The sequence below is a fragment of the Haemorhous mexicanus genome, chromosome 20 (assembly GCF_027477595.1).
Source record: "Haemorhous mexicanus isolate bHaeMex1 chromosome 20, bHaeMex1.pri, whole genome shotgun sequence".
NCBI lineage: Eukaryota > Metazoa > Chordata > Aves > Passeriformes > Fringillidae > Haemorhous > Haemorhous mexicanus.
The window spans coordinates 10,912,967-11,048,836 of NC_082360.1; the positions used below are offsets into that span (position 1 = coordinate 10,912,967).

At 61.5% G+C, this 135,870-nt stretch overlaps 6 protein-coding genes across 10 annotated transcripts; 2 read left to right on the forward strand and 4 right to left on the reverse strand.

The window, feature by feature from the left end:
- The first annotated feature begins 4,385 nt into the window (after positions 1-4,385).
- Positions 4,386-14,605, forward strand: COG1 (component of oligomeric golgi complex 1). 4 transcript variants are annotated; one of them, XR_009488892.1, is made up of 15 exons: positions 4,386-4,772; positions 5,266-5,510; positions 6,173-6,354; positions 7,060-7,230; positions 7,306-7,459; positions 7,625-7,835; positions 7,962-8,723; positions 8,953-9,099; positions 9,933-10,094; positions 10,349-10,476; positions 10,904-11,012; positions 12,917-13,026; positions 13,119-13,194; positions 13,321-13,557; positions 14,423-14,605. XR_009488892.1 is itself a non-coding variant. In XM_059864228.1 (15 exons), the coding sequence occupies exons 1-14, from the start codon at positions 4,401-4,403 to the stop codon at positions 13,535-13,537; spliced, it is 2,847 nt and encodes a 948-aa protein (XP_059720211.1). In that variant the 5' UTR covers positions 4,386-4,400; the 3' UTR covers positions 13,538-13,557; positions 14,423-14,605. The 4 variants fall into 4 exon arrangements, 3 of the variants coding, with proteins under 3 accessions (XP_059720211.1, XP_059720212.1, XP_059720210.1); XM_059864228.1 differs by having other exon boundaries at positions 13,520-13,557; XM_059864229.1 differs by having other exon boundaries at positions 13,321-14,605.
- Positions 14,606-15,085: 480 nt separating this feature from the next.
- Positions 15,086-22,860, reverse strand: VCF1 (VCP nuclear cofactor family member 1). 2 transcript variants are annotated; one of them, XM_059864257.1, is made up of 4 exons: positions 22,707-22,860; positions 21,119-21,215; positions 17,459-17,521; positions 15,086-15,733 (listed from the first exon to the last, which is right to left on the reverse strand). In XM_059864257.1, the coding sequence occupies exons 1-4, from the start codon at positions 22,751-22,753 to the stop codon at positions 15,497-15,499; spliced, it is 444 nt and encodes a 147-aa protein (XP_059720240.1). In that variant the 5' UTR covers positions 22,754-22,860; the 3' UTR covers positions 15,086-15,496. The 2 variants fall into 2 exon arrangements, with proteins under 2 accessions (XP_059720240.1, XP_059720241.1); XM_059864258.1 differs by lacking the exon at positions 17,459-17,521 and having other exon boundaries at positions 22,707-22,859.
- Positions 22,861-23,005: 145 nt separating this feature from the next.
- C20H17orf80 (chromosome 20 C17orf80 homolog) lies at positions 23,006-26,789 on the forward strand. Its single transcript, XM_059864233.1, has 4 exons — positions 23,006-24,601; positions 24,904-25,011; positions 25,433-25,549; positions 25,977-26,789. Exons 1-4 carry the CDS (start codon positions 23,026-23,028, stop codon positions 26,003-26,005), a joined length of 1,830 nt encoding a protein of 609 aa, XP_059720216.1. The 5' UTR covers positions 23,006-23,025; the 3' UTR covers positions 26,006-26,789.
- Positions 26,790-27,835: 1,046 nt separating this feature from the next.
- On the reverse strand, positions 27,836-30,179 carry CPSF4L (cleavage and polyadenylation specific factor 4 like). The gene is made up of 5 exons (XM_059864738.1): positions 30,058-30,179; positions 28,897-29,063; positions 28,569-28,664; positions 28,325-28,418; positions 27,836-27,911 (listed from the first exon to the last, which is right to left on the reverse strand). The coding sequence occupies exons 1-5, from the start codon at positions 30,177-30,179 to the stop codon at positions 27,836-27,838; spliced, it is 555 nt and encodes a 184-aa protein (XP_059720721.1).
- Positions 30,180-32,578: 2,399 nt separating this feature from the next.
- Positions 32,579-39,515, reverse strand: CDC42EP4 (CDC42 effector protein 4). Its single transcript, XM_059864255.1, has 2 exons — positions 39,434-39,515; positions 32,579-34,429 (listed from the first exon to the last, which is right to left on the reverse strand). The coding sequence occupies exon 2, from the start codon at positions 34,323-34,325 to the stop codon at positions 33,381-33,383; it is 945 nt and encodes a 314-aa protein (XP_059720238.1). The 5' UTR covers positions 34,326-34,429; positions 39,434-39,515; the 3' UTR covers positions 32,579-33,380.
- A 5,070-nt stretch (positions 39,516-44,585) lies between these two features.
- Positions 44,586-93,060, reverse strand: SDK2 (sidekick cell adhesion molecule 2). Its single transcript, XM_059864226.1, has 45 exons — positions 92,491-93,060; positions 73,362-73,521; positions 65,091-65,197; positions 63,358-63,505; positions 62,578-62,711; positions 61,588-61,699; positions 61,185-61,375; positions 60,517-60,600; positions 60,253-60,447; positions 59,985-60,101; positions 59,721-59,888; positions 59,451-59,553; positions 59,062-59,238; positions 58,840-58,976; positions 58,525-58,672; positions 58,317-58,457; positions 58,053-58,234; positions 57,725-57,840; positions 56,909-57,104; positions 56,656-56,754; positions 56,184-56,375; positions 55,973-56,094; positions 55,786-55,895; positions 55,501-55,651; positions 55,166-55,403; positions 54,974-55,089; positions 54,660-54,849; positions 54,358-54,456; positions 53,931-54,125; positions 53,652-53,853; positions 53,371-53,474; positions 53,196-53,266; positions 52,959-53,079; positions 52,318-52,374; positions 52,016-52,117; positions 51,787-51,902; positions 50,706-50,892; positions 50,202-50,339; positions 49,974-50,135; positions 49,739-49,864; positions 48,899-49,063; positions 48,512-48,652; positions 47,826-47,964; positions 47,430-47,556; positions 44,586-45,875 (listed from the first exon to the last, which is right to left on the reverse strand). Exons 1-45 carry the CDS (start codon positions 92,567-92,569, stop codon positions 45,519-45,521), a joined length of 6,522 nt encoding a protein of 2,173 aa, XP_059720209.1. The 5' UTR covers positions 92,570-93,060; the 3' UTR covers positions 44,586-45,518.
- Positions 93,061-135,870: the final 42,810 nt, after the last annotated feature.

Below are 135,870 nucleotides of genomic sequence, written 5' to 3' on the forward strand. Positions count from 1 at the left end.
ACCATCGCCGGCAGAACGGAGCCTCCGCCCCGCCGTACAATCGGTGTGGGAGGTGGGGCCGCAGCAGGTGCCACCTGCCTTGGGGTGCCACTTGCTCAGCCGGGCCACGCTCCATCCCACAGCACCCGCTCTGGCTGAAGTCTGCCCATGGCTGTGCCCAGCTCCTGCCGCAGATGCCAGCCCGGGCCATCCCCTCCTGCTGTGCCACCCCTGCCAGCTCCCCAGAATGGCTCAGTGCCAGGGTACCTGCTCCTGGCTCTGCATTTACTGCAAAACAAAGCAGAGCCATGCCGCCAATTGTTTGCTTTTAACTCTTTCCTGCTCCTCCGAGGAACAGTGCCAGCGTTCAGGTGCCCATGTGTGGCACCTCCCTGTCCCCCGGCTGGGCACGGAGCCGGGCCCTGGGTGGGGAGCGCGGCTGACCCCGGGCTCGGGGCACGGCGGTTCCCTGCTGACGCTGCAGGAATTGCAGCAGCTCGGGGCACGGGGAGAGCGCCCGGGGAGGGCCGGGAGCGGGGCTGGGCTCGGTGTCACAGCCGCAGCGATGCGTCAGTGCCGCCGTGGGCACTCGGTGGGGGCGGTGTGTGCGCGGAGGGCGGGCGTGTGATGATGGGGAGGGGGATGTGTGGTGGGGAGGGGGATGTGTGGGGGGGAGGGGGTTGTGTGCAGCCCCCAGCACTCACCTGCAGCCAGGCCAAACCCGGTTTGCCGATATCTGACTCCATCCCAGCCGTGTCCGTGCAAGCCCTGTCACCAAAAGCCCGAGGGATGAGGGGGGACACCTGTTCCCAGCTGTGTCCCCACGGGAGCAGCTCCCTCTGCGCTGGTTTGATGTGGAAATGCAGAAATCCTGGGAATTTTCTGCCCAGGTCAGCTTTGTCCTGGCAAACCCGCAGGCAGTGACACTTTGTGTGCTCAGAGTGGGATCTGAAATGTGTCCTCGCTTTGCTGGGATGGGGATCACGGGGCTGCAGGTGAGGGATGAGGGGTGTGGGGCGCTGCCACCAACATCCCAAAGGCCCCCGAGGCAGGATGCAGCAGGACAGGGGCACCAGGTGGCTCCTGGGGGCTGCCAGGGCTCTCCTTGGCCACCTTTCCACAGCTCACCGAGGAAAAAGGGCAGGAAAGCAAAATGTGCTGCCTTGGAGCGCTGGGAGGGAGCTGCAGCCACGGCCCAGCAGTGGCTGTAAAACCAGCAAAATAAAACCTTCTGCTGTTCATTGCTGACTAATAAACATCAGCCCCGCTGCTGCTGCTGCCGGTAACGAAGTTTTCCTTCCCAGCCACTTGATTTTAGTGGGAACTTGACCTCAGATTGGATCTGCTCTGCACAGCCTCGCAGGGCTGCTGGCAGCAGGGTGAGGAATCTCTGCCGGGGACTGCGGAGCCAAGAGACTGAGCCTGCGAGTGCTTCACACCCGACTGGGAGCGGTGACAGCTCCTGCCTGCAGAGGCAGGGAGGGCGTTTTCCCAAATCCCAGGTGTTGGGAAGCACGGAGTGGGGTGTGCCACAAGCTCCCTGGGATGCCCAGAGCAGGGGCTGGGTCACTCCTGCACCAGCCTGCCAGTCCCAGCGAGGCCTCCCCAAAGCCCAGGGGAACCAATTCCCCTTTTCCTCCTCACCACTGCTTCCCCAGAGAGGCTGAGGGGTGGCTCCACAGCTCCCCAGTCCCACGGATCCACCTGCATGGAGACATCCCTGCTGTCCCCTTCCCCATCCCGTGTCCCCTCGGACCCAGCCTGGCTCGGGGCACTCTGCTGGCCAGTGCCCTGCTGTGCTCCAGAGCCAAATCCTGCTCAGGTGGGCAGGAGGGGCTGGGGCTGGACCTGGAGCCCTCCCAGAGCATCTCTGCAGCTCCTCGTGCTGCCTCCAGTGCTGCCTTGGACTGAAATAATCTCCTGCTGAACTGCACTGCCGTGTGCTGGGGGGTTCCCCACCTGCCACGGTGGGAAGGGCCTTGTCTTTGTGGGACACTCCACTGAGGGCTCCCAGAACTGCCCAGGTCCCCATCCCAGGCAAGGAGAGCTCCCAGGCTCCGATCCAGCCTCAGAACTGATCCCAGACTGCTCAGGGAGAGCCTCCATCCCCTCCCTGCTGCTGCTCCAAGGGGGAATCACCAGCGAGGCACCAGCACAGGACACAGCAGACCCCAAAGCTGCTGAGTCTGGAACAGACTGCTGCTGCCCAGCCCAGGGCAGCCCTGCCCTTCCCTGCCAGCCTCTGGCACCCAGCCTGGCACCTGCCCATCCTGAGGGATTCCAGCTCCACTCCCTGGTTGCTCCAGGGCCTGGCCTGTGAAAAGCCAGGACAGGAGAGCCAGCCTGGGAGGATCCTCCTCTTATATGAACATTTCATATTTCTAAAAATCAAAACTTAAAACTCCCAACACTCCTCCAGCTGTGTCCCGAGCAGGAGATGCTGAGGGATGCAAAGCCTGGCCACTCCCTCTATCCATCCATCCATCTCTCCATGGATTCCATCCCTCCATCCATGGATTCCATCCATCCCTCCATGGATTCCATCCCTCCATCCCACCTCACGCCGTGTTTAATTGTAAATACGTGTAAATTGTATATTCTGGGTGTGCCCAGGGGGGTTTTCTGTTCACTGACACAGCCCCACAGGGCACCCTTGGCTCCCTCCCCGTGTGCCAGGGGTTGGTGGCACCGGGGGGGACCACGGAGGCTGCTGCCACTCTGCCAGGTGACTTCTGCAGGGCCAGGGAGGTGAAGGGAGGTCTGTGTTCCCTGCAGAGCTCCAGGCCCCCAGCAGCACCGTCCATCCCCCGTGTCCATGCCCTGTCAGTGGCTCCGTGGTGACCAGGCCGTGCCGAGGCCATGTCCCTGCTCCCAGCCCTGTTTTCCTCCCTGGCAATCATTCCTCAGTGTCCTGGTGTGGGACTGAGCCTCCCTGCAGCAAAGGCTCCTGACTGCCACGGTCTGTGCCAGGGGAGGGAAATAAAAGATTTTCCTACAGTTTCTGGTGGTTTGTGTGTGTGTTGGAGCAGCGGGATACGAGCCAGGCTCGGACACCTCCCTGCGAGGGCATCCCAGAATGTTCAGGTTGGAAAACCCCTCCAAGACCTCCGAGTCCAACCTTGGCACTGCCCAGGCCACCAATGTCCCTGTCCCCAAGTGCCACATCCACAGAGCTTGAAATCCCTTCACCCAGGGATGGGGACTGTCCCTGTCCCCAAGTGCCACATCCACACAGCTTTAAATCCCTTAATTCAGGGATGGGGACTGTCCCTGTCCCCAAGTGCCACATCCACAGAGCTTGAAATCCCTTCACCCAGGGATGGGGACACTCTCACTGCCCCTGTCCCCTAGTGCCACATCCACACGTCTTTAAATCCCTTAATTCAGGGATGGGGACTGCCCCACTGTCCCTGTCCCCAAGTGTCACATCCACTGAGCTTTAAATCCCTCAGTCCAGGGATGGGGACTCCCCCACTGCCCTTTCCATGAACCAATTCCCCCTGATGTCCAACCTGCCCCTGTCCTGGCACAGTCTGAGGCAGTTTCCTCCCGTCCTCTCCCTGGGAGCAGAGTTTATCAACTCCTAAAACAAAAAGTTCGGCTCTGAGCAGCTGCGCAGCCCAGCAGCTCCAACACTGCCCACGCAAATAAACCAAACACCTGGGATTCTTTTTCTTCCCATCTCAATTTCCAGCACAGACTGGATTTGAATCCAACAGCCTCCCACCCGAGCCCGCCTGCTCTGCTTGCAGCAGCATTCCCCGTGGAGCTGGGTCCTGCCTGGCTCTGGGTCTGCCTCTCCCTTCGGGGCTGGAAGGGACCTCACAGCTCCATCCCATTCCACCCCATCCTGGATGGATTTGGGGGGAATATCCCGCTGCCCAGAGCGGTGCTTTTGGAAGGGGAGGATGGGCACACACCCCCAGCCCTGTTCGAACCAAGCCCGCCCGACCCAAAGCGCCCTGAGGGCGAAACCGCCCGGGGTGTGAGGAGTGACAGCGGCACCCGCAGGCCGCGGAGCCCGACCCGTTTCCCGGGAAACGGGGAAGAAAAAGAAAACGCAATTAAAAAAATAAACAAACTATAAATAAAATAAACAAAGCGCCGTTAGCTCCCCTCTGGCCGCGTCGCCGTGGCAACGCGGCTGTGCCCGGCACAAAGATGGCGGCGCTGCCATGGCAACGGCACCGGGGTGTGGCTGTGCCCGGCACAAAGATGGCGGCGCTGCCATGGCAACGGCACTGGGGGGTGTGGCTGTGCCCGGCACAAACATGGCGGCGCTGCCATGGCAACGGCACTGGGGGTGTGGCTGTGCCCGCCACAAAGATGGCGGCGCTGCTGTCGGCATCCAGGTCTGGATGTGCCCGGCACAAAGATGGCGTCGCTGCCGTGGTAACGGCACCCGGGTGCCCGCCACAAAGATGGCGGCGCCGCCCGGCGGCGCCGCCCGGAAGCTCCGTCCCCTTCCCGTGACCAAGATGGCGGCGGCGGCCCCGGCGGTGAGGGCCGGGCCCGGTGCCGGTGTCGTGGCGGCGATGGCGGCGCGCGGCGCCGAGGCCGAGGCGCTGTTCGAGGCGCACACGGCGGCCGAGCTGCGGGCGGTGGAGCGGCGGCTGCGCGCCGGCATCGAGCAGAAGCGGGAGGAGCTGCGGCAGATGGTGGGCGAGCGCTACCGCGACCTCATCGAGGCGGCCGACACCATCGCCGAGATGCGGCGGAGCGCCGAGAGCCTGCTGGGCGCCGTGCGGGGGCTGCAGCGCGGCGGCACGGCCCGGCCCGGCCCCGCCGGCACGGTGAGGGGCAGCGGGGGCGGCCACAGAACCCCTCGTGGCCTCTTTCCCCCTTGGACCCACTCTTTTCCCCCCACTCCATCTCCCTGCCTGGCCCCTTCTCCCGCTCTTTTCCCACCTTCCTCTCCCCATCCCTTCTTCTTTCCACTCATCCCCTGTTCTTGCCCCTCTTTTATCCCCCCATCTGTTCCCCCATCCCCTCTTTCCCCCTTGGACCCACTCTTTTCCCCCCACTCCATCTCCCTGCCTGGCCCCTTTCCCACCTTCCTCTCCTCCTCCATCCCTTCTTCTCTCCATTCATCCCGTATTTTTGCCCCTCTTCCATCCCCCTGTCTATTCCTCCATCCCCTCTTTCCCCCTTGGATCCATTCTTTCCCCCCACTCCTGCCTGGCCCCTTTCCCACCTTGTTCTCTCCACCCCTCCCGTATTTTTGCCCCTCTTTTACCCCCCTGTCTATCCCCCATCCCCTCTTTCCCCCCCGTGTGCCCCCTCCAGGTTCGCCCGCCGGCTCACCAGAGTTTCTACGGGGCGGCGGCGCAGCTGAAGCTGCTGCTGGAGGTTCCCGAGCAGGTCTGGGGGGCGGTGGAGGGGGGCCGCTACCTGCCCGCGGCCCGGCTCCACCTGCTCGGGGCTCACCTGCGCCGCCAGCTGCAGCTCGACACCCCCCGAGCCCGCTCCAGCGCCGTCCTCGCCCGCTTCCCCATCCTGCTGCGGCAGGTGGCGGCTGCCAGCCACCTCAGGTGTGCCGGGAACGGGCACGGCAAGGGCTGGGTGAGGTGGGAAAGGCTGGGGGAGGTGGGGGCGAGCCCCTGGCACAGGTTACCCAGAGAAGTTGTGGCTGTCCCATCCCTGGGAGTGTCCCAGTGCTCCATCCTGGAAGCTGGATGAGATTTGTTTAGGGATTTGGAAGTGCTGGATGCTGAAGTTCCCTCCCAGCCCAAAGCACTCGCTGTCGGTGGGGCTCGCTCAGACACGGGGAAGGCAGGACAGAAATCAGCTGCAGCAGGGTGGGAGAATTCTTCACCTGTGCCAGGAGGCTCTGCCTGAGGCGGCTGCACCTGGATCCCACAGGAGACCCGGGGCAGGTGCCAGGCTGGGAGCACAGTGCCTCAGGAATGCCCTGGAAAGCTGGCAGGCAGGGAAAGAGGGATGTGAGGGAATATCCCACAGCCAGCAGCACATCCTGGGGGCTCCATCAGGTAACGGGACAGGACTGACAGGGATTTAGGGAGATCCTTTCCAACCCAAACCATTCCACGAGCCTGGCACCAAAACCATTCCCCAGCCCTGGGTGAAGGGATTGCAAGCGGCGCAGGGTGGGAGCACTCAGACGTTGGCAGCCCCCACACGAGCCCAGCCTGGTGTGGCTCGGGCAGTGACCCCCAGCTGGTTCCTGTGGCAGATCCACCATCCTGCAGGAGAGCAAGGCCCTGCTGCGCTGCCCCACGGGCTCGGACCAGGCCGTGGCAGAAGCCCTGTGTGCCATCATGCTGCTGGAGGACAGCTCCCCACGGCAGGCCCTGGCTGACTTCCTGCTGGCCAGGAAACTGGCCATCCAGCAGCTGCTCAACCAGCCACACCACGGTCAGTGCCGCGGGGCTGCTCCCTGGGCAGCTCGGGGGAGCCTTCCCTGCGCCTCCTCCTGCCCCCACGGCAGGGACGGGCGGGTCCCATCCATGGGAAGGTGGGAGATTCCCATAAATTGAGTGGGAAGATGGGAGATTCCCATAAATTGGGAAGATGGTGAGTGGGAAGATGGGAGATTCCCATTAATGGGAAGATAGTAAGTGGGAAGATGGGAGATTCCCATAAATTGGGAAGATGGGAGATTCCCATAAATTGGGAAGATGGTGAATGGGAAGACGGGAGATTCCCATAAATTGAGAAGATGGCAAGTGGGGAGATGGGAGATTCCCATTAATGGGAAGATGGTGAATGTGAAGATGGGCAATTTCCATAAATTGGGAAGATGGGAGATTCCCATTAATGGGAAAGTGGTGAATGGGAAGATGGGCAATTCCCATAAATTGGGAAGATGGGAGATTCCCATTAATGGGAAGATGGTGAATGGAAAGATGGGCGATTCCCATAAATCTCATGGTGGCAGGGACACTGCAAAATAGCACAAAAATTAACAGTTCTCGGGGGCTTAGGCCAAGGCCAGCTGTAATGGGGAAGCAGGTGGGGCATGAGGCTGAGTGCTTTGCCCTCCGGCCCTTCCTGGAAGGGATCACAGCACCACTGACCTGTGCTGAAGGGCTGCCTTGGCTCACAGTCACCTCTCTGCAGGCGCAGGTATCAAAGCCCAGGTGTGTTCCCTGATGGAGCTGCTCACCACCACGCTGTACCAGGCCCATGCTCTGTTCTACACCGTGCCCGAGGGCATGGCCCCAGAGCCAGCCCTGCCCTGTGGATTGCTCTTCTCCACCCTGGAGAGCAGCACGGGCCAGAGCCCCGCAGGTGAGGCCTGCACCTGCCCAGGTGTGCAGGCAGGAGGGTGCCCCGTGCTGGGCTGAGCCCTGGCTGTGATTCCAGGGAGAGGAGGGGTGCTGGAGGAGGATCTGAAGCTGAGCAGCTGGTTCAAGTACCTGCCTGACTCCGTGGTGGAATTCCAGCCAGCCCTGCGGACCCTGGCGCACCCCATCAGCCAGGAGTACCTCAGGGAGACCCTGCAGCAGTGGATCAACATGTGAGTGGACAGGGCAATCCCGGCCTGGCTGCCTTCCTCCTCATCCCCTCATCCTCCTCATCCTTCACCCTGATTGAAGCAGCCAGAGGCAGCACAGACACCCAGCAGCCGGGCACTCTGTGCCAGGGCCTCACCCTGCTCACAGGGGTGAAACTTTGCCTCCAGGTGCAGCGATGACATCAGGACAGGGGTCAGGACCCTGCTGGTGTACGTGAAGAGCATGAAGGGGCTGGCAGGGATCCGTGATGCCGTGTGGGAGCTGCTGTCCAGCGAGTCCAGCAGGCACAACTGGGAGGCCGTGTGCCAGCGCCTGCTGGGCAGGCCCGTGTCCTTCTGGGAGGAGCTGCTGCAGCAGCTCTTCCTGGACAGGCTGCAGGTGGGTGCTGTGCCCTGGGGAGCCTTGCTCTGCACCCCCAGGTGTTGTCTCACCCAGCTCACAGTGCCCTGAGGGTCTCTTTAGTGGCATATTGAATTTGGTTTTTTTCTCCTGGTTCCGTTGCAGACTCTGACCAAAGAAGGCTTCGACTCCATTTCAAGCAGCTCCAAGCAGCTGCTGGCTGCAGCCTTGCAGGAGTTGGAAGTGAAAGGTGGCAGCGGTGCCCTGAGCAAGCAGATCCAGCTGGAACACAACGTGGCCCTGTTCCTGTGGTCGGAGAGCCCCGGGGACCTGCCCGGGGACGCGGCGTGGGTCAGCGTGGGGCAGCGCGGGCCCTTCGCCAGGAGCGGGCTGGCCATGAAGGCACAGGCGCTCACTCCGTGCGTGCAGAGCTTCTGCTCCACGCTGGACTCCAAGCTGAAGGCCAGGCTGGAGGATGTCCTGTCCTACCTCCCCGGGGACGACTCTGTCCCCAAGGAGCCACCGCGCTCCGCCTTCGACCGCTTTGCCGACGCCGGCACCGTGCAGGGGCTGCTCCGCGACCGCTGCGCCGCCTGCGTCCAGCACCTCCTGGGCTGCGTGCAGGAGCAGCTCCAGAGTGCCCAGAGCCAGCTGGAGCCCCCTGGGGACGCCGGGCTCAACGCCGTGCTCTTCATGGCCAGGCTGTGCCAGGCCCTGCCCGAGCTGTGCCCTCACCTGCAGCGCTGCGTGCTGGGCCGGGCGGGCAGCACAGAGCCGGCGCCCAAGGAGCCGCGCTCTGCCAAGAAGCTGGGCAAGGGCAAAGCCCAGGAAGTGTCCCCCGAGCTGGCCAAGTGGCAGGGGATGAAGGCAGAGCTCCTGCAGCAGAGCCTGGTGGCTTATCAGCTCTGGAGCTCGGCTGTCACCAAAGTAAGGAGCAGTTTCCCTCCTCAGAGATGGTTTTGGGGAGGGTTCCCTCGCTGGGGCTGCCCAGAGCTCCCTGTGCTGCTGCCCGGTCACAGGGGTGGCTCCAGGGCCTTGGTGTCCCTGAGGTTCACTTTGGGAGGTGCAGGGGTGCAGCAGGTCACAGGCAGGGTGGGCTGGCTGGCCTTGGCCCTGTTGGAAGTGTCCTGTGATCGAGGCTTTCATTGTGCTCCAGGGTCTGGTTCAGTGCTTCGCCCACACGTTGCTGCTCGACACAGCTGGCTCCGTCCTGGCCACGGCCACCAACTGGGACGAGATTGAAATCCAGGAGGAGACCGAGTCTGGGAGCAGTGTGACATCCAAGATCCGGCTGCCTGTGCAGGTATGAGGAGCAGCCTGTGGGAGGAGCCCAGCCCTGGCTCCAGAGCCACTTGCTGAGCTGCTGGGGAGGGTGTTTGGTGTCACCAGCAGAGGACAAACACTGTGGTGCTCTTTGAGACACTCACCTCGTGAGGACAGAGGTCAGAGGAAGGAAATAGGTCATTGTTGCTGTTTATGAGTAAGGTTGGCCCAGATCCTGTAAAACTGAGCCAGAGGAGGACTTAGGCCTGGTTTAAACAGAGGTCCCAGGAGAGAGGTTCCATGGAAGTTGGATGCATTGAAGGACAGGGCTGCAACAGGGGGATTGTGGAATCCTAAGGGAACTGAGGCATGTGGCTTCCCAAGGGCGTGGTGGTGGCACAGGAAGGACCTCACAGGGACAGAGCAGGTGACAGGGGGAGGAGGGCCAGGCCTGGAGTGAGTTCTGTGCTTGCACAGCACGGGAAGGGCTGGACAGGGAAATGCAGGGAGCCTTATCCAGTCAATTCTGCTATCTGAGGGGAAAAGCAGCTGGGTGAGAATGCAGGAGGCCCAGGAGGTGAGGGAGGAACAGCCCCAGGGAGTGGGTGGGCAGAGCAGGGTCTGTGCAGACAGAAGATTAACAGGCAATTCTCTTCTCAGCACACTCAGTGTCTGGTGAAGTGTTTGGGGAGCTTTGGGAGCTGCTGTAACCCAAAATCTGAGGTGTCACTCTGTGAGACACCTGAGCCAAGCTGTGGGGCAGAGCTTTGTGGCTGCTGAGGAAGTGGGACACTCCCACCACCCAGCTGAAGGGATGTGGAGGGGAATGGAGTGTACAGAGCAACAGCAAATAAACTCTGTTCTCCTGCCCAGCCCTCATGGCATGTGCAGTGCCTGCTGTTCAGCCTGTGCCAGGAGGTGAACAGGGTTGGTGGGCACACCCTGCCCAAGGTCACCCTGCAGGAGCTGCTGAGGAGCTGCATGGCAGAGGTGCTCGCTGCCTATGGGAAGCTGGTGGAGCAGAAGCAGGAGAAGGTACCTGGGTGTGGGATGGGAGGGAGAAGGTACCTGGAAATGCAGAGACACATCCAGCTCCTGGAACAGAAAATGCCTGTCCAGACAGCTGCAGAGGGGACACCCTTACACTCACCCTGCCTCCCCCACAGCTGAGGCAGACACCAGATTTCACACTCTGGTTGTGCCTTGGGGTTGGTGTTCTCAAATGCTGCCCCTTGGGCAGGCTGCCCTGTGCCAGGGAGGAGCCCCATTCCTGCCTGTCCCGTTTGCAGAGGCCAGACAGCTTCCCCCTGACCCAGAGCAGGGCTCTGCAGTTACTCTACGACCTGAGGTACCTCAGCAGCATCCTGTCAGCCAAGAGTGAGGACACAAAACCCAGCAGGATCAAGCAGGACTCCGGGTATGGCACATTCTGGGGTTCACATCCTCCAGCAGTGCTTTGGGGGGCCCTGAACCAGTGCAGGCTCCAAGCTCTGACACTGCACAAACCCTGAGCTCATCCTCAAGACAGAGGAGGGCTGGGGTTCTGTGGCCAGGGGCTGAGGCAGTGGGCTGGGCCCCCTCCCTGTGTCCATAGGATACCTTCAGAGGGTGCCCCTGGACAGAGCAGCTGAGCTTCCAGCCAAGAGTTAAAGCCTTGGGGGGTACCACGGGGAGCAGTTCCTGCTGCTGGGGTTGTGTAAGAGCTGGAAAGCCTTGGGGCAGCTGCTGTTCTGCTGAGTAATTCCTGTTGTGCTCAGTCACCCCAGACAGGAAATCCCTGGCTGCTTCAGAGCTGGCATCACCAGGATGTCACCCCTGACAGGAGCCCTCTGCTCTGCCTGCAGGATTGAGAAGGTCATCGACTTCCTGGAGGGACACATCGATCCCTTCGACCTGGATGTCTTCACCCCACACCTGAACAGCAACCTGAACCGCCTGGTGCAGAGAACCTCGGTAGGGAGCAGGGCTGGAGCAGCAGGGGCACTGCACAATGCCTTCAGCAGGGCAGCTGGGCTGCCTTTGAACTGCTCAGTGCCTCAAGATAAGCACTGGCACTTGCCTGGAAAGGGGAAGAGTGTTCAGTGCCAGCTGAAGATAAGAGGAGCTGGCTGAGCCGGCTGCACGGCCCCGCGTGTGGGGCTGGCTGAGCTTTATCTAACAGGATTCACTGGAGCCTGTGCAACACTAATGGGGTTAAGGAGTGCTGAAACAGGCCTGGGACTCAACGGTGGGAGTAATTAAACACCAGAGTGAAGAGGGGGGAGGGAGACACTTCGTGTTCACACTCAGTGCTGATGGTGTGCCAGTGGACTTAACATGTACTGCGGGGTCAGCTCTGCAGGAACCCCAGATCCGAACAGCTCCTGGATCTTGGCTTGGATCCAAGCAAGCATTCCAGCTTCTCTTCCCCAAATCCTGCTGCCTCCAGCTTCCCTTCCCCAAATCCTGCTGCCTTCCAGCTTCTCTTCCCCAAATCCTGCTGCCTTCCAGCTTCTCTTCCCCAAATCCTGCGGCCTTCCAGCTTCTCTTCCCCAAATCCTGCGGCTTTCCAGCTTCTCTTCCCCAAATCCTGCTGCCTCCAACTTCTCTTCCCCAAATCCTGCTGCCTTCCAGCTTCTCTTCCCCAAATCCTGCTGCTTTCCAGCTTCTCTTCCCCAAATCCTGCTGCTTTCCAGCTTCTCTTCCCCAAATCCTGCTGCCTCCAGCTTCTCTTCCCCAAATCCTGCGGCCTTCCAGCTTCTCTTCCCCAAATCCTGCTGCCTTCCAGCTTCTCTTCCCCAAATCCTGCTGCTTTCCAGCTTCTCTTCCCCAAATCCTGCTGCCTTCCAGCTTCCCTTCCCCAAATCCTGCTGCCTCCAGCTTCTCTTCCCCAAATCCTGCTGCCTTCCAGCTTCTCTTCCCCAAATCCTGCTGCCTCCAGCTTCCCTTCCCCAAATCCTGCTGCCTTCCAGCTTCTCTTCCCCAAATCCTGCGGCCTTCCAGCTTCTCTTCCCTAAATCCTGCTGCTTTCCAGCTTCTCTTCCCCAAATCCTGCTGCCTCCAACTTCTCTTCCCCAAATCCTGCTGCCTTCCAGCTTCTCTTCCCCAAATCCTGCTGCTTTCCAGCTTCTCTTCCCCAAATCCTGCTGCTTTCCAGCTTCTCTTCCCCAAATCCTGCTGCCTTCCAGCTTCCCTTCCCCAAATCCTGCTGCCTCCAGCTTCTCTTCCCCAAATCCTGCTGCCTTCCAGCTTCTCTTCCCCAAATCCTGCTGCCTTCCAGCTTCTCTTCCCCAAATCCTGCTGCCTTCCAGCTTCTCTTCCCCAAATCCTGCTGCTTTCCAGCTTCTCTTCCCCAAATCCTGCTGCCTTCCAGCTTCTCTTCCCCAAATCCTGCTGCCTTCCAGCTTCTCTTCCCCAAATCCTGCTGCCTTCCAGCTTCCCTTCCCCAAATCCTGCTGCCTTCCAGCTTCTCTTCCCCAAATCCTGCTGCCTTCCAGCTTCCCTTCCCCAAATCCTGCTGCCTCCAGCTTCTCTTCCCCAAATCCTGCTGCCTTCCAGCTTCCCTTCCCCAAATCCTGCTGCCTTCCAGCTTCTCTTCCCCAAATCCTGCTGCCTTCCAGCTTCTCTTCCCCAAATCCTGCTGCCTTCCAGCTTCCCTTCCCCAAATCCTGCTGCCTTCCAGCTTCTCTTCCCCAAATCCTGCTGCCTTCCAGCTTCTCTTCCCCAAATCCTGCTGCCTTCCAGCTTCTCTTCCCCAAATCCTGCTGCTTTCCAGCTTCCCTTCCCCAAATCCTGCTGCCTTCCAGCTTCTCTTCCCCAAATCCTGCTGCCTTCCAGCTTCTCTTCCCCAAATCCAAGCCTCTCCTGGTGCCTTCCAGGTTCTCTTTGGCCTGCTGACTGGGACAGAGAACCAGTACACGAGCAGGGGCGGCGCTCTGAGCTCGCAGGAGCTCCACAACATCCTGCCCTTAGCATCCAGCCAGATCAGGTGAGGCACCCTGCTCTTCCAGGCATTCTCCTTCCTCTGGGAAGCTGCTCTGGAATCGCTGCTTCCCACCTTTCTTTCTTCCATTTCTTAAGGTTTGGACTCCTGCCACTGAGCATGTCGAGCTCACGGAAGAGCAAGTCCACTGCCAGGAGCACAGAAAGAGTCCAGGTTGGTGTTTGAACTGAGCTGTAAAAATAGGAATATTTTCCCAGTATTCACTGTCCCCCTGACACCGGAGTTTATGGGCAAAGAAGAAAGTAGCCAAACATTATTTCACCTGATTTTTATTTTCAGTGAAAGGAATCATTATGGCAGCACAGCAGGGGATGGGGTGGATTTCTCCAGGAGCCTCCCTTTGCCCCTGTGGTTTTGGGGCCACTGCTCTGTGGCAGTGAGGGCTTACATGGTGAGGGCAGTGCATCAAAGACAGCTCATTAAAGAGGGCTGCAAGAAAGGCTGAAGGACAGCAGCTAATGCTTGAACTCCTTTGCAGTGGGATGCTGCCCTGTAACCCCGAGGAGGCCCGGCCAGGTACCCCAGCTGTGTGAGGAGTGTCCTGCTGCTCCCCTGGTGCTGAGCTGTAGCAGCCAATCTTTCTGTTGCTCCATTTCCCCCAGTTTAAAACATCTGCTTAGATGGAGCTCTGGGTGAGAGCCAAGGAACACCTCACTGCTGTGGGAAGCAGCAATGAATGTTTCCTTTACTTATTACCAGCCCAATCTATCCCTGGTGGTCTTGGCAACTGGGACAAGTCGTTGAGTTGACAAGAGCCAAGACAAAGAGGCTTTACCAGTGTCATTTGAGATGGTGTTCAATTTGCAACTCTCCTCCATTTCTTGGAGCCCTTTGGGACCAGACCCAGCAGAAGGGGTGTTTAAAAGCCCAAAACTTCCCAGCAAAGGTATTCCTTACCTCTCACAGCTCAGCTGGACTAGAGCATAGAAGTGTGCAGTGATGTCTGGCTCATTCTGTCACTTCCCTCAGCTGCTGTGCTGTGCTCAGCACACCCGTGTCCTGTGCTAGCCACACTTGCCAGGATCCCTGACAGATGCTTGCTCCTTTGTCAATGCTAAAACTCTTCTGGAGAGGTTAAAATCTGCATTTCTCCAAGAACAGCTCCTGCAAGGGCACCAGCTGTGCTTCCACCACGCTGTGCTCCCTTGCTCTGAGAGCAGCAGCCCCTGCCCTGCTGCTCACAGGGTTTTGCTGAGTGTTCATTGGGGTTTTATGAGCATTGGGTGACACCTGCCAAGTGCCTGTTGCTCCAGCAGCGAGGTGTGTGTCTGTCACTCCCCCAGCAGTGCCACCGCTCGGGGTGCGTGCCCTGTGCTGCTGAGGGGACAGAGGGAGCCCTGGGGGTGCTGTGAGAGTCAGAGTCACTTTTGTCTTCCCAAAGGGCCAGGCTGCAGCTGCGGTGCTGCCCAGGGAGGACGAGGCACGGCCGGGCTCGCTGTTCCGGCAGCTCCTCACCGACGACGAGGACACGGTGGCCCCGTCCCTCTTCAAGCTGGGCTGGCTCTCGGGCATGACCAAGTGAGGCAGCAACCAATAAAGCTGCTCTGGGGTTTGTCTTCACTGAGATCTGTCTGTCTGTCCCCTCGGTGACACCTCCGGGATTGTCAGTGCTTCCCATCCTCAGAGCAGGGCGTGGCACGGGAACCAGGCACAGCTTGGATTGTCCTTGTCCCCTGGCTGCTGGAACAGAGGCGGAGCTGCTCTTTCACCTTACATTGTTAAAGTCAAATTAAAGGGGAAAAAAAAGCCAAAACAACCTACACACTAACAGAAAACAAAACATTTCCCAGCTGGAAAGGGGTGCTGGAGCAGGGTAAGAGCCTGTGTCCTCCAGGCACCACCGCCCTGCTCTGAGAGGCCCCTGCAGCACCTGCCCAACCTGTCCTGGCTCTAATTTCACATTTCCCTTCCAGTCCTGCAGCAGTGAAGCTCATGAGAAAAGCCTCATCACCCTGAGCTGGGTGGGAGCTCACAGGCCTAAGCACCTGCACTCGCTGCTCCTGTTCTCACTAACTCTAAATGCTCAAAAAATTATGTTGCCAAATCATTTTTTAACTAGTTTATTGAAATTAAAAAAAGACTTATAAAACTGAAGAGGAACGCTTAAGAGAACTTTACAGAAAGCAACAACTTGCTAACAAACAGATTAGGCAGTCGATTGGAATTGGACAGTTTGCAATCCTATAACACACATGTGGACTCCTCGGTCTCCTCTTGCCACGTACTTTAGAACCACCCCAAAAAGAATCCTATAAAAATTGCTTCAAAGCCCCTTTTGCATTGCAATAGTGCAGCAAACCACAAGTAAACAATCTCCTGTTAACCTGTTATTTCAAATATAGACTGAAAAGGCAACAGGCAATTTTGTGCAATTCCATTTTAACAAACTTTGAAGTTGAAATATCAAATCTACACAGTGCTGTCCCTTCACAGAAGGCAGGGAGCTGCTGGGTCATCATGTAGGGAGGCGTCCCCGGCTCTGTAGGCTGTGGAAGTGGGCTTCCTTCAGGATCTGGTTGATGTGGAAGTAAGGACCTTGGCTTAGTGCAGACTGCTCGTGGAAGGGCTGGGAGGAGACAGGGCTGGATCCTGCAATCCTGGGGTTGAGGCTGGACTCTGCTCTGTCAGGGCTGTTGATGCTGCTGCTGCTACAGCTGCTGCTGCTGCTGCTCCCGCTGTCACTGCTGGAGGACTGGGACACAGAGGGTGAACAGCAACATCAGACACTTCTTCCTCGCCCCACAGAAGCAAACCTTTAGGATAAATCCCTCCCTTCCACACTTCCAGCCTGATGGACTGAATAAATCCACCTTGGCACGGACAGGTTGTTGCTGCCCACGCCAGTGTCACAGAGCTGAAGGGACAAGCCTTCACCCGGGGTTCAGTGACCTCCAGGGTGCTGGATTTCAATCCTCCCCAGTTAAACCCCTCAGCTCTGCCCCCAACCCCACGACTGCACTAGTGAAGTTTGCTGGGGTGATCCGAGAATTGGAAAATAAAGAACATTCCCAGGGAGCTGCAGTGTCAGTACAGGCAGGCAGGGCAGGGCTGGCACTTCTGCTCTAGCAGAGGTTTGAGGGAAGCACCATGCAAAGCACTTTCCTACAAGGCAATCCTAAAGTGAGATCTGAAGCATCCAAAGCAAGAGGCTGTGAGAAACAAATGCACACAACACCCACTTGAAGTCTTTGAACACCCTACCATCAAGTACTCTTCTCCCAGTTAAGCACTTCCATGGCAGTGTTAACTGGAAGTGTTCCACAGCAATTCCACACCAGTGGAATTGACTCAACGTGGCAGTGAAAGAGCAACAAGCACTGAGGAATTCCTCAGGCAGGGAAAGAACTCAGCATTTGACTGGGATAAGAGGCCAGGGCTCATTTGCCAGCATTTAGGACAACCACATTTCATGGGAATGGCTGGAAGAGCATTTGCCATCATCATAAGGGATTCAAAGACATAAAACACCATTTTAAGGGCTGCTAAGGAAAGGTTCCATTAGTTGCAGTTTTAGTTTGTGTGCTCTGCTGGTCAGGACCTGCAAATATTTGGGTGAGTCAATCAGCAAGTGGCTACTCTGCCACCCCATAAATGATTCATAAAAGCAGACAGAGTAAGTGACAGCAGCTAAAAAAAAAAAAATCGATATTTTTGTAAGGATTAAGCCACAGAAGTCACAGCTTTGTGGCCACATCAGAAGAGGACAAATTTCACTAAATCCTCAGGGATTTACCAGTCAGCAGCACTTCCAGAAGGACTTCACCTGGAGTAAGGCAGGAATGGTGGAAACTGCACCCAGCAGTGTGTGTGGAGTAGATCAGGAATGGTGCAAGCTGCACCCAGCAGTGAGTGTGGAGTAGATCAGGAATGGTGCAAGCTGCACCCAGCAGTGTGTGTGGAGTAAATCAGGAATGGTGCAAGCTGCACCCAGCAGTGAGTGTGGAGTAGATCAGGAAAGGTGCAAGCTGCACCCAGCAGTGAGTGTGGAGTAGATCAGGAATGGTGCAAGCTGCACCCAGCAGGGTGTGCAGTGCCCAGGGAGGCACTGTGGATGTTTGGGTGGAACACAACCCTCCCCCAGGCCCTGATCCACCATCGATCCTGCCCATCCAACCCTGACAAATTCCTTTGTTTTGCTAAGCACCAAAAATGCTTCAGCTCTGTGGGAGCACAGCAAGCCAAGCCAAGGGCCCCGGGCTGCAGGAGTGAAAAACACACAGCGGGGTCATTCCCAAGGGAGCACAGATGGAACCGCGGGAGCAACCAGCTCCTCTGCCTACATCTCGAGAGGGAGAGAGCCCCGGCAGGACAGGGAGGAGCTGGGGGTGGTGCTGGGCAGCGCAGCTGCTGTTGCAGAGCAGCACAAAGAGTCACACGCGATGCTGAGGGGTCACAGCAGCCTCGGAGAGAAACCCACCGCACAGGACACTTTGTTTCCTTTTAGTCTGCGCTCCTTAGTGAGCTTCGTTACAGCCACCTTCTGCAAATCAAGGTAAAAATCCAAATGAGAACCTGGCCTGGCTCGCTGCTCACGTTTCACATCTCAACAGACATTTTCCAGCTGTTAGTAGTGGTTATTTTGTGCATCTCAAAGCTGGCAGCGTGTCCTGGGACGTGCTTCTGACACCTCAGGCTGGTGACAGATGGGGTTTGTCAGACCCTCTTTATTTCCAGTTCTCTAAGGCAAAGATTCACTAGCACTGGCACCCCTTGGTCATTGCCCACCTCACACGGAACACCTACCATGTCCCCAGGCTGTGGTGCACATTCTGTAACGCATTTGGACTACAATCAGACAAGAAAAGAATCCTTAAAGTCATCAAGTCAGCAAGGCAGGCATCAACAAAGCTTTACAGGGGCAAAGGAAAGCAGCCCGGTGATATTTATGAATACTTTAGCTATCAAAAAGGCATCTTCAAGGTTTACTGGGCTCATTAACCCTTAACATCACACTTCAAGTTTTAAAACAAACCATGTCCTGTTAAATGTGCAGATCTGGGACAATCCCTCGGGACAGGAACTGGAGAAAGAGCCACTCAACCCCTGCTTCTCTCAATGCCTTCCAAGGGGAGTTTAACAGAGCCATGATCTGGTTTTAGTTAGAACTGAAGAGCAGCCCTTCTCTGGATAGTGGGGGACAAGAGCTTGGATTTGATCTGTGCCAAGAACCCGGGGCTGTTTCACTCCTGGCCAGAACAAAGAGGAACTGTGAGAAATTTGGGTGTGCAGAAGTTGTTCAGGAAGGAAAGGGTCAGCCAGAACACTCAGACTCACTTCCTTCCCTGGGAAAAGGAGAGCAAAGGGTTTGCACTGGTGATTCCCCAGGCTGCAGAGCACAGCTGGGAACCTCAGCACTCCCCTTGGAGGATCCACTGCAACTTCTCCTGGCTTCAACTGGGGACAAGCAATGGATTTCTAACCAACTACAGGGCAAACAACACAGCTGAGCTCCTGGAAAAGGGAGGACAGGCTGAACAGGAAGGGAAATTCTGTGGCAAAGGCTCTGCCTTGCTAATGTTTAACCCTGGCTGGAGCTGCAGCCCCGTGGCTGTGCCTGGCCATGGACTGAGCCCAGGGCAGAGGTTTCTGTCACCCTCAGGGTGGCTGTCACCTATGAGTGGCTTCTCCAGGAGTGGCACATCCTTACAGCAACTGGCCAAAAAGCAGCACTGCTGGAGATTGAAGAGAATCTGTTTCCATCCTGTGGAAGTTGGAAGTGCTGCCTGCCCTGGGTGAAAGGACAACCCAGAGGGAGAAAACAGCAAATCCTTTGGAACTGGATGTGATCTGGATGAGCAGTGGGACTCAGGGACTGAGGGGTAACACCACAGAACAGCCCAGGTTTGAACTGCCACTAAGGAAAAACCTCCCTTCACCTCATTCTCCAGAGCAAAACGTGCAAGACAAAAAAAAAAACCAGGAAGAGATCCTGGCAGAAAACACTGCTTGACTGGCATCAAGTTTAAAACACTGCTTGACTGCCCATCCTGAGGCTGTGTTCTCAAAGAGGCCTTGCTCTGCAAGAGGGAGCAGTCAGTTTGAACCAAAACAGGCCAGAGGAATCAGGACTTGGGGTAATGTTTCACAAAAAGCAGGTGTGCAATGCCCTGTGATGAAAAGCAACTCTCCCGTGCTCTTGGAAGCCACAGATTGCTCCCACTCCCCTTTCCCAGGCAATATCCCAAATCCAGTGGGGAGTTTTAACCAGCTAGAGGTGTCTTTGCACACAGCAAAGTATCAGGGAACTAAATGCAAGGGTTGCAAACTGGCTGAGAGTTTCCAAGCAGCACCAATCGGAAGCACTCCGCACAATGAGCACAAGGATTTCTCCCTTTGGCACAGGAAGTCCTTAACCAAATGTTGGAATAATACAGATTTAATCTCGTGGCTTGAATTTCTGGGCATGCTCAGCAGAGGGATCTGACAAGAAAACAAGCCAAAAAAACAAAAAGAAAAAGCTCCATTCATCAGGAGGAAACATTGGGAATTCTGTTCTGTGCTGTTTGAGAAGCTGTGCCCACACCCTCAGCAGTGAGAGCTCCTCCCTGCCTCACACCAGGGTTTAATGGGTTAAAACCAGACTTTAGCAGTAAAAGTGCATGCAAGAAGCAGAGTCTCTGCCAGGCTGAGCAGTGACCTTGCCCTGGCTCAGCCATGCCCGTGCTGGCTGCTGTCACCCCTCGTGTGTGGCCACTGCCAGCCCTGCTTCCAGTGGCTCTGCCCCAACACCAGGTGCTCACACACCAAGCAAAGGTGCTGCTGGCACTCACCATCAGGGGCTTTTCCTGATATCCTTAACTTCATTACTGCTACTGCAATCCCTTGTTCCACACTACATCCATCCTCTCCTGCCACAAAGCTGCTTTAGCCTTTAACTACTCTACACACACGGAGGGCTCTGACCTGTTGGACAAGTGATTCAGGGTCAGGTGGCAACAAACCAGGGTGCTGCTCCCAGCACACCCCAAATGCAAAGTCTCCTCCTGAAAACACAGCAGCACAGGGCAGTTTTCACCCCAGAGGATTCCTCTGTGATGGACAGCAGCTCTCAGAGCATTTCCTGTCACATCATCTACTTGTCCAGGTTAAGAGAGAGTTTCCCCCACAACAGGAATGTAGGAATATCCATCTGAAACCATTCAGGGATTGTAAAAGAGCTCCAAGTTACACAGCAACTAAATATTTTTTGCAAAGTATAATTAACAGTTGAATAATTGAGTTAATTCCATAATAATTCAGACTGTAATTGCTCATTACAATCCACCTTCAAAGTGAGGAGGCTCCAAAAAACCAAGGATATTTCCAAAACCTTCAAAGAAATCAATTTCATTGACTTCAGAGCTCTGCATCCTCTTTTCCATGAATGTTTTATAGCACAAGGATGTGGCTCACAGTGAATTTTCAGGTGATTCACCCAGGTGACGTCTCAGAAAATCTGTGAGCAGTTGGGAAATCAGCAATTTAAATTGTTTTTGAAGAAAAGAAATCTCAAATTGCACCAAGAGAACACCTGTCTGGTGAGGGGTAAGAAAACAAGAGAGTTTATCCCCCATCCAGCAAAATAAAAAAGGGAATTTATGAGAAAAAAACCAATGAGTTTTGACTTTGTCTTGGTTAAACTGAGCAGCTCTATCAGAGCATTTTTTGCACATCAGATAAGGCCTGCCTGGAATGTGTTTTGTCTTTCTCCCACAAATAATCACCTCACTGTGAGGAAAGGCAAAGCTGATGGTCAGGCAGAGTGAGCACAGGGACACAGCCACCCCCAGCAGCCCCTCAGCTCTGGGCACAGCTCAGCCCAAACTAAAACCAGAAACTAACAGCAAAACCAAAAAGCTGCAAATTCTTTCCCCGGGTGCTGCGAGGCAGGATTTGAAATTTCTTCCCAGAAATATTCAGACCAGGGATAAGCAGGCTCACTAGAAATGCTGATTTCTAAACTGATTTCAATCCTGATGTCACCAGGTCAAACCTCACAACCTCAAACACAAAGCTGTGAAATAAAGATGAAACAAAAAGCACAGATATTCCAGCTGCTGTTGAAATGCAGCCTGGATTTGCCTGGGCAGGCTCTCACCTCAGTGTCCCACGAGTCCTGCAGGACAGAGTTCCTGGTGCTACGTTTGGTCTGGGGAACGTGACCATCCTCTTCATTGCCATTCCTTCTCCTCTTCCTGCAGGGGAGAAGGAATGATCAGCTCACTGATCCACTTCTGCTTTGCCCTCTGAAGGCACCCAAGGAGGGCAGGGACACTGAGAAATGGATGCAGGGTGTCTCCAGCCCCCTGAGGTGCTGTGGGCTCTCACATTCCCCTTTAGCTGCAGCCTGAGGGCACAGACAGGAGGATCCTGCTCCTCACAAGATGTTTCCTATCAGTTTAAGGGGTGTGGATTAAAACCATCCTTCTCAATAAACTGATTTAACACCTGCCAGCCTTGCAGATGTAAAAATAATCCCTGGGCTGAGAGTGACACCTGACAAGCTGAGGCCAGCCCTGGGACGAGTGGCACTGACCACATCTCCAATTACTCACCTGCTCACACCACCCCACAAGGGCTCCTTGGCCTCTCCCCTCTGACAGTGTTTGGAGCCACATTCCAAAACAGTCACATTTCCCAGGTGGAAATGAGGTTTTGTCAGGAAGCACGTCGTGGAAAACAAACTCTTTCCTGTTTCTGATGCATCTGCCACCCTCTCATGGCACCTGGCACTGTCTGGCATGGTGGGTACAGGTTCTAACCTAATTTTTATCCAGATCTTTGCAGGCATCGAGGCACAGTAGAGTTTGGAGGAGGACAATGGGGTGGGGGCAGTGCTGGTATTCCCAGGGTAGAGAGGGAACACCTCAAAGACCAGGCTGGACAGGAGCTGGAACAACCTGGGGCAGTGGGAGGTGTCCCTGCCCACGGCAGGGGGTGGCACTGGATGGGACTGAAGGTCCCTCCCAACCCACGGTGTGATTCTGTGCCACCAACACAGCAGCTGCTCCCCAGCAGCATCCCAGAATTCCCACACAAACATCAAACGATTCCTCCCCACCCTACAAACACGACGAGTCAGCCAGGATCTCAGCAGCCTCCAAAAAAACACGGGATGGAGCTGTTTCGGTGTGCCTAAAATTAACCCGTGCTCGAATGAGTCAAAACAGACTCGAGGGAGGTATTTATAACCGGCTCCTTTCTGTGCAGCAGGCTTTGGCCCACGCCTACAGCCCGGAGCTGCCTCCCTGCTCCCCATCCCAGGGATGGCAGGCACCGAACGCTGTCCATCTGTCCGGAACGCTCTTTGGGGGAGGGATACTCCTCTGGAGCCTCCGGCTCCTTCCTTTCCCCAGCCTCTGCAGTGACCTCGGCAGCTCGCACGGGCCTTGGGGCACCCTGGGCTATGGAAAGTGTCCGTGCCCGCGGCAGGGGGAGCACGGACGGGCTCTGGGGTCCCTTCCACCCCACTCCCCAGCCCCACGATCCCCCACAGCCTCCCAGCGCTCCACGGTCCCTCTGCTTCCTCCCCCACCCCGCATCCCTGCGGAGCGCCCGCAGCCTCCGCGACCCCCGCCGCCCCCTTCACCCCTCCCAGCGCTCGGGGCCCGCTCTCCCCTTCCCCAGCCCGCTCCCCTCAGCGCGGGCCCTCCTTCCCCCCCTCAGGCCTCGCTGCCCTCACCCACCTCTGTCTCGCTCCCCGCTCGCTCGGCAGCGGCTGCCGGCAGCTCATGGCGGGCGGGAGCGCGGCGGGGCGGGCGGAGGGGCCGCGGTGGGGCGGCGGGGAGGCCGCGCTGAGGGGCGGAGGCCGCGCTGAGGGGCGGCAGCGCGGCCCTGCCCGGCCCCGACCGCCGCTTCCGCCGCCGCCGCCTCGCCCCCGTGACGTCACGGCGTGCGCCTGCGCGGGGGGCGGGGCCGCGTCATTGTGACGTCACAGCGCGCGCCGCGCGGGCGGGTGGGGGAGCCGCAGCATTGTGACGTCACCGGGCGGTACCGGTACCGGTGATGGCGGCGGGGGCGACGGGGCCGGAGCTGTGCCCGCACTGCCGGCGGCCCTTCAAGCGGCTCCGCGCGCACCTCCCGCACTGCAAGGCCGCGCCGGCAGCACCGGCAGCCAGCCCCCGGCCGGGCCCCGGCAGCGCCGCGCCGCCCGTCCCGAGCAGTGGCCGAGGTTCAGGGGCCCGCCCGAGCCCCGCCAGCGCACCGGGATCGGCGCCGGGATCGAACCCCCAGCCCTCCGCCGCCAGCGGCAGCGCCCCGGAGCCCAGCCCAGCGCCGCGCCCCCGGCCGGCCCCCGGTACCGGCCCCCGCGCGGTGCGGGACGTGGCCCGGAGCCTGGACCTGCACCCCGAGGAGGTGGAGGACGTGCCCCAGAGGCTGCAGGACGGGGTGAAGGTGGTGATCGAGAAGCACCGCGCCAGGGTGGTCAGGGAGAAGGAGCCGCGCAGCCGCGGGGAGCGGACGGAGCCCGGCCCCGCTCCCCGCCAATCTGCCCCAAAATCCCGGAGCAAGGAGCCGCGGAGCCGGGGAGCCGCGGGGAGCGGGACTGCTGCGAGCTCCAAGGGAGAAAAAAGCGGTTCGAAGGCACCAAAGACACTTGCTGAGAGCAGCAACAGCCCCGGTGACCTCGTCCGGCAGGAGGGAAGAGACAAATCCCAGGCTGGAGGGGAGCGGGGGCCGCTGGACGTCGGGGTGGGACCTGAACCCCCCGCGTGTGCTCCGCACCCCCGGAGCCTCCGGCTGTCACCGGCGGAGGGGCTCGGAGCTCACGGCCGGGGGACGCCCGGGAATGAGCTCAGCCTGCGGGGTCCGCGGGGGGTGGCAGCGCCCGAGCCCACCGTGAGCCCGGGCACAGCCCCGGGGCTGGCTCTGCCCCAAACCCAGCTCAGCCTGAGCCCGGGCACAGCCCCGGGGCTGGCTCTGTCCCTCACACCCCAAACCCAGCTCAGCCTGAGCCCGGGCACAGCCCCGGGGCTGGCTCTGCCCCAAACCCAGCTCAGCCTGAGCCCGGGCACAGCCCCGGGGCTGGCTCTGCCCCAAACCCAGCTCAGCCTGAGCCCGGGCACAGCCCCGGGGCTGGCTCTGCCCCAAACCCAGCTCAGCCTGAGCCCGGGCACAGCCCCGGGGCTGGCTCTGCCCCAAACCCAGCTCAGCCTGAGCCCGGGCACAGCCCCGGGGCTGGCTCTGCCCCAAACCCAGCTCAGCCTGAGCCCGGGCACAGCCCCGGGGCTGGCTCTGCCCCAAACCCAGCTCAGCCTGAGCCCGGGCACAGCCCCGGGGCTGGCTCTGCCCCAAACCCAGCTCAGCCTGAGCCCAGGCACAGCCCCGGGGCTGGCTCTGCCCCAAACCCAGCCCGTCCTGAGCCCCGGCACAGCCCCGGGGCTGGCTCTGCCCCTCACACCCCAAACCCAGCCCTCCTGCTCGGGCCGGGCCTCGGGCAGCAGTGCCAGGGGCTTGGAGTGGTTTCCAGACCTGTATCCCGAGTCGGGAGGGCTGGGGATTTTTCCAGGGAAGCGTTTCCACGAGGATGTGAGGATCGCCGTGGAGATGCCCAGGTGTGGCTTGGCACAGGGGCAACAAGGTAACAAAAATCTCCCTGCTGGGATGTGTTGGAATGGCAGCTGGAATGGGAGAGGAGGGGCAGGGAATGCTGGGCTTGCCCAGGGAAGGATCCAGGAGAATCCGAGGAGCTTTAACTGGGCCTCCTCCAGCCTGCAAAGCCAATGGGTGATGTGTTGATGGAGTCTTGGGCTGATGGAGCCCAAACTCTGTGGGAGAGGTGATTCCCTTTCCTTTTCCCAGCCCGAACTGCACATCCCATCCCATCCCAGCTCCCCTGGCAGCACAGAGCCCTCGTTGTGACCATGCTGTGTCACCCTGCAGGTCCCCTCTCCGAGAGGCCCCTGATGGAGGTGAGGCTGGGCGAGCTGCACACCTGGATCAGCACCTGCAGCTTCTCTCCCCAGGGGCTGCTGGGAGCAGTGCAGAGAGGTGAGCATTCCTGGCTTTTGGGGCAGCTCCATCCCACTTCTCTGATTGACTTTGCTGGGCCAAGGCACCAGCCTGAATCTTTACAGAGCACAAATCATGGAGTGCTGGAAGGGTCTGAGAAAGATGATCCAGTGCCATCCCCTGCCTCCCACTGTCCCAGGTGGCTCCAAACCCCATCCAGCCTGGCCTTGGGCAGTGCCAGGAATCCAGGAGCAGCCACAGCTCCTCAGGGCACCCTGTGCCAACACCTCACCCCCCTCACAAGGAACAATTCCTTCCCATCCATCGTCCCATCAATCCCTGCCCTCTGGCAGTGCGAATAAACAAACATCCCCAGCATTTTAGCTCTGTGAAGTTGCAGGGAACCAGTGAATTCCCAAGAACAGCCCATGATTTATCCCTCTCCTTTCTCTCCCAACAGCCTGGAGCAGTTATTGTGCCAAGTACATCCACGTGAGGCAGGGGGGACCTGCTGGAATCTCCATGCTCCTGGCTGGGTACTGCCTGCTCAGCTATGGCTGGAACTATCAGCACTTCAGTAAGACTTCCTATTTCAGGAATTCTTCCTTTTGCAACACTTGGAAAGACTGTTTAACACCCCTGTTAATTAAAGCTCTGAAATAATTGAAATAATTAAATTGTTTAAACACTCCCCATTTAATACCAGAGCTCAGAGAGCAGGATTCTCTAGGTGGGCAGAGGAATTTGGTCAATAAAAGTGCTGATAGCAGTTGCTGACTCACAGCTTCTCCCTGGAGAGCACCAGGATTGTCAGGAGCACTTTGAAAAGCCCACACAGGGCAGAGGGAGAAGTTCCAACAGGAGCTGCATTTCCTGACAGATGACAAGGGCTTTGCTGGTGTTTGGGTGGTTCCCCCTGGCAGCACAGAAACAGAGAAGCTGCACTTGGGCTGGTGACAGATCCCTGAGCTGACCCTGGGATTTTTTCCTCCCTGTTCTTCCAGAGCGGCACCACTGGCGAAAATACCACTGAAGGAGCTGGAGCAGCACTCAGGGAGCAGCCCCAGCTCTTGGGGAGGCAGCAGAGCAGCCAGGAGCTGGATCCCAGCAGGAATTCCCAGCAGCAGGGGCCTGGCTGGGGCTGGAGCTGAGGAGGAGCCGCTTTGCAGGTCGGCTTGTGTGGCAGAGAGGTGACAGGGACGGCCTGTGGTCACCCCTCCGTGGTCAGGCAGCTTTTAGTAGTGAAATGAGAAAGCTTTAGAGGCACCTGAGAGATCTGTGGGGGCAGGAGAGCTCCTGGAGGCTGCAGAGTCCCAGATCCCTTGTTTGGGACAGGGGACAGCGCCTTGTCCTGAGCTGGCATTAGAGATTATTTGACAATTCTGCTGTAGCTGAGTGGACTTCAACCCCAAGAACCATTCCCTTTACATTCAGAGCTGTGTCTGGCCCAGCCCAGTTTGTACTCACCCCTTGTACTGGTAGGACTGGCCAGGACCTGTGTGAAGGCACTGGAGCAGCAGCTCAGACCACAACACCCTAATTCTGGGGAAGAAAACTCCATGGGATGAGCTGTTGTGCCCAAAGGGCAAACCCGTGCCTGCAGCAGGCAAACCAGGACACTCAGGAGTGCTAGTTGGAGCCTGCCATTCCCAGACATGTCTGGGAAAGGGTTGCTCATGTTCCAGGCATGAAGGGATAAAAAAAGAGCCAAGAATTAAAAGTCTGAGCTCTTTTATTCTGCAGAGTGCAGTAGTGCTGTGACAGAGGTGTTGCACCAAAAACTCTCTCACCAGCAATAAAAACCTGTGTGGCTTTTCCTTTCCTGCTTGGGTTGTGATCTCAAACGTGGTGCTTTGTGCCCCCTTCCCAAGGGACGAGCACATCCCCACACCCCTGTGCCCAGGATCCTGGCCCCAGCCACTCCTCTGCCCCTTCAAACCTTGGGAATGCTGCTGCTGCCCCAGCCTGCCTGCAGCCAGCTGTGCCAGGGGAGCAGCCAGCTGTGCCAGGTCCTGATTTTCATTGCATGCAGTGATTTCTGTGCTGCCTGTGCCAGCTGTGAGCTGGTGCTGGGCAAACCCTGCTGGCTTTCCTTGCCCAGCAGCTGCCCCGGTGCCGTGTCCGTGCTGTCCCGTGGTGTTCTCCTCCTCCCCTGAGCTGTGTGGAGCACTGGAGTCACTTTCCCAGCAGCATTTCCAGCTGAGTCCTCCTGCTCTGGCTGGCACAGGGACTGGCTGATCCTCTCTGGGGGCACAGGGAAGGGGTTTGTGCTGGATCAGCCCCTGCCACGTCCCCGTGTGTTTGTTTTGACCCCATTTCCAAAGGAATGGGATCATGGAAACAGCACCCTGAGAGTTCCAACTACACCAGACCTCCAAGCCAGAGGGATTTGTGCTTCCCAGGGTTCTCACCACTGAAATCCCTTCCCCTGCTGGTTCCCACCCCAGCACCAAGGGGACAGGGCCAAATATCACAAGGAAAAGACACATTTCCAGTCAAAGAGGCTCTTTGGGAGCACTCTGGGAATCCCCACAGCACCTGCTGTCCCTCATCCTCCTTCCAAGGTGAGACCTCTGCTCCCAGCCCTCCCATTCCCCAAAATCTCTCACCTTGGAGCAGGTGTCTCCTTCCAGCAGGCTCTGAGGGCTCGGGGGGCAGCCACTGGTGTCCCACAGCTGAGCTGCCAGGTGCTGGGTGCCACGTGGAGGTGGCTCCTTGGCTGGCACATGCTCACCTCCCCTCTCCTCTGCAGCAGCCAGATCCCTCTGTACCAGCCCCCACGGACATCCAGCTTCCTGGGGGAAAGGGGCAGGGGGGGCAGTTGGCAGCTGCTGCCCCACAGGAGCTGGGGGCAGCCAGGGCATCATCCCCAAGGGCACAGGGACAGCAGCTTCACCTTGGATGGGTCTGTGCTGCTCGTCATCAGCCCGGCCTTGAGGCTGGAGGGGACACAGAGGACAGGCAGTTACTGCTTGGGCTGTCCCCAGACCCTCCCGAGGCTCCCCCAGCCCCTCAGGGGTGTCCTGGAGCTGCTACAGGCACCTGCATGGGGACTAGGGCTGTCCCCAGACCCCCCTGAGGCTCCCCCAGCTCCTCAGGGGTGTCCTGGAGCTGCTACAGGCACCTCCATGGGGACCAGGGCTGTCCCCAGACCCCCCTGAGGCTCCCCCAGCCCCTCAGGGCTGTCCCCTGCCCACCCACCGCTGTCCCTGCTGTCAGCAGCACAGCTCAGGTGTGGCTTTGGTTAATTCAGACCCTTTGTGTCCCCGTCCCTGACCCTGCAAGGGCCACAGCCACCTCAGAGAGGGGATTTTACCCCCCCAACCACGTTCCAAGCCCCCCCAGTACGTACTGCACGAATTTGCACTTGGGTCCCTCCGGGCAGAAGCCCACCAGGTAGTTGGCACACATCACCCTCCTCGTGTGCTTGTACTTGCACAGGGGACCTGCCAGGCAGAGGGGACACTCACAGGGACACTGTGGGAGCTCTGCTCTCCCTGCAGCCCAGAGCCCAAAGCCACCCACCCCCGGGGTCGTGGGCACCAGCCCCATCCCCGCTGGGCACCCCCTGCCCGCCCAGCCCTGCCCCAGCTCACCGTGCCAGCAGAAGCCTCGGTCGTACCAGGGACAGCCCACGGTGCTGGCGGTGGCACCCACGTGCAGGAAGGGACAGTCCTTGCTGCTGCACTCCCCTGCGGGAGCAAGGCGTGCGACATTCGGGACAATGCACAGGGATGAAAGGAATTGGGGTGCCCTGGGAGCAGCCAGGTTTAGCTGGGGTGGGGGGACAGTGACCCTGGCTGCGTGACAGTGGCGCTTCTTCCCGCAGTCAGGAGGTGGCATCAGCCGCTCGCTAGAGGCCAGCCCCGAGGGATGAGAGAGGGCTGGGAAGGGGCTCCCTGGCATGGCCAGCCCCGCACCTACCGAACTTGGAGTAGAAATAGCACTCGGGCATCCTGCTGGCATCGTAGTCGTGCAGGAAGTCGCAGCCTTCGCCCCTCTTGCAGAGCCCTCGCAGCCAATGCTTGCACACGGCGGGCTTGGCCCCGCCGGGCCGCGGGTGGCCCTGCACACCTGGGACAGCCCTGTCACTGCCAGCCTGTCCCCAGTGTCCCTGCACACCTGGGACAGCCCTGTCACTGCCAGCCTGTCCCCAGTGTCCCTCCACACCTGGGACAGCCCTGTCACTGCCAGCCTGTCCCCAGTGTCCCTGCACACCTGGGACAGCCCTGTCACTGCCAGCCTGTCCCCAGTGTCCCTGCACACCTGGGACAGCCCTGTCACTGCCAGCCTGTCCCCGGTGTCCCTGCACACCTGGGACAGCCCTGTCACTGCCAGCCTGTCCCCAGTGTCCCTGCACACCTGGGACAGCCCTGTCACTGCCAGCCTGTCCCCAGTGTCCCTCCACACCTGGGACAGCCCTGTCACTGCCAGCCTGTCCCCAGTGTCCCTGCACACCTGGGACAGCCCTGTCACTGCCAGCCTGTCCCCAGTGTCCCTCCACACCTGGGACAGCCCTGTCACTGCCAGCCTGTCCCCAGTGTCCCTGCACACCTGGGACAGCCCTGTCACTGCCAGCCTGTCCCCAGTGTCCCTCCACACCTGGGACAGCCCTGTCACTGCCAGCCTGTCCCCAGTGTCCCTCCACACCTGGGACAGCCCTGTCACTGCCAGCCTGTCCCCAGTGTCCCTCCACACCTGGGACAGCCCTGTCACTGCCAGCCTGTCCCCAGTGTCCCTCCACACCTGGGACAGCCCTGTCACTGCCAGCCTGTCCCCAGTGTCCCTCCACACCTGGGACAGCCCTGTCACTGCCAGCCTGTCCCCAGTGTCCCTCCACACCTGGGACAGCCCTGTCACTGCCAGCTTGTCCCCAGCCCCAGGGTGGGGAGGGCTTCACCTGCAACCCCCAGTGCTGTCCCTGTGGGGACACTGGGGACCCTGGCAGCTCCCCAACAGCTTTGCCAGCTGCATCCCCGAGGGAGAAATGCCCGGAGCCAGGACAAAAACCACCCAGGTTTTGCAGGAGGGCAGCAAGGGGAGAGCCCCAAAAGCTCCCACAGCCCCACCACCCTCCAAAAACACCACAGCCCGGCCCCCAACTTACTGTCTACCCCCGGGAAGGGCAGGGGCTGAGCTCTGAGCTCCTCCACACCAGCCTCCGAGTCAAACCTCATCTTCTCCACGCCAGCCACCAGCTCCTGCATCATCCCTGCTGTGGGAAGAGCCTGCTCCAGCCCGACAGGGGAAGGGGAAGAGGCAGGGGCGCTCCCAGGGAAAACAGAGCTCTCCAAAGGGAACACCACGCTCTGGAGGGCCCTGCAGCCGCCCTGGGCCCCAACAAAACCCTCCTCCTCCTCCCCAGGCAGAGCAGAACCAGCCCCAGCAGCCCTGGAGTGCTGCATTTAGAGGGGGGAGTTGCCCACATCTGATCCCAATTTGCAGCCCTGATTGCCTGCTGCCGCAGCTGGGGAGCTCAGCCCCCGGCCCCAGGCAGCCCCTCTCAGCCTCCCCGCTCCCACATCTGCTTCTCCTCCAGGAAAGGGGGCTGGGGCTGGCTGGGAGCTGGGTTAACCCCTCACTTTGAGGCCTTAGATGGAGACAAATATGGCCAGAGTGCTGGGACTGAGCATTCCAACAGCACGGCGTGGATGCTGGGTGTGCTTTGGTGTGCTCTGGGCGCAGCAGCACCAGCCCCAGGCCTGCTCTCCAGCACCTGGCAAGACAGACACACATCCCTGGGCTCCTGGAAGGGGCCACACCTTGCATCCCAACAAATCATGGAATGGTTTCCTGTGGAATGCTCCTTAGAGCCCTCCTTGCTCCATCCTCAGGCAGGGACACTTCCACTGGGCTGCCCAGCAGCCCCTCCCACCCCTGCTATGGGGCTCTCATGGGCTCCAGAGGCACATTCTGGGCATGACCAGGGCTCCGTGGGTTTCCTGGAGCCCACCTGGAGCAGGATTCATCCCTGGATTTATCCCAAAGCTCCGTCCCTGCTCCCTCCCACGGCCACGCTCAGCGCCCAGGGCTGCCACGGCCCATGGAGCCCTGCTCCCATTCTGTCACTTGCCATCAGAGCACTGGACCAGCACTGCCACAGTGCTGCCCGTGGGTGCTGCAGGGTGCTGGGCACCCACCACCCACCCTGCAGCCGTGTGGGACATCCCGGGTGCCACCCGCCGGTGTGGCAGCTGTCACTGTGCCCACCCCGGGGAGGTGGCAGCTGTCACTGTGCCCACCACCGAGGGCTTTGGGGAGGCTGGGGGTGCAGCCTCGCTGCCTGTGGCCGGTGCTGGCCGGACGCTGGTGCTGCTGGTGTCACTCCCCACCGGCCCAGCACACGTGGCACTGTCCCTGTCCCCGCTCCCTCCTGCTGTCCCTGTCCCGTGGAGCGGGGCCGTGTCCCGGCCGTGCTCAGCAGCCCCGCTCGCACTTTCTGCCCCATCAGCTCGCGGCACCGCGGCGCTGCCGAGCCCGAGCCTGGAGCCGACAGGCGTCACAAAGATCAGGGTGGCCGAGTGACAGTGGCAGGCGGCCCGTGAAGTGTCACCCCAGGCTGCTCCCCGCCCCACAGCCCCGGGGAGCACAGCGGGCAAAGCCCGGGGACCAAACCTCGCTGCTTTGTGTCCGAGCACCCCGGAGGGACAAGAGGAGGCAGGGACAAGGTCCCCCAGCAGCCTGGTGACCTCCCAGGTGACAGTGACCAGGGTCATTGGCTCAGGGGATGGGACATGGGACCCTGGCACAGGGCAGGGGGCACGGTGACTGGGGCAGAGGCAGCCTGCTGAGCTCAGAGCCTCCAGCTGCAGCTGCTGTTGTTCTCCCTGTCCCAGACAATGGCCCAATGTCCCCTGGCCAGGGTGACAGGACAGGACCCCATTGTGTCCCCACTGTGGCACAGCGTTTGCCTGCTCCCCTGGCTTCTCCAGGGAGATCCATTTGGGTGGACAGGGGCATCCAGTCCCTCCCAGGGCTGGGAGATGTTTGGGGGGATAAATCTCTCCAGTGAGGAGGCCGATGCTCAGGGAAAGGCTGTGGGGCCATTCCTGGCACGTTGCCCCATCTCAGCCCAGCTCCATCCCAGGGGCTGGAGCGGGAAGTCACTCCCAGCACTGGCAGAGCCCCATTTCCCCAGTGGCTGAGCTGTGGGAAGCTGGCTGTGGGATCAGAGTGACTCCCTGCTTGCTCTGCCAGGATCATCCAGGGCCAGGGCAGCCCCACAGGGCCGGGAACCCCCAGGGCACCCCTTGGCCCCCAGCCCGTGGGAGCAGGGACAGCCAGTCCTGCCCCCCCAGCACCATCCCCTCCTCCCCGGTGCAGGGAGCAGGGCTGGGGGAGGAGAGGGCAGCGCTGGCAGAGCCAGCCCTTGGCAGGAGCTGCCTGGCCCGAGGGTCCCAGCCCTGAGCCAGATCCGGCCAGCAGGAGCTCTCCTGCTTCCTCAGGACACGGCAGAGAAAGCTCGGCCCCGGCAGGTGCCCGCACTGCGGCCAGGAGCACGGCCGGGATGGGGGCAGCAGGGCAGGGCTGGTGGCAGCACAGGGACACTGGTCCTGCTCGGGCAGCAGGTCCCCCCAGCATGTCACCCCTCAGGAACTCAGGCCACTGCAGTCACTACCATTTCCTTTTATTCCTTGCATTTGTACATACACGGTATAAAAGCTCCTGTTCCAGCCGCCTGCTCCCACCACTGCCCGGCCCCACCAGGATTCTGGTGCCTTCTAGGAGCTCCTCCCACAGGGGACAGACCCACACTTCCAACAGCATCCCTGGAGCTGGCTGGGAGCATCCCTGTGACCCCCAGGCTGGTTGGAGAGTCGAACACTTGGGATGGAACCATCCATCCATCCATCCGAGGGATGGGGAGCGAGCACCTGCCACGGCACTGGGAGGCTCTTGGTCTGCAGACTGTCCCCAAGAAACCCAGGAAGCTGGAGCTGCCCATAGTCCCAGGCCACCTCTGAGCTCCAGAGCCAAGTTCTTCCTCATGGGAAATCTTCCCTCAGTTAAAACCAAAAGAGAGTAGAGAAAGGTAAGTACAAATCAGAAAACAGTAAAAACTGTACGGTGGAAAATATATATATATTACTAAAAGGGCTAAAACTCCAAAGGCTCATCTTGTTGGATCCTAAATCGCTTTACACGGGCAGGGGCGCAGGAGAAAGGAGCTAACATCCAAAGTCCAACAGAAAGAACCGAAATCGAGTCTGCTTCCACCCCCCAGGAAGTGCTGGAGCTGTCTGGGGCTGTCAGGAACAGCCCTGGCCCCGGGAGCAGAGCGCTGTCCTTCCGCAGCACACAGAGGGAACGGGGCAGGAGTCGAGTCCTCCCCAGTGCCACCTCTTGGGGTGTTCAGCCCTGCGTCCAAGCAAGCTCAGTGAGAACCAGACCCTGGGCTCGGCCCTCCTTTATACCCGGATCTCATCATCGTCTTCGTCGGCGAACGAGAACTCCTTGTCGGGGCGTTTCAGGGCCCCTCCCCGCTGGCTCGGTGGCCTGGGGACAGGGCTGCGCTCCTCGGGCCCCGAGGGGCAGCTGGACACCGGGCTGCTGTCCCTGGGGCTGCGGCCACCGGCGCCACGGGCTGGGCTCTGGCTCGGCAGGGCTGCCAGCGGGGAGCCAGGCAGGGCAGGCTCCCCTTCTTCCTCCTCCTCCTCCTCCTCCTCGCGGCTCTCCTCCGCCTCGGGATCTTCATCCTGCTCCCACTGATCCTTATCCATGATGCTCAGCACGTCCCCAAGCATGGAGGGCCCCAGGTCGATGTGGAAGGACATGATGGACTCGGCGTGCTTCAAGCCCGCGCCGCCCTTGGCCACCACCACGGGCAGGTCCGTGATGTCCCCGAAGTCGCGCTCGTCCAAGCCGGGGCTCAGCGGCCCCGCGGCCGCGCCGTTGGGGCGCTGCTGCTCTTCGGGGCTCCCCTCCTCGGGCAGCTTCTTCACGGGGCTGGAGGAGAGGCTCTTGGGCAGCTGCCCCGCGCTCCTGTCCACGTCCTTCTCGTTGAGCTGGGGCAGGGACACGGCGTTCTTGACGAAGAGCGCCGAGTCGCGCAGCGAGCCCAGCATGTCCCGCCGGTCCCCGCGCGTCACCGACTGCGAGCGCTTGCTGCTGCGGAAGCGGCGGGACAGCAGGCCGGGCTTGGAGGCTCCCGGCTCCTCTCCCGCCTCCGGCACCGGCTCCCCGGCCTTGCTGGTGAGGAAGGAGGTGTCCCCGAAGGCGTCCCCGGCGCGCCCCACGTGCATGGTGTGGCGGAAGTCCCCCAGGGGCGCGCTGATCATCTCGGCCGTCAGGTCGGCGCGCGAGCGGCGCTTGGAGTGCGCCGAGTTGGACACGAGCTGCTTGAGGATGGGCATGGTGGCACCCAGGGGAGGCCGTGCCACGCCGGGTCCTGCGTCCGGTGCTCGCAGATGGGGCTGCGCAGCCGGGATGCCACCGGCGGTGTCACGATGGGTCACTCCTAGGGGAGAGGAGGGAGGGACATGGTCAGGCTTCCAGGTTGTGGGTGGGACACCAGATTTTATCCCAGCAAGCTGCAAAATGGGACCCTGTGCCCGCCAGCTGCTTGGCTGTCCCGGGAATTGGCTCCATGCAGGGCATCATTCCACAGGGGACACATACTCCAACCCCTCTGAGCTCTCCACACCCCCAGACCCATCCCCAGAGCAGAGAGACCTTCAGGAGAAAGAACTGGGCATGGAAATCCCTCAGGATGATCCCTGACTGTGCCCCCACGAATGGGCACCACGGGCACCCTCTGTCCCTCCCCGTGCAGCCCCAACCCTCCCGAGCGGGGCACGGCAGCTCCAGCCTCTGCGAGCAGCACGCTGAGAAGATGCCTGGGATTTTTTTTTTCTAATTGGAAGAAAGCGGGGAGGAGCAGACGCCAGGAGGAATTGGAAACAGACGGCAGGAAGTGTGTGAGGAGGGCGTAGAGCCCCCGGGAGGCACCGCCAGCCGAGCAGGGGGACGGGGGGACCAGGATGGGGACCCCTTCATGCTCGGCAGGACGGGGACATGGGGACACTGCTTTGCTGCCGCCCAAAACCCTCCGTGCTGCCCCTCGGAGCTGAGTCCGTGTGTGACCATCCCCACCCTCCCCAGCCGTCTCGTGGTCACCGCTGTGACTCAGAGGTGACAGAAATGACGAGGGCTCTGCCCGACCGCAATGGCAACGGGCACGTTACTCCTTCCCTCGGCCGCCTCGGGGCCACCAGCCCCGACCCGTCCAACCCAGCGCCCCTAGCCACGCAGGAGAGGACAAGGACAGCGACCGTGTGGCCGCATCCCGTGGCGCCAGGCGGCCCCAGGTGGTCCCGGGAGAGGCTGCCGGGGAGGAAGGGCTCGTGGCCGCCCTCTTCCTCCCGCCGGGCACCGCCGGCGACACCGCGCCCCGTGACACGCACGGGGAAGGGACGGACGTGTGGCCTCGCAGCGAGCCGTGGGACGGGGGCCACGTCCCCGCCGGTGCCCGCCCGGCCCCAGGGCACAGCTGGCAGCGAGCCCGGCCCCACAGCCCACGGGCAGCGATGGCCCCAGCACAGCCCGGTCCTGCCCGGCTGGACACCACCGCCGGGAGCCACAGCACCCACCCCAGAGCTGCCAGCAGGGCCAGGGGACGCCTCCACTCCCCTTCCCTCCCCAGAGCCACGCTGTGACACCCCGCTGTCCCTCAGAGGAGCAGCAGGAGCGCAGGCAGGCTGTGGCCGGGCAGGACGGACTCTGGCCCCACGCTGGGGCAAAGTCCTTTGCCCCACCCTGCTGTGCCTGGCTCTCGGATGGGCCCAGCCATGGCAGGAGTGCCCCGTGGCATGGCACTGGTGGCACACGGCCACAGTTCCTGTCCAGCCCTGTCCAGCACCCCACCAGCCCAGGGAGGCACAGCCTGAGCCCCCAGGGGGATGATGGCACATGAGGGGCCAGCTGGAGAGCCCCCAGTTCACCCCAGCAGCAGGGAGAGGCCATCCAGCAGCCACACCTCCTTCCCTGCACCTCAAACCAGGAGCCAGGGGAATTCCTTCCCCCCGAGCCCATCCCAGCAGAGAGGAGCAGCTCGCTGGGCCCCGCTGCCTCTCTGGGATCTCCCGCACGCGCGCGCATGGCACGAACGCTTTCCCCTTCCAAGGTCTCCTTCCAGGCCAGCATTCCTGCAGCCTCGGCTTTTCCATAAAACAAACACTCCCGGCGAGCTCCCCAGCTGGGCCAGGCAACCGTGCTGCTGATTTAGGCCATCTGGGGACTGTCCCTCCCTTGTATTTAGATTTCGGGGCCAAGTTCAGCATTTGTGAGATACTTTGCAAAGGGGCCACCGGGAGGTTGGAGCAGTCCCAGCCGGGCCAGCAGTGCTCCATCACCCTCACAGCCTCCCCAGCAGCAGCGTGGCCCTCTCCCCTAAATGCTCCAGCCCACGGAGCCTCCTCACAGCAGCCAAAATCTCCCCCCATCCCTCGATGTTTCGCTCCTGGCTCGCCCCGAGAGGCAATGGCAGCACAGATGGACAGTGCTGCCCACACAGCCCGGCCCGGGGAGCTGGACACAGAGCCCTTTTCTCCTCCTGTCGCTCGGGGAGAGCAGATCCTGTGACATTCCCGCTGCCACTGGTGCTTTCACAAAGGAAACCAGGCCAGGGAGGCATCGCTGCCTTTCCAGCCACCTACCAGGGGAAGCTGCTGGTAACCCAAGAGACTTTGCAGGCACCTGGCAGCGCTGCCCAGAGCAGAGCCAAGCCCCAGCAGGGCTTTGGGGCAAGGGGAGGGGACAGGACCTGCACACACGGGTCGAGGACAAGAGGGATAACTGGTACTGACAGCCCTGTGCTGCCTCCCACCTGCCCTCTGAGCCCTGTGGGATCACGGCCTCTGGGGAGTGAGAACCTGAGGCGCCCAGGGACACAATTGTCCCTGGAAATGAATGTCTGCTCGTAGGACAGTGCAGAACTGGGACAGCCCTGGCCAGGCCCACGTGCCCTGATGGTGCAGGCTTCCCACGAGACCCTCCCCCCCCATCCTCTCCATCTCATCCTGCTCAGAATCAGTCACCCGTGGGGACCAGAGTGAAAGTGGCTCAGAGAAGGAGGCCAGTGAGTGCACACAGGAGAAAGGCCAAGTCCAGCCACATTCCCATGCATCCTGCCCCCAGCTCTTCCCGCTCACAGCCTGGGAAAGCCAAGCTGGGAAAGCCTCCTGGCCGGCCCAGCCGGCTCCAAACGAGCTCCCCAGCTTCCCCATGCAGAGCCCCCCAGGCAGCACCCTGAGATCAGAGCGTGCTCTCCCCGCCCTGTCCTGCTGGGGCAGGGGCTGTGCTGGACCGGTCGGGTCCCCCACACTGCCCAGGGCCAGGGAGAACCCACACCCGGGCCAGGGAGGCCCCCCCGCCTGCTCAGCCCTGCTCTGGGGTGCGCTGCCCCTCAGGGATCCTTTGATCCTTTGATGTTGGAGCCTGGCAGACGGCAGCCGGAGACAGGGCACGGATCACACCCCGGCCCAGGAGGGGACCCAGCCGCTGTCACACCCTCGGTTCGGCTCCCCAGCGAGTCTTCCCAGGGCCCGGGGGCAGGCGGTGCTGTCAGTGCGGGCAGCCCCGGCGCCCGGTGACCGCCCCCACCCCGGCGCGGTGACAGGTCTGGTCCTGTCCCTGGCACCGGGACGCCGCTGCAGCGCAACCCTGGGGTGCACCGAGCGGCCTCTGGAAGTGGAAAAGGCACTGGCAGCGAGCTCCAGAGCCGGGGATGGAGAGATGGCACCCGGGGAGGGAGGAGAAGCTTGGCTCCCACCGGCGCTCTCGGCACACGGATCAGCACCAGGCTGGGAACTCACCACTGGTGCCAAAAGCAGAGAAGCACTCCCGGAGGGGACTGCCAAGAGCCAGGAGGTAGCCAGAGTTCAGCAAGGAACCGCTGGCAGGACACGCCAGAACACGCACAGGGCCATAAATCCTCCAGCTCCGGGGCCATGAACCAGCCCGCGGCTCTGCAGGGCCAGGAGGGGACTTTTCCGGGGGGAAAGGTTATCTCCTCGCTGGCCTGGCTCTGTGCAACAGGGTCTGGCCGGGCTGCCACAGGACAGCGGGGCTGAACAGACCTCCCGACCTGCGCCGGGCTCCGGATTCCTGCGGTTTCGCTGGGTTGGACGGGAAGTTAGCAGGCAGACTTCCCACAGCGCGGCCCCCGCTCCCTACCTGCCGGGGGCCCGGAGCCCGGCCCGGCCGGCTCGGGGGGCCCTGGGCGGCCGTTTGTGCTCAGGACAAAACGCAGCGAACAAAAGCAGCGAGCGGCACGGTCAGCACAACGCCGGCGGCAGCGGGGCTGGCGCGGGGGGCCGGGGAGGGAGCCCCGCGGCCGCTCAGCCCGAGCACGGAGCCGGGGGTCGGGGATCGGGCCAGGCTCGCTCTGCACCCCCAAACACGCTGAGCCTCCTCGGTGCTAAAGCTCAGCTGGAGTCCCTCCACGGTTTCCGAGGGAGCTGCGTCCAAAACAGATTTGTTTACTGCGTGCCCGGCTGGGGAATGAGCCCAGTGCTGGCTGCAGAGATCGCATGCTGTGCCTCAGTTTCCCCCCAGAGCCCATTAACGATCCCTTTAGAACATCCCTCCTGCTCTATAGATCCCAACTCCCTTTGGAACAGCTTCCTGATCCATAGATTCGGCGCTTGGAAACATCTATACTCCCCGCTGCCGCTGCTGCCAAACCGGGGTCAAACCGGGGCGGCGTGGGACGAGTCCAGCGCCCCGCGAGCGCTCGCTGCCCACGGCCCCGCGGTTCTGCGGGCACCGGAGCGGGTCTGGGAGCCAGCCCCGTGCCCAGCGCCGGCAGAGCCGGGCACTGCCTCTCTCCGGGCACCCTTGGCAGCGGTGTGTGCCGCCCAGGGACGGGCGGCAGGGCGGAGGGCAGGCTGCGGTCAGCCCGGACCCCTGTCCGGGGCCACCGGGGAATGAGCGGGACGGGGATTTCGGGCGGCTCTGACTCAGCACCCGCCGGCGCCCAGCCCCGGGTGCCGCTGGACCCGCTCCAGCCGCCGAGGATCCACCTTCCCGGCACGGACTGCGGGCAGCCACCGCCCCGGCCGCGACCACCGCCAGCCCCGGCCGCCGCCACCCTCGCGCGGGGCTCCACGGAGCGAACGGGCGCCGATCTCCGGTGGGGCGGGGTGCGGTGAGCCGGGCCGGTGCCCCGCGCTGGGCAAACAGCGCTCCGCATCCTGTTAACCCCTTCGCCCTCCCGCGCTGCGCACCGGCCCCACGGCGCGGCGGGGAATGAGGCGGGGGGTCCCGGCCGCCCCTCTGCCCGGTACCGGAGCGCGGCAGCGCCGGGGACCCCGCCCGCCCGCCGGACAATAGCCGAGCTGAGCGCGGCGGGATCCCGCCACGCCGGGACGAGCCGGGCCGGGCCAGGCCGGACCTGGCCAAGCGGGGCCGAGTCTCGCCGGGCCGCCGCGACCCCCGGAGCCCCCGGTGTCCCCCCCCGTACCTGCTCGCCCGGGCCCCACCGCCACCGCCGCCGGTCCATGGCCGCGCCGCGCCGGAACGGAGCGCCCCCCCCCACCCCCGGCGATGACATCATCGCCCCGCCCGGACCAATGGCACAGCGCCACGTCACGGGGCGGTCCCACGCCCTCCATTCAAACCCGAGTGGGGCGGGGGGGGCGGAACCCTGGGCCCCGCCCGGAGAGTCCCGGGGGTGGGGGGACAGGGACAGGGACAGGGACACGGACACGAGAGGGGTCAGGAGTGGGGGCTCGGAACCCCCGGGGGATGGAGGGGCCGGGGGCTCGCAGGTCCCTTCCTGCCGGGAGTCACGAGTGGGATCCCAGAGGCAGAGCGCGGAGCTGGCCGCAGCCCTGGCGGAGCGGCGGGGTTGAGGTGCTGGCGGGTGACCGACTCTAATTAATTATGGGGAATTAAGAACCGCGCCGAGATACCAGGAGGAGGCGGCTCCAGCCGCAGGGCAGCAGCGATGTCCCCGTTCCATTCGTGACACCCACGACGCTGCACCCACACCCCTCCTCTGCTCCATCTCCCTGTCCCAGTGCTCGATCCCTTTTGGGGGGCCCTGGGGTCCCTCCAGGCCGTGAGTGGGCGGTGGCCGGGACACGACGGCGGGGGGTCCGTGGTCACCCCAGGCGCCCAGCGTGGGCGCTGGTGCGGGGCTCCACGGCTCCCGGGATGGGCTCCACGGCCCCCGGGATGGGCTCCACGGCCCCCGGGATGGGATGGGCTCCACGGCCCCCGGGATGGGCTCCAGGGCCACCGCGGCCCCCCCGGCACTGGATGTGAATCCCGAGATCATCCCAGCCCCACTGACAGGGAGAGTGCTGCGCTGCACAGCCGCTGCTCGCTCGCTCGAGGGGATTAAGACCAGACCTTTGTGGGAGAAAAGGGGCGGGAGAGCCCAGATTATCCTGAACCTGCCTAATGCAGCGTTTCTTGGCTATTCCGGAGAGTCTGGCGTCTCCGCGGAGGGAGGGAGGGAGGGAGGGGGTGGCAAGTGGGGTGCTGGGATGCTCTGGCCACGCCACTCGTGGGGTCTCAGGTGCTGGGACACGACGCTGTGGGGTCCGGAGGTTTCTCGTGTCACCGGTGCAAGGAGCGCCGGTCCCCGATCCCGTTGTGACAGCACCGGGTGGGCAGCACCGGGCACTGGGGCGGCTCAGCTGGGGCTGACACTTCCTCCGTCGGAAGGAAGCGGTGTCACCACGGAGCTGGGCAGCGAGGCACTGCGGAGATGCTGGGGTTGGCACCCAGGGCACAGCCTCTGTGCCCAGCCCGGGTGTCCAGCACCACCCTGCTCACTCCTGTGTCTCCATCCTGGGCTGCGCTGCTTCCTCCAGTGCCGTTTTCATAGCTCATTTCATTGGCAAATTTTATTTTCCTTGCTCTCCGTACAGAGAAGCTGAGGCCAGAGGCAAAGGAGGCTGTTGAGGAGGGGGCCACCTCCGGAAGCAGCAGCGGCTTTTTGGTAGGTGAGGAAGAGGAGGAGGGTTTGCCCCAGCCCCCAGCCTCATCTCGACCCTCTCACGTGAAACAAAGTGGGTGCTGGAAGGCTGCTGCGAGCCCGGTGCAGCGCTGCTCGCCTCACCTGACGCTGTCACGGGAGCATGGAGATGGCTGAGACAGCGCAGTCGGCAGGGATTAACATCACCCGGCTGGTGGGAGCCGCCGGGAAGGCTCCCGCGGGCTGGCCTGGCTCCGGCTGGGAAGAGCAGGCACTCACTCAACTTGAAAAACTGCCTGGGAGAGACGGGCCCCCTCCCCTCGGGTGCCGGCAGAGCCCCGCGGCTGCAGCCGGCCCCGGGGAGGGAACCCGGGCTGCTGGGCGGCTCTGGAGCGCGGATCGCTCCCGCCCTTCCCCAGCCACCGCCGGCTCCTTTTGCTGCCTCTTAGCAGCTTTTGAAAGCAGAGAAGAAAAAAGAAAAGGCTTGAAAAGCACTTTGAAAAGCAGGGCAGGGAGAAGCTCCCGGATTCCCGGCAGCCCCATCCCCTCCTCCTGCTGCCAGCGCCTGCCAGCTTTGTCTGCCGGCGCTGCCGAGCCAGCGGGGAGCTCCCCCCGAGCTGGGGGATCACTGTCCGGACACCCCAGGGTGCCAGAACAAAGCACTGCCCCCACACCTCCCCCAAATCCCTCCAGCTCCCGGGCCCAGCGCTGAAACCAGCCAGAAACCCCCCCAGTAACCCCACAGAAACCCCCCAGTAACCCCACAGAAACCCCCCCAGTAACCCCACAGACACCCCCCAGAGCCAGGGGGGTCAGCCCTTCCCCACAGCGTTCAGGGCTGAGCAGGGACCCGGAGAGTCCTGGCAGGATGCTCTGCCCCTCCCTGCTGGCACCTTGGCCAGGTGGGCACCGTGGGCAGCAGGTTCGCCGTGCAGCCTCTCCCCTTTCCCAGCTGGAGCCTCTCCCGGCTGGCAGTGCCAGGGAATGGGGATGGTTCCCCCCAGGAATCCATCACCCGGCTGGGCTGAGCCTCTCCCAGGGCAGCTTTTTCCAGCCTGGAACTCGATGATATTTACAGCCCCTTCCAGCCCAAAGCTTTCCATGATCCCACCTGGAGTGAGGCTCCTGCAGCGCCCATGGAAAGCCCTGCCCTGGCACGGGGACCCCTCCAGGGGGGTGCCCCGGGCACAGGACAGGACAGGGGGCACAGACCGGGCTCCATCCTCTCCTCTGCTCGCCTCTCCTGCCAGCCTGGCACGGAGCAGTGCCCGGGGCACCGGGGCTCTGAGGATGCGCCGAGTCCTGTCTGGCCCCCGGTGTGGCAGGAGGGGCTGTCCCTGTCCCCAAGGCAAGGGAAAGGTGGGGACATGACACACTTGGCTCTGTCCCAGCAGCCGGCAGGGAACCGGAGATATCAGGAGGCAATGGAGAGCCCAGGCTGCGGGGCTGCTTCTACAATAAATAAATTAAAACAAATCACAGATTTCAGCCTGGCTTTATCGCTCACAACCCTGATTTTGGACACATCAGCATCTCCTCATCACACTGGAGAAGGGAACAGCGCCTGCTCCAGCGCTGCCGCGTCCATTGGGGCATCTGGGGCTGCCTGACATCCCCTGTGCCCCCCTTGGCTCTGCCCTGCTCGGCCCTCGGGAAAGCCACAAGGCAGGAGCGGCGCTCGGAGGAACGTCAGGGCCGGTTTGGTCCGCGGAGAGTGATCGGCGCTGACAGCTCAGCTCAGCTCAGCTCAGCTCAGCTCAGCCCGCCCGGCTGCGGCACAGAGCGCCCGGGGGGGAACGGGAACGGGAGCACCGGGAATGGGAAAGGGAACGGGAAAGGGAACGGGAGGCCCTGCCCTGCCTGGAGCCTCCGGGATGGTGGGGAGGGAATTTGGGGAAGAGCTGGTTGGAAGTGGAGGTAGGAGAGAGGTGGCCGGGCTCGGCGCCTTCCCCTGGTTCCACTTCCTCTGTTCCATGGGGAAACTGAGGCAGCACAGCCGAGCAAGAGCTCTCAGCAGTGCTGCTGGCACCCAGCCCACACCTGCCGTGCCCATCCTCTGCCGTGGTGGGAGGTGGGATCTCCCCCTTCCTCGGGCACTGCATCCCTCAGCCGTGGGAAGCCGCGGGCTCAGAGGGCTCCTCCCACCCTCGCCACCATCGCCACCATCGCCACCTGGCACCCTGGGCACAGCCACAGCGTCACCTCGGGGCAGGCGCCAGCCCCGAACCTGCCGCAGGTGTGGCTGCACCCTCGGGCACCTCCTGGCAGCCAGGGACCAGCTGGGTCAGGGCAGGTGAGGCGGGCCTGGGCTCGGTTTGTCCTGGTGCTGGGGAGCAGAGACAGATCCCTCGCGGATGGGATCCAGGCCTGCATCCCCCTGTCCCGGGATGGAGATGGGCGTGGGGAGCTCGGTGCTCACTGCTCACGGGGCTGGCACAGCCCTCACCAGGGACCAGCCCTCACCCAGGGCACAGCCCTCACCCAGGGCACAGCCCTCACCCAGGGACCAGCCCTCACCCAGGGACCAGCCCTCACCAGGGCACAGCCCTCACCCAGGGCACAGCCCTCACCAGGGACCAGCCCTTACCCAGGGCACAGCCCTCACCAGGGACCAGCCCTCACCAGGGACCAGCCCTCACCAGGGCACAGCCCTCACCAGGGACCAGCCCCAGTACCAGGAGCACCTCTGTCCCAGGCAATGCCCCTTGCAGGGGTGGCACCCCTGGCACAAGCAGCATTCCTTGCCCTGGCAGCTCACCTGTGCTGCTCCACTCCCCCGACCTGCTCCGCCCGTGTCCCCGTGGGAGGAAGGTCCCTCTTGCACAAGCTGGGGCGCCTGGAGCTGGAGCTGGGCTGCACATGAGGAGCAGGCCCAGAACCCCCTCTGTGCCATGCCACTGTCCCCACGAGTGGGGTGCCAGGGCTCCCCGTGCTGCCCAGGAGGGGATGGGCACCCCTGGGGGCTGCACTGCCCTGGGTACCAGCTCCAAGAGGCCAGAGGAGCCACCCACCAGCAATGCCAGCTGCTCTGGGGACACTGTGGGGACAGACAGTGACTGTGGCTCAGCAGCAAGGCCAGCACTGCAGCCCAGTTGTCCCAGCCCAAGGAGCAGCTGCAGCACTGGGTCCCCACTGCAGCACGAGGCTCCCCTGGCAGCCCCCTGCCCACGCCAGGGTGAGGGTCCCAGGATGTGGCTGCCAGGGGCTCCCGGGTGCTGTGACAGGGACTGTGCAGCCCTGGCAGCCCCTGGCATGGACCTGGCACTTTGTGAGCCCTCCCCACCCCCAGCCCCGCTGGTGACAGCTGATGAAACCTGAACGCATCACCTGGATTTTCCTGCCAGGCCTGAAGGGCAGAGCGAGAGAGGGCGGCTGTGAACAGCCCAGGAGCCCTCCCCAGTGCCAGGGCTGCTGCTGGCAGTGCCCAGAGCACGGTGCAGTGGGGCCCCCTGTGCCATCACCCCCTTTCCCCACAGCTTCAGACCCCACTGTGATGGGAACGTGCAGGACATGGCCACCACAGCCCCCTGCACCCTTCTGGGCTGTACCCAGCACCTCTGGCACCCCTTGTCCAGCTCCTCCCTGGTGCCATAGGGCTGCCACGGGCCCAGTGGGACAGCAGGACACACGGACACATGGCATCGGGCCTTTCTCTGGCAGAGCAAGGTGACAGAGAGGGGACACGCTCGTCCTCAGGCTGTTTATTGGCATCTCCCTCGGCTCAGGGTGCCACGGCCCTGCCGGGCTGGTGCTGGCTCACCCATAGGCACTGTGGGGGCTGGGCTGGGCTGGGCAGACACCCCCAAAACGGCCACGGACCCCCCGGGCATCAACACCTCCCAACGCCCTCAGGCCTCGGCACAAACCCCGTGAAAAAGCCCCAAAGCACCAGCAATGCCACGGGGAGGCTCCAACTGCCCCGTCCGAGTCCTCCCCTGAGCCCCGAGGTGCAGAACCGGGGGGTTGAGCACCACCTGCACCCCACTGGGGCTCTCCTGGGGTTCCAGTCCTGCCTTCTCCTGGGGGCTGTGCTGGGCCAGGCAGCACGGAGGGCAGCAATGGGGGATGCCCCCTGGCATCCTTCCCCCTTCTCCCAGAGGCTGGGGGGGTGCAGAGTGGGGGGCTCAAGTCCAGAGGTTTTAAGATCAGCAGAGCTCCTCTGGCTCTGTCTCTGTGTCTCTGCTTGTCCCCACGTCCTGGGGGAGCCACGGGTGGGGGGCCGAGGGTTTGGCACGGCAGGAGCCCCTGCCCCAGCCCCCAGCCCCCCCGGGGTCCAGCAGCAGCTCCGGGGCAGCCCCCACGGGTGCCAGGGGCGATGTGGGTGCACCCCGAGCCCCCCGCCCCCCCTGGTCCGAGGACTGTGTGACACAGAAGCTTTGGCCAAGGAGGGGCCCTGGGTTTGCTCCCCAGCCCCAGGGATGGTGCTTGGCATCCAGCAGAAACCCCCTGGAGCCTGGGGCTGCTCCCCTTCCTCCTCCTCCTCCTCTTCTCCCCTCGCTGCTTTTTCCTTTTCTCTTAATTTCTTGGGGGTGTTTCTTTAATTTCTTTTTTTTTTCTTTTTTCCTAATTTTTTCCTCCCCTCTCCTGTTTCGTTTTTTCTTCTTTCTCTTCGGTTTAAATATCAAACGAAAGAGGAGAAGCCAGCGATGGGGGCTCTGGAGCCGGGGGCCAGGCTGCTGGGCGGGCGGTACAGGGTCCCGGGCTGGCTGCTGGGGGCGTTGCCGGGGGTCTGGGGGGTGGGAGTCCTGCTGGCTTTGGGGCGGAACAGGCTGCCCTGCTGCGTGGAGGTGCTGTTGGAGAGCGGGGTGTGGTCGGGCTCGCCCGAGTCGCTCTCGGTGTAGCTGTAGGCCTGCGCCCGGGAGATGCCCTTCTGCTGCCGCCGCCAGGAGTTGTAGTAGGTGGGGTCGCTGATGTAGTGGTTGACAAAGGAATGTGCCTTCTGGTGCCCGGGGTCCACCTCGTACTCGCTGTCACTGCCCTGAAAAACAGCACGGGGACACGTGGTGAGGTGGGGACAGCTCCCAACCGCCCCGAAATTCAACGGGGTCGGGCTGTGCTCCCAGCAATGAGAGGGAATAGCCCCAATATAAAGAAGAGGCATCCAGGCTGCAGGTAGGAGAGCAGGACCAGCCTGTGCCCTGTCGTGGGGGCTCAAGGTGCTGGCACTGCCGAGCTCTGAGCCTGGGCTGTCCCTCTCTGTCCTCCCTGTCCCCAGCCCTGCCCCACTGCCAGCACTCTGAGTGTCACAGGGGCTGCAGGGGCACCTGTGCCACCTCAGCTCTGCCTAAGGGCTCCAATTTCCTAAATCCTAATTTCTTAAACCTTATATCCTAGGGAATCCCGATTTCCAAGATCTCCTTGGAAAGATGGCTTTACTTGCCATCCAGACCGAGTGAACCAGGCTGTTCCAGGGGAGTTCAGGACCCCAGGAGGAATTTCCACATGGAAAAGGTGCCCTGGCATTGGCAGGGGTGCCCAGGGAGGTTTGGAGTGCCCAAGGAAGGGCTGGATGTGGCACTCAGAGCTCTGGGCTGGGGACAAGGTGGGCATGGGGCACAGCTGGGGCTCGGTGATCTCAGAGGTCTCTTCCAGCCTGAATAATTCTGTGAATTCCAGTGCTTTCCTGGTGCTTTCCCAGTGCTCCTTTGGGAACGTTGGCCAGCACATCCCAAAAGTATTTAAAGGCTGGGATGGCTGCAGCATCACTGGGGGGTTTCTGCCTCTTGCTAAAACAAAATAAAACCTCATACAAAAGGTTCCGAGCGCTGCCGAGGCCGCGCTGCCCCGGGGCCGGCGGGGAGGGTGTTTTTGGGCTCTGCCGGTAATTGGATTCAGCTTCTCCGGCGGCGCACAAAGGGCCCATTGAGGGCGGTGGGAACTGCCCCGCGCCAGCGCCAGCTCCCGCAGCTCTTCACAGCTCCTCAAAAGCCACTCGAGCCCCGCTCGGGCCGCAGCGAGAGGAGCCGGCATCTGCCAAGGAAACAGCCGGTGCGGGCAGCGACGGGGGGGCACGCTGGGCACGGTCCCCTCCTGCTCGGGGACAGCCCTAGGGACCCACAGGACCTTTCTCCGGGTGTCAGCCCTTCAGCATCCATCCTGGGGGTGACGGTCCCGTGGCCTCCCCGGGGCTCCACGCTCCTGCCCGGCCACAGCTGCCCGTGGCCCCGGGACGAGACAAAGGTGGCATTTTGTGGAGTTGGCAGAGCCGCGGACGTTGCCACCGGCGACCGGGCAGCGGGACAGCCCCCGGCCCCGCTGACCTGCCGTCCCCTGTGCCCTGTCCCCAGCAGCCCCGGGAGCCCCCCGCAGTGTCACATCCGCAGCACACGGGCCGGGGGCTGTGCCAGCTTCCCTCGGGCGCTGCGCCACCGAGCCGCGGGGATGCTGCTGCCTCCGGAGCGGGTGGGGCGGGAGCAGCACCGAACGCGCACCGGGACCCGCCTGGTGGCGGGCAGAAGAACGGGCTGATGCTCAGGGAGGGCTCCCAGCACCTTCCACCCCGCCCAGGTCCCTGTCCCCGTGTGCGGCTCACCTGGGAGTCGGAGACCTCGGAGGGTTTCTCGGTCAGGCTGCTGCTCTCGGCGGGGATCAGGTCGTTGTACTTGGTCACGTCCTCGTCCGAGTAGTGCAGGCTGCCGGGGCTGGGCCGGGGTGGGGACCTTGGGGACACACAGAGGGGTGGTCAGAGTGTGTCCCCTCTTCTCGGAGCTGGGCCACTTGGGGACAACCCCAGGGATCCATAGGGCCGGCTCAGGGATCACCCTCAGCCGTGCCAACCCCCTCCCAAGAACCCCGATGGACTTTCAGGGGGGACACTGGGCAGATCAGGGTCACCCCTGGGGATCCAAGCCCTCCCCACGCCATGACAGAGCAGGGATGTCCAAAGATGCTCCCCCTGCCCGGGGAGGGGGCTGTGGGGGGTCCCTACCGGGTGTAGATGCCGTTCTTCCTGCAGAAGGAATTCTTGACTGAGAGGCGGCGGTTGTTGAGCTCCAGGGCGGGGAAGCTGCCCTCATCCAGGCTCACCATCTCGCCGTGGCTCAGGGCGGCCGCCTTGGAGCTGTTCCCTGGGGGATGGGATGCTCAGCCTCCCCCAGCCCCTCCGCAGGCAGCACAGCACGGCCAGGGGGGCTGGGCAAGGCTCTGGGGGGTTGTGCTGGTTCCAGAGTCACCAGGGCCTGGGGACAGCCAGGAGGTGCCAGCCCTGCCCTGGCTCAGCCCCCTGCCCTGCCCCAGTGCCCCCAGCTCCCCACTCTGAGCTGTTTGCTTAACGAGGAGCTCTGGATTTTCCCCACAATTTGAGCCCTTGACAGAGCTAAGAAAACAGAGCTGTGTTTGGCTAATCCCAGTGACCTCTGCGAGCCCCCGGGCTGCCCTGCCTCCACAGCTGTCTGTGGGACAAGCCCTTCGTTTCATCTCGAGCTCCCAGCGCTCTCTGGGACGCCACAGCACCGTTATGGGGTGGCGCTGGGGCTCTGCAGGAGCTGTTCCCAAGGCGGGCAGGAGGGGAGGCGCCCACCACTCCACGCAGACCCCAAAGGCAGGGAGGGACCCCAAGAGGCTCCCACGGGAGCAGGAGGGTCCTGTCACCAGCCACCACGCTCCCTCACCCACCTGAGTCCGACTTCTTGGAGTATTTCTTGCTCTGCCCGCGGATGATGAGCACGAAGACGAGGAGGAGGATGAAGATGAGCCCCACCAGGGCAATGACCACCAGGAACCACCACTCCTCATAGAACGGGTTGGTTTTCTGGGCTGGGGCACGGCAGGGAGGGTCAGAGGGGGACAGGGACAGGGGACAGCCCTCTGCAGAGCACAGGGTCACTTGGGGAAGCCTGGATCCCCAGGGAGAGAGGGAGGGGGCTGCAGGGGGATTTGGAAAGGGGGTGCTGGCAGTGGGATTGGGGCTCTGTAGGAGCCAGGGGTGGGGTTCAGTGATGGCCACGAGGACAGAGCAACAGCAGGACCCTCCCTCTGGCACAGGGGGCCCCGGGAACCCACCTGACACGGAGGGGGAAGGGGTGCTGGGGGTCCCGTAGCCGTAGTCATTTACAGCAATGACTCGGAAGTCGTAGCTGACCCCCTGCTTGAGGATGTCCATGCTGAAGGTGTAGGAGGTCACCTCCTTGGGGATGTCTTTGATGAGGATGTCCCAGAGCCCCTCATCTGGAAGAGACAACGGGGCTGGGATTTAGGGCTGGCTCTGCAGGACACCCCAGGGCCAGGGGTGCTGTCCCTCCATCCACCAGCCCTGCAGGTGCTGCCCTTGCCATCAGCCCCACCCAGCAGCGTGTTCCTCACAGACACCCCCCAGACACTGGGTCCTGACACCCAACCCAGGTCAGCAGTCCCTGCCTCAGTTTCCCCTCTCCTGACTGTCACCATCATATTTTCTGGAAAAATCCCTCCACCAGGATTTCTCTCCCAGGAAGCTGAGAAGCCTCAGAAAAAAAAAAAGGAAAACAAATCTTATCTCATTTGCTTCTGTGTTTTGCTGCTTTGGAATGTGGTTTGGACATTGTTTATCCAATGGGTGGTTGTTTGATTGGTTTCTTGTGAGTTGTTTTGACTTAATGACCAATCACTTGGTGATTGGTCCAATCAGGCTGTGTGGGGACTCCTTTCAGAGTCACGAGTTTTCATCACCATTCTTTGTAGCCTTCTGTCTGTCCCCTTTCTCTACTCTTTCGTATAGTTCTGGTATAGCATTCTTTAATAAAATAATAAATCAGCCTTCTAAGAACATGGAGTCAGATTCATCATTTCCTCCTTCGTCCTGGGGACCCAGCAAACACCACGCCTGCCCCCGAGCTGGGGACGGAGCAGAGGCAGCAGCGGTACCTGAGGGCCGGGCCTCGATGACGTATCTGGTGATGGGCCCCTGGCCGGGGTCCCCGCTGGACCAGTGGATGGTGATGGCCGAGCCATAGCGGGAGATGAAGGGCTCTCCGGGGGGGCCGGGGGCACCTGGGGACCAGAGCACACCTGGAGGCAGAGGCACAAACTGGCCCAGAGCCGGGCCAGCCCCCACCCCATCTCCTCCCTCACCCCGCGTGTCCCCGCCTGTCCCCCGTACCTTCCCCGGGCCCCGTGGTGATGTTGGCCTCAACGTCCGGCCCGTAGGCGAAGGTCTTGGCCCGGATTCGGAAGCGGTAGGTGACGCCCTCAGCCAGGTCCTTGACCTTCATCCACAGCGGGCTGCTCCCCTTCACGTCCACTGTCACGATCTTGCTCACGCCTGCGGGGACAGAGGCTGAGCCGGGTCCCCCCGAGCCCTGCCCGCTGCCCCCGGCCGTGCCCTCACCATCCACGGGCGTGCAGGGCTCGTAGACCAGCCTGTAGCCCTCGAGGACGCCGTTGGGCAGCGGTGGCGGCTCCCAGGACACGTTCACTGACGTGGTGGTCAGCTCGCTGAAGCGGATGGAGCCGGGAGCGCTGGGGGCTGCCAGGGGACGGGGGGACAGGGCCAGCTCAGCGCTCCAGGGGACACGCCAGCACCAGCCAGCCCCTCTCCCTGCCCCCACCCTAATGCTGATTGATCACCAGCTCACAGCCCCCAGGCCCCTTCCCTGCTGCAGCAAGGATTCCACATGGGAATGAGTCTCCTTGTGTCCTCCCAAAACATTCATCCTCCTCAAGATTAAACATTCACCTCCGTGTGCCCCCACCCCACAAACCCGCTGGGGTGAGCCCAGGGATGCTCTGCTCGGGATTGCAGCATGAATCCCCGGAGCTGGACCCATGGACACATGTCCCCAGGGAGCCCAGGGACGGGAGGGTGCGGGGGGAGCCGTGCCACGGGCCCCACCTGCCTGCTGCGTCCGTGCCTTCACGGGGACACTGCGGGGCCCGTCCCCCGCGGCGTTGAAGGCGGCCACGCTGACCCAGTAGGAGGTGTAGCCCGTCAGGTTCTTCAGCTTCACGCCGGTCTCGGGCAGGAAAAGGGTCTTGACCCTCGCGCTCTGGTTCTGCCGCTGCTCCTCCCAGAAGTGGATCTGCGGGAGGGGCCGCGGGGAGCTGGCTGAGGCACGGGTCCCACCCAGCTCGCCTTCCCTGAGCCCTCACACGTCCCCGCCCGGGCTCCAAGTGGTCAGAGGGAACGGAAGAGCCCCTCCTCCAGGAGGGCTCCAGGCTGTGCTGGGCATCAGGCACGGCTGCCATCACCAGGGTGTGCTGAGATCGCCTTCGAGCCGGGCCAGATTCCCGCGGGATGGGGACAAGGAGGTGTCTGGAGCACGGGGCTGGGTACTGCGGCTGCATCCTAATGCATCCCAACTGCACCCGGGCTGCATCCCGACACATTCCTGTGCACCCCGACACACCCCTGCTCCATCCCGGCGCATCCCGACACATCCCGGCTCTATCCCGGCACATCCCGATTCTGTCCCGACATATCCCGGCTCTATCCCGACACATCCCGGCTCTATCCCGGCGCATCCCGGCTGTATTCCGGTTCTGTCCCGACACATTCCAGCCGTATCCCGGCGCATCCCGGCTCTATCCCGGCGCATCCCGGTTCTGTCCCGACATATCCCAGCTCTATCCCGACACATCCCGGCTCTATCCCGGCGCATCCCCACACATCCCGGCTCTATCCCGTTGCATCCCGACACATTCTAGCCGTAACCCGGCAAATCCCAGCTGCATCCCGACACGTCCCGGTCGCATTCCAGGGCCGACGGCGCCATCTGCTGCCCCGCCGCCGCTCGGCACCGGGATGGGACACCCGGCATCGCCTCGGGACCCCAACATCCTCCCAGAGCCCCTTCCCCGAAATCACGCTCAGCACCCCCAGTGCCACCCACCCTGTTCCTGCCCCCCAGGGGTCAGCCCCTCCCCAGAACCCCCGAGTCCCGGGCGGGTGCCAGCCCCCAGGTGACGGGAGGTACCTTGTAGCCCTGAATGTCCCCGTTCTGGCTCTCCACGGGGGGCGGTTCCCAGGTGACATCCAGCTGCGTGGCCGTGGCCGCCTGCACGGCCACCTTCTGGGGCGCTCCGGTGGGCACTGTGCCGAGGGAGGGGACGGGGTCACTGCACTGATTCGGGCCACGTGGGGCCCCAGGACAGCCGAGCCCCCTTCCTGCAGCCCCAGCAGAGGCAGACCCCGCCAGGACTCACCTGCTTCCCCCACAAACACCTCCTGGGGGGGGCTGGGGGGTCCCTCGCCCACGGCGTTGTAGACGCTCATCCGGATCTCGTAGCGCCGGTGCTTGCTCAGGTCTGGGGGACAAAGGGCGAGTGGGACCCTCCCCAGGATGGGGCAGCCCCGCTACCCCCAGGGGACCTGGCAGAGCCCCCCTTGTTGGGAAGAAGGGGGTGTCCCCAAGGAGCAGCTGGAGGGGACAGAGGGGTTCCCGCTGGCCCTGCAGTGCAGGGACACACGGGGGTGGCAGTGGGGGACACACGGGGTGGTGACTTACTGTCCAGCTCGTACTGGGTGAGGGACACCTCGCTGAGGTTGTGCATGGCATAGACAGCTGGGCAGGAGAACAGGGGGGGTTAGTGCAGGGCGGGGGGGGGTGTCCTACCTCTGAGCCCCCACCCCCACACAGCCCCCACCCCACTGCGGGCCAGGGCTCCCTGGACAGGGCCCTGGCACCCCCAGGTGCCAACGGGGCTGTGACAGCACTGAGGAGCCTTTCCATCCTCCAGCCCCATCCCCTGAGTGCCACCAGCCAGGTTTGTACATTGGGGTCCCCACAGAGGACAGGGCCAGGTCCTGCCTTGGGCTCTGCCCTTGTCACTCATGTCCCTGCTGCCACCAGAGTGGACGTGACCCTGTTGCCTGCAGGGGCTGAGGACTGCAGCAGGATGTCACACAGCCCGTGTTAGGTGCAGACACCCCTGTGAGGTTCAGATCTGTGGACACAGTGGGACACAGCCAGTGACAACACAAAAGGACTTTGGGGACCACAGACCTGGTCGCACAAGGGAACAGGTGACAGCTCCAGGGGGCACAGCCTGACCCTGGTACTAGGGGAGATGCTGTGGATGCTGCTGCACCACTCAGATCCCACCTGCCACCCCCAGGTCACCCCAGCCCCTGTCCCTGGGCACTCACGGGTGGCGCCGGGGTGGCCGAGGCCGCGCAGGGCGAAGCCCCTCAGGCTGTCGTGCAGCAGCTCCCGGTACCGCAGCCGGAACCCCAGCAGGATCCCGTTGATCTTGTCCTCAGCCGGGGGCTGCAGGGGAGGGAGGGAAGGCAGTCAGAGGCTGCTCTGCCCCAGGGCTCCCTGGCACCCTGAGGTGCCACCTTGGTGCCACCTCCCCGGGCAGGGCAGGGCAGAGGGGACGGTACCTGCCAGCGGATGAGCACCGACGTGGTGGTGTGGGGGGTGATGGAGAGGATGGTGGGAGCCTCCTCGGGGGCTGTGGGGGAGAAGAGGGTGGTGAGGCTCCGGAGATGCCCAGGGCAAAGGAGGAGTTCCCTTGGGCAGGGGGTGCCCGCTGTCCCTGCCCCAGGAGGTGCTGACCCGCCTGCAGGGTGGTGAGGGACTCCGACTCCTCGCTGTACTCGCTGTCCCCGATGTCGTTCGTGGCCTTCACACGGAACTTGTAGGAGGTGAAGGGTTTCAGCCTGCAGGGAGCAGAGCAGGATTGGGACGGAGCAGCCAGCGGGTCACCCCCGAGCCACCTCCCTCCCACCGCGCCATCGCTCCCCAGCCTCGCACCAGCACTTCTCACGAGATGGGGAAACTGAGGCACGGGGAAACCACCCGGAGCATCAGCACCCACCGCTTCCCCATCCCCTCACCTGTCCACGACGAAGGCGGTGGCGTTGTGACTGACGGGGGCGGAGTGCAGAGCCCAGTCTCCGTCGGGCAGCTCGCGGCTCTGCACGGTGTAGTAGCGCACGGGGGAGAGCCCGTCGCTGCCCGGCTCCCAGGACAGCAGCACGCTCCGCGCCCGCACCTCCTCCTGCTGCGCCAGCGGCTTCCCGGGGGGCTGCGGCCGGGCTGGGGGAGGCGAGGGGCTGGGAGCACTGCGGGGGCACCGCCAGCCCCCCGCCGCCGGCCGGGCCCCCCATCGTTACCTCTCTTCTCGGTGGTGACCACCAGGGCTTCGGCCGGCTCGCCCCAGCCCTTGCGGGTCTGCGCGGTGACACGGAACAGGTAGGTGGCCTCGGGCTGGAGGCCGGTGGCCGTGAACTGCCGGGCGCTGGCATCCAGCACCTCCACGGCGGCCGCGGTCACCGCCGAAGTGTTCAGGCGGTGGCTGACCTGGTAGCCTGCGGGGAGGGAGCGGAGTGGTGGCGCTGGGGAGGGGACACCAGCCTGGGCCCCTCCCTGTGCCGCCCCCTCCATCCCAACCTGTCCAAAGGGGAGCTCACACCCAGCCAGGGACCAACATCTGAGCTGGGAACTTCACCCCTGAGGGCTCCCAGATGCCCAAGGAGCTGGTCTCTGACAATCCCTGCTCCCACGGGACCTCTGCAGAGCATCCCAGCGCCCCCCACGTACCCAGGATGACGCCGTTGGGGGCTGCCGGCGGCTGCCAGACGAGCCGCACCAAGGTGGTCCTCACTTCAGGAAAGAGGAGCCCCACGGGGGGCCCGGGCACTGCAGGGGGACAGATTGGAGTCACTGGGGAGTGGGGAAAAGATCCCATCCCCTGGGAACCCTGGGCGTTCCAGGCAGGGGAAGGGGGACTGTCCCAGAGAACAGGGATAGGATGGGATTGATCACCCAGGGATAGGATGGGATCAATCACCCAGGGATAGGATGGGATTAATCCCCCAGCCCACCCAGGTGCTGTCACCCACCGTCATCCAGTGTCCTCTCGAGGACAGGAGGCCGGCTGGGGGCACCATCGCCCATCCTGGTGAAGGCCAGCACCCGGATCTCGTACAGGGTGTACTTGGCCAGCCCGGTGAGCTGGGCGCTGCGGGAGGCATTGCCCTCTGCCAGCCAGAACTGGGCACGTGCCTCCGAGCCCTTCTCCTTGTACAGCACCTGCAACACAGCCCGTGTGACACAGCCGGGCCACCAGCTCCTGGGGGTGGCACAGCCAGGGACCCCACAGCCTGCAGGGTGATTCCCCCAGGGAAAGTTGTGGTGCCCACGGGCAAGAGCTCACCTTGTAGCCCAGGATGAGCCCATTGCAGTCAGCCTCAGGAATGTCACTCCATTGGACCAGCAGGCTGCTGGAGGAGGTGGCCACTGCTGACACATTGCTGGGGCCGGAGGAGGGCACTGGAGGGGGTAACAGAGAGGGTCAGTGGCCAGACTGGCCGAGGCGGGTGCCCAGTGCCCAGGTGGGCAGCGGTACCTGACTCCCGGGTGCGTCCCAGCACCGGGGGGCTCCAGGGCCCAGAGCCGATGGCATTGAAGGCCTGGACCTGCACCCGGTACTCCGTCCACTCCTGCAGGTCCTCGATGGTGAATTCCCTCTCCACACGGTCACGGATCACCTGCAGCGCAGGCTGCCCCCGCCCGTCCGCCCGCGCGTACCGGATCCTGTACCCCACCGAGTCGGGGCTCCCGTTGTACTCCTGCTCCAGGAGGGGCTGGCAGGGACGGGCACTGTCACTCCTGCTGTCCCACGGCCTCCCCAGCTCCATCCCCCTTCAGCCAGGCAGGCACAGACCCCCTGACCCCCCTCACCATCCAGCGCAGCCACAGGCTGGTCTCGCTGGCCGTCCTCAGGGTGACGTTGGCAGGGGCCACGTCCGGGGGGGCTTGGAGGGTCTGGATCCTCCGGGAGGGCAGGCTGGGGGGGCTGGTGCCCACAATGTTCACCTGCCGCATGCGGAAACTGAGGGAGCAGAGGAGAGGGGGGTCACAGTGTGGGCCAAGATGGCTCCAGTCCCCTGGGGAGGACAGTGGAGGGGGGGGGGGGTCACGGTGGGGGACCCAGGGATGGCACCGTGGCACCAGCTTGGCACTCACCTGTAGTAGGTGTAGGGCTTCAGGTTGGGCACCTCCATGGAGCGGGTGTCGGGCTCGTTGGCCAGCTGGTGCACGAGCCCCCACTCACCAGCCTCGCCGTTCTGGCCCACCTGTGGGGTGGCAGCAGGGTGGGTTTGGTGAGCTGCCCCCAAACACCCCCTGAGCCCCCTGCTGTGCCACCCTGTACCTGTGCCTCCACCTGCCAGCGGGAGATGGAGGTTTTGCCATCGTAACCCGGGCGAAACTGGATGGTGACGGAGCGGGGGCCGATGTTGGAGATGCCCAGGTTGGTGGGGGCACCGGGGAGCTCTGTGGGGACAGGGCAGGGTGGGTGGCACCGGCTGCTTGTCCCTAGAACCACGCACAGCCCTCCGGCACCCCAACACCACCGTGCTCACCTGGGGGGACCCCCGAGGAGATGGTGGAGGAGGAGACCTGTCCCTGTCCCTTGGAGGTCATGGCGGCCACCTCGATGGTGTAGGTGGTGAGGGCGGTGAGGCCGGTGACGCGGTACTCCAGGGTGACGTTGGGCAGGTAGTGTGTCACCCGCGTGTTGGTGCGGTTGTACTCCTCCCACGAGATCCGGTACCCTGGAATGCACCCCTGCAGTGACACCCCTGCAGTGGCACCCCTGCACTGCCCACCCCACAGGCTGTGCGGGGACAGGGGTGGGACAGGGCCGGTGGGAAGAGGACAGGACAAAGGGGACATGCTGTGGGGGAGGAGAAGAACATGTGAGGGTGACTGTAGGGTGGCAAGGGGACACAGGTGACAGTGCTGCAGAGTGGGAATGGGACAAGAAAAGGGGGAGGTGCTGCAGGGTGGGAAGGGGACCGATGACAGAGCCAGTACCTGCTGCCGCTCCCTTACCCGTCAGGATTCCATTCTTCTCCAGCGGCTCCTGCCAGCTGACCTTCAGGGACGTGTCCAGGATGTCACTGAAGCTCAAGTGTCCCACGGGGCCAGGCACTGCCCAAAAACACCCAGAGACTCAGCACCCATGCGCAGGATCCCTCGGCACCCACGGGACCCCCGCGAGGAGCGAGCGGGGAGCGGGCTCCCCTTGGACGGAGCCGGGGGGCGGGCAGGGTCCGTCCCGAGGGGGGTGGGAGCCTCCCCGTACCATCCTCGTGGGTGCGCACCAGCTGGGGGGGGCTGCGCGGGCCGTCCCCGGGCGTGGTGAAGCACAGCACCGAGGTGAAGTACTCGGCGAACTTGCGCAGCCCCGCCACGTAGCCCACGTGCACGCTGTCCTGGAAGTTGGGCCGCACCGTCACCACCGTGGCCTCGTCCTCGTGCTCCGGCTCCCAGGCGATGAGCTGCGGGAGAAAGGAGCTGCCTTGAAGGTTCCCGGCGCCAAAACCACCACCTCCGGCCTCCTCTTATTAATTAGGCATTGATTAACGATCAATTAACGGTGCGGGGAGCAGCCGATGCCAGCGCTGTTTATGGAGCTGTGATTAACTCCATCGATAACGGGATCCCCCCTTGCCCGCATCCAGGAGGGATGGCTGGGCATTTAATTGGTATTGTGCAGGATAGCCTCTAGCAACTTAATTAAACACTAATTAGGCCCTAAAAATACTAATCAAAAATACTAAGTGGCGTTTAATAGGAATGTTAAATATCCTGCTCACACTGGTTATCTCATTCAGCGGCAATTAAATTCCCGAACTTCTTTCGAGTGGATTAAAACACAAGTTTAATGTTTTAATTCAATTTCATTAATGTAAATTTGAATTAATTGCAATTTGGAATTAATTACAGAGCATGGGAGATTCCGAGCCCATGCAAGTGTTAAATAACAGTAAATATTATTTTAACAGTCAGGAGAGAGCCAATTAAAATCGGGGATTTCGGCGAGGAGGAGCCAAGACCGTTTGTGAAGGTTGACCAAGTTTTCCCCACAAGCTGTTCCAGTTTTGGGAATCACCCTCACCTTGTAGCCCTGGTTGATGCCGTTGATGAACTGGGGGCTGGGGGGGTTCCAGGTGAAGCGGATGGTGGTGGAGTTGGTGGCCTCAGCCTGCACATTCCCTGGAGGCACCGTGGGCACTGCCAGGATGAAGGGACAGCTCACAGGGACAGCTCCATGAGATCCCCTCCATCATCTGGGTGCCAACCCCGGTTCATCCCTGCCCAGCACATCCCAGTCCCCTTGGGACCTCCACACCCATCCTCCTGCCTCCCATCCCACCACCCCAATGGCCCCTGGTCCTGTCAGGTGCCCACCAAGCCCCTGCCAGACCCTGACTGTCCCCGCCTACCTCCCTGCAGGGTCCACTCTGTCACCTTCATGCTGTAGACCCCCAGGCCAGCGCTGTTGTAGGCGGCCACCTCGATCTCGTAGTTGGTCCAGATGATGAGGTCCTCCAGAAGGAGGTTGTTGACCTCGGCGTTGGTGATGTTCTTGAACTGGTACCCCACGGGCAGCCCGGCCAGGCAGTACCTGGGCACCAGGAGCCATCAGAGCTGCCACTGCCCCCACCAACACCAGGTCTGGGACCCCTGGCACCCCTGCTGGCACCTACCGGATGATGTAGCCCTTGAGGACCCCGTTCTGGTGGCTCTCGGGGGGCGGCTGCCACTGGATCATGATGGACTGGTTGGTGCGGCCGCTGGCAATGACGTTCTGGGGGGGCGCGGAGGGCGGCTCCTCGGGCAGGGACAACCTGCAGGGACAGGCAGGGTGAGCACCTGGGGTCACCAGCCCCCCAAGGACCCCCAGCCAGGACTCACCTCTCCGTGTCCTTGCTGAACTGTCCCCTGCCCACATCATTCACAGCACACAGGCGGAACTGGTAGGAGCGAGCGGGGACCAAGCCCCGCACTGTCACCGATGTCACCTCGGGGTCCACGCTGGCCAGCAGCACGGTCCAGGGTGCGTCTGGGGGAAGAAGGGACAGCAGGGTGGGGACCTGGCCTGCAGGACACTGGGGTCCCCCACCTGGCTGACCAGTCCCAGGGTCCCCAAGCAGCATCCCCTGCAGCAGGGTGACGCTGGGGACTTCTCCCAGTGCCAGCGGTGGCAGGGTGGTGGCAGCAGCCCCTTACTGTTCTCGGAGACCTCCAGGACGTAGCGGAGCAGGGGGCTGTTGCCGTCGAAGGGCTTGGCCCAGGTGAGGTTGATGGCCCGTTTCTCCTGCGGGCTCAGGGCGGCCACGGGGCTCTCGGGGGCGTGGGGGAGCTGCCTGGACAGGGGGGTTAGGGAGCGAAGGGGGGGGGGCGGGGCACAGCCCCAGGCGGGGGTGCTGTCAGGGTGGGGGGGGGTCTCACCGGACTCGGAGGTGGGCGCTGCGCGAGTCGTTGCCCCCGGCTGAGATCACCTTGCAGGTGTAGGTGCCGATGTCACCCGACCAGGTCTGGGAGATGTGCAGGGTGCCCACCTCGTCCAGGCGCACCCGGGGGCCGCTCTCGGGGCCCAGCGGTGCCCCGTCCTTCTCCCAGACGTACCTGTGCCGGGGGAGCCAGGTGTGCTGGTGCCCCACAGCCCCCCAGCGAGCAGAGGGGACCAGGGGCTCGCTGTCGCAGGGCACCAGGTGGCACTGCAGGACCACCAGCGTGGGGCTGAGGAAGGGGACACCCATCTCCCTCCCCAGGACAGCCCTGACAGCAGCCAGGTGGGCAACCCGGTGGTGCCTGGACTCCCCAAACCTCTCACTCACCTGACGTCCACGCTGGGGTCATGGGTGACCCCGCAGCTCATGACAGCCTTGGTGCCCTTGATGACACTCTGGTCCTGCGGCGGGTCCGTGATGCGTGTCCTTGCTGTGGGGGGACACAATGACCCACCCGCACTGCGGGGGTGGCACCGGCAGGGACAGCCCCAGTTGCACCCACAAAAGCCAGCGTCCATCCCCAGAGAGCTCCAGCCAGCAGCACCCAGGGTGGTCCCAGAGCCGGGCAGGGTCCCTCCCTTCCCGTGAGCCCCTTACCCCAGACCACCAGGTCGGCAGAGGCCTCGTCCACGCCGCGGGAGTTGGTGGCCAGGCAGGTGTAGGTGCCAGCGTCGGGCAGGTGCGCGGGGCTCACCAGGAGGCTGCCGGACTCCAGCAGGGTGAAGCGCGGCAGCTGCACGGAGCCGCTGGCCAGGACCCGCTCCCCTGGGGACACGGCGGAGCCCGGTCAGTGCCACGGCCACCGCTGGGGTGGCACCGGGCCCCAGGGCAGCGAGGACAGGCTCGTGCCCCGCCCTTTACCTTTCTGCCAGGTGATGGCCGGGCGCGGCGCCCCCGAGGTCTCGCAGTTAAGGACGACGGCCATGCCATCGATCACCGTGCTGTCCTGGGGACCCCGCGTGATGTTGGGGGCGATGCCTGCGGGGCACAGAGGTGCACAGCCCCCCCTGAATTCCCTCCCTGTGCCCCGCCCGGATCTGACCCAGAAGAGTTTCCTGGGCTCCCTGGGCTGTCTGTGGCCCACCACCCACACAGGGCACGCCCAGGGCAAGGTGGAGGTGGCACCTACTGGTCACGGCCAGGTACGTGGTGGTCTGCACCTCGCCGGCCGCGTTGCGGGCGAAGCACTGGAACATTCCGGTGTCGTCAGGGAGCAGCCCGCTGATCTGCAGGCTGCCGTCCTCCAGCAGCTGGAAGCGGGACAGCTTCTCCAGCTGCAGGAGGGCAGCGTCCTTGTACCAGGCCATCTCGGGAGGGGGGACACCTGCACGGGTACAGCCACGTCAGGCACGGGCTGGCGGCAGCGCACGGAGGGTGCCGGGGAGCAGCTCACCCTTGGCTTGGCAGGGGATGGCCACCACCTTCTCCATCTCGGCCGTGATGTGTCTCTCCGGCTCCCTGACAAACTGCGGGGGCTCTGCCGAGGGAACCAGGAAATAGGAACGGGGACAGAGCCTCTCCCCAGGGACCTTGGGCTGACCAGTGCCCCTCCTGTCACCTCCCATCCCTGCCCCAGGGCTGAGCCTGCCCCAGCTCTTGGCATGCGTGGTCCGGGCTGCTCGTGGGCAGGAGCTCACCCAGCTCTGCCAGGGAAGTGCCAATGGACAGGAACTCACCCAGCACAGACAGGAGCTCACCCAGCATGGACACAGGAAGGTGCCCATAGGCAGGAGATGACCCAGCACAGACAGGAGCTCACCCAGCATGGGCAGGAAGGTTCCCATGGGCAGGAGATGACCCAGCATGGGCAGGAGCTTACCCAGCACGGACAGGGAGGTGCCCACGGGCAGGAGATGACCCAGCAGGGGCAGGAGATAACCCAGCACGGACAGGAAGGTGCCCACGGGAAGGAGATGACCCAGCAGGAGCAGGAGCTCACCCAGCATGGACACAGGGAGGTGCCCATGTGCAGGACATGACCCAGCAGGGGCAGGAGCTTACCCAGCACGGACAGGAAGGTGCCCACAGGCAGTAGATGACCCAGCAGGGGCAGGAGCTCACCCAGCACGGCCAGGAAGGCGCCGGCAGTCACGGCGGGGACGCTGCTGCTGCGCAGCACAGCCTCGCACTCGTAGAAGCCGCTGTCGCTCAGGGTGGGGTGCAGGATGGTCAGCCGCCGGCTGTAGTCGCTGATCCCGCTGGACACGGGCGTCCCGTCCTTCTTCCAGATGATGTGCAGCTTGATCAGTGGCCTGGGGGGGGGGCAGGGAGTGTCAAGAGCCAGCTCCAGCTTCCCTGGAGGATCCCGCCCCCCTCCATCCCGCAGGACTCAGGTGGGAAGGGGCCTCCCTGCATCCCACAGGTTCCTGGAGTGTGGTGGGAAGGGGTTTAGGAGCACCCAGCCCCGAGGCTGGGCAGTGCCAACAGGGAGATTCCACATCCTCATCCCCACCCCACGGCTCACCTGGCATTGGCCACACACTCCATGGTCACCTCCGAGGTCCCGGCCACCACGCTGGTGTTCTTGGGAGGGACAATGATGGTGGGTGCGATGGGATCAGCTGGGCCACCCACATCTGGGGAGAGGGAGGCCAGAGGGACAGCCATGAGCACCCCTTGCCACCCCAGGATGGCCCCAGAGAGGGCACCCCAATCCCTGGCTTGGAGGAGACAAAGGTGACAGGGACCTGGTGGCACCAGGGTGCCTTCCCAGCTGTCCCTAAGCTGTGTCCTCCTACAGCAAGCCACCAGGGCCACCAGGCTGGTGGCAGCAGGGAGGAGGGAGCAGGGAGTCCATAAAGCAAAATGATGGCAACAATAAAAAACCCTCATGTAGGCGCTGTAAAAACGGGATGGGCTCGAAAGCTGCTGATAGAGCTGAATCCATAAACAGGGCCTGGGATGTTTACAGAGCTCCAGGATGCCGAGGGACAGGAAAACAGATTAATGGTGATGGGAGACAGACAGACAGACAGGGATAACCTGTCCTAACCCTGTGGAGCAGCAGGAGGGGAGATGGGGAGAGTGTGACAGGACTGATGTCACTTCAGGGCATGTCCCATGGGATGGGCTGTCACCACCCAAATGGGCTGGGGGACCCTTGGGACTCCTGGGGGGCCCAAAGGAACTGGAGGGACAAAGCCACAGGGGTGGACCCCGGGCAGGGGCTGCTCCAGAGCACCAGGAGCTGACGGGGGACACGGAAAGGGGTGGGGGGTGTCCATGGGGTGACACTGCAGCCCCCACTCCACAGCCCATCCTGGGGCACGGCTGGATGATGCTCTGCCTGTGACACACCAGCGCCTGCAGCACAGCCACGAGCACCTAAATAAATTCTGAGGCAGCTGAACTGTTTAGTCAGCAGAAGCCGGAGCCTCCGAAGAGATTTACTGCAAATTGAACCTGGGGGAGAGGCAGGGGCTGGGGAGAGGGGGCTGGTGCCCCCCACACTCACTGGCCACCGTCAGGGTGATGGGCTGGCTCGTCTTGTTGTCCCCATTCTTGTCATTCACGGCCTGCACGTAGTAACGCCCCGCGTCCGGCGCCACCGTGGACAGGATGACCAGGGTGTTCTCCAGCGTGATGGCTCTGGGAGGAGAGCATGGTGGGGGTGAACCCACCGAGCTGGGACCTTCACTGCCCCCCCAGCACCCACCTGGGACCCCCAGCCTCCCCCCAGGATGGGGGAACCAAGCCCTGTCCCCTCTGTCCAAGCAGAGCTCATGGGACTGTGCAGATTTTGAGGATTTCTCCTTTTTTTTCATTTTTTACTTATTGGAACAATCTAATCTACTGGAAACATAAAATGCTGTGGGGAATATGGTTTTTTTACCATTAAATATGAGATAAAGGAGTTTTATCTCCTCAATCCCGCTTTGCAAATCGAAAGGAGACCAGTTCAATTCCTGCATAATGGGGGTTACAAATTCAATTCCTGCCGCCTGTGGCTGCCCAGGGCTCCGGCAGCACCGGGATCTGCCACAGCTCTGTGGGGACACCGGGCACACATGTGTGCTGTGTTTGGCTCTATCCCACCCTCTCCCACACCTTCCTCCCTCCTGCTTTCATTTTTTGTGAAGAAATCCCTTTCTCTGGTGACAAACAGAGCCATTAGTCACCGGGCTGTCCCTGGGCTTCAGCACGATGTTGGTTAAACATCCTCAGTGTGGGGACAAGGGGAAACGCAGCCCCCAGGATGCTGGGGGTGTTCCAGGGGGGCTCCAGGGGTGCTCACACGCGGCTGCTGGGGGAGATCTTCCGTCCATCGCGGAACCAGGTGACCTGGGGCTGCGGGAAGCTGGCGATGCGGGGCGCGCGGATGACGGCCGCCTCGCCGTGGGACACGCTCTGCTGCGTCTCGCTGTCCTCGAAGCTCCCCATGTCTGCAGAACAGGGCAGGGAACCATGCCAGGGGCCAGCGGGGAGCCCAGGGATGCAGCGCCAGGTCTGGCTGGGCAGCAGGACGGGGTTTGTGCAGTGGGCTCCCACGGAATGGTGCAGAGGGGCTGCTCCCCGTCCCCTCCTCAACTGGCTCAGGGTGGGGGAGATGGGGGTGGCTCAGATGCCGCCGGCTGCTCCCGGTCATCCATCCATCCATCCATCCATCCATCCATCCATCCATCCATCCATCCCCCATCCCTCCATCCCTCCATCCATTCATCCATCCCTCCATCCCTCCCTCCATCCATCCATCCATCCATCCATCCATCCATCCATCCATCCATCCATCCATCCATCCATCCATCCCTCCACCCATCCATCCATCCATCCATCCATCCATCCATCCATCCATCCATCCATCATCCATCCCTCCATCATCCATCCATCCATCCATCCATCCATCCATCCATCCCTCCATCCATCCATCCATCATCCATCCATCCATCCATCCATCCCTCCACCCATCCATCCCTCTCTCCCCCCTGTGCTGGGTCAGGGACCCCTGCCCGAGTGTCCCCACCACAGACAGGCTGCAGACACAGCAGGGAGGGCCCAGTTTCGGGGCTCCCCAGCCTCTCTCTGCTCCCCATGGCATGTCCCGGTGCCAGGAGCACCCCAGCATGACCCTGACTCCAGGGACAAGACGTGGCACAGCTGCCTCCATCCCCCCTGTCATTCCCAGCCTGGAAGCACGCAGCAGTTGTGGGAGACTGAGGGAAGCGGGGGGCATGGAGGAGGGGGGTGGGACAGGGAATTTTTATTGACTTCCTTAATTGCTGTAATTAAAAACATGTAAAGAATCCTTTTTTAACGACTTTGCCATTATCATTAGTTGTTAGCACAGCTGCCTTATTAATTTCTCATTATCCTCCTGATTTGTCACTGCTCCTCAGGAGGTGTTGAAGGGGATGGGATTGGGGATATCCCAGAGGCAAGGGGTGACAGGGAGGGGCAGGTCCCTTTTGGGGGACAGAGCCACCATCCCAGCCCTCAGCACTGCCATCTCCTCCTTAAATTTCACCAGCATCACCCCAGGGATGCTCCAATGTCCCTGCCAGTGTCACCCCAGGGATGCTCCAATGTCCCTGCCAGTGTCACCCCAGGGATGCTCTGATGTCCCTGCCAGTGTCACCCCAGGGATACTCTGATGTCCCTGCCAGTGTCACCCCAGGGATGCTCCAATGTCCCTGCCAGTGTCACCCCAGGGATGCTCTGGATGTCCCTGCCAGTGTCACCCCAGGGATGCTCTGGATGTCCCTGCCAGTGTCACCCCAGGGATGCTCCAATGTCCCTGCCAGTGTCACCCCAGGGATGCTCCAATGTCCCTGCCAGTGTCACCCCAGGGATACTCCGATGTCCCTGCCCAGCATCACCCCAGGGACACTCTGGATGTCCCTGCCAATGTCACCCCAGGTTGCTGCAGGCTCGCACGTGCTGGCCACGAGTGGCACTAACACCGGAGCTGTCCCCCAGCGCCCGGAGCTGGGTGTCCCCGTGCGGTCCCCTCGGGGCAGGACGGTCACTTACAGGCCACCTGCACCTCGGTCTGGCGCTGCAGCAGCGCTCCCATGCGGTTGCGGACGATGCAGCGGTAGAAGCCGGCGTGGGTGCGGTCCAGCGAGGTGATCATGTACCTGCGGGAGGGGTACCAGCCGTGAGGGGACATCCGTGCCACTGTCAGAGCCCCCGGTGACAACCGGTGACTGTCACCCTCCCGGTCCAGAGGCTGGATGTGACTCATCGCCACAAGCTGTGAGCCGGGCCCCGCTGTCCTGAGCCCTGCCCCAGCCCCAGCAGTGACGCTGCTGTCTGCTGGTGTCACCCAGCCTGGAGCTGAGAGCGGCCAAGTCCGGCACTGCTCCGATGAATCCCGGCTGACCCCCCCTTATCACCCCCACGCCTGCTCTTATCAGCGGCCAGCGCCAGCAGCCGGTGAGGAGATAAAGGAAATCACCACATCTCCACTCGACCGCCCCCCGAGCATCGCCGCGGTCCCCAGGCCGGCCCCTGCTGCCACCAGGGCTGTCCCCAGCCCTGGAGCTCCAGTTTCGTCCCCCGCGAAGAGGCGCGGGACCCTCCGGGGGTCGGGCAGGGGCTGCAGCCTCACCGTCCCCGATGGGGAGCGCCGCGAGATAAAGCAGAGAGGGAGTAAATAAAGCAAGCTCAGCCCTCCTTGCCCAAAATCTAATCTTGCGTTAAAACCCGCCGCGGGCTCTTTCGGCAGAGCTTTGTTTGTTCTTCTGAGAACCGAGCGTAAATTAAACTTTCATAAGACCTGAGGAGCGCCTTCCCTGCGCCGGCAGCGCAGCGGGGCCCCGCGCCCACCTCCCCGCACGGCAGAGGGTGACAGGGGACACAGGGCTGTCCCCTGGCCCGGCGGGACTGTCACCAAAGCTGCGGTGACACCCAGCCAGCCGCCCACCCACGGGGGTCACCCGTCCCCGCGGGCGGAGGGAGGGTGCCCTTTGGGAACCAGACCTTGAGTGTCACGGCTGATATTTAAAAACGCTCCCCAGAGGCTTTAAATAAGATATTTCAATTCCACGGAGCTGTCAGGAAGGGCTGCAGACGCCAGGAGTAATGGGCCCGCTCTCCTTGCCGTGTCCTCGTTAATAAATCACACCGTGACTCCCGAGCCCACGCACGCCCACAGATGGATGGCTGGACGGACACACAGCAGCAGAGGGACACGCGTGTCCCCAGACAGACCCGTGTCCTCGCTGCCGCGCCCCCTCCAGATGGGGACAATGCAAAGCCACCAGCGCTGGCACGGCCCAAGGGACACAAACTGGGTCACAGGGAGCACCTTCAGCACAGCCCTGGCAGCACGGTGTCCCCAAGGGCAGGACACTTCCATGGGCACAGGCAGCCGTGTCCCCAGCCCAGCAATGGAGGGGGCCTGGTCCCCACACACGGCAGCTGGAGGAGTTATTGAAGCAGCAGCACTTGCACACACACCTCAGCAGCTGAAAATAGCCCGGAGAAAGGAAATCAATTCCCGGCGCAGCCCAGCCCGCAGTCATCAACAAAACCGGCTCAGACTTTGTTCTCCCCGCTCGCCTTCCACCGAGGCTTTCATCCAAGAGCGCTGGGGTTCGATTTCCCTCCCCCACCGCGCCTGGCTGGGAGGGGACGGGAATTGATTTCACCCCAATGTCACCCTCCTGTCACCCCTCACAGGGGATGCGCTGCCGGCAGGAGGGCTGGATGCCGCCCCACCCCCCAGTTTGTGCCACGGCTTCGTGGCCAGGAGTTCCAGGGCCGTTGTTCCACGCGAGGAAGGAGCTCCTCCAGCTGGGACCGCTCCCGGTCCCCGGCCGGGTGGCTTTGTCCCCCCGCTCTGCTCCAGCCGGGACCGAGGTGAAGCTGGCCCGGCTCCCGGCGCAGCCCTCGCTGCTGACTCCGCTGTTCCAGGGGTTTGTTTGGCTTCTCTGTGAAGACGGAGCTTGACAGGGCATGGTCCGTGGGGAGAGGCGAGCGCTGACCCCCCTGGCCCGGCAGGAAGCGGCTGCGTCCCGCTCAGCCCCGGGGTCAGGAGAGGGCTCCGCGGGCAGGAGCGCCGTGCCGGGGGAGCGCTGGGTCCGCATCAGCAGCTTTGGCACCGGATCTGTCTGACAGATGGATGGCTGCATGCTGGGAACGACAACCTGTCCGTCCGTCCGTCCCGGTCCGTCAGCCGGGCAGGGCGCAGCAGCGTGCCCAGCTCCGGCCGTGCCCAGCTCCGGCCGTGCCCAGCTCCCGGCCGTGCCCAGCTGCCGGCCGTGCCACCCCGCCGGACTGCTCCCGTCCCTCCGGCACAGCCGTGCCCCAGCCCCGGCTGCCGCCGTGGCTCTGTTATTGTAGGGTTGCTGAGGAGCGTGGGGCTGACGCTGCCGAATTATTCTTAGATTGAGGGGGTGGAGAAGGGCCGGGAAAAGCAGCAGCCAAAGGATTTGATCCATCAAATTGAAAGCCAGAAGAGCGCAGAAATCTGTGAGGTTCTTCCAACGCCGCCCAGTAACAGCAACAGCTGGATCGGATTTGGGATGGAAGCGCACTGGCACAGTCCCCTTTGATTAATATCCTGCATAACGACTAATTAATTCTGGAGGGGACGCGTGTTTGAATAGTTACTGTGGGATAATGAAATGTCAAGTGAGCATTAAAACACACTTAGCAGAGGTTTAACGACTCGAAGCATCCGAGCAGTGTCCCGGCCCCTGCTCCGGGCCAGCGCTCGATGAAGCTGCGAGCCCCCCCTGGAGCGCCATCAGCCCCGCTTAACTGGGCTATTGGATCTCAATTAGCTCCCGATTGGAACGGATTCTCTTTGGATCCACGTGGCCGCTGCCTCTCCTCCTGCCCGGAGTGTTTTCCCTCGGCCGTGGGAATTGGCAGCCCCGTAAATCGCTGCCTCAATTGGCCCTGCCAGAACAATGAGCCATTTAATAATTAATGCCCGTGTATTAATCAGCCTCCTTCCTGCAGAGCAGGGACGGAGCGAGCCTCGATCCGTGTTGCGGCATCCGGAGGGCTCTGGTGCATTGCTAAGCACGAGCTTGGCCACCTCCCAGCTCCGGTGGCATCTCCTGCCCTGACAGTCCCCTGGCACCTCCCAGTCCGGTGGCATCTCCTGCCCTGAGAGTCCCCTGTCCTCCCCACCTCAGCCCCTCCAGGATCCCAGCAGGGAGATTCCCTCCTCTGCCACCCCAGCACGTGCCTCCTGCCAGCCCTGACACTGCTGTGGTTCACTGGCACCACTGCCCTGTGCCCACAGCTCCTCATGCCAACCTTCAAGTGTCCCCAAAGCCCCAAACAAGGCACAGAGACAGGCAGGAGCCTCCCCAGCACAAACATTCCCAGGAAAAACCACCCTCTCCATGCTACTCACACTCCTGGGGCTTTGCCACCTGTGGTGGCACCAAAGGTGGCACCAGAGGTGACACAGGCCAGGCTGGAGCCACAAGAACCAGGAAAGCCCTGCTGAACTCCCACCCAGTCTGGGTGTAACCCTTCCAATGTTCTTCAGCTCCTGTTAATTAACTCATCGCATGGTAATTAGCTCCCCAAGGCATAGGAATGAGCCTCACACCTGGACTGGCAAAGAGCTGGGCCCACCAGAGCAGGGATGAGCTCCCAGCAGGAATCTGGGGGTGATCCATCCTCTTTGCCCCAGGCCTGGGATTTTCAGAGGCTCCTGGCTCAGTATTTTACATAATTTGGGGATAAACTCTGGCCATCAAACATTTGGGATCCTCCCCAGGCCATAAAGGCACGTCAGAGTCCTGTGTGTGCAGCCAGTTGTGTCCCTGCACCCCCGGGGGACACCCCAAAACAGCCCAGGGAGGAGCTGGGCTTGAAAGAGCCCCAAATCTGGGTGAGCCCACACAGAAAGGCTCCCAGAAGGAGCAGGAGATGGATCAGAGACACCACGTGCTGGAAAACCCACCCCAGGGCTGGCATGGGATGGCACGGGGAGGCTCAGCTGTGCCAGCCCTGCTTGGCAGAGGGGAGCTGGGGCAAAGCCAGCCAGAGTCAGAGATGGAATGACACTGCTCCAAGCTCCAGCAAAGGGGATCTGGGCTCTTGAGAGGAGGCAGGGAATCCTTCAGTAGCTGCTGGACTCCTGCACCAGCTGTGGAGGCCCTGAGGGGAGGCACGAGGGCTGATTTAGGAGCCAGCAGATGCATCCCTACGGATGGGAGTCTGTCCAGAGGTAATCTATGTGTAAGGTAATTTCCGAAGGCAGCAGGACTCGATGCAGCCCTTAATAGGACAATCTCGTGTGATAAATTACCAGCCCCAACTAATCTGCATGTTAAATTTCTTGTATGAGAAATAAATATCCTCAATTCACCAGAGAAGTGCTTTCCTTCCGAGGATTTCATTAAAGACATCAAGCTGCCTGATTTGCATGTTGTGATTCCTCATCCGAGCAGCTCCGGAGAGCCCGGCACTGGAGAGGTCCTGGAGGCAAAACCAGAGCTGGGCCAGGGCACCCGAGTGCACCCAGCCTGCTGTCACCTCATGGGCACCTGAGGGGTGTCCCTGTGGGGCTCCTGGAGCGGGAGGCAGCAGGGATCCCATGGGAAACAGCCTCGTGCACCCCGTGCCAACAGCAGGGAATGGAGGGAGGGGAGGGCAGGTCCCTGATCCCATCCCACCCACCAGGAACACTCTGGGATCACAGATCTGTGGGTACACACAAGCCATGCTGATCCAGGAGCCCCCCACAGTCCCAGGCTCCACGCCCAGAGCCAGGCTGATCCTGAATCCCTGAGCCCCCCACGGTCCCCGGGATGCTCCCAGGGGAGGATGGCTCCACACACAAACACACACCCCCAGAGCCAGGCTGATCCCTGAATCCCTGAGACCCCCACGGTCCCAGGATTCTCCCAAGGGAGGAAGGCTCCACACCCAGAGCCAGGCTGATCCTGAGCCCCCCACAGTCCCAGGATGCTCCCAGGGGAGGATGGCTCCACACACACACACCCAGAGCCAGGCTGATCCTGAATCCCTGAGCCGCCCACGGTCCCAGGATTCTCCCAAGGGAGGAAGGCTCCACACCCAGAGCCAGGCTGATCCTGAGCCGCCCACGGTCCCAGGATGCTCCCAGGGGAGGATGGCTCCACACACACACACACATACCCAGAGCCAGGCTGATCCTGAATCCCTGAGCCCCCCACGGTCCCCAGGATGCTCCCAGGGGAGGATGGCTCCATACACACACACACACACACAGAGCCAGGCTGCTGCTCAGTCCCTCGGGGCTCCTTCATCCTGCTCCTTCCCCCAGCATCCTCCTGAGGGAAGCAGCTCTGCATGCTCGTGGATCCAAGCTGCGATGCTCCATCCCCAGGGATGCCCCGGGGGGATGAGCCCGTGGTCACACACAGAGCCAGGCTGGTGCCCAATCCCCCCCAGCCCCCAGGGCTGGCTCCAGGGGGGGATGGCTCCACAAGCACACAGCCCCGGGCTGCTCCCCAGGCCTCTGGAGTCCCTCATGGCATCGGATCCCCTGGATGCTCCTCGGGGAGGTTGGCTCCGAATGCTCAGAGAGCCGAGTGATCCCGCCGCGCCCCCCGGGGATGCTCCCCAGGGATCAGCTCCAGGAACAGGCACCGCCGCTGCCCTGCCCGGCTCGGGGCCACGGACGGGCCCGGCCCGTTGCCCAGCTGGGCCTCGGCGATGGCCGAGATCCGCTCCGGTGGCGGCGGAACCGCTGCGGGAAGGAAAGGGCGGTCGCCATGGAAACGCTGCCAAACTGGGAGAGCGGCTCCTTCCCTGGAAACGTGGCGTGAGCTCCTCCGACCACCGTGAGCACCGAGAGGCTCCAGGGGGGCGGGGGGACAGCCAGCCCCTGCCCACAGCCCCCAAAGGGGAAATGCACGAATCACTGCAGCCGGAGGGATGCCGTGCTCAGGAGAGGGTCTGGGGAGCAGCAGTGAGGATGATGAGGGTGGAACGCTTGGAGACACAGCCCTGGCTGGGAACCACGAGGTGAAGCCACTAAGCCTGGCTGGGAACTGTGAGCTGATGCCACCAAGCCTTGCTGGGAACCATGAGTGATGCCACCAAGCCCAGGCAGTCCCTGGCACAGCCCCCACAGCACATTGTCCTCTCCAAGGCCTTCCTCATGGGCACTGCCAGGCTCTGGGAATGTCCTCCTGTCCCTGGACAGACGGACACACGGCAGCACCGAGCTGGGAGGGACTGCTGCACCCCAAACCCAGAGCCATCCCCGGCCCCACATGGCCAAGAGCATCCCTGAGCCTCCCTGGCCATCAGCACCAGTCCTCCCCTCTCCAAGGATTGCTCTGTTTCTAAACTCGTTAACTTTTAATTACAACCTTCCCACTGCCTGAGCGGGCTGGCTCCGCGCCACCGACAGCTCTATTAAAATTCAATTTCTGCCCATCATAACTAATTTTGGTCCTTCTCCTTCTCACCAGCAGCCTCCAGTGCCAGGCACGACAGCCAAGCCCTCGTCTCCACACTCCAAATCCCCACGGAGCCTCGGGCAGAGCCAAGGGAGGCTGGCAGGTTCTGGGGGAGCCCAGCAGGGATTTGGGATTTGCACGGTGCCTTCTCTGCTCCGGTGGCTGCGCTGGGCTTGTTTGGGTTTTCCCCACGTGTTTGGTTGGTTGGGTTCTCGCTTCCTTCCTTAATCCTTTCTGCCTGAGCGCTGGAGCTGGGGGCTCCAGGGGAGGGGAGTCACCTTGGAGCTGGGAGGCAGGAATGAGGGGATTCAGGGATGGGGGGTGCACGGATGGATTCAAGGATGAGGGGATGCAGGGATGCGTGGATTCAGGGGTGTAGGGATGAAGGGATGGGGGATGCAGGGATGCAGGAGTGCAGGAATGCATGGATTCAGGGGTGGACGGATGCAGGGATGGGGGATGCAGGGATGCAGGAGTGCAGGAATGCAGGAATGCATGGTCTCAAGGATGCAGGGATGCAGAGATGCAGGGATGCATGGATTCAGGGGTGGACGGATGCAGGGATTAAAGGATGCAGGGATGCAGAGATGCAGGAGTGCAGGGATGCAGGAATGTGAGGATGCAGGAATGCAGGTATTCAGGGATGCATGGATGCATGGATCCAGGGATGCAGGGATGTAGTGATGCAGGAACTCAGGAATTCAGGGATGGAGAGATTCAGAAAAGCAGGGATGCAGGAAAGGAGGGATGCATGGATAGAGGGATGCAGGAATGCAGGAATGTGGAACTGCCTGGCATCCCAGAGCACAGACACCACTGCTGGGCCCTTCCCTACTGAAGGGTGAACTGAGGCACGGATCAAACCCAGGAGAAAGTCAGGAAAAGGAGTCAGAATGCCCGTTCTGGGTTTGGAGGTGACCCCCAGGCACCACAACTCATTCCCAGGGCAGAACAGGGCCTGGGATCAAGGTCCTGGCTCCTTTTTCCTGCCTGGGAAAGAGCTCCACTCCCAACAGGAGAGAGCTGTGGGAGCTGTGGGGCTCAACAGGTCCCTGAACTTCCACACCGTGACAAGGGACAAGGGTGTCCCACAGCCAGGGACTCAGGGCATTGCAGAGCTGCAGCCACCACGGCTCAGGAGGGGACAGTCCCCGAGGAGGGCCCTGGCTCCAGGATCCCAGCAGGGCTCACGTCACCCAGCCGCTCTCTGTGCATTCCCGGCATCCCGGAGCAGCCCCGCGTTGCTACAGCAACACGAAGCCTTTGGATTCGATGCCTGGGAAGGGGGAACGGCTTGTCTCAACCTGAATTATTGATTAAAACAGAGAGGATGACACACACACTCAGAGGAGATGGCGAGAGGTGCCCACCTTGATTTAAAGGCCATCTCCAAGGGGCAGGAGCCGCTCGGTGCCAGGAGCGGTTGGCACACGGGGCTGGAGCTGGGCACTCTCCCACACCAGCCTGCCTTGCTCCCAGGGAGCCCCGGGGGCTGTGATGCACAGCCCGGTGTTGAGGTGTTAATCTGCTTGTGCAAACACCTCCTCCCCGCTGCTGACCTGCTTAAAGTCCCGTTTGCTCTGCAAACAGAGCCTCGGCTCCAGGGCTGCCAAGTGCTGCCTCTGTGCCGCCTGCCAGGATGGCAGCCCTGGCGCTGGCACCTGCCAGGGAGCAGCATGACGGGCAGGATTTGCCACGGATGCTCGGGAACACTCAGAATCCAGAGTCACTGAGGCTGGAAAACACCTCCAAGGCCATCATGTCCCAGCTGTGCCCTATCCCCGAGCTGAGTGCCACCCCCAGTGTTCCTCCAGGGATGGGCACTCCAAACCTCCCTGGGCAGCCCCTGCTGACGCCTGACCACCCTTTCCAGACTCACCTGTACTCCAGGGAGAACTTGGTGAGCTCCTGGCTGTTGTGCAGCCACTTGAACTCCAGGGGCCAGCTGCCCTCGGCCATGCAGGTCAGCACCAGCCTGTTCCCCTCCAGGTGCACCTGGCTCCGCACCGGCTCCGTCTTGAAGTACGGGGAGACATCGTCTGTGGGGAGAGGAGGGGCAGGGATCAGAGCCCCCCATCCTGCCAGCCCCACGGAGCACTCAGCACTGCTGCCCCTGCCCCTGGCAGGCCACGGAACAAAATGATTTGAGGTCCCTTCCAACCCAGAGCATTCCATGACTCCATTGGCATCACCCCGCTGCCACCTCCCCGCCCCAGCCAGGCCACCCAGCCCCCTTCCCTGTCCCTTGTCCCCCCCGAACCCTTCCAGCAGCCCATCCACAAGGGCTCAGCCCGCTGCAGGTTTATCTAAGCTGCTGCTTTGCTTTATTCCCAGCTCCCTTTGTAGCATCTCGGAGCTTTTAACTCGGGGGGTGAAGGGGCGGAGGGGCTGCGAGCCGAGCGAGGCAGAACCACTTACTCCTCTCCTGTTTTATTTGCTAAGTAAAACTATAAATCGAACCACACAGCTCCATTTTCTGCTTAACAAATGGAAGCCCTTTTACTTCAAAGGCACATTCATATTCCCCAGCAGCTTTCAAGTGCACGTTCAATCACAGCTCTGGGTTTTTTCTTTGGGGTAGGGCTTTGCTTTCTTGTCTGCTCGAGCTGAATTCCTGCCGTGGATCCCTGTGAGTGGCACCAAGGCGCTGCCCAGCACCCTGGGGGTGTGACAGGAGTTTGTGGGAGCCAGAGACACCCCCAGAGGTGCACCGGGGGTCCCTCTCCTCGCTCCTGGCTCCTGCACACCCACATGGAAATGCCCGGGGGAGTTACACCATCCTGCCTGGCAAAGGGCAGGGCACGGTGGTGCCAGGCCAGTCATTAGGAAGGGAAGGAGCAGCTTGTGGCTCGTTAATTTAATCTTCCTCTCTGACCTTCAGCAGCACCAGCTGGAAGGGGCAGCCCTCACTCCTCCTGGTGTCCCTGCCTGGGATCCAGGATGGATCCGGACACTGGGGCACCAGGGCACGGCAGCCTGGCACGTCCTGGGTGGCACAAGGGCAGAGTGGTGCCCACGGGCAGCTCGGTGCCCTGGCTGTGGGGTTTGGCACCACTGCCCGACCCATGGCCCCACTGTTCCCTGGCCTGGGGAGCTCAGGGCAGCCCTACCACCCTCAGGATGCCCAGGAGTGGGGACACAGGTGCCACAGGGCTCACGGGAACACCCCAGAGCAGGATCTGTGCCACCTGTGCACGCCACATGTCCCCACACCACGGCAGAGCTTGACCTGCAAGGCCGGGGCATCGCCCACGCCACCCCGGAGACTTTGGGATTATGGCAGTGCCCAGATGGGGACATGGCACAGCCAGATGGCAGCTCTGGATCCAAACAGCTCCTGCATGAAACCAGTAAATGAGCCATGCCCCAGACTGGCATCCACTGGGCACGGTGCAGCTGCAGGGAGCATCCAAGCATGGCACAACGAGCTGGTCCCCAGGGAATGCTGGTCCCTCAGGACCACCAGGCTGTGCTGGAATTCTGATCCCTCAGGACCACCAGGCTGTGCTGGAATTCTGATCCCTCAGGACCACCAGGCTGTGCTGCCAGGGCCCAGCTGAGTGTTCCAAGGGCACAGTGGGACTGAGACTTGGCGTGCCCAGTGCACCCCCTGCACCCAGCCAGAAACCAGGGCCTGGGAGGCACCTGGGAGGTGTCCTGGAGGCGTTTGGGAAGCATTTGGGAAGCGTTTGGGATCAGGGTGCTGCTGGTGCACCTTCCCCTGGGCCCGCCCGCCGCTTGCATCCATCCTAATTTGATTTTAAGCAGCTAAGGCTCATCACGCTTTGAAGCGCCCGAGCCATCTGTTCTGCATTAAGGGGTGAAAAACGGCGCAGAGGAGGAGAGGCGGCTCCTAATTCCGCACGGCTCGGATCGTTCCCTGGTGATCCGCCCGCCGAGGGCACAGCGCAGCGGCCGCCCCGGCCCGGCCCCTGCCGTGCCCCCAGAACGGCAAACCCAGCCCAGCCACGGCGGGGCACAGCGGGGGTGGGGGTCCCCTGTGAGGGGTGAAGGTGGCACCGAGCTCGAGTGGAATCTTCCTCATCCTCCTCATCCTCCTGGGAGCCAGCCCCGTGTCCAGGGAGGTGCCAGGGGAGGCTGGAGGAGAGGAGGGATCCAGGGAGGGGAAGGTGGCTCCTTAATTCCAGGTCTCCAGGGAGGCCTCCAGGGACAAGACCAGGTGTTCCTGGTGTTCCCAGGGGGTGCCCACACCAGCTCTTGGAGGGGAGAAGAGTGGGGGCCCCAAGTCTGAGCAGGGCTGTCCCTCTCATCACCAGCCCCTTCCTCAGTTTCCCTCTCCAGCTGCACCAGCCATCCCAGCTCTGCTCCCTGGGGACACCAGCACCCCGACAGGCGCTGGCACCCCCAAATCCAGGCTCATGGAGCTCTCCCCGTGTCACCACGGAGCTGGCACGGACGGGAGCTGCCGTTCCCCCGGCCCCGGGCCCAGGGGGAGGCTTGGCGGTGGATGACAGCCACGTGCCCCCAGACGAAGGGTCATTACTGCTCATTCCGCCTCTCCCCCATCTGTTGTGACTGTTTACACTCCGCTTGCTAATTAGAGGCTAATTAGTTGGTGCAGAAATTCATCACTTTCCAAACACAGGCGGCAGCGAGGGGCGTCTCCGGGAACATCTGCACATCTGCCGGCGGCACGGGACACTGCGCAGCTCCTGTGCCACCCCCTGCCACGCCAGCAGTGTCCCCTCCACAAAGAAACGTGCCACCAAACCCCTCTGTCCCCATTCTGCCCTCGGGGCTGAGCTGCCGGCGGTGGTGGACGGGATTCCAGCAGGGAAAGGGGACAGGGACAGGGACGGGGACAGGGACGGGGACATTCCCGGCTCTCTCCCTCCCCTGCCAGGCCCTGTCACGGCACTAATCCCGCCTAATGGGATCGCAGCCCCGGCCGCTGCACTTTAGTTACATCAGGGCCGGCGGGGCTTTGGAGCCGGGATGTAGGGCAGGGCTCCCTAAGAGCCGTAATGGATCCTAATTCCCGGCCCTAATGGGCGAGCTGGGCACTAAGCTCCCCTCTCTCGGCCTTCAAATCCCTCCTGATGGGAAGGGACGGGGAGTTTTAAGCCGGGAGGAATCCCCGAGTGGCTGCCAAGGGCACGGCAGCTGCTGTCGGGGGGCGGTGGGGACGGAGGGTGCAGCCCCCTCCTGCCCCCGTCCCTCTCAGAGGCAGGATGGCGATGGGGGCAGGAGATCCGATTCCTCAGGCCACCCCCGAAGCACCAGCGGCTCGTGGGACAGCCGGGTCCCCTCCTGCCTGGCGCCACCACCCAGGGGACAGCACAGTCCCCACGTCTGCTTGGGGGGACATCCAGTCCCTCCCCTGCCCAGCCCACCCACCGCAAGGTGATCAGCTGATCACCACGATTCAGGAGTCCCAATGGAACTGATGCCCATTGGGGCCTGGGGGATGTCCTGGACCCAGCCCAGCTTCACCTGAGGGCTCCAGGTACCCAGCAGAGCCCAGCCAACACCAGGGACCAGCACCTGCCTCAGGGCAAACAACCCCATCCTCTTCCTCCTTCCCAAAACCCTCCAGGATGCAGCCCTGGAAGTGCCCCCTGCACTGCCCACACCCCACCTGGAGCACAGAGAGGGGACAGAGCCATGTCCCTGCTCCCCCCGCAGCTTCCCAGGGTCCCTATCCTTCCTGGGACACAACCACCCAAAAAGGAGAATGCCAGCCTGGAAAGGAGGGTGCCAACCCAGTAAAGAAGGTGCCAACCCTCCATGAGGGGTGGCATGGCCACCTGGCACTGCCACTGAGCAGCTCCACCACAGCCTCCCAGCACGGGGAGATGGAGCTTCTCAGGCCCCCCATCCTTCCTGGGGCATCACCACCCAAAAAGGAGAATGCCAGCCTGGAAAGGACGGTGCCAACCCAGTAAAGAAGGTGCCAACCCTCCATGAGTGGTGACATGGCCACCTGGCACTGCCACCGAGCAGCTCCACCACGGCCCCCCCAGCACGGGGAGATGGAGCTTCTCAGGCCCCCCATCCTTCCTGGAGCATCACCACCCAAAAAGGAGAATGCCAGCCTGGAAAGGACGGTGCCAACCCAGTAAAGAAGGTGCCATGAGTGGTGGCACAGCCACCTGGCACTGCCACCGAGCAGCTCCCACCACGGCCCCCCCAGCACGGGGAGATGGAGTTAAATCTCTTCGGCATCAGGCTCTCGCTGGCTCCGCAGCACGAAGAGATTAAAAAACAATAAAGAGAAAGCGAAACCCTCCGCTATAATTACCAGCCTTTAGCCGCCAGCGGAGGCAGGAGGGAGGGAGGCAAGGAAAAAGGGGGAAAAAGAAACAGAGGAGAAGAAGAAATCCACTAAAATTTTAATAGGAACCACTGCATTTAATTTAACGACACATTTTTTCAATTACCAGAATAATTGTTTTATTCATAAAACGAGTTTCAATAAGAGGGTAATTTTCCTTTGTTTTTATTATTCATTTGTGGAACATATTCGCCGCGCGGGTCCCGGGCGCCGCCACAGCTGAGGGGGTGGGGAGGGGGGAGCGGCACCCAGGCCCCCCAAAACAGCACCCATGGGGACCAGAGTGTCCCCGAGCACCCCGGGGGGGGTCACAGCCTCAGGTGGCGCGAGGAGAGGTGGCCCCAGGGGATCCTTCATGGCCATCCAAGGGGTGGCCTTGGGGACAGGTGAACCCCTGCCCACACAGCCACCCCTCGGCTAAGTCCCATTCCCGGCTTGTCAGGTGCCAGGTGAGGTTGGGATGCATCAATTTGTCAGTGGCTGCTGGTAAAGCCACCAGGGGGATTCGATGGCCCTCGTGTCCCCAAGGGCACGGAGCCACCGCCACGCCCAGGCACGGCCCCCGTGGCGCTGCCGGTGTCCCCAGGCGGGTCCCTGGCGGGGTCCCCGGGGGCGGGTGGCAGTGCAGGGGGGTGGGAGGCTCTCTCCAGCGCTGCCAGAGCCATTAGTATTCCTGAGACACCGCTCCAGCCCCTTAATAAAAAGCAAACACGGAATTGAAATGCCGAGCGCCGCCGGCACCTGGGGAGCCGCGGAGCGCGACGGTGCTGCCAGGAGGGGACCGAGGGGACAGGGCTGCGGCTGGGGGTGCCAAGGATGAAGCCAAGAATGAGTCAGCGGGGTTTGGGAACCTTGGCCGAGCCCTGCTCGCCCTCCTCCTGACACCTGGGCAGGTGCAGGGCAGCCTGAGCCACACCCTGCAGCCTCCGAGGGGATCCCAGCAGGGCAGGATGGCTCCATCCTCCTCATCCCAGCAGCACCACAGCCAAAACCACAGAGTCACCCAATGCCAGAGGGGTTTGGGTTGGGGAAGTCCTTGGAATCCATCCAGTGCCACCCCTGCCATGGCAGGGACACCTTCCACTATCCCAGGGTGCTCCAAGCCATGTCCAGCCTGGCCTTGGGCACTGCCAGGGATCCAGGGGCAGCCACAGCTCCTCTGGGCACCTGTGCCAAGGCCTGCCACCCTCACAATAAATAATTTCTTCCAGGAGATCCCTCCCAGCACTGGCCCTCGGTGCTGAGCCCAGCAGAGCTGGCCCTGGGGCAGCCACAGGGACACTCAGCTGTCCCCTGCTGTCCCCCCAAGCTGGGATGGAGCAGTGCCAAAGGCACCCAGCACAGTCCCACCCATCCCATCCCCCGGGACCAGCCCGGCTGCCCCACACACCCCCACCCACGGCGTGTCTTTTGATGTGGGTTTTCTTGCCCTTTTTACTAAGAAAAAGACTTATAATTGCAGATGTGACCATTAATCCTCCCAACTTACTTTGTTCCCTTCCTTCCCTGCTTTCCCCTCCCTCCCTTCTCCCCCCACTGAGACCAAGAGCTTTAAAACTCTCCTTCTGGCTATTAATTAAAAGCAACCTCTCCACTGCCGTGAGTGTACTTGCCATAAATTAATAGCAGCCTTCTTAATCAAATCTTATCTCCTCTCCAAGCGCGGGGCCGGGTGGGTATCCCAGCCTGCCCAGCCATGAAATGCAATTCCCAATGCTCCAGTGGCCGCGGCAGCTCGGCTCCATCCCCTCCTCCCTGGCTCCCGTACCTGGGCGGGCCCGGAGCCGCCACCTGGGCCAGCGGGGAGGACAGGGGCCCGGCCACCCGGAGCGGAGGTGGCTCCCGGAGGGCACGCTCCATTTCTCAGCCATTTACCGCGTTTATCCGCAGCCCCTGCGGACGGCACTCGGCTTCCTGAATTATTTAGGAGGGGTTCGGTGCTCCGAGGCGGCGAGAGAGCCGTGCTGGGAAGTTCTGCTGCCGGAGCTCGGGGGTGGGAAGGCAGCGGGGACACGGCGCAGCTTTTGGGGGGGTCAGTTCCTGCTGGTTCCCACAGAATATTGGGGAACATCATGCTTCCTTTCCCCCATTCCGCATTCCCATCCCTGTCCCACCAGGTTTTTCTTCTCCCCACCTCACCCCCAGCCCTTCCTCGGAGGTGCCGGTTCCCCAACCCCGCAGAATTCCCACAGAATTCCCAGAGAGCAGGGACAGAGCGGGACCTGGACGTGGTGTCCTGCGGCTTCTGGGGCTGCTAGTCCAGCTCTCTCCTTTGCCACGTGGAAAACAGCGCTGGACATGATTTTCCTTCTGATCTCTGCCCCCAAGGTGGGCTGAGACGGGCACGGGGGGCTCGGGCTGGGCTCCCACAGCCCCACGGCTCAGGAGACACCGGGGGAGCAGGGGGAGCCCCACTGAAAGGAGCCGAGGGGGTTTTCAGCCGGGGCAGAGCGGCCTGGACAGCTCCTGCCTCCCCAGCTCCGATCCCAGCGGGATCACTGGGATAAAACCGCCCTTGTGGAGCAGGGAAGCGCTGCAGGAGCGGCCACAGCCCTCCGGCAGCAGAGCCCCGAGCCGTGCCAGGTGCTGTGCCAGTCCTGCCCATGATCAGGAAGAGCTGGGAGGCTCCAAGGCTGGCACCCAGTGCCCTCCAGCCGTCTGCCACCAGCAGTGCCCCGCGGTGACCTTGCTGCCAGAACACATCCATCCTTGCTCTGGTGCCTCTCTGGGCTGCTCACAGCTCTGGGAGCTGCTGCTCTGCCATGAGGAAGGGGCACGGGCAGCACGAGGGGGCTGCTGGCCACGGGCACGCTGTCCCTGGCTCGGGTCACAGCTCCTGCCCAGCTGGAGAGGGGCAGCTCCTCTCCATCCAGCCCCCCGTGTACTTGTGCAGCTGCTTTGGCACCTCCCTGAGACAGGAAAAAGGATTTTGGGGTCATGGGGAGCTCTGGGGATGTGGGGACACCTCCCATAAAGGGTGCAAGGATGTGTGCCCGTGAGGCCAGGAGGGCTGGCAAAGGAGGGAGCTGGAGCTGGCCTTGCCCTCCCAGAGAGGAGCTGTGCTGAGCCCAGAGCTCCAGCACTGCTGGGCCGCTCCCTGTGCCGCCCTCCGAGGGGATTTGGGGTTCCCTACATGCCCTAAGCCGATTGCAGAGGTGTGGTAACTGGATTAAGGGGGAGGCTGAGCGAGAGGCAGACCTGGAGGAGCTGCTCAGCAGAGCACGGCTCCCGCCCGTGTGACACCGCAGGATTTGCAGAGCTGCAGCTTAAACTGATTTCCTTCCCCTAAGCCTCTGGAAAGGTGAAGCTGCGGGAGGGACGTGGGCTCTGCCCCCTCCTCACCCCACAGAAACCCTGCAGAGCCCCGGGATGGGCTGGCAGAGGGGTCATGTCCCCACAGTGACCCCCTCAGCCACCCTCATCCTCACACAGGCACTGGGTCACATCCCCAACTTGGTCCCCACAGCCAGCCCTGCCCTGGCACTGGGTCACATCCCAGAGCCACCCCAACCTGTGACACTGGGTCACATCCACAGCCAGCCCTGCCCTGGCACTGGGTCACATCCCAGAGCCACCCCAACCTGTGACACTGGGTCACATCCACAGCCAGCCCTGCTTGTGGCACTGGGTCACATCCCAGAGCCTGTGGCACTGGCTCACATCCCACAGCCAGCCCTGCCTGTGACTCTGACACTGAGACCTCCAGGTGACCCCTCAGTGCCTGGGGGAGCAGCACAGTGACCACAGTGACCCCAAACCCCTGCAGGTCCCCTCAGCGCCCAGCAGCCGCCCCTGGTGACAATCCCCGCTGGCAGCAGCCACCGCCCGGGGCTCTCGGTGACATGCCTGTGGGTGACATCCCTGTGGGTGACATCCCTGTGGCTAATCCAAACTGACCACTGCAGGGCACGGCCAAGGAGGCCACGGCCTCAGCACCCCCTCCCTGGCAGCAGCCAGCACCCCCCAGATCTCCACACAGCCCTGTCCTGGGGCACAGGTGACACTGGTGGGGACCACGGCAGTCCCTGCACGGGGATGCAGAGCAGCCCCCGAGCAATGCCCCCCAGCACTGTCCCCTCCTCCTGCGGTCCCCAGCGTGGCACCGGTGTCACCTGCGGGCTGCAACGGCCGTTCTGCCGGTGTCACACCTCATCCATCTCTGCTGGAGATCTGTCCTGGCATTCCTGGCCCAGGGTGGGGGTAGAGGTCTGGGGGAGATCCCTGGAGCTGGCCGTGCTCAGGAAAAGCCCAGGCAGGAGCCCCAAGGCTGGCCAAGGTGGCCCTGGCAAGTGGAACGTGGCCAGATCTGTCCTGGCACTGCCAGCAAGAGCCCCCTGCACTCAGTGGCTTGAAATGGAGATGGCAATGCCCAGCCAGACCATGGCAGCCCCCGGGATGGATGGAGGGATGGATGGATGATGGATGGATGGATGGATGGATGGATGATGGATGGATGGATGGATGGATGGATGGATGGATGGGGGATGGATGGAGGGATGGATGGAGGGATGGATGATGGATGATGGAGGGATGGATGATGGATGGATGGATGGATGGATGGATGGATGGATGGATGGATGGATGGATGGATGGATGGAGGGATGGATGATGGATGATGGAGGGATGGATGATGGATGGATGGATGGATGGATGGATGGGGGATGGATGGATGGATGATGGATGGATGGATGGGGGATGGATGGATGGATGGAGGGATGGATGGATGGGGGATGGATGGATGGATGATGGATGGATGGATGGATGGATGGATGGATGGATGGAGGGATGGATGATGGATGATGGAGGGATGGATGATGGATGGATGGATGGATGGATGGATGGATGATGGATGGATGGATGATGGATGGATGGATGGATGGATGGATGGATGGACGGATGGATGATGGATGGATGGATGGATGGATGGATGGATGGATGGATGGATGGATGGGGGATGGATGGATGGATGGATGGATGGATGGATGGATGATGGATGGAGGGATGGATGGATGAGGGATGGATGGATGGATGGATGGATGGATGGATGGGGGATGGATGGATGGACGGATGGATGGATGGATGGATGAATGGATGGATGGATGGATGGATGGATGGATGGATGGATGGATGGATGTCCTCCTCCCTCCCTCCCTGCATCCCACCAGGCCAGGCCAGTGGGACACCCCGACCACGCTGCCATCTCCCCTTCCTCCTCCCACATCTGTCTCCAGGCCCATACTTATTTATTTATTTGTTAATTAACTGCTGTTTCCATAACAAACGCTCCAGCTTCTCCCAGCCTCCAACAGCCCTGGGGCTGGATTGTTAACTAGGATTTTAATTTGTTAATTAAAAGCAGGATGGCTCCATAACAAGCTCCTCTTCCACAGCCCGGGCTCTTGGCGGGCTCAGGGGGCCATGGGCAGCCCCACCATGCCCGGGTGAGCCCCTCCAGGGATGGGGGATGTGGGGAGGGGGCAGCCAAGCTCCCCCAGGATGAGGGGTGCTGGAAAAAGGCCCAGAATCTCCTGGTGCTGGAGATGAATCCCCTTCCCCTGCAGTCTCATCACGGCAATCCCTTCCCCAACAGCTCAGCAGCTCCCAGCCCATGTCCCCGGCCATCAGAGGTCCCAAAGCTGGTGACAAACCCTCCTCTGCCTGCTGCAGCAGAGCCAGGGCCGTGCCAGCATCATCCCCCCAGGCTTCCCATGGACCACAGCCTGGGACAGCCCTCAGTCCCCATCCCTGTGGCACTGGGGACACAGCCAGGTGACAACGTGGGTAAGGTAAGGCTTGAACTGCTCCCAGAGCCAAGGGAGAAACATCAGCCCTGGCCTGGAAACAGGGATTTATTCAGCCCCACGGCTGGGAACAGAGCGGGGCTGTGTGCTGCCCGTCCCTGCCGCTGGAAAAACCAACATTTCCCTCCCGGGAAACCCCAAACAGTCTCACACACACACACACACACACACACACACACACACACACGGCTGCCTTGTGCGTGCCCAGCCCCGAGCCCGGGGGGCCACAAGAAGAGCTTTGTGCTCCGAGGCACCGGGCAGCCCCCGCGGACCCGGAGTGCGATCCCAATCCTGCCCCCAGGGCACGGAGCTCCAAAGCCAAACACGTGGAGCTGCCAGGAGCTGGAAGGGACAAGGGACAGGAGCCCCCTCAGCCCAGGAGGGACAAGGGACAGGAGCTCACCCCCAGCCCAGGAGGGACAAGGGACAGGAGCCCCCTCAGCCCAGGAGGGACAAGGGACAGGAGCTCACCTCCAGCCCAGAGGGGACAAGGGACAGGAGCTCACCCAGCCCACGAGGGACAAGGGACAGGAGCTCACCTCCAGCCCAGAGGGGACAAGGGACAGGAGCTCACCCCCAGCCCAGAGGGGACAAGGGACAGGAGTTCACCCAGCCCAGAGGGGACAAGGGACAGGAGTTCACCCAGCCCAGAGGGAACAAGGGACAGGAGCCCCCCCCCCAGCCCAGGGGACACCCCCAGGGCTGCCCTGCTGCGGGTGGCATGGACAGGCATTGTCCTGCTGAGCCTGTCCCCGCGCAGGACACAGCCCCGTCCCCAGCTGGGGATGTTGAACGAGGCTCCGGACAAAACTCCTTCCCCAGCAAACTCCTTCCGACGGCAGGAATGCTCCGAAGCCCGCGATTACGCAGCTCCACCGTATCTGGGTCACTGCTGTGAGTCACGGACACCCGGAGAGTGACTCAACGCTATTAGAGGGGCCGGATCCTGCGGCTGATTCTCCCGGGAGAGGCTCCAAAACACGGAGGAAGAGAAGGATGGACGGACATCACCTCCAGACCGCCCCAGCAGGCAGCAGCCGGACTCTGCCAGGGCAGGAGAGGGGTCAGAGTGCATCCCCCGTCCTGCACTTCAGCCCTTCCCAGCCCTTCCAGCCGAGCCCGGAGCTTCCCCACACGGATTTGGCAGGAACAGCTCCGCACCCAGCTGCCAAGCGAGGCGGAGGTCCCAAGAGCCTGGATCCTGTCCCCAGTGTCACCCACCCCAGGGAGTGACACACAAGGCCGGGGCCGGGTTTGGCCCCACGGAACACGCTGAGTGCATCCTCGAGGAATTCCTGGAAGGACAGACACCGCAGCCCTGCGCTGTGGAAACTCCAGGGTCACAGCGGTCGTGAGGGCTGGGACAGCAAAGCCACAACAGGCCTGCCCTGTCGGAGCCACAGCAGCACCTGAGATGTCCCTCCTGCCAGGGACACCCGTGTCCCACCCTCCCCCGGCCCCTCAGGATGCTCAGCAGACCGACAGACAGACAGACAACAGCCACTTCCCAGACTGGCCCCGAGAATCCCAGCGAGGCCCAACCCAAGAAACGGCGCGGGAAGAAAAACAGAGGAGAGAAACCACAAGAAAAGCCCCGCTCAGCCCTTCCAAGGCACTGACGCAATGGAGTCGCCAGCCCCGCGGGATGGAAAAGGCTCTGCCAGCTCCCCCCTGCCCGTGCCAGGCGGGATGAAGGCTCTGGTGGCCGGAGTCCCCCTCCCCGCTGCACGGCCCCGAGCCAGCGGGCCCCGGGCACTCGCCCATTTACTGGGGAGTTGCCCAGACATCCTTTTTCCTAAGTATTAATTAGTCGTTGCATTGCTCACTTGAAACAGAAATAGCTGCAGCATGACGGCGAGCATGAGTTTTCCTTGGAAAAGCATTTTTTTTCCAAAGCTTTTCCTTCCCAGCCAGCCCTGTTGTTGGCGGGGTGGGGGAAGGACAGGCAGCCTGGCATTCTCCCCCCGGACAGCCCTGAATTTCCAGGGCAGCGCAGCAAACTCTGGTCATCGCATTTCTTCACACACTTGTGGCTCTCCCAGCCAGAGGGGCTTTTCCAGGCAGAGCCAGCGATTCCAGCCTGACGTGAAGCTTATGGGGAGAAGCCAAGCGAGCGAGACTCCCCCGGCGCCCCGGGGAAGGGCTCCGGCAGCTCCGTGCCCTGCTCCCCGCACGCCTCTCGCTTCCACCGCCCCGCACAGCCCCCCTGCCCGCCAGGAAAACGGAGACAAGGAGGCGAGGAAGGCACCCATCCTCTCCCTCCCCGCCGGGGCCGGGTGCCGAGCGCTTCCAGGTGCTCAGCCCGCGGGGAGGGTTCTCCCGACGGCGGCAGAGCTCGGAGTGAAACATCCCACCCTAATGAGTTGATTTTATTAGTTTGCGAATGCATTGAGAGCTCATTATCAAAATAAACATCAGTTCGCTCCAGCGAGCACGGCACCGCACGCCCCGGCAGCGCCGCAGCTGCGGCCGCGCGTGGCTCCCGCCCCGGGACACCCGCGGGTCCCCGGCACCCACCGGGGGGGCCAGGGCAGAGGTGCCCACCCTGCCAAACCCCTTCGTGCCACGCGGTTCGCGTCTCCCTTTCACTGCGGGGCTCCGGGCGCGCGCTGGGGTGGGACAGCCCCGAGCTCCTGCCACCCCAACTGCTCCCCTGGGAGCTGCTCCGTGCTGGAAGCGGCTCCGAGAAGCCCCCACGCCATCCCGGAGTCTCCAGCACCCACGGGAGCCTGTGCAGCACCCAGAGCACGGGAGGGTCCCCCCGGGGACAGCCAGGGCAGGGGACAGCGCCGAGCCCGGGGCAGGGCTGTGGCGGGGCACGGCGGGAGCATTGTCCGGCTCGGCAGGACGCGCTCCCTGTGGAAGCAGCAGCTAATCCCATTTCATCCCCCGGCACGGCCATCAGCTGTTTTTCAGGCATGCAGGAGGCGGGGTGCTGAAACCAGAGCTATTGTGTCCGCTGGTCCCAGCCCCCTCCATCCATCCATCCATCCATCCATCCATCCATCCATCCATCCATCCATCCCTCATCCATCCATCCATCCATCCATCCATCCATCCATCCATCCATCCCTCATCCATCCATCCATCCATCCATCCATCCATCCATCCATCCATCCATCCATCCATCCCTCATCCATCCATCCATCCCAGCCCCACGCTGGGCCTGGAGCCAGCCTTGTGCCCCCATCCTGCTCCATCCCCAGCCTGCCTTTCACGCACTGCCAGATCCAAGCAGGACCCATCACCTCCCTCCGAGCTCTGAGCCTGACCCCTGATAAGCCCAGGCAAGGAGGAAGGGGGGGGGGGGGGAAACACGGAGCATCCCACCCTGCAGAGACCTGTGGGGTCACCCAGTGCTCAGTTCCTCCCTGCAGGGGGACACGGGCTCCTGGAAGGAGCACAAATGTCCCCACAAACCCCCAGCACTGCCCAGCCCGTGCCCCAGGTTCCAGTCCAAGAGCCGGGACGTGCTGGGGGTGGCCTTGCAGGATGGGGACAGAGGGACAGGTGCCCCAGGCCATCCCGGGAAGAACTCATCCCTGAGTCCCACCCTGGGGGTCCCCACCTCAGGACCACCCCTGACAGCCAGAGTCCTCCCACACTACACGTCCCTGTGTCACACAAGGCACAAGGGACACTGTTCAAAGCTACAGGCAGCAGGACCCTGCCAGGCACCCAACACCTCCCAGCTTTGTAGACCCCAATGCCCCAGAGAAACCCCTCCAGGGCCCAGCACTCCCAGAGAAGAATCCCCATCCCTCTCCCTGCCCTGGCAGGACCTCGCTGCCGCCGGGCACGGAGCTGGGAGGGCTCAAGGTTAGAGCTGAGGACTCGCAGGTTGTGGGCTCACCCAGCAGTGCAGAAAGCAATTAGCTACCAGGGCTAAAATTAGCTCAGCGGCTTCTTCTGCTAATGGTCAAAGTCATCAAGGCTTCCCTGCACCCGGGGCTTCCTCATGGACAGGGAGAGAGGGATGGGAGCTAAAGGAGCAGCTCACGTGTGCCTGTGTCCCCTTCCTGCTGTACCAGTGCCACAAGGCAGCAGGACACCAGCCAGCCCCATTGTCCCCTTCCCACTGTCCCCACCACCACTGCCCTGTGCCTCAGTTTCCCTGCACCACCCAGGCTGGAGGGAAGCTCCTGGAATGTCAGGGTGGGTGGTGGGGACCATGAGGGCTGGCAGGGAGGGGAGTGGCTGCAGCACAGGGGACCCCAGCATTCCTGGAATGGCCACCGTGCCATCCCTGTGGCCAGCCGGGATGCCCAGCTGCTGGCACGCAGCAGCAGCTGATCCTGGGGCCTTCAGAGGGTCATGGGATGGACTGGCTTGGAAGGGGCTTGAAGCTCTTCTCGTCCCACCCCTGCCATGGGCAGGGACACCTCGAGGTTCCTCCAAGCCCTGTCCAAGCCAGCCTTGGTCCCCTTGCCCAGCCTGTGGTGGTGACACTGACCCACATGGGAAGGTGACACCCCGGAGCATCCCCAGCGTCCCCAGGGATGGCCCTGCTCGAGCCGAGAGCCCCCACCCCAAGTCTCCATTCCTGGGGGCCCCATCAGAGCAGAGAGACAAAGGGGGCCGGGGACCAGCTGCAGCCCGGGAATGTCCCCTGCCCTCGGCCCCCGTTCCCAGGGATCAGGTTTCCCAGTTCCCAGGCAACCCGAGCCCGGCATGGCTTTCCAGGCAGGCATTCCTGCACCCCCGGGGCTGGGGGCGAGGGGAGGGTGGGGCAGGGGCCACCAAGGGGGCCACTGCCTGCCCGGGGCACAGGCAGGTGCTGGGAGTCGGGCTGGGGAGAGGGGCTGCAAGGTGGGGCAGCGCTGGGAGAGGGGTGCAGGGCACACCCCCAAATCTGGGCAATGCACCCCCAAGAGCTGGTCCCCAAACACACCCACGGAGGGGGCTGAGGGCAGTGCCCACGCTAGTGGCATCACCAGCATGCCCGGGGTGTGAGGGATGCCCAGGGGGGCTGGAGGGATGCCCAGGGGGGCGGGAGGGATGCCAAGCATGGCCAGCACAGCAGGGAGCTGCTGCCAGCACATTCCTGCCTGCTGGCCGGGCAGAGTGATAGGAGCACATCCTGAGGCTGGATCCACCCCCATGGATGGGGGGAAGCCCAGCTCAGAGCAGCAGCCGTGGGGATGAGGGTGGTCCCTGGCATCACTACCACACCTGAGTGATGTTGGCACCACGGCCTTTCCAGCAGCTCCGTGCCATCCTCCACTGCACTGGCAGAGAAGCTCCCAGGACACCCCAGTGCCCCCCACCCTGAGCCACCCCGGCTCCCCAGGGCTGCTGGATGCCCTCGGCTGCTTTGGAAGTCCAAGGCCTAGTGCCAGGAGGCACCGGTGGAGCCACCAGCCCTGGCACGACCGCGGGCACGGCGGGGGCTCAGCTCGCCCTTCGTTAGCACAATCACATCACCACTGACAGCAGCATATTTCTCCCCGGCCGTTTCTCACCCAGCCACACGCCAGCCACTCGTTAACGAGCTTGGGGCATTAACGAGGGCTCAGAGGGGAGGGCACCCTCCACCACCCACCCACCCAGCCAGCGGGTTCTGCTCCCACATGGCGCTGCCCCACGGGGCCATTTCACCCCAGGCACTGCCTGTGCTGCTGCTGCAATCAGCACACCCCAAACCAGTTTGTGTAGGGCCTACAGTGATGTGAGCGTGGCTGGAGCTCTTCCCCAGGAAGGAACCAGCCACAGTCACAGGCTGGGGACAAGGACACGGCTCGTGGAGTGGCAGAGGCAGGGTCACCCCTCGTGGCAGCACCCGCCAGCCTCCCTGCTCGCGGTTTAATTATCGGCGCTTTCCCAGGTTCTCAAGCAGCCAGGCATCCGCCTGCTCCCTCCTTGCTGCTCTCCTCGAGCTCCTGCCTGCGCTCCCGCCGAGCGGAAATGCCACCGCAGCCCAGTCCCCGTCACCAAGGGACGAGCAGCACTTGACGTTGTCACTCACCCTGGTCCCCGGATGGCACCGGGGCAGGAGCTGCTCAGCCGCCGCCAGCTCTCCCTGCCCACCAGCGCTGCAGCTGGAGGTGGGTACGAGCTCCCATTTCCATCCCAGCTCTCATCCTGTCTGTTCTCCTCCTCAGCTGGCACCCCTAAACCTTTGGGGAGCAGCGCCGTGACAGGCACAGTGACACAGCCTGCCTGGGACCTGACTGTATCCCCCTCCCTCACGGTGATCAGGTCATCAAAATTTCATCATCGTTGTGCCCAGGCACTAATGGCTTCCCAAGCAGCATCAAAATTTAATCTTCCCTTCCTCTCCCCTAAAAGCCACTCTCCTTTCACGAGGCCACCAGAGAATGTGGCAGTGCTGGAAGGGACAGAAGAGCCAGGGCCATCCCCTCCTGCCCTGATGCCACCGGCAGAGAGGAACCAGCAACTCCCATCACCAAAGTCCTGGTGTGAACACCAGATCACATCCCCAGGAAGGGCAGGGGCTCATCCTTGCCCCCCTCCTGCCCAGCCCCACTGGGCACCGTGTGTGCAGACGTGCCCAGGCTCCACGCACAGGCACAGAAGATGCTGGAACTCCCCTGCTGCCACCTCTAATAAGCCTCTTTGGTGGAAGCTGCCCATGGCAGGCCCCTGCCCCAAATCCCGTCTGGAACCTTAAGCTGCCCAAATCCCTCCTGGGACTGGACACAGCCTCCTCAATCCCATTAGAGGTGCTGTGCCAGCACGGGGGGTCCCGGGCTGTGCCCCCAGCACTGGGTGTGGGGAAACTGCATCTCACAAAGAGTGAGCGGAAGGGGGCTGGGGACCCCCAGCCTCCCCCCAGCTCTTGGGGATCTCTTTATTGCCTTGTTCATCAGTCCAAGGGGCCTTTGCTGGTGGGCTGCCCGTGCCCCCAGCCCTGGCACAGCCCCCAGGCCCGGCACAGGTCGCACTGCGACAGCTCCCGCCCGGGCAGCGCTGCCGGCTGAGCCTTCCCCCAGCTCCGCATTGGGCTCCGGGTAATTAGCGCGAGGCCCCTAATCAATAAGTTATTTTTTGCCACGGGTAATTAATAATTACACAGCACAGACGGGCTGTAATTAAACTTCCATCCTGTCTCTCACGGGCAGCAAGGGGCCTTTTTTCACCAAGCACAGGCATGGAAGTGCCTCACCCCGTGCCCTGGCAGCCCCTGCGCCCTGGCCGGGGAGGTCTCACGCCGTCGCCTCCTCCTTCCCTCCGCGATTGATCCCATTTTCCTCGGCTGCCAGAATCAATAGCCCTGGCACAAAGCTCTGCTGCCCCTCACTGCCAGCCCTGCCTGCCCCACCGCAGTGGGACAAACCAGAGCCTGGAGGAGCCCTGTGCCGGGCCGTTCCCAGCTCCATCACCCCGCTCCCTGTCCGCGCCAGCGGAGAGCGCCGACAGCCCACGGGCACGGCAGCCGGGAGGTGACCCTGCTGGCGTGTCCCCAGTGCCACCCGCGGCAGGGGAGGCGGGCACGTGCCAGGCTTTGGGAATGATCCCTCCAGCACATCCAGCTCGCTGGTGGCCGCTGCCACGCCGGGGCCGGGCACCGAGCAATGTCACAGCGCCCGCGAGGACGTGACACGCGCCGCAGAGAGCCAGAGCCGCAAAGCTCGGCTCCTGCGCCAGGAGAGCGGAGAGAAGCCCCTTCCCCACCCCTCCGGAGCTCTGGGGCAGAGGCAGCCCCTCATCTCCCACCCCACAGCACCAGGGATAAATGGGAGGAGGCTGGGTCGCCCCAGGAGCCCGTCCCGCGGGCAGGGAACAAACGGATCGCAGGGGACCCGGCAGCCGGAGACGCCAGCCAGGAGAAGAGAAACTCGGCAAGGGAGTGAATCAATCAAAGAGACCTTCAGAGCTCCCCACACAGGGCCTGCCCGGATAATATACTGCCGCTTTAGATGTTATGTTCTGAACTTAATTACTGAGAAATTATAGCAGAGCTGGGGGAGGCTCAGGGGGAGCGGGAGCACGGGAGCGCTCGGGGACTTCTGGCTCCACTTGCTGCCACAAACAAGGGCAAGAAATGTCGTGGGTGAGGACCCCCGGCTCTGCGCTCAGCTGGGCCCCCCCATTTCCCGTCTGGATCTGCTCAGCCCAAGCGCAGGGACAGAGGCAGCCACGCTGCAGCCCTGCCAGCCGGGAGCCTCCTCTCCGGGCCCCCAGCGAAGGGCACCACAGGGTCCCCCCGGCTCCACTGAACCTCAGCTGCACCCCGAAGGGGCACAAACTATTTTTATATCCCTGTGGGCTAGCGGAGCAGCTAAAAGCAGCCTGTGCTGCGCCCGATCCCAAAGGGTGAGCAGCAGAGAGGGGCTCACCCTGCCCTGCAGCCCCCAGGGATTGTTGGGGTGCAGAGGGAGCCCCAGGCACCCACAGGGGCTCGGGGGTGCAGACGCCCCCAGCCCCCTGCCAGTTCGTACCAGCGGCTGGAAGTCGACAGGACCAACATCAGGGTAGGAGCTGCTTCCTGGGAATCCCCCAGACTCGCACCCCGGGGTCTGTGCTACAACGGGGGTACCCGTGGAGCGGGGTGGGGGGTAATGAGCAACGCTCACCCCTCGGGGTTGCTCACTCTCCCGAAGGCGGTCCAGCGCAGACTCTACCTCATGCTCAGAGCAACACGTTCCCCCCATCCCCAGCCTGAGGGCAGTTATGGGGAAGGGGAAGGCAGAGCAGAGCCATGCTGCTCGTCCCTCTCAACCACCACGGACACCGCGCTGCACCCGGCACCGGCGGGCCCCGAGTCCTGGCTCCGGGGAGGCTTTGCGAATATCACGGATGCCGCTCTTCCCCCGGTAGGAGCTCCTGAGCCGCCTCGCTCCCATCCCCCAGCTGGCACACCGATCTCCCAGCCCGGGCTGGCAATAGGCTCGGTTGCGGGGTGCAGCGCGGGGTACCCCCTTCTCTCGCCGACCCCCGCATCCCCTTACCTTGGGCGCCGGCTCCCGGGGGGCCGGGCAGGGCGAGCACGGCGAAGCAGAGCAGCCCCCAGCTCCGGAGCCGGGCCATGGCTCTGCCGAGACAAGCTGGGGGGGTGCGGGGGGAGAACTTCCCCGACTTTATAATCCGGGCGGCTCCTGCGCAGGGATCCCCGCAGCAGCGCTGCTCAGGGGGAGGCGAAGCGCCGGGGTGAAGGGCTCCTCGTGGGGCTGGGGGCGGTCCGCAGGCAGCTCCCCACCATCGGCGGCTTCCCCAGGGACGTGCGGAGCCGGGACCACCAAATCCGGAGCGGAGCCGGCAGCCGAGCCCCTCCCCGAGCGCTGCGCCCCGCGTCAGGGAAGAGGACGGGAAGCGCAGGGCGCCGCGCCCCCGGCCCCTCCTGCCCGCCCGGGCTCCATGGGGGCCGGGTCCCCGCCGCTCCGGGGCCGAGCGAAAAGTTTGGGGGCGGGGGGAGGCCCCTCCCCGGCGCTCAGCTCTTGCCGAGGGACATCCTCTCCTAGGCGGCTCCGGGCGACAGAGAGAGGATTCGTCCCCAGCGGGGAACGGGGGAAAGTGCGGCAGCGGCGGGCGGCGGCGCGGGGTCCCGCTCGGAGCCGCCGGCCGTGCGCGGCGGGCGGGCTGGCGGCGCCGCGCCGATCCCTCTCGGCGCTCCGGCCGCTGCTGCTCCTCCTGCGCTGTGCGGCGGCGGAGTGAGCGGCGGCGGCGGGGCTCGGCAGAGCCGGGGGCAGCCCGAGCCGGGGAGGCGGGGAGACGGCGCGGCCCCGAGCGCTACCCAGCGGCCGCGGAGGGAGCGGGCGCGTCCCCACCGGCCGCCCCCGGTTCGTGCCGAGCGGGCGGGTCTCCCCCCATTACCGATGCCCCCGCTGTGGAAACAGCGGCTCCTGCCTGCAGCTCCCACCCCAACCCACCCGTCGCTGCCCCAGTCCCTTCGACAGAGCTCAGAGCATCAGCACTCGACCCCTGAGAAGGGGACACAGCACATCCCTCAGGTAGCTCTAAGGCAGAACTCAGTGACACAGGGTTACCAAAGCAAAGGTTTTAAAAAACAAACCCCAAAAAAACCAACAAAACCTTTAACCCCAGAAATGACCCAGCGGCACCTCCCTGACAACACACCACCTCATCAGGCCTGATCCCGCAATTCCTCAAGCCCAGAGCTCCCAACAGGATCACCCATCCTTCAAAGATGTCTGTGCTTTCTGCTAGCACAGTGCCTTGCATTAGGTGGGGGAAAGCAGCTCAGTCACGGCTGCTACCGAGCATTAACACCCAAGGACCTGCACCATCTGCACAGGAGGAAATACCCATCGGAATTCTGGATCAGCCTCCTGAGCACACGCGGCACCTCTGAGCCAAGGGACCCGCAAGGATCAGGGTGAAACGAAAGCATGAGCAGATTAGCCTGGAGCCAGCCCCGGCAGTGCCGGGTCACGCCAGGGCAGGGACGGAGGGAACACTCTCCCACAGGCACTGACAGAACTGCGTGTGATGTCCCCGGTGTGCATTTCCACTGCAATGTAACCCTCACGTGGAAATCCTGCTCAGCCCTTGGGGGGGACAACGCCTGTGAGCACGTTGCGTATTTGGAGAGCTACTGCCAAATTTCCCATCGACCTCTTGAAGAGAGACTGAACAATAACCCAGCTCTTGCCCACCCCGGCATTAATCAGCTCCGTGGCTGGCATTCTCAGCCGAGATGACGGGATCAATGTGCTGTGGGAGGCAGCAATCCTGGCTCACCCCTCAGGGAGGTGTTTCCCGATGCTGGAAGGAGCAAAGGGAGAGGCTGCCCTGCCAGGGGTGGGCTCAGCCCCCATCGCGGGTTCAGACCCGTTCCCCAGGCTCCTCCACACACGCTGCAGCCACAATAACACTCAGCACGCTCCCAGGCCCCTGCAGGATCGGGGCTTTGTTCCATGAAGAACAGGAATTCCTGTCTCCAGGGCCATAAATCTGGGTCTGACCCTGGTGCCGGCGCTGATTTATGGTTATTACCATTAATCTTGCTGAGCTGTGAGTGGTTTATTACCCACTTGCACAGGTACCTGGTTCCCCACGGTCACCCAGCCTGATTGAGTCTGGATCTCACATCAGAGCTCCCACCAGAGCACATCCTCCCCTCCCTGCCCTGCCCCGCTCTGTGCCAGCTCTCCTCTGCCCGAACCCCTCCAAGCAGGAGCAAGTTCCAGCAGGTAACACCACACCTGTCTCCAGGAGCGTGTGGAAGAGCCTGGAGCTGCTGGCACAGCCCAGGGATCAGAGAGGGCAGCGGTGGCCCCACGTTGCCACCCACCCGTGTCCCTGAGGACATTCCAGGTGATGCCTGGGTGTCCTCCCCGTGCTGCTGGGTCACCCCTGCCCCCCACAGGGCGTTTCTCCATCTCCCATGAGTTTTGGGGCCCCCCCTCCAGGAGCATTACCGAGAATCCCAGCTTAGCCTACAATTTGGGGCAGCACCACTGGAAATTACACCAGGAATGGTGACAGCACATCCCTACAGACCACCGTGAGCCACATCGCACGGCTCCTGCCTCTCCAAGACTTCTCTAAAAGGGGTTTTTGAGCTCCTCTCTCTCATCGCTGACCCCTGCACGGGGGTCTCCAGCCCGCACCGGTTGCTGCGCATCCCCGAGCCGCGGCAGGAGCCCCGGGCAAGGCGGGCCGGCCCCGCGGAGCTCCGGCCGCGGGCAGCAGGAGCCCGCCCCGGGGCTATTTGCGGATGTGAACGCTGTTATTTTGCCTCCTGCTCGGAGAGGGCGCATCAAAGTCAAACCCAAAATACGGCGCTGGGCTTGAATTAAAAACTCTTGTCTGAAACCAAGGCAAGTTCCAAAAAAAGATCAAGGCTTTGTTTGAAATGTAAAAAGTCTTTGCTGGGTTGTCAGGAGCTTTGGGGACCATCAGCACTATCCAGAGGCTGCAGGACAACAGCCAAGAGCTTCAGCTGTCCTCAGCATCCCTCGTCTTTCTCAGAGGAGGCGCCGACTCCCAGCAGCATCCCCGCTCCTGGAGCGGAGCGCTCCCCGCGCTGGGGAAGGGCGGGGAAGTGCAAGGAGAGGTCGGAAGCGCTGCCTGCGAGTGAGAGACTCCAGGAGCTCAGTCCTTCTCGGCTATCAAAGGGCGGAGGAGATGGATGGAACCACAGGCTGTCAGCACGGGCGCAGGGAAGAGAAATTGGATCCGGGAGGCTGGGCAGCCTCACGGGCAGCAGGGTAACGAGCTCCCACCGGCAGGAGGGAAGCCAGAACCATCCAGACCAACAATAACCTGCACGTTTCTAACAGGGAGGATAACTCCAGCTGCAGCAACGCTCCCTAACACCTTCTTGGTTTTGTAATCAAGATTGAAAGGGGCTTTTTTTCTCCAAAAGCATCAGCTCTGCTGGAAGAGTCAACCCAGGGTAGCGCTGCAGGCCAGAGCAGCCTCTGCAATCATTTAACTGCTCTCTTCAAACCTGGGCTTAGCACAGGTCCCTTCTCCCCAGAGCTGCAGCTTGGGGTGAGTCACAGCCACCTCATCACTCCCTGGGCCCCGAGGGCCCTCCCCAGCCCTGGAAGGCCACACGCAGGCAAACGCCCCATTTTTGGCAGGGCTGAATCTGCCTCTCCTTGAAGGGCATCAAACAGGGCTCCACTCTGCCCTCGGGTGCTGTGCAAGGAGCCTCCAAACTGGCTCAGAACAGAAACATCTTAAATCTTTAATGAGTTACACGAACACCGAGGACAGGAGCAGCACCAGGAGCACGCCCTCTCCTTCCTGCCAGGGCTGCTCCTCATCCCAGCCCCGGGGCTGTCTCCCAGCATCAGCTGCTTGGGGCATCTCAGCCCAATTAAGATCTCCCTCCAAGGCCGTGCTCGGTGCTGAGGGGGCTCTGAGCTGGCAGAGAGCAGAGCAGCATCTCCAGCACTGGGGGCAGGACTCCCACGGCTGAGCAGGAGCTGGCTCTGCCCTTGGAGAGCTTCAGAAGGAGCCACGAAGGGTCAGGGTGACCTGGCCATGGCTGCCACCCCTCTGCACCCATCAGATGGGCCCAAGTATTCCACAAACCACTGGAACGGGGGGGGGGTTAAGAGTCCCATCCCTCCAGGGGAGTGTGGGGATCATGGGACCCCCACAGAGCCCAACCAGCCCTGGTTTCCCTTCAGACATGAGGGTTTGGCACCACCAGGGCTCCCAAACCCACCCTGCTGCTGGCACTGAGGTTCCTTCTGCTCTGAGCCCCTCTAACTGAGCACCCCAGCACAGCACTGAGGTTCCTTCTGCTCTGAGCCCCTCTAACTGAGCACCCCAGCACAGCACTGAGGTTCCTTCTGCTCTGAACCCCTCTAACAGAGCACCCCAGCACTGTACTGAGGTTCCTTCTGCTCTGAACCCCTCTAACTGAGCACCCCAGCACAGCACTGAGGTCCCTCTGCTCCGAGCCCCTCTAACTGAGCACCCCAGGACAGCACTGAGGTTCCTTCTGCTCCGAGCCCCTCTGAGCACCCCAGGACAGCCCCTCACTCCCCAGGTGCAGAGCACCAATCCCAGCAGCAGGGAGGAGGGCAGGACAGGAGCAGGGGGGCAGGACAGGAGCTTTGCTCCATTCAGAGTTCCATCCTCCTCCCTGCAGCTCCCCAGAAGCTCAGGGCAGTGTGGCTAGAGCTGCTCCTCACGGAGGGGAGGGGGTCTCTCCCCCCATACCGAGCAGGATGGGGGGGTTCCCACCTGGATCCCCATGTGACAGGGGCTGGGGCCAATACCATTCCTGGTGCTCCAGACCCTCCCTGCCTCAACTCACATCAGAGTTTCCTCCTCCAGAGCACCTTTGAGGCTGCAGGTATTGGGGGGAAGGAACATTTCTGATACTGGAACCACAGATCCAGGAACCCCCCAGCCCCAGACACACAGACTGCTCCTCCAAAGCTGAGTTTTCCTTTTCCTACAGGCTGGAAAGGGTCGAGAGAAGCCCCAGGATGAGACATGGGAAAAGCTGGCTCCTCTCAGCAGCAGGAGGGCAAAGGGGCAGCCCTCACTGCAGAGCTGACCCCACAGCCCAGGACCACCAGCACAGAGACACCCACTGAGCAGCACCAGCCCCCAGCACCAGCCCAGACCTCAGGGCTGAGTTTTTAAATCAGGAGATTAAAAATTTAAACTAAGGCTCTGGCTCATTTTAACATGATTTCTTAACATTTAAAGGCCACCTTCGGAGCGTTCCTCGGGAACAGCAGCTGGGGACCAGCCAGGTTTGCCGGGGGCTGCATCCAAGACTCTCACTTCATCACAGGCTTCCAGAAGCTGAGGGGTCTGAGGCACTCACTGCTGACCTCCCCCCACAGCAGCCAGGGCCGGGCTGGGGGTGCCAGAGCCCCCCCAGTCCCACTCCCCTCAGCCCGAGCGTCTGTAGTGACCCCATCCCTGATTCCCACACCCAAAGCTCAGAGAAGTGGGGGTTTGTTTGGAAAATCCAGACCCAAAAAGACTTTGGGGGGGATGCCAGATCAGGTTTTAGGAGATGTCACGTGTGCTCTCACTCTCCCATCACCCCTGGCCTTGCCATCACCACCTGAAGCACCCACACATCCGTGGGTGCCCACAGCAGCCCTGGGCTCTTTTCACACCCCATAATTTGGGGTTCCTGCCAGCAGAACCCTACAAAGGCAACAGAGGCCAAACCCACCTTACCAGTCCCCAGCGGGCAGCACTCGTGGCTCATCCCTCCTGGAAAGGGCCAGCTCCTCCCCTTGGCTGGCACAGGGTGGGCACCCCAGGGCAGCTGCACTGAGCCCACAGCCCCACTCTGCTCTGCACTGAGTGCAGGAGGTTTAACCCAGAGCACCTGAAACTCCTCCAGGTGTGCCCAGGGACAGATTTAACCCAGAGCACCTGAACCTCCTCCAGGTGTGCTCAGGAAGGAGATTTAACCCAGAGCACCTGAACCTCCTCCAGGTGTGCTCAGGGAGAGATTCAACCCAGAGCACCTGAACCTCCTCCAGGTGTGTTCAGGAAGGAGATTTAGCCCAGCTGCAGCTGAAGCTCCTCCAGGTGTGCTCAGGAAGGAGATTAAACACAGCTGCAGCTGAACCTCCTCCAGGTGTGCTCAGGAAGAGATTTTTTTTTTTTTTTTTTTTTTTTTTTAAACCCAGCTGCAGCTGAGGGTCCTCAGGTGTGCTCAGGGTGTACCTGGGCCTCCAGCCTGCAGCTCCCCAACTCCCTCCTCTGCTGCCCTGTCCCTGACAGCGGGACAGGATCCTGCCTGGGGGCTGCAGCCCTGCCTGCAGGTGATAAATAATGAGTGAAAATCGGGGAAATTGTAAATAATATATTTACAGCCCTGCATAATGGATGGCACCGAGCTCAGGCTGCAGTGAGAGATCCCAGCCTGGCAGCGGGGTGGGCACACGTGAGGACACTGTGAGGGGGACACATGGCTCTGGTGGGCTCCCCAGGCCTGTCCCCCCATAAAAATCAGCCATTCCCTTCCCCACTTGTGTTCCCACAAAGCCCCAGGGGCCTTTTAGGGAGATGTAATTACCAGCTCCTCAATCAATCCCGTCAGCAGCAGCCAAACCTCAAAGTGAATTATCCCATAATTGGGTTGGGATGGGGCTGTGGGGGCACCCGGGCAGGAGGGGAGGGGAGGGTCCCTGCCCAGCCCCTCCCCACGCCCAGCCCACCCATCCTGCTGCCTTTGCTGGTCCAGCTCAGCTCGGCTCTGCTCCCCCCGGGGCTCTGGGTGTTCCGGGGGTCCCCAGACCCCCAACATCGCCCTGTGGTACCCCAGGGAGTGTGGAGACACTCAGGAAATGGATTCTGGCTGGCTCCCACCGAGGAATTCTGCTTCCAAGGGGCCCTGGGAGGGATTTGCTGTCTCTGGTCCCCCCGGAGAGCTGTTGGCTCATTAAGCATCGGCGAAGGACGAGGTTTCGGTGGGGGGTGAAGGGGCAGCTCCGAGCCCTGGCCCTGCTCTCCCAGCACATTCCTTTCCACAACAAACATCCCTGTGGGATCCAGGGGGAAAGGCCCGACAGCTGGAGCAAATCCCAGCACAACCTCGCAGGCAGGACTTGGAGGAACCACGCTGGTGCCTCAGTTTCCCGGGATGCCATCCAGCCCGGCTATACCATGGGTGAGATGGGGACAGGGATGACACAGAGCCCTTCCCAACTGGTTGGTGCCACCGCCTCGCTGGGAGGGAGGCTGGGAAAGATCCATCTCGCTGCCCTCTGGATGAAACAGCTACATTTCAGATAATTCCAGATAGTAAATTTTTTGAGTCCCTATAAGCTAAAATCAATATTGGCACAACTGTGCGTCATTAAAAACTAAATGAACATGACAAAGCCAAACTGCTGCCTATTAAACAAATGAGTTTCTCTCCACACAGGCACAGCGGGTTCCGAAATCCTTTATTCCGGGAGCAGAGCTTTTATCCGAGGGGTGGGAAGGGGCGGGAGCAGGGTTGGTGCGTGCCTGCCCTTCCCGGGACGCCGGGACACGCTGTACCGGGAGCCCGGCCCTGCTCCGGGCTGCCCCCGCCTCCCCGAGCTCGGCACCGGGCTGGAGCAGCCCCGCAGGGAGCGGGAGAAGCCAGCAGGAGGTGACCTCGGGGTGGGGACACCGGGACAAAGCAGGGGGCTCTGGGCAGGGCGGGATGTGGGAAGGGAGAGGGGTGGGAGAGGGACAGGAGAGGGGTGGGGAGGGTCCTGTGGTGATGGGGTCCAGGGATGGTGCAGCAGTGCAGTGGTGACACAACGGTGACACAACAGTGACACAAGGGCAACGAAATGGTGACACAACCTCAATGTCATGGCGATGCAATGGTGACAGCATGGTGACACAATGGCAGTGCAGTGGTGACACAGCAGTGACAGGATGGTGACACAAAGGCAATGAAATGGTGACACAACCTCAATGTCATGGTGATGCAATGGTGACAGAATGGTGACACAATGGCAGTGCAGTGGTGACACAACAACAATGTCACGGTAATGCCATGGTGACACAATGGCAGTGTAACAGTGACACAATGGCACTACAATGGTGGCACAGCGGTGACACAATGGCAACGCAACAGTGACACAACAGTGAAACAATGGCAATGAAATGGTGACACAACCTCAATGTCATGGCGATGCAACAGTGACAGGATGGTGACACAATGGCAGTGCAGTGGTGACACAAGAACAATGTCACAGTAAAGCCGTGGTGACACAATGGCAGTGTAACAGTGACACAACAGTGACACAACAATGCAACAGTCACAAAATGGGACAGCAGTGGTGACACAAGGGTGACACAAGGGTGACACAATGGTGACACAATGGCAGTGCAATGGTGACTCAACAGTGACAAAAATGGGACTCCAAAGGTGACACAACAGTGACAAAAATGGGACTCCAAAGGTGACACAACAGTGGCAACGCAGCAGTGCAATGGGGACACAGTGGCACTGCAATGGTGACACAACAGTGGCAAAATGGCTACACAATCACAGTGTCATGGCACTGCAACAGTGACACAATGGTGACACAATGGTGACACAATGGCAGCACAACCACAGTGTCATGGCAATGCAACAGTGACACAATGGTGACACAATGGCAGCACAACCACAGTGTCATGGCAATGCAACAGTGACACAATGGTGACACAATGGTGACACAGCCACAATGTCATGGCAATGCAACAGAGACACAATGGTGACACAATGGTGACACAATGGTGACACAACCACAATGTCATGGCAATGCAACAGTGACACAATGGTGGCACAGTGGTGCCACAACCGTGCCCAAAAGGCAGCAGTGTGACAATGGCAGTGCCATGGCAGGGCAATAGCTGCACCCACACCGAGCACTGCCTGACCCTCCCGGAACTGTGGCAGGAACGTGCCCCAAACCTTCCCAGCCCCAATCCTGGCAGTCCCGGCCGTGTCCCCTCCCCTCCATGGGCTGGGAGCACTGCCTGTCACCCTCACCTGCCACATCACCCCGTGCTGTCACAGGCTGGCACTGGGGACACTGCCAGCCGCCCACGGCCTGTCCCTGCACTGCCATCGCCGTGTCCTGATTGTGTCCGAGCTCTCCCGCAGGTTCCATGCGAGGAGGGGCTGGGGAGGGGGAAGGGGCCGGGGCTGCCGCCTCCCCCCGGCTCCCGGCGCTCCCAGCAGCCGGCAGGAGAGCCGGGCAGCGCCGGGAAAGGTCAGCGCGCTCAGCCGTGGCAAGGAGAGCGCCGGAGGGCGGCTGAGCCGCTCCCACCCGTGCCAAGGGCTCCGGGGGTGCCGGGGAAGGGCTCCCCGTCACCTCCCTGCGGAGCCCCGCGGGCCGTGCCGAGCTCTGCACCCGCCGATGGCTCCTGGTGGCACTGGTGACCTGCTCCAGCCCCCTGCCGTGCCCTCCCTGGGGACACCCCCCCATCCCTCCCGCTCCTTCCCCCATCAGAACCTTCCTTTCACTGCTTTTCCTCTGTTTAACAATTCCAATTTCTTCTCCTTACTCCTCATCTTTTCCATTATGGTTCCCATTTCCTTTTTTTAGAGCTTTCTGACATGGAAATATTTTATTTTTGGGAGCTCAGGGAAAGCCTTGCTTGGCACAGGTTCCCTGGACATCCTCTGCTCTGGCCAGTTTGGGGGAGGTGATCCATGTAGGCCCCTTCCAACTGGAAATATTCCATTGCTTTCTATCCAGAAGTGCTCCATTTCTGCAGTCTGCTCAGGATTTGGGGGAATAAGGGGAAAAAATGGGGGGTTGGGAGATTCTGATTAGGATTTGGGTGAGCAGAGCCCCCTGTCCCATTCTCTGGAGGATTCCAGAGCCTCGCTGGGCTTTGGGGGTGATGAATTGTGTCCACACGTGGAATTTTGGCTTCCTGGATTCACCAGCTGCCCGTGGAGCAGGGTGCAGGGTGACAGATTGTCCCTCTGGGGACACTGTGGAGCATCCCAGCTCCTGCCTTGGTGGCACTGAGGGCTGTCACTTGTCAGCAGAGTGTGAAGTTCACCTCTACGAGGAGGAAAAGCGACCGGGAATGGACAACTGAGGCTTAGGAGGGATTTTCCCAAGGGAAATGTGCAGGATTCAGCCAAGGCCTCCATCCCCTTCCTGCCTGGTGCTCCAGCAGAGGGATGGATGGCAAGGTGGCTGCACCCCTGATCTGGAATTTCTCCCACAAGGAGCTGGGGAGCAGCTGCAGCCCCAGGAATGCCGGGCACAGGCAGAGGAGTCGATGCCATCCCTACAGAAGCGAGGGCTGGGAGCTGCTGGGGGAAGTTTTATGGCGCTTGAATCCATCAGTGGGAATCCCATAAAAGTCAGTGGGTATAAATGGGTTCCTGGGATAGGTTTTGACATCCAATTGTCTTTTCCATTTCAGTTGTCATAAAGCTCTGCACACCCAGATATACAGCCCGAGCCGGGGTGCACACCACCAAACGCTGAAGTGCAGCCACGTGTGCCACAAGCCCCGGCACACGTGCACCGAGAGGCTCTGGACACACACAGGGAGGAGCCCCCACCACTCCCGAGGACCCAGGGATCCATTTCCCTGCCGTTACCCACGGCAGGAGCAGAGCGTGGGTGACAGGGGATCGATCTGTGAGGCTGCTCCGAAGAAAAAACTCATTTGAAGGAAAACTTAGATGAGCAAGCAAGTCGTACATCATCTCCCTGTGAATGGCTTGTCGGGCTGGGGAGGTGGCGTGGGAGAGGGGGGATGGAGGAGGGCCCTGGTTGTGATCCCATTGCTGAGGCAGAGCACTGCATGTGGGGGGCCTGGGAGTGGGGGCACCCCCCTTCTCCAGCCCCCTACCCTGGAGCTGGAATCACCGGGAGAAGGTGACTCTGCCCCATTTCCAGATAAAGAATTATGGATCATTTCCTTCTGCCCATCTGGCACGCAGGGAAGGGATGTGCAGGACCAAAACCCCTGGCTCTGGACTCTCATTTTTCTCCTCCTCCCTCATCTTGGCCTGTTTGGAAGTGAGAGTTAAAGAAGCTGGAAGAGCTGGGAGGGAGAGGAGGGACGGTGTGGTGCAAAGATCTCACACAGGACACCTGGAACCTCTGGGGGTCCACCCCCTGGAGAACAGCAGCCCTGGGTCCTGTGATGGAATCCTGTCATCCCTGATGTCCCAGACTGGAATGCCATCATCCCTGATGTCCCAGACTGGAATGCCATCACCCTTGAGGTCCCCTGCCAGCTGGCACAAGTGCTCCTCAGCCAATAACTCACGCCTAAACCTCTGCCTCCCTTCCAAATCCATCTCCCCGGAGAGCAGGAACGTGCCGGCCGGGATTTATCCCCTCCCCGGGGCGGGTGGCTCCGTGCAAGCAGATGCCACTTTGTGTCACAGCCTGATTTCTTTCCCCTCGATTCGCAGCTCATCATCAGCTCCGGCGGTGACCGTTCCCCTAAATCACCGCCCCCGGTCCCGCTGGGATTGATGCCGCGATTTTTCTCCTCTCCAAAGAGCCTCCCGCTGGCTGGGGCTCCGCGGGGACGCCGAGGAGGGAGGGCTGGGACAGAGGGGCTCCGAGCCGGCCCCCAATCCATGGAGCACTCGGTGTGCTGGCCCAGGCACGCACATCCCCGCACCAATGCTGCTCCTCGCCCTCCTGCTCGGCAGGGTGGGCACCCAATGCCGCGGACCAGCCGGGGCTTGTTCCCGGCACAGCTCCCCGGCTTGGCAGCGGCTGCAGCCCAGCGGCCCTGCCAGCTCTGCCTCCTTGGCAAATAGCAGCTTCCTTCTGGCTGCCGGCAGGGCTGAGAGCTCCAGAGAGCATCCCGGCAGGGCCGAGAGCTCCAGAGAGCATCCCGGCAGGGCTGAGAGTTCCAGAGAGCATCCCGGCAGGGCTGAGAGTTCCAGAGAGCATCCCGGCAGGGCTGAGAGCTCCAGAGAGCATCCCAGCTGCCAGCAGGACTGAGAGCTCCAGAGAGCATCCCGGCAGGGCTGAGAGTTCCAGAGAGCATCCCGGCAGGGCTGAGAGTTCCAGAGAGCATCCCGGCAGGGCTAAGAGCTCCAGAGAGCATCCCGACAGGGCTGAGAGTTCCAGAGAGCATCCCGGCAGGACTGGGAGTTCCAGAGAGCATCCCGGCTGCTGGCAGCGCTGGGGCAGCGGCGCCGGGAGCTCCTTTGGCAGAAGGCCCCCAGACGCTCCCCTGGTGTCCCCTGGGGGCCGGGAAGGGCGGTGGCTGTCACCGTGGGGTGGCCGGGTGTGGGTGCACGGCCCCGGGTGGGTTTGGTGGTGGATGGTGCTCGGCACGGGCCACGCTCCTGGGGATTTTGTGGCTGAGTGATCAGGCAGAGGACGCCGGTGTCCCACGGGGCTCAGCCAGGTGTGCTCCCGCCCTGCGGAGCTGCAGGGAGGGAAAGGAGAGATGGAGGGATGCTGTGCCAGAGCCCTGGATCCCTGCTGATCCCTGCTCCAGCAGGAGCCTGGGCTGCAGCCAGAGGAGGCTGGGGGTGGATAAAGCTCATCTCCTCCAGCATATGGAGCTCGGAGCGAGCTGTCCCCAGGCAGCGGCGGGGCGGGCACCGGGAGCTGCCCCTGAGCCCGCGGCCAGAGCCTGCCCACATCCACACGCTCCTGTCCCCTGCCAGGATCCGTCACCGCCGGCTGCCTGGGGAGGGACGTGGGCACTGATCCGTGCTGGCCTCGCTCTTGGCACAAGGACGTGGCACAGCCCCACAGCCGCGGGGAGGGAGCGCTGGCTGCTGTGCAGGATGGAGCTCGAGGTCTCCGTGACCTCAAAAGGGAGGAACGGACCCTTTGAGACCCCAGCTGGAGGCAGCAGGGACAGGCAGCTGGTGCCCCTTGTCCCCCGTGCCACACTCACGTGACCGTGGCCAGGCCGTGGGGACACACATCCCTGGGCACTGGGGACGGTGGGACTGAATTAAATCCATTTTAAGTGCCAGTCCCTCTCTGTGAGTCCCTGTCTCATGTGACATTAGAGTGTGGCATCACCAGGGCTGGACCCACGAGGCCCTGACCCAGCAGGATGAGACCCTGGGCCATGCCCGGCCTCAGGAACAGGCTGAGCCCAGGAGAGTACGAGTCCATCTGCATCTCCCGAGGTGCCAGTGAATCCCTCCCACTGCCACCCGCCCGTGCAGACCCCCATCCTGTGTGTCCCCAAGCCCAGGGAGCTGTGGCCTCCCACACCCCCCCAGCACCCCAGGGCACTCCCTGCCACCCCCCGCCAGAGCCAGGGCCTTGCTGCAGGAGGGTCCCCAGTGCAATGGCAGTAACAAGCTTCTGTTAAATAATTGAATTCCTCAAATTGTTCCCTTTTCCCTCCGGTTTTGGTACACATTTGTCACCGTGCCATTAGGCAGACGCTTTGCTCGCACTTCATTTATTCATAAGCGCAGCCGTGACAATGACAGCAGAGCTGAGCACAACTGCTGGCACGGGACACGGCTGTCCTGGCACTGCCAGGTCTCACAGTGGCACCAGAGCAGTGACAACACCAGGGTCACGGTGGAGGATGAGGCTCTGTGCATCCTGCTTGTCACAGCTTCTCCGTTTTGGGGGACAGATGGGGACAATCGGCTCTGTGCCCTCTGGACCCCCTCTCCTGCAGAGGCTCTGGGTGGTGGCAGTGCTGAGCGGTGCAAGAACCACCCCAGGACCTCTGGGGTGCCCAGAGCTGGAGCTGCCTCTGCTCCCCATCTCTGGGGAGGGATTAAAGGTGAGCCTGGCCTTGCTCCTGCTTGGCAAAGCCACCATGGGCTCCTGCACCAGTGCCAGCAGCCAGGCAGATGGGAAAAGCCACCACAGGCCACGAGGGAACAGCAATCCTTGGTGCTGGATGTCACCAACCTCACCTGCAGGCAGGGACCAGCACCGTGGATTGCCACAGGCCATCAGCACGTGCCCACCCCGCGGCAAACTGCCCATGCTGGGGGTGCCCAAGGCAGCCCTGGGTGGCCACTGACCCACACAGCCAGCCCTGGGCTCCTGCCAGAGCCCCCGAGGGGCTGAGCTCCCTGAGGGTGCCACGCTGGGACCCCCTGGTCCAGGTGGGAGCGCCCACAGGTCTGTCCGTGCCAGGGACGTGCCTCGCCTTGCACGAGCTCTGCTCAGCTAATTGCAGTAATTAGCCCGTAATGAAGCAATTATTGGAGGACGTGGTTCCATGTGCTCCTGAGGGGGGGAGGGCGGGGGACGCGGCCTCAGAGCGGCGCGGTGGCAGCGGGCACAGGCCGTGCGAGCCGAGGGGACAAGGACACCGCCCGTCCCCCGAGGGCACCGAGGGCACGGTGTTTTCTCCGTGGGTTTTTGCCGGGGTTCCCGTTCCCCCGTGACTCTGGAGGAAGGCAGAGGCCGGAGCCCAGGCTGGGATCTCGCGGTGGTGGCGGGGAGGGATGGACGGGATGGGATGGATGGAGCTGAGCTGGCGGGAGCTGCACGGACACGCTGCTCCCGAGGTCTGTGCCGGGGCCCGAGCCAGGGAGTGCCGGAGCCAGGCGAGGAGAAGCCGCCAGCTGGCCGGCTCTGCGCTGGAGCAGCGCCCGGCTGTCTCTGCTTGCATGGAAGTGGCCAAGTTAAACCCCCCGCGCACGGAGAGGGGCCGGGAGCTGCGGGGCAAAGGCATCTCCAGCCCTGGGGTGCTGCCCACGGCCGGGGTGCCCATCCCAGGGACACCCTGCAGTCCCAGGGACGAGAACCAGGGCACCACCCCTCTGCAGGGCTCCTGGAGCTGTGGGGACATCAGGATTCTCCTTGGGGTCTGCTGTCCCCCAACCCCACCTGCACCAACCCCCACTGACACCGGGATTTCCCTAATTTCACCTCACACTGAAGAAATGAGGCTCGTCCCGGCTCTGGTGAGGGAAATAGGAGTATCCCACAGCATCACATCCACCGGAGCACCGGGACCCCCGCAGCCCCTCCGTGTCTCCGGGAGCACCAGCGGGAGTGCCCCGGCTGTGCGGGGCTGGCGGCAGCAGAGCCCCCGGCGCGGAGCGTGCCTGACAGGAACCGCGCCTCGGCGGGGAAGGAGCAGACGGGAGGGAAATAAAAGCAAATTACATCAGTGCTGGCATGGGCAGCCATCCCGGAGAGCTATTTCGGGAAGGGCCAGGCCGGCTGCTGGGATAAGCACTTGCAGATGTTGCTTGGAGCCCCTGGCCGGGCTCCCTCCGCCGGGGCTGCCGGGAGGGGACACTGCCAGCGCGGGGACACGGCGGCGGGACGGGCTGGGGGACCCTCCTCCTTCCAGCCCCACAACGAGGGGACCCCTGGGTGCTGCTGGATGCCTGGATCCGGTCCTTGGGCCGCGGTGGGGATCCCCAGCACTGCCACATACACCGGGACAGCTCGGGGACTCTGCGTGGGGGGGACACGAGGTGCCCGCTTGGTGGCCGGGACGTGGTGGCATCTCAAGGTGATTGGCAAGGGCAAGGAAAGAGAAACCTGGCCGTTGCCATGGTTACCACCTAACATCCTCCAGCACGGGCTCCGAGCAGCGATTCCGGTGCTGCATCGCCGGGATGGGTTGTGGCGGGGGAGGAAGGGATGGATGGCTCCCGGCTGTGCCGTTTGGTTTGGGGGAAAACTGAGGCTGTCCCTCCTCAAGGAGCTCTGAGAGCTCAGCCCAGGCTCGGCTGGGGGGGCTTCAATGCACAATCACCCCCCAAACGCTCCCCAACCCTGCCCAGGCTCCCAGCCCACACAGGGATCCGGCCTTGGCTCCAGCTGCCGCGGGCTGAGCCCGGCTCAGAGCTGGGATCCGATCCCAGCTCTCCGTTCCCCTCAAACCAGAGCAACCAGCAGCTCGGGGTGGAACGGAGTCAAAGGAAAGACGTGGCAGATGTTTCTCCTCTCCCCAGCTCCCCGTTTGCTGCGAGGGACGCGGTGCTGACGGCTCCCGGTGCCTGCTGCCCCCTGTGTCAGCCGGTGGCACGGGATGACGGGCACCGTGGTGGCAGGTGGCATTTGCCAGCTGCCCCGGCCGCTGCGGGGAACGGGGACTACCACCACGACAGGAGGGAGCAGCCCATTTGCGAGCTGCTGCCAGATGTTCCTCTCTGCAAAATTATTTGATGGAAAAACAGGGAAGGAAGAACATTTTTCCAGCAACATCTTGCTTTAATATTAGGGAAAAAACCAAAAACCCAACAGGAAATAATGTCGGAGGAAGGAAAGCAGTGCCCAAATTTATCCCCGTCCCGTGCACAAACAGGGTGTGTGATGCTGGGCTCATCCCAGAGGGAACCCCAGGTCCAGGTCCCACAGCCCCAGGGACCATCGCAGCACCCTGAGGAGCCTGAGGGCGCTGGGCCAGGCGCTGTGGGCTGGTGACACTCTTCAGTCACAGCCACGCAGAGGTGACAGACTGACCCCCGCGGCTGACACCCGGATTTATTGCCTGCAGAGGCAGCCAAGGCTCCGGGAGGAGCCAAGGACAGCACGGTCCCTGTGTCACCCCAGCAGCTTCCCCGGGCCCTGGCTCCAGCCCAGGAACGTGGTACCCTTGTCCTGATGGCCCCAGGGGACACCAACCCCCACGGGGACCTCTGTGTCCACCACCAGCCCCACATCACCCCGGGGAATTCCAGGGAAGGCAGAAAGCCCTAAAATCAGACCAAGGGGAGGAGGAGAGGCTTTTCCTCAGGGCTTGGTGCTCCCAGCCTCACCCTGCCTCAGTGCAGCTGCATCAGAGGGGATGGAGTGGGGAACAGCAAGTCACAGCACAGGTGATGAGCAGGTCCAGCCACAGGGGCATTGGCACCCTCCAAATCTCCATCCCTTTTCCTTTTCCCTTCCTTATCTCCATTCCCAACCCTTTCCCTTCCCTTTTTCTTTCCCATCCCTTATCACACGTCTTTTCCCATCCCATTCTCATCTCCATCTCCATCTCCATCTCCATCTCCATCTCCATCTCCATCTCCATCTCCATCTCCATCTCCATCTCCATCCCAATCCAGGCTCGCTGCCACATTGCTCCCACCACCCAGCAGCCCCAAACTGGGACCAGGTGGCTGAGGCGGAGCCAGGGCATGGACCCCAAAAGCCATCATGGTCCCCAAGAAGAAAAAAGATCCCCTGGGAGAGGAGGGGGAAGGAGAAGAAAAGGGAAGAAAAAAAGTTCAATCAGCTTTGTAAAGGGCACAATTTACAAAATCCATTCCATATTTTACTAGGCTGGGATTTAGGGATTAGTCTGTAATACTTAGGTGGCTTTTTGTAATAAAACCCTGAGCTGCAGCAGCCTTGGGAAAGGAGAAGGTGGCAGGAGTCTCCTCTCCATCCCGCGCTCATTTTCCCAGAGTTTCCTCCTTGTTTCTTTCTTTTTTTCTCTTTTTTTTGATCTCGGCAGCCCCGTTAATCTGGGCTTTATCTGCCTATGGAGGAGGCCTGAGCTCTTTATTGGATTTTTGGCAAGAATAAATGATTTCGTTTGGGATATTACGGAGACGATTCCGTGGGATTACGGCACCTCATAAACGGAGCAGCGGGGATCAATTCCTCGCCGTGGGAACGCGCCTGTGCCTACGTGCTGCTGTTCAGGGGGTGGGGACGGCAGCTATGGCACAGGTAGGGTGGCTATGGCATGGCTGGGGTGGCTATGGCATGGTTGGGGTGGCTATGGCATGGTTAGGGTGGCTATGGCACAGATGTGGTGGTTGTGGCACAGGTAGGGTGGCTATGGCATGGGTAGGGTGGCTATGGCACAGGTGTGGTGGCTGTGGCACAGGTAGGGTGGCTATGGCACAGGGAGGGTGGTTATGGCATGGCTGGGGTGGCTATGGCATGGTTAGGGTGGCTATGGCACAGGGAGGGTGGCTATGGCACGGGTGTGGTGGCTGTGGCACAGGTAGGGCAGCTATGGCATGGTTAGGGTGGTTATGGCACAGGTAGGGTGGCTATGGCACAGGGAGGGTGGCTATGGCATGGCTGGGGTGGCTATGGCATGGTTAGGGTGGCTATGGCATGGGTAGGGTGGCTATGGCATGGGTAGGGTGGCTATGGCACAGGTAGGGTGGTTATGGCATGGCTGGGGTGGTTATGGCACAGGTAGGGTGGCTATGGCACAGTTAGGGTGGCTATGGCACAGATCTGGCACAGGTACGGCACAGGTATGGACCAGGTATGGCATGGGTATGGCCATCATGTCCAGCCCTGCCCCCCTGGGCAGCCCCAGGACTGAACCAAACCTGCCCAGACGTGCCAGGGATGATGTTGGCACGAGGCCACCGAGCAGGAACAGCCACCCTGGGCGTGAGGTGGGAGGTGACAGCGTGTTCCCCTCTCGGGAGGGCCCTAAACCCACACCAAAGTCCTCAACCCCCTCAGCCCCAGCCTCAAGAGGGAAAGGAATTCCAGGAGCAGCTCCAGCCTCTTCTCCCAGCTCAGCCCCACCCTGGGGCTGGGAACAGGGTCCCTGTCCCCTCCTCAGCGCCGTGCTGGTGCCACCATGGTGTCCCCTCAGTGCTGTGGCAGGGCGTGGGCAGAGCTTTGAAGCACAGGGCTGAGTGGGTGAGGAGCCCACTCAATGGCTGACAATTCTCCTAATTAACAAAATCCTTTGGGGAATGAAGATCCCTCGGCTGCCGGGGCTGTGTGGGAGCACAGCCAAGCCAAGAACCTTGGGGACGGGGGTTTCCTTGGGAAGCCACCCCTGTCCCTGTCCCCACATCTGTCCCAGGCCCACCAGGGATGCAGGCAGGGGTCTGCAGCCCCCAGCCCACCCTGCAGGTGGGACACCCAGCTGTTCTTTGGCATTCCATCATGGAAGAGGCATCTCCCCTCCATCGTGCCACAGCCAGCCATGGATCCCACCAATGCAAGGGAAGAGCGAGGCAGGAGAGCCATAAGTCATGGCTGCCCCGAGAGGTTGATCAATAATGCACAAACTCAGGGCTGGGGAGGGCATTTCCCAGTTAATTCCATGCACGGGGAGTGCCCGTGGCCACGGCAGCACGGCTCCCTGCTCCCAGGGAACTCCTGCCTGCAGGACTGACACATTTATTAGCTCTCCCATAATTGCATTTTTGTGAGCGCTTGTCAGGAAGCTCCCCGGGAGTCACGGCCCCACTCGGGGCTCCCAGGCAGGAGCTGGCTCTGGAACGCTGGCAGAGAGGGATTCGCTTGGGAAAGTAGGTCAGGATGGCACCTGTGGCCTTGGGGGTGCAGCCCAGAGCTGGGATTCACCCAGCTGCTGCACCGTGTCCTGGGATGGGGATGGAGATGGGATAAGGATGGGATGAGATGGGAATGGGAATGGCATGGAAGTGAGATGGGAATGGGGAATGGGAAAGGACATGGGGCTGGGATGAAGATAGTGTGGGGATGGGAACAGGGATAGGGAATGGAAAAGGATGGGATTGGGGTGAAAATGTGGGGATGGGGATGGGGTTGGAATGGGAACAGGGATAGGATGGAGATAGGAATGGGGAAGGGCAGGGAGTAGGGATGAAGATACTGTGGGGATGGGATGGGATTGGGATGGGAACAGAGAGAGGATGGAGACAGGAATGGGGAAGCACATGGGGTGGGGATGAAGATAGTGTGGGGATGGGGCTGGCATGGCATGGATGTGGATGGGATTAGATGGGAACAGGTTTGGAGTGGGATGAGGTGGGGATGGGATGGCAGCGAGGACGAAGACGTGGCTGTCCCGGGGATGGGCACAGGGACAGAGGGGACAGGGGGGGCACAGGGCAGTGTGTTCCTTGTGTGTGGCTGTTGGAGGCGTGGTTCCAGAGCCGCGGGATAATTGCAGCGCTGCCGCCCGGAGCCGAGCGGATGAGCCGGGCGACAGCTCCCAATTATTGCAGCGCAGCGGGAGAAAGGCAAAGAAAGGAGGAGAAGAAAAGCACAATTATCGGGGCCTCGGCGACGGCGCCGCGCACGGCTGCAATTTCCAGGCACGGCCCCGCTCCCGGCGCGTGACACTTCCATTGATTTTCAAACGGGCACTTTTCCATCTCTGCCTCCCGTCCTTCATCCCACAGACACCAGGACGGGCTCCTGAATTCCCCCGATGCTCCCTGAGCATCCCAGCCAGCGGCTCAGCCCAGCCCTCGGTGGGCACCCCAACACCACCCATGTGTCTGGAGACGCCGATCTTCCCCCATTCCCATCTCACTCTCCCACCTTTCCCCCCCAGAGCTGCTCCCGGCTCCGGCACCGCAGCCCTGTATATTAAAAAAGGTCAGGTTTCAGCTCTGGTGAGGAAGCAGAAAGCAGAGCAGCGTGAAGAGCCGCAGCTCCCGGTTCTTGGGGGATCAGGGATTGGGGGCACGGGGGGGTCCCTGCGCTGGATCCGCTCCCTGCTGCAGGGGGAGATAGGCGGGCTTGTGCCGATCCCACATTGTCGCTCCGTAATTGACAATTAAATTTAATTACACCTCTGAGAAATAACAGCGTGCGCTGGGTTAATGGGCCTGTCTGGAGAGGGGCGGTTCCTCCCACTCTGAGGTGGAGCAGGGGTGACATCCATGACGTGGTGACGCCATTTGCCAGGTGAGGTGGCAGCTCTGGGGCTGAGCAGTGGTCTGGGGGCCCCAGCAGCAGAGCTGCCCTCGGCATGGGGACATGCTCCTTCACCAGCAGCAAACCCATCCCAGGGCACATCCTGCACTCCTTTCCTGGGAATCCAGCAGCATCCAGAGGGAACAACGCTGCTGGCACTGTGCAGCTCCTTGCTGGGGATGCTGGAGGTCCCCCAGCATGGGTGAATTATTTATCTCCATAAAAACACGGAGTGTGGAGCTGCCAGGCCTTTACCTGTTCCCATCCCTGCTCTTTTTCCCTCTTTTTTTTTTTTTTTTTTAATTTTCTTTGGAGCAACATCACAGCTGTCTCCCAGATTTGCTTCCTGCTTGATGAAACTTTGGACGCAGTCGTTGGTGGCTCTCAAGGTTTCTGCTGCAATTGGAGAGATTTTCCAGAGCCAGGATCAGGAGCTCTGGGGGAGCCAGGGTGGTTGGAGGCTCGGCAATCCCAGACTCCACATCTGGGATAAGCAGCTCAGCACCTCCCTGGCAGCCTCCACAGCCCCATCCCTTCACACCTCTCTCTTTCTCTAATTAACCACCATCACCTGCAAGTGCCTAATTAGCTGGCTGATTTTTGCCCTCTGATCCTGTTCTCATTTCGCTTCCTGGGGATGGGATGAGTTGGGAGCATCAGCACCCGGGAGCAGCTGCAGCCACATTTGGGGTCACAGAGCAGCCAGGTGTCCCCAGGCAGGGACAGGTCCCCCTTGTGCCCAGGTGCTCACAGACACCACCCCAGAGTGGCCCTCAGGGGGACAGGAGTGTCCTGGTCCCCTCTGCCTGCCTGGAGAGCCACATGAGGCACAGGGGTGGCATCTCCCCATGGCACCCTCCGACAGGGTGTGGGGACATGTGCCAGGGCTGTGGGGACACCCGGAGTGCACAGACTCCTCCTGGAGGCCCCCAGTGCCACAGTGCTGCTGAGTGACACCAGACTGTGCAGAGACATCCACGGATTCCCGCAGCACTTCCTGGGATCGTGTCCCCCAGCGTGGCACCATGACTGCTCTGAGGGATGGCACAGAGGTGGCAGGGCCACAGCCAGCTCCGGGGATGGGTGACCCCGGCTGCTGGACACGGGAGCACGGCAGGGAAGGAGGCCAAAGCGCCGCTCTCTCCCTCCCAGTGATCATCGCCCTCATTAAAACCCAGCTAATTATTATTCGGGCTCATTAGCAATTATAAACTCCAGCGCTGGCACTTCATTAAAAAAATGACAACTTCACACTTAATTACGTTCCCCGACAGCCTAAAGGGTGGGAGCGCTCGGCCTCCTGACCCTGCCCGTGCCAGTGCCAGGGCCGGTACCCAGCAGTGCCAGAACCAGTGCCAGTGCCCAAACTGGTACCCACAGCACTAGCAGAACCGGTGCCAGTGCCCAAACTGGTACCCACAGCACTGCCAGAACCGGTGCCAGTGCCCAAACTGGTACCCACAGCACTGCCAGAACTAGTGCCAGTGCCCAAACTGGTTCGCACAGCACTGCCAGAACGAGTACCCACAGCACTGCCAGAACCGGTGCCAGTGCCCAAACTGGTACCCACAGCACCGCCAGAACTAGTGCCAGAACCCAAACTGGTACCCACAGCAGTGCCAGAACCAGAACCCACAGCAGTGCCAGAACCAGTGCCAGTGCCCAAACTGGTACCCACAGCAGTACCAGCACTGGTGCCAGTGCCCAAACCAGTACCCACAGCAGTGCCAGAACCAGTGCCAGTGCCCAAACTGATACCCACAGCAGTACCAGCACTGGTGCCAGTGCCCAAACCAGTACCCACAACACTGCCAGAAGCAGTGCCAGTGCCCAAACCAGTGCCAGTACCCAAACTGGTACTCACAGCACTGCCAGAAGCAGTCTAAGTGTCCAAACCAGTACCCACAACACTGCCAGAGCCCAAACCAGTACCCACAGCAATGCCCAAACCAGCACCAGCACCCACACCAGTGCCAGCTCCCAGACCAGGACCAGTCCCCAAAACAGAGGTAGCACCCACAGCAGTGCCAGCACGCTGCATCCTGGCACTGGGCAGCCTCTCCAGAGCACACAGCACATGGCACACAGGACACAGCACATGGCACACAGGACATGGCACATGGCACACAGGACACAGCACATGGCACACAGGACATGGCACATGGCACACAGGACACAGCACATGGCACACAGGACATGGCACATGGCACCCGGAGCTGGCAGCCAGCACCTTCCCATTCCCTGGTGGATAATTGGCCACTAAATCCCTCTGGGGGAGAAATGGTTGGGAAAAAATTACAGCTGCGGAACCAGCTCTCCAAAATTATATCACCTTCTCTGACAGGATAATTGCTCCTTTTCCCTGAGATTTAGCACGGATCTCACATCCTTAAACACTTGGGTGTTATTTTAAGGGCTCCCAGCTTTTTTCCCCTCCTCTCCCAGGTACCGGGACCCGAGGCGGGGGGGGGGAGTAGGAGGTGGGGACACCTGTCCCGGGAGGTGACAGAGGGGAGGACACGCCTGTGGCACGGCAGGAGAGGTGGGGATGATCCCGTCGCGGGTGGCACCGGCGCTGTGCCTTGCTGTCCCCGCGCTCTAATGGCCACATCAATATTATCTCGGCTCCACGCTCGCCTGTGACAGGTGAATTAATGACACAGAGCCAGGCAGGGACACGCGGGGACACACAGGCAGGGGTCTGCTCAGGGCGGGCAGAGCCCACTCCGGGGGTATTGGAGGGGGCAAAGCCCTTTGCCAGACCCCAGACTCAGCCCTGGGCACGAGGAGCCTCTCCCTGAGGCCCCCCGGATATTTTGGGGTGCCCAGTGAGCACACGTGGCTCCCTGGGGTCACACCCTCTCCCAAGGAAGCCTCTCCCTCCCTCTGGCTCCCATCCAGCCTCGCAGCCTGCAGGCCCATCTGGGGCAGCGATAAATCAGCCGGAGCCCTCGGTGTCACCGGCGCTGCCACCGGCCGAGCCCCATCCATCATCACCGTCCCGCTGCCGCCTGCCACCTGCGCCCCGCGACCCTCACCGGGGATGCTCCGGGGGACCCCGGCAGCGCCAGCCCCCGGCACAGCCCGGGCTGCTCATTAGGGCCCCCAGGCCAGCCCCGTGCCACGGCCAGAGCCACAGCCACCGGCGACATCCCGCAGCAGCTGGTGGCCGGCGAACGGCAGCAGCTGGGGAGCGTGCCCGGGAGCAGATCCCGGGAATCGCCATCCTCCAGCACCCCGCAGCTGCCCCGCGCTGCCGCCAGCCCGCTGCCAGCCTGGGGACCCCCCGTGTCACCCTGCTGTGCCCCGGCACCGAGCCCGTGCCAGCCGTCCTTGTCGCCGCGCGCATTGCTGGGAAAACAAACCCCCATGAAAGCGTTTGGGGATTACAGCCAAGCAAGATCGAGTTCGTCAGGAGCCAGGGAGCATGAAAAGACGGCTCAGCGAGAGGATTTCTGCCTGCAAGCCCTGGTCGGGAGCATCGCTCTGGGAGCCGCTGCCCTGCGACGCGCCCGTGTCACCCAGCGCGGGGACTGGCACCCTCCGGCAAAGTTTGGCTTTGCCGAGCTGCACCGGGCACCTGCTGTGCCACGGGGACATCCCTGGCAGCCCCAGGGCGGGGAGCAGGACTGCGAGTCTGTAAATACATTATTTATTCCCTCTATTACCCTCCTCCATTATTCATTGTTTAATCCGCCGCTATTCTATTATTAACTCTCCCAAGCGCTCCGGCGCTGCTCTGACATGAAAGAGGCACCGCGAAATTCCGCATCCCGCCCTCCCCGCGCCGGGACGAGGCGGGAGCGGGACCAGGAGCACCCGCAGCCAACATTCCACTGGCTTTTCCTCGCCTTTGGAGCTCGGCCCTGCCGAAAAACCCCTCACCCCCGCAGGGATGGGTGGATGGATGGATGGATGGATGGATGGATGGATGGATGGATGGATGGAGCAGCATGAGGTTCCTGCTCCAGAGGAGAATTTGGGGTTCTGGGCAGCGGGGAATGTTCTCCCTCAGCGTAGGGGTGAGGATTTCCCACATTCCTGCGTGAAATCGCCCCAGTTAAATCACGCAGCAGGGTTTTAAAGAGCTGTTTGGGCTCCGAGGGAGCCGGTGGGGTTTTGTGGCAGCGCCTGGTGCCCAGCTCGGCCTCTGAAGTTTCATCCCGGGGTGATCAGAGGGTTCCTAACTCCTCCCGGTTTTGAGATGCAGGAAGCAGCTCCTGCCCTGGCAGCTGGGCATTGCAGTGCCCAGCAGAGCAGGCTGCAGCCCTGGCGCCTCATTCCTCCTTGGAGTGCTTCAGGATTCGTTTTTGGGGCGATTTTCAATGAAGGCAGTGAGGGTGAGGTGTGGAGTACCCTGAGCCCTCTGTCAGCAGGGATTTACACCAAGGGCCAGGGAAAGGGGATGCTCATGAATTTGGAATGGTTCTGTGAGAACTGGGATCTGCAGGGGCAGGAGCCAGCCCTGGGAATGTCCCCAGGTCCCCCCGGATGCAGTGGGGAAGAGGCTGGGGGAAAGAGTGTCCCCCTCCCTCCTTTGGGACAGGGCCCAGCCCAGCTCCCCTAGGCCCTGGGGACGTGTCCCAGAGCTCTGCTCCTGTCACACCTCCCGGTGTCACACGGTGTCACCACACCTGCGGGTCCCCCCGGCCCTGGGGACGTGTCCCAGAGCTCTGCTCCTGTCACACCTCCCGGTGTCACACAGTGTCACCACACCTGCCCCCAGCGCCGCGCCCCCGCGGGGAGGGAGAGGAGGCACTTTAATCTCAATCAATTAGAAATAAGGCAGCCTTAACGACAGGGCAATAAAAGAACACTTTAATTTTAGAGCTAATTAAATATCAACAATTGGAATGCAGCAACAGACAGTTAACCTGGAGTATCCCATTATTTATAAGGAATATAATGCATTGACTAGGGGGTGAAGTGAGTTGTAGTCATTTTAATATCAGCTGTCACAGTCTAACTGTTCTCTTTTGTCTCACTCCAGCACAATCATCTCCCCGGCTTCCTCCGGGACCATTCCCACTTCTCTGCTCGACAGAAGATTAATTAAGCCCGGGTCCCCGCAGAGGCCGGGTGCGTGTGCTCCCGGCCCTGCTCCGTGAGCCCGGCTCACTCCGGGGCTCCGCGGGGCCTCCAGCCCCCGGGCTCGCTGTGATTGTCACCCCCGGCCGGGTGACAGCGCTCCGGAGCTGGGAGTTATCGGTGGGGAGTTCTGCGGGCCCGGGGGGGACAGAGCCATGGTGCCAGTGGGGTCAGCTGCCACCCGGCACCCCAAAACCCCACAGCGAGTCACTCCCACGCCCCCCGCGCTGCCACGAGTGCCAGAACCCCGCTGCAGGCAGAGGAGCCTCTGGGTGTGGAGGAACCCTCTGGGGGCTCTCCCGGGGCACCCCAGCACCGCTCCAGGGCTCTCGGTCCCTCTCCAAGCCAGGATGGGGTGCTGAGCCCCAAACTGGGGATACCCAGCCCCAAATCGGGGGTGCACGTCCTCCCCACAACCTCGGGGGCTGCGCATCCATCTCGGGGCTCCGGCAGAGCCTCGTACAAGGGTCCGGGTTAATTTTGCACGTTTGGTGGATTTTTGATGCCTCCAGCAGCGGGAGGAGCCGCGGGGACCGGGCGGGTCCAGCCACCCCCGGCAGCAGCCGCTGATCTCCGGAATGCCGAGGGTCCCCGGCAAGCCTGGGGGGACACAGGGCTGATGTGACACCCTGGTCACCCTGAGGGGACCAGCTGGAATAACCCCCCGCCCTGGCAGCGGCTGTGCTCCATCACTGCTCCCGCTGCAGCAGGGCAGCTGCCGCGTTCCCGAAATTTACATTTTCCTCCTCCAAAGCTCCCTGGAACTCACCTGGGTCCCACCAGGGGTCCCAGAGATCACACCCTGACACTGCCACCCCCGTGCTGCCACCACGTCCCAGAGATCACACGCTGACACTGCCACCACGCCACCCTTGTGCCACCCACCCTCCTGTCCCCACCGCAGCCCCTCCGGAGTGTTCCTGCTCCGGCTGGGTCTGGGCAGTGCGGGAAGGGTGGGAATCACCCTCAGCTTCCCATCGCCCTGCCCTGGGGGCACCGGCACGCTCCGGGGGGCTGTGCCACCCCTGCCACCGCGGGGGCGTCCCGTGCCATCGATCCCCGCCGCTCCTGCGCTCCCCCAGAGCTGCACTGAGGGAATTATTCCCATCTTTAGGCAGTGGTGACTCTCCCTCTCCATTTTCCACGCTGCTGGTCTGGCTCTGGCCTCTCTGCTCCCTGAAGGAGCCCTGAGGCTGCAAACAGCAGCCAGGAGCAGCTCCGGAGGGAAGGGATCCATGGGGGTCAGCGAGCCCAGTCCTCGGGTCTGCCCCTGCATTGCCCCGAGCCCCCAACCCCTGGGGGCGGGGGAGGAAAAGGGGGCTGGGGGTGAAGCAGCCCTGGAAGGGAGCGGCACCAAGGCAGGGAAAATGTCTTGATTCCCAGTTTCCAGTCACAGGTTGGAGATTCTGGATTTCAAAGCAAAATGCCAGCGTGCAACAAGGAGCTGGGGAATTTTCTTTGGGAAATGTCAAAGCAAAACACTTCCAGAGGGAAATGTCTCAGTGCCGCCGTGCTTGGAGCCTCCCTGCTGCTGGCAGTGCCACCCGAGGGGGCCGGGAAGGGCAGGGGAGGGAGGGAGGGAGGACAAAGCCCCCATCCCTTCATCCCCAGCGTTTCCATGGGAGCTTCACAACCCTCATTACTGGCAAAATAATCCCAAGCCCTTTTCCACCTTCCAAGGAGGGAGAGGGGCTGCTGCGAGTGGGAAGTTCCGTGGGATTTCATTAGTGTTATTATTGTTATTATTTAATTCTCAAGGTCATGGGATTTAGGCCTGAGCTTACTTATTATCCAACCCCACCAAATAAATGATGGATTCCCGTCCCTGCCTCCAGCCGTGGCTATTACGGCTGCTGAAAACGTTTTCTGCTCATAAAAAAAATAAAGGGAGAGGAAAGAAAAAAAGGGGGAAGAGAAAGAGCGAAAGGAAAACTGCAATAGGAGCCAGGGAAATGATGGATTGCGGGAGATAATCCATCTTGTCAGCCCAGGACTACATAACCTTGATGTCAGCGGGTATTTTTCTCTGCCTGAGTCTCCGGCTGCGTGCGGGAGAGAGAAGAGCAGAGATGCTCCCACCACACCTCGGGAGAACCGCCGGGGTCCGGGGCTTTGCCCTCATCCCCGTGCCCCAGGTGGGCAGGGGAGGCGAATGCCCAGCGCTGGCTCCCCAGGGGGAGGTGGGGGAGGACCGGACACGTGGGGACAGCGGGGGACAGCAGGGGACCATCCCCGGGCGGGCCCTGGCAGCAGAATTTCCCTCCCCTCAGCCTCTTTTTGTCACCAGCCGGTCCCTCCTGTCCCCCTCACTTTTCTCCCCCCGCCCGTCACTCCCCCTTCCCGCAGTCTCTGCCATTTTTATCCGACGCTGCCCGTGAAAATTGGTGTGAAATAAAAAAAGGCCTCTGTGCCCAGAGATGAAATCAATTGATTTGGCAGGGTCGCCTGTGGACACCTCCGAGCAGCTCTTCCAATTTGCAGGACGGGCGCCGGCGCGGAGCAGCTCCTTCCCTTTCTTCTCCTCCGTCTCCCGTTCCTCCGCCCCGGTTTTTTCTTTTTTTTTTCTCCTTTTCTTTTTCTTTTTGTTTTTTTCTTCTGTCTTTCCAATTTCCCTTTGATGTTCCCCTTATTTCTGCTTTCCACTTAATGGAAATCAGCCCTGGGTGTGTGAGCTGCACACGCGGCCGCGGGGGCGGCTCGGGATGCGCTGGGTCCCGGAGTGCCCGGGGACTGGGGGGATCTGGGGGACCCCAAGGCGCTGGGCAGGAGCATCCCAGCGCTGTGGGCTCCTGGTCTGGCTCCTGCGTGGGCTCGGAGCTGGGGAGGGGCCCCTGAGCTCGGAGCAGCCTCACACACGGCAGGGAGCAGGAGCTGCTGCACCTGGAGCCAATCCTGTCCCGGGCGACATCCCTCCTCTGCCTCCTTCCTTCCTTCCTCCACCCACATCTCCACTGTCTCCATCTCCTCATCCCCTCCCCATCCCTTCCCCTCCATCTCCCTGCCCTCACCTCCATCCCATCCCACCCAAGAACACAAAACTGGAGCCAGAGGGGTTTCAAACCAGCTCTGCCAGCCTCTGGATGAATGTCCAGCCCCAAACCAGCCCCAGGCACCCCAAAACCCAGGGAAAATCCCAGTGTGGGGGTGGGGAGAGCCAACGGGGAAGGACTGGGCAGCTCCGAGCCTTTTTGGGGTGGTTCTCCCTTGTTTGATGGATCTCCCTGACCTCAGGCACCTCCAGAGGTGCCAGTTCCTGGAGAATCCCGATGGATCCTCACTGGAAGGGCTGGACAGGGTTAGGTTTGCCTCAACCCCACTTCCACCAGCCCAGCTCTGCCCAAAATCCACCCCTGACACAACTTCCCTTCATTAGAGCTTCAAGGCAGATGCGACTCTAATCAGGAAAACCTTGATATTCTGCAGGAGCCTTAAGCCCTGAAAGGGAAGGGGAAAAAAATCCCACGCTCGCTTTGCAGCGCTTTCATTGCGCTTTGAGGTTAATGGAAGGCTAATTTGAAAGGACTCGGTTAATGAGAAAGCTAAAAATATTCCTCCCCTGTACTGCAGCCCCTTTTCTGTGAGCCAGAGGCTGCCATGGTGCTCCGTGAGCCCAGGGACGCCGTGTCCCTCACCTGACCCCCGTCCCCACCCCTGGGGATGTCACCATGGAGGGCTGTGGTGGCATCTCCAGCAGGGCCATGTCCCTGTACTGCAAATCAAAGGCGACTCTGATGGAGGGGAGAGAATGGTGAGGAGGACTCCGTGGATATCAGAAGGCTAAATAATTATTTTATTATACTACACTCTACACATTTCATCTAAACTGGATCTGCCGAGCACTCACCTGCTCACACTGCCCAGAATCTCGTGACTGTCACGACAGCCCCGACACACACACAGCCCCTGACAGGCCAAGGAAACCAAACATCCTCACTTTGGACAAACAATCTCCATGTTGCATCCTACTGTGGCCCAGCACAGGCACAGCAAGGGATGAGAATTGTGTTTTCCCTTTCTCTGAGGTTCAGAGAATGTGAGTCTCAGAAATATCCTTGGGATGGATTGTGCCTTGCTCCTCTCTGTGAAGAGAAATGTGGCAACATCCCTGCACTCCTGGGAAGGGGTGGCTGGGAGTGGGAGACTCCTGTGGGGGTCTGAGATTCCCAGGGCTTTGGGTGGGACAGGGAGGGGGACACCTGGGGCTGGCAGCCACATCTTCAGCTCCCAGGAAGGAGCAGGGCTAAGGAAGCTCCTCCACCCTCCAGGGGCTTGGGTGGACTCATCCCTCTTCCTGAACACCCACCCATCCCCAGGGTGGAGCCACATCTCCTGGAGCAGCCCTGGATGCTCCTGCAGGAAGGGACTGGGTTTTGTGGCAAAGGTGGGAATTCGAGGGGATTCTCCAGCTGTGGAAGGGTCAGGGCTGCTTTTGCTCCATCCCTGCCTCTTCCTCTCATGGCAGCTGCATTCCAGCTTTCCATCAGTGAGAGTGGAGCAGCTCCAGGCTTGGCAGGGCCCACGAGGGGCTGGTGGGGGCATATCCCACATCCCAGAGCTCGCACGCAGCCTCTCGGGATGTGCTTTAATTAGGGAATGATCTGCACGGAAAATCACTCACTCCAGAGCCTCCCATCCCAGGCTCGTGGCTCTGCTCCAAACCAGCAGAAAATCACCCAGCTCTGAGGACAATCCCTGGAGATTTTCCAGCTGCTGGGTGGGATCAGCAGCCGTGGCCACGGGGGCTGAGGATGGCACCGAGTGCTCAGAATGCTGACAGTGCCATCCCAGAAGGAGCCACATTCCCTGCACCCCCAAACTAAACCACTGGAATGGGAGGACTGGGGGAGCACTGGGGTGTGGGAACAGCCCTGGGACCCCTGGGACATGCTGGGAAAATCTGGGACATGCTGGGACATCAGAGGCCCAGAGAAGCTGGGACGTGCTGGGATGTGCCAGGAGTGCCCAGAGAATCTGGGAATTGCTGTGTCATGCCAGGAGAGGCTGGGACAGCTGGGGACATGCCAGGAATTCCCCATCCATGGGCAGGAGCAGCAGCCAGCAGCGGGTGGCTGAGCCCACATCCCTGGAATTCTCCTCTCCAAACCCCCCAAAGCTTTCATCACAAAAGGGGATCAGGAGGGCAGGGCTGGATTGTCTCCCTGGAATAATCCAGGAGACTTTCATTCCCTTTCCACAGAGCCACATGAAAGGGTTTGTGCTCTCCTCTCTGGAGAGAGGCTGGCACTTCCCATCTCCCTTCCCCGCTCCTCCAGAGACAGATCCCACACTTCCCCCCGAGGGGGGCCGGGTGCCTTTACCCTCCCCTTCCAGGGCAATTAGGAAAAATTACGGGGGTGGCACGGGGAGATCCGGGGAGGGGGAAGGCCCTGGAGCTCCCTGATCCCAGGGATGGGTTAAATCTCCCTGGGAGAAGTGAAGCAGCCGAGAACTGTGGCTGATCAGGGATGGCTGGGCTCCCGTTCCAGCCGTTCCCCAGGAGCCCATGATGGAAATTTCTCCTCTCACTGGGAGATCGTAGAACAAGTTGGGATGAGAACCAGCAAAGCCAGGCAGGAATTTGTGCTTTAATCCAAGTCCTGTGCCCTGATGTCCCTGAGCCCTGTCCTGTGAAGTACCCAAGCCCTGTGCCACAATGTCCCCAAGATCAGTCCCAGGATGCCCCAAGCCCTGTGCCAGTGTCAGTCCCTGTGCCACAATGTCCCCAAGTTCTGTGTCATGATGTCCCCAAGCCCTGTCCCAGTGTCAGTCCCAGTGTCATGATGTCCCCAAGGCCCTGTCCCAGTGTCTGTCCCTGTGCCACCATGCCCCCAGCTTCTGTGTCATGATGTCCCCAAGGCCACAACATTCCCAGACCCTGTCCCTCAGTGTCCCCAAGCCCTGTGCCTGTGTCAGTCCCAGTGCCACGATATCCCCAAGTTCTGTGTCATGATGTCCCCAAGCCCTGTGCCAGTGTCAGTCCCAGTGCCACAATGCCCCCAAGTTCTGTGTCATGATGTCCCCAAGCCCTGTGCCAGTGTCAGTCCCAGTTCCACAATGTCCCCAAGTTCTGTGTCATGATGTCCCCAAGGCCACAACATTCCCAGACCCTGTCCCTCAGTGTCCCCAAGCCCTGTGCCAGCTCCACCCAGCTCATCCAGAGCTGTGAGCATCCCACTCCCCAAAAACCTGCTGGGGGCAGCCCAAGGTCCTGGCAGGGCTATAAACAGCTGCCTTGGGTCCAGTTTGAAGGTGGGATTAAAAATAAAAAACGAGTGGCAAAAATACCCCCGGGACCAGCAGCACCTCTGTGGGGTCACAGTGTCCCAGGTCACCAGGACAGCCACTGTCCCCACCCCTGCTCCAATCTGGAGCCTAATTAGGATCAAACAAAGCCTCCCCCCACAGAGAGCTGTCCCCAGATGAGCGATGCAGAGACACCCAAATTAAGTTATTTTCTTGCCCTGCTTCATTGCAGTTTTTAATTAGATGGCTGCTGAGTTGTGACGTGGCCCCATGTAATGGTGTCACCGTGATTTATTAGGGCTGGGGTCACTGTCACCCTCCAGCCTCCCTGTCTCTGGTCACTGAGGGGTCCCACGTGTCCCTGTCCTCATCCCCCTGATGGGGACACCTCCTGCCACAAACAGAGTTTTTTAAAAAAATAACAGCAAAAAAAAATCCCCCAGTAAAGAGCTGAAAATATTCTGTGCCTTCTTTTAAAATAATTAAAATAAATTTTCCAGCAGAGCCCCGGTGCAGCCAGCACTGGGGACAGTGACATGTCCCCAAAGGGCACAGGGAAAGGAAAGGAAGGGAAGGGAAGGGAAGGGAAGGGAAGGGAAGGGAAGGGAAGGGAAGGGAAGGGAAGGGAAGGGAAGGGAAGGGAAGGGAAGGGAAGGGAAGGGAAGGGAAGGGAAGGGAAGGGAAGGGAAGGGAAGGGAAGGGAAGGGAAGGGAAGGGAAGGGAAGGGAAGGGAAGGGAAGGGAAGGGAAGGGAAGGGAAGGGAAGGGAAGGGAAGGGAAGGGAAGGGAAGGGAAGGGAAGGGAAGGGAAGGGAAGGGAAGGGAAGGGAAGGGAAGGGAAGGGAAGGGAAGGGAAGGGAAGGGAAGGGAAGGGAAGGGAAGGGAAGGGAAGGGAAGGGAAGGGAAGGGAAGGGAAGGGAAGGGAAGGGAAGGGAAGGGAAGGGAAGGGAAGGGAAGGGAAGGGAAGGGAAGGGAAGGGAAGGGAAGGGAAGGGAAGGGAAGGGAAGGGAAGGGAAGGGAAGGGAAGGGAAGGGAAGGGAAGGGAAGGGAAGGGAAGGGAAGGGAAGGGAAGGGAAGGGAAGGGAAGGGAAGGGAAGGGAAGGGAAGGGAAGGGAAGGGAAGGGAAGGGAAGGGAAGGGAAGGGAAGGGAAGGGAAGGGAAGGGAAGGGAAGGGAAGGGAAGGGAAGGGAAGGGAAGGGAAGGGAAGGGAAGGGAAGGGAAGGGAAGGGAAGGGAAGGGAAGGGAAGGGAAGGGAAGGGAAGGGAAGGGAAGGGAAGGGAAGGGAAGGGAAGGGAAGGGAAGGGAAGGGAAGGGAAGGGAAGGGAAGGGAAGGGAAGGGAAGGGAAGGGAAGGGAAGGGAAGGGAAGGGAAGGGAAGGGAAGGGAAGGGAAGGGAAGGGAAGGGAAGGGAAGGGAAGGGAAGGGAAGGGAACTCTCAGTGCTCCATTTGAGTTCATTCCCTGGCTGTGATCCCTGACTTTTAGCAGCTCAGGGAAGACAACATGTTAAGAAAATTATAAATTTTTTTTAATTGCCAGATTCTCTTTGATTTTGCCATGAAATGAGTTGGAGTGCGAGGAATGGCACGATAATTCATCCTGAGGATGCTGGGCACCGCGCCAGGAGGATCCTCTTCCTGCAGTGAGGAAATTTCATTTAAAAATGGCTTATTTTACCTTTTTTTTTCTTTTTTTAACAGTTGTTGTTTTAACCCAGAGGCTGCAAAGTTCTGAGCAGTGAAAGCCTCTCCAAACTTCCCACCACGTGAACTCCTTCCAACCACCAGGCAAACACTTGACCCTCCACTTCCTTTTCCAATTCTGATATTTTATTCCGGAATTATTTTATCGCCCACTGCCACCAAAAAAAAAAAAAAAAAATTAAAAAAAAAAAAAGGAAGTGCCTAAGTAGTCATTTATGAACAGTTCTAAGTATCATTAGGTAGAAAGATGTGGTAAAATATAGATTAGAGCGGGAAGAGCGCAGGATCCGAGTGCCATTTTTCCTGTTCAGCGTTGTCATTACACGTCCCGGCGTGCCGGATCACAGCCATGATTAGTGGCATCAAATGACTCCTGAAAAATGATTATGTGCCATTAAAACCATCAGTCTGCCTGAAAGCAGCACAAACAAATGGCCGTGCCGGGCATGAGCAGCAGCTCGGGCTGCGGGGTGTGACGGGAATCCACGGGGGATGGGGGGCTGGCATGGGGCTCGGGCTGGGTGGTGCTGAGGGAATGGCAGCCAGGGCTCCCGGGGAGGTCCTTGGGGGTGCAGGGCGGGATCTGGTGGCAAATGGCTCCCAGCACCGCAGGCTGGGGTGGTGGGGTGCCCCTGCTCCTGCTTCCTCTTTCCCTTTCAGCAATTCCACAGTGCAGCCCAGGCACTCCCCTCACCCTGGAAAAGAGCTCCCTGCCAGGGCTGTGGAATCAGCTCCAGCACCCCAAACCATCACCCCAAACCATTCTTAACCCATTGCCCCCAAATCCACAGCACCCTAACATGTCACCCCAGATCCGTCACCCCAACCCCATAACCCCAGCCCATGACCCCAATCACTCATCCCAACCCATCATCTCCAACCCACCACCCCAAACCCATCATCCCAACCCATTGCCCCTACTCCATCACCCCAAATCCACCATCCCCCACCCACCACCCCAACCCCATAACCCCAGCCCATGACCCCAATCACTCATCCCAACCCACCACCCCAACCACATAACCTCAGCCCATGACCCCAATCACTCATCCCAACCCATCATCCCAGCTCCATAACCCCAACCCATGACCCCAAACCATTCATTCATCCCAACCCATCATCCCAAATCCACCACCCCAACTAGTGACCCCAAACCCACCGCCCCAAACCCACCACCCCACCTCCATAACCCCAACCAGTTACCCCAAATCCACCATCCCAAATCCACCACCCCAAATCCACCAACCCAAACCCACCACCCCAAACCCACTATCCCAAACCCTCCTCCCCATCTCCATAACCCCAACCAGTGACCCAAAAACCCATCATTCCAAATCCACCACCCCAAACCCACTATCCCAAACCCACCTCCCCCTCTCCATAACTCCAACCAGTGACCCCAATCCCATCATCCCAAATCCACCATCCCAAACCTACCATCCATCTCCATAACCCCAACCAATGACCCCAAACCCACCACCCCAAACCCACCACCCCAAACCCACCACCCCAAACCCACCATCCCAAACCCACCACCCCAAACCCACTACCCCAAACCCACCACCCATCTCCATGACCCCAGCCAATGACCCCAAACCCACCATCCCAAACCCACCATCCCAAACCCACCACCCCAAACCCACCATCCCAAACACACCACCCCAAACACACCATCCCAAGCCCACCACCCCAAGCCCACCACCCATCTCCATGACCCCAGCCAATGACCCCAGGCCATCCCCCCAGCCCAGCCCTGTGCCCAGGCCGTGCCAGCCCCTCGCAGCCCTCGCTCCCTGCTGCTGCCAGGACATCAATCCAGTGAGTCTGTCCAGGGCAGTGAAACCCAAATGTCACATCTGCCAGACGGCTCAATCCAGGCTATCGATTGTCACGGAGAATATTCGCACTTCATTCACCCACTTAGTCCCTTCCCCCAGGCACACAGGAATTCATCAAACCCTGTCACACCACATAATAATTCTTGTTCCCAGGTGTTGTCGCAGCAGCTCAGACTTTCCCCAGCCTTCCTGGGCAAGCAGGAATTTAGGGAAGAAAGGATTCTCCAGCAGAATCAACGTGACGGTGCTGAGATGTGAATTAACCCTGTGGCAGCCGAGGGAGGGCTTGGCCCCCTCCCCGTGCCCATGCACAGCCTGCTCAGGCTTTCTTTCCAGCTCCTCGGGGTTTTTGGTGACTGGAATGAAATTAAGTTGGGGAAAAAAGACATTTTCCCATTGTTTGGAGCCTTTTATTGACGTGTCTGCACTGCCTTTGAGCCTTTTGGAGCAGAGCAGGGACGTGGCTGCTCCTCTTCTCCAGAAGGGAGCCTGGGCAGGGAAGGAAACCCAGCCGGGAAGGGGATTGGGAGGAGAAGGGAAGGATGGATGGGGAGAGGGGCTCAGGGTGGGCCCTGCAGGGCTGTGGGGGCTGCAAGACCTCAATGGGGTGAACAGGATGCTGGTGGGCCCCGAAAGGGACTCGTAGAAAGGAGCAGGGTCACAGTGGCACATCTGGCGTCACTGTCCCCAACCCCGGAGCTTTTCCGAGTGTCCTCTGTCCCTGCACGTGGGGGGTGGCAGTCACCAGCCCTCGCCTTGTGGCTGAGACAAACGGGAAGCAGGAGCTGCTGCCCCCGAGCCACGTTTATTATTCATGTTATTTGTGTGCTGATCTGACTCCGTGTAATGATTTAATCTGTTAATGGCCCCTGATTCAACCGCTCCACTCCCGTTAATCTCCTCTTGCCATTTGCACCTGATTTCCTGATTTTTCTGACGCTGTTTTGGCAGCTGAGAGTCGGGTTTGCAGCTTTCCACGGGCACGGTGCCACGGCAGGTCACACGGGGGCTGTGACAGGATCCTGCAGAGCCGTGCATGGGAGTGGGAGGAGGAGGAGGAGGAGGAGGCAGCAGATCCCTCCCAAGGGAAACCTCTTGAGGCTGCCCAGACCTGGAGATCCAGAGGGCACTGGGAGAGGTCCCAGCTCCAGCACCATCCCTGGACACAAAGGTGCTTCAGGCTGTGGGTGCTGGGTGGGAGAAGCTCTTCTCCTCCTGGGAAAGGTCCTGGTGTGCCACCGTGCATCCCGACCCAGTGACAGGGTGGTGATGGTCCCTGTGTCCCATCCCAGTGACAGAGTGGTCCCTGCGTCCCACCCCAGTGACAGAGTGGTCCCTGCATTCTACCCCAGTGAGAGAGTGGTCCCTGCATCCCATCCCAGTGGTGGAATGGTCTCTGTGTCCCACCCCAGTGACAGAGTGGTCCCTGTGTCCCACCCCAGTGACAGAGTGGTCCCTGTGTCCCACCCCAGTGACAGAGTGGTCTCTGCATCCCATCCCAGTGGCAGAGTGGTCTCTGCATCCCATCCCAGTGGCAGAGTGGTCCCTGTGTCCCCCCCCAGTGACAGAGTGGTCCCTGTGTCCCCCCCCCAGTGACAGAGTGGTCCCTGCATCCCATCCCAGTGACAGAGTGGTCCCTGTGTCCCCCCCCAGTGACAGAGTGGTCCCTGTGTCCCCCCCCAGTGGCACGGCAGTGCTCGTCCCCTGCCCGCGCCATTGCCATTCCCCCCTCGCTCCGCCAGGCTCCCGGGCTGATTTATGGAAGCCCAAGGATGCAATCAAGGCCCCGGCCCCCGAGGACGCTCGGACGGGCAGCGGCGGCGGCGGAATGCCAATGGGGCCCGGGGCAGGTCCCCGGCGGGAGGGAAGATGGATCTCTGCACCTGTGCCTGAGGATGCTCCAGGCAGGGCTGCGGGAGCGGGATGCGCTCCTGCTAACGGGCACGTGGTGTCGGGAGAGGGGACGCGCCGCATCCGCATCCGTAACGCGGTGACAAATGCCATCCCTCCGGGAAGGAGCCCCCGAGGCAGAGCAAATATCTCCCTGCAAAGACACCACCAGCGTGGCGAGTGACAGGATTTGTCACCAGCTCCTGGGCAGGCGCCAGAGCCGCGCAGCCTCTGCCTTGGCCTCTGGGGAGCCCCGGGCCCCCCGCTCTGCCCTGGGACCCCGACCCCCGGCCCCGAGCTGCCATTCCCGCTCCGTGCTGGCTCCCCTCGCCTGACGTGAGCTGATTGTGGGAGGCAGTGGGTGGCGAGGGAGTACAGCTGCCGCTAAGTTATCCAAACGATTTATCTTAAGATTCATCCAGAATTCATGGCGCGGGAGCCCGGGCCGTGTCGGCCGTTAATATTCATGCGGATTTGGAGCAGCGTTAATCACCGGCGCTGACAATCGGCACTTCCCTTAATTGCCCGTGCAGCCGGCTCTGCCCGCCGTGACCCTCCCCCCCATCCCCCCCGGGATGGGTGCGGGGTCCCTGAATGTCCCCGCCTGGATTTTTGTCCCCGTCTCGTTGTGGCACAGGGGCTGCTCCCCAATTCCCTGCTCGGAGCATCCCCGGGCTGGGCATCGCTGCACCCACAGCGAGCTCCGGGGCCTGGCGCATCCCCGGGGGCCGTCGCTGTCCTCCGGCGCCACATCCCAGCGCGGGGACACGGATCTGGGTCCCGGTGGGGCCGTGCCCTCGCTGCCGCCGTCCCCGTGGCTGGTGGAGCATTCCCAGGGTGACATCGCTGCGCCCACGGCGGAGCTCAGGGGTGTGGATGCCGGGACATCCCCCCGGGGCTCTCCCCATCCTCCCGTGCCTGGTTCCAGCGTGGCCACACGGAGCTGATGCCAGCAGAGCTCTGTCCTCACTCTGCCCGTGGCTGCTGGAGTACCCCCAGCACCCCGGAGCAGCTCCCCCCACGCGGAGCATCCCCTCGGGGCCCTCCCAGTCCTCCCCCGGCACATCCCGGCCTGGAGAGGCGGATCCGGAGCCCGGCGGGGCTGTGGCCCGGCTGCCAAGCCGCTGTCGCCGTGGCTGGCGTTACCTGTCACTGCTGTCACTCCGCTGCCATCCCGCCAGCTGCCACGGCGCGCCCGTGGAATGCCAATGAGGATCTGGGAGCTGCGGCACCCCCGGGGGTGGGGGACAGTGTGTGCCACGGACAGGGATGGCAGCTGTCCCCAGAGAGGCGCTGAGACCCCTGCAGGTCGTGACAGCCAGCGAGGTGGGACACAGGGGTGACACCAGCACGTGCAGGACACAGCCATGAGGTCACTCTCGGGGCCGTGCACCCCAAAACCAGCGCCGGGAAGCAGCACAAGGGGCTGGGACCTCCCCAGTCCCACCCATCACCCTGCAGAGCCAAAGTCATCCCAAAAAAATCCCTCAAACCCCCCCCTCCCCAAACCCCGGTGCCCCCAGGGGCACCACATTGTGTCACCAGGTCCCACATTGTGACCCCCAGGTCCCACACTGTGTCACCAGATCCCACATTGTGTCACCAGGTCAATCTTGGGGCCGCGCACCCCAAAACCAAGGCCGGGAAGCAGCACAAGGGGCTGGGACCCCCCAGTCCCACCCATCCCCCTGCGGAGCCAAAGTCATCCCAAAAAATCCCCCAAAGCCCCCGCGGCTGCGGGCGGGTCCCAGCTGTCCTGGCGCTGTAATTGTCCTAATTAGACCGGCAGATCTGGATGAAGGTTTCGCAAGGAGCGAGGAGCGGGGAGGCAGGAGGAGATAATGGAATCGCAGATGACATTCCCATCACCCAGCCTCTCCCGCCGCCGCCGCCGCAGCCCGGTCGGAAAATTATGCGGAAGGGGGGAGGAAAATTTCCATAATCTTCCTCTGCAGGATGAGACCGAACTCGGCTGGAGCCGAGAGGGGTGACAGGGAGCTGCTCTGTCCCCAGCCGGCAGTGCCACCACGGGTGCCACCCATCCGTGTGGCACACTGCCTGCTCTGTGTGCCCTGGTGACAGCACCCACCGGGTGGCCTGGCCTGGCACTGCCCGCCCGTGGGTGGGGTCTCCCTGCATCCCATCAGGTCCTGGAGGTGTCAGGTGTCACCCCTGGGTCACTTTGGGGTTTGGGGACATCGGAGGAACACGTGAGGGACACACAGGGAAGCGGCACAGCCGGCCTGTGCCCCCAGCCAGGGCAGAGCCCCTCTGAGGGGACGTGGGGGGACATTGGGGTGTCACGCCCCGGCTCCAGATTCTCGGAGCCCCCAGAACAGTCGGGGGCAGGGCAGGAGCCGCTCCCCTCGAGGACGTTGCCCCTGGCTCCCCCTGGGTGCTCTGCCCGGGCAGGATCCAGCCCAGCCCATCCCTAATGATAAAAAATATCTGTATTCCAGCGCTTCCCACCGTGCCCGATGCCTGCAGGAAACTTCCAGCCCAGTTTCCTTCTCCTCCCTGCTCTGGCCAAGGTGCCAACACCGAGCTCACCTCCCCCCCAGACCCTTCCCCAGCCCCGTGCTCTCCCTTCCCCAAATTTGCTGCCTCATTTCCGGGGCATTTCCATGAAAACAGGCGCTTTGTTTCCCGGGATTCAGCTCTGCCTGCTCCCCCCTCAGCCTTTGTCCTCCACAGACACGGAACAAAAGGGGGAAGAGGCAGGAAAACCCCAGGGAGCCTCCAAAGGGGCGGTTTGGGCCCCAAATTGTCCCTGAAGCTGCTCGGGGCTGGGCTGATGGATGGGTCAGGAGCTGCGCCACGAGCCCTGCGTGCAGGAAAATGAGACAGGAAGGGGAAAAAAGAGGGAAACAGGGAGAGATTCGTGTCCCTGCTGGTGATAAATGCTCCCAGCACACGGCAGAGAGGGCAATCCGCCTGGATCCTCTGTGCTGGGGGGAGGAATCCTGCTAAACTCGGGGAGAAATCAACTCCTGCTGCGGTTTGTGCCCCGGACCTGCAGCGAACGTGTCCTGTCGTGTCCCTGCTCCCTCTGCCAGCTCCCACCTCCACCTCCCGGCTCAATCCCGGCTCCGAGGGACGCGGGGCTGGAGGAACAGACCACGGTGACAGCGACAGAGGGGCCAGCACGGTGCCACCGCCCTGGGAACGGCGTGGGGACACGCTGCTCCGTGTGTGATGGGAAAAATCCACGGGGAATTCCCTCCTGGAAGAGGCTCCCGGGGAGGTTTGGAGCGCCCATCCCTGCGGGTGCCCGAGGAAGGGCTGGAGGCGGCACTCAGAGCTCCGGGCTGGGGACAGGGCGGGGATGGGGCTTGGATTCACTCCTGGAGGGCTTTTTCCAACCTGGCTGCACCTGCCACACCGCGCCGTGTGTCAGCCACTCGTGTCCCCAAAGTGGGCTCAGCCCCCCTGGGATGTCCCCGTTCCCGAGGACAGGGACACCTCCCGTGCTCAGGCCTGCTGTGGGACCCTGAAACTGAGCGTGGCCACAGAACCCGGGGTGGCTTGGCTGGGAAGGACCTCAAAGCCCATCCAGTTCCACCCTCGCCGTGGGCAGGGACACCTCAACATTGAGCCACCGGTCCCCCGATGTGCCACCAGGTCCCCCAGGTCCCCCAATGTGCCACCAGGTCCCCCAATGTGCCACCAGGTCCCTGAAGGCCCCCAACATGCCACCAGGTCCCCCAATGTGCCACCAGGTCCCCCAGGTCCCCCAATGTGCCACCAGGTCCCCCAATGTGCCACCAGGTCCCCAAGGTCCCACACTGTGCCACCAGGTCCCCAATGTGCCACCAGGTCCCCCAATGTGCCACCAGGTCCCCCAGGTCCCCCAATGTGCCACCAGGTCCCCCAATGTGCCACCAGGTCCCTGAGGGCCCCCAATGTGCCACCAGGTCCCCCAATGTGCCACCAGGTCCCCCAGGTCCCACACTGTGCCACCAGGTCCCCAATGTGCCACCAGGTCCCCCAGGTCCCCCAATGTGCCACCAGGTCCCTGAGGGCCCCCAATGTGCCACCAGGTCCCCCAATGTGCCACCAGGTCCCCCAATGTGCCACCAGGTCCCCCAATGTGCCACCAGGTCCCTGAGGGCCCCCAATGTGCCACCAGGTCCCCCGATGTGCCACAAGGTCCCCCAGGTCCCCCAGTGTGCCACCAGGTCCCTGAGGGCCCCCAATGTGCCACCAGATCCCTGAGGTCCCACACTGTGCCACCAGGTCCCCGAGGTCCCCCAGGGCCCAGGTGGCCCCCGCAGCACCTGGAGGGCTGCTGGGAGCGATGGAACACCTTGGGGTGGCTTTGGAATCTCATTTTCCCTCCAAGGCCTCCCTTTGGAGCTGCTGCAGAAGAGGAGGAGGAGGAGGAAGGGGCAGGGTCCCCACTGACCCCACAAACCCCACACCAGGGGGTTCAGGGCACCCCCAAACTCGAGGCTTGACCCCCCCATCCTCCCACGGCGCTTCCCGAGCAGAATCCGGGGGTTTTTCCATCTCAATGCTGCGCTCGCAGGGTGAATTCAGGCCGTTAATTGAATTTCCCCCGGCGGCGGAGCCGGGCCGGGCCGGGGGGAGGCGGCAGGAAACGCATTTGATGTCTCAGAAAAGCGGCGGATCCCGAACGTGCTGGGGTTTGGGGCTGGCATCTTTTAATTTTTTAATTTTTTATTTTTTTTAATTTAAAGTCGGTGGTAAAAAGAGCCTGACTTTGCGGCGCTAACGACTCTCATGAATTATTTTTGTTGATTTAGGCGCCCACTCGGCTCTAAATATTAATTAAGATAATTATTTATAATATACATAATTATTTATATATTTATATATAACTATAAATATATATATTATAAATTTAGATCTTTATATATTATATATTTATATATTTGTAATACAGACAATATTTATATAATATATAATAATTATAATATAAACCCAATTATTTAGATATATTTATATATAAAGATAAATATATATTATAAATTTATATATTTATATATTATATATTATAAATTTATATATTTATAATATAGACAATATTTATAAAATATATAATAATTACAATACAAACCCAATTATGTTGATATAATATATAATATATACTATATAATATATACTATATAATATATATAATATATAATATATAATATATAATATAATATATACTATATAATATATACTATATAATATATATAATATATAATATATAATATATAATATATAATATATAATATAATATATAATATATAATATATACTATATAATATATTTTATATAATATATTATATAATATATATTATATATTATATATTATATATTATGTATTATGTATAATAAGTATATTAATTATAATAGGTAAACAATTGTTAATATATTTATAATTAAATAAAATGTTTATTTATTATATAATAGTTCTAATTTGTATCTTTATATTTAAAATATTTATATATAATATATCTAGATATAGAATATATATAATAATTATAATATAGAGATAATTATTTTTATATAATATATATTATATATATAATAATTCTACTATATAACTATTATTTATAATTATTATTAATGAAGGAGAAGTGCTGCCTTTCCCTGGGGAGGGTGGGAATGACGCTGCCCCGGGGGTGCAGGGGGGGACAGGCTCCAGCCCCTTCCCCTCCCCCAGGATGGGGCCAGGCTGTTTTGGGACATGAACGGGGGCGTTGGGGATGCAGAAGGAGCTGCCGGGAATGTCCCCTCCCACCAGAGGGACAGTGGCCACCAGGGACCGGCCAGGGTCCGAGCTGGGACCGAGGTTCCTTCACATCTTCACTGCTGGCACAAAACCGGAGTGCTTTGGGTGCTTTGGGGGCTTTGGGTGGGACGAGACCCCAGACTCATCCCATCTCCCTCCATCCCCGGCTGCTCCCAGCATCCAACCCCGGGACACCGCCAGGGATGGGGCAGGGAGAGCCCTGAGGTCCCTCCCAACCCGAATCACTCCATAATCCCCCAAAACCCGGGGATTTTGGGGTGCCTCGGCCCCCTCGGCCTCAGCACCCCGCGCTGGTGCCACAGCGGGCGCTTTTCGTGGCACTTTAGTTTTATTGTCGTGCCAAAAGCTTTAATTCGGGGCTGTCGTGCTCCCGCGCC

Coding starts and splice junctions, on each gene's coding strand:
- COG1 (XM_059864227.1), top strand. CDS start 4,401: ATGGCGGCGCCGCCCGGCGGCGCCGCCCGGAAGCTCCGTCCCCTTCCC. Junction 6,355..7,059: donor GCTCAACCAGCCACACCACG/GTCAGTGCCGCG, acceptor ACCTCTCTGCAG/GCGCAGGTATCAAAGCCCAG. Junction 9,100..9,932: donor AGATCCGGCTGCCTGTGCAG/GTATGAGGAGCA, acceptor TCTCCTGCCCAG/CCCTCATGGCATGTGCAGTG.
- VCF1 (XM_059864257.1), bottom strand. CDS start 22,753: ATGAGCTGCCGGCAGCCGCTGCCGAGCGAGCGGGGAGCGAGACAGAG. Junction 21,216..22,706: donor GAGCGGGGAGCGAGACAGAG/GTGGGTGAGGGC, acceptor TCTCCCCTGCAG/GAAGAGGAGAAGGAATGGCA. Junction 17,522..21,118: donor AGGACTCGTGGGACACTGAG/GTGAGAGCCTGC, acceptor CTTGATTTGCAG/AAGGTGGCTGTAACGAAGCT.
- C20H17orf80 (XM_059864233.1), top strand. CDS start 23,026: ATGGCGGCGGGGGCGACGGGGCCGGAGCTGTGCCCGCACTGCCGGCGG. Junction 24,602..24,903: donor CTTGGCACAGGGGCAACAAG/GTAACAAAAATC, acceptor GTCACCCTGCAG/GTCCCCTCTCCGAGAGGCCC. Junction 25,012..25,432: donor GCTGGGAGCAGTGCAGAGAG/GTGAGCATTCCT, acceptor CTCTCCCAACAG/CCTGGAGCAGTTATTGTGCC.
- CPSF4L (XM_059864738.1), bottom strand. CDS start 30,179: ATGCAGGAGCTGGTGGCTGGCGTGGAGAAGATGAGGTTTGACTCGGAG. Junction 28,419..28,568: donor CCGAGGCTTCTGCTGGCACG/GTGAGCTGGGGC, acceptor TCTGCCTGGCAG/GTCCCCTGTGCAAGTACAAG. Junction 27,912..28,324: donor CCCAAGTGCAAATTCGTGCA/GTACGTACTGGG, acceptor TGTCCCCTCCAG/CCTCAAGGCCGGGCTGATGA.
- CDC42EP4 (XM_059864255.1), bottom strand. CDS start 34,325: ATGCCCATCCTCAAGCAGCTCGTGTCCAACTCGGCGCACTCCAAGCGC.
- SDK2 (XM_059864226.1), bottom strand. CDS start 92,569: ATGGCCCGGCTCCGGAGCTGGGGGCTGCTCTGCTTCGCCGTGCTCGCC. Junction 58,458..58,524: donor TTCAGCAAGGACACGGAGAG/GTGAGTCCTGGC, acceptor CTGTCCCTGCAG/GTTGTCCCTGCCCGAGGAGC. Junction 56,376..56,655: donor GAAGAATGGAATCCTGACGG/GTAAGGGAGCGG, acceptor GGTGCATTCCAG/GGTACCGGATCTCGTGGGAG.